The 100,991-nt window shown below is 43.3% G+C and overlaps 1 protein-coding gene and 1 long non-coding RNA gene across 2 annotated transcripts; one reads left to right on the top strand and one right to left on the bottom strand.

Annotated features, from left to right (window-relative positions):
- Positions 1-7,433: 7,433 nt before the first annotated feature.
- Positions 7,434-52,478, bottom strand: TRIM2 (tripartite motif containing 2). Its single transcript, XM_066632888.1, has 12 exons — positions 52,394-52,478; positions 31,307-31,488; positions 26,501-26,738; positions 24,467-24,618; positions 23,665-23,845; positions 21,958-22,681; positions 20,162-20,265; positions 18,209-18,265; positions 16,413-16,608; positions 13,096-13,166; positions 8,595-8,735; positions 7,434-8,118 (listed from the first exon to the last, which is right to left on the bottom strand). Exons 2-12 carry the CDS (start codon positions 31,438-31,440, stop codon positions 7,966-7,968), a joined length of 2,151 nt encoding a protein of 716 aa, XP_066488985.1. The 5' UTR covers positions 31,441-31,488; positions 52,394-52,478; the 3' UTR covers positions 7,434-7,965.
- Positions 52,479-63,879: 11,401 nt separating this feature from the next.
- LOC136655358 (uncharacterized) lies at positions 63,880-68,514 on the top strand. The gene is made up of 3 exons (XR_010794650.1): positions 63,880-64,723; positions 67,725-67,805; positions 68,282-68,514. It is a non-coding gene; the product is annotated as an uncharacterized lncRNA (long non-coding RNA).
- Positions 68,515-100,991: the final 32,477 nt, after the last annotated feature.

Genomic DNA, 100,991 nt, shown 5'->3' with positions numbered 1-100,991 from the left:
TCTTCCTAATCAAAAGTCGATGGTCTACGTGCTCCGCCCCTTTTTGCGGAGCTTGTTTTTTTCAGGCGGCCTCATGTCTATAGACTCCAGAAGTCTAGAGTCACACGAGGTGTCGCCTTTAGTTTGTGTTTTGGGGATGTTCCTTTTACAATTTTAATAACAGTCACCTTGTAAGCAAATGAAATGGAAATTTAGATTTACCTTTTTTTGTGACTTGAAGAATTATGTGTGTGTTTGTATGTGTTGTGCAGCACTGCTTTTGGAAAGACTCTGGGGGAGGCTCTGCCTCACCTGCCTCCCCACCCACTGCATGTCCCTGGTTGTGAGCGCTTGCACACCTCACATGGTGGCAGCACTGCTTTTCAAAGGACTCTGGGGGGAGGCTCTGCCTCACCTGACTCCTCACCCACCCTCACACCCCTGACTGTGTGCTGTGATCCTGTGTGTTGTGTGGCAGTGTTGAAGTGGAGATCTGTACCTCTGTGGTTGTACAGTACTTCACTACTGAAAAACCTGAAAGTGGCAGCCCTTGAAAGCTTTACCAGAGAGTGGTTGTAAACAACTGTCTATCTGTCAGATCTCAGGCTGTGGAAATCATGAGGCACCACAATTGCCTCAAAAATCAAAACTTTACATCTAGGCTGATGGGTTCTGAGCTGTCTGTGACAGATCAGGAGAGAAATCTTGGGGGGGTGGGTGGACAGGTAGATGAAAGTGTCAATCCAATGTGCAGTGGCAGTAAAGAAGGCCAATTCTTTGCTTGGGATCATTAGAAAAGGTATTGAGAACAAAACTGCTAATATTATAATGCCATTGTACAAATCTATGGTAAGGCCACACCTGGAGTATTGTGTCCAGTTCTGGTCGCCGCATCTCAAAAAAGACATAGTGGAAATGGAAAAGGTGCAAAAGAGAGCGACTAAGATGATTACGGGGCTGGGGCACCTTCCTTATGAGAAAAGGCTACGGTGTTTGGGTCTCTTCAGCCTAGAAAAGAGACACCTGAGGGGGGACATGATTGAGACATACAAAATTATGCAGGGGATGGACAGAGTGGATAGAGGGATGCTCTTTACACTCTTACATAACACCAGAACCAGGGGACATCCACTAAAATTGAGTGTTGGGAGAGTTAGGACAGACAAAAGAAAATATTTCTTTACTCAGTGTGTGGTTGGTCTGTGGAACTCCTTGCCACAGGATGTGGTGATGGTGTCTGGCCTGGACGCCTTTAAAAGGGGATTGGACAAGATTCTGGAGGAAAAATCCATTACGGCTTACAAGCCATGATGTGTATGCACAACCTCCTGATTTTAGAAATGGGCTATGTCAGAATGCCAGATGCAAGGGAGGGTACCAGGATGAGGTCTCTTGTTATCTGGTGTGCTCCCTGGGGCATTTGGTGGGGCTGCTGTGAGATACAGGAAGCTGGACTAGATGGGCCTATGGCCTGATCCAGTGGGGCTGTTCTTATGTTCTTAATTGTTATTTCCACTCCAGCTTATGTATCAAATGGGGGTAGTCACCTGGATGACAGTATTGGTAGCCTTGGTCCCAGCTCAGCCTCACCTGTAATATGAAGTATATTAGACTACATTGCAGGATCGTTGTAAACCTGTCACACTCTCCACATCTGTAGTAGCTAATGTCTTGTTATTTTGATTCAGGAAAAATGAAACAAAAATCCTGAAAGCCCAAATGACACATTTAGGATTTTGTTTGGCTTGATACTGATTCAGGGCTCTTTCTTAGCTGTCCTGGAAGAGGAAACTTTGAAACTACAACTTCAGTTCTCTGTCATATCAGTGCAGTGCAGGCCCACACATAGGGTTAGGGCTACACAGATGATTAGAGAAACTTCTTGCTTGAGAACCTTGTGTAAGAGTGTGACCCCTTTCTCCACAAGCTGTTTAGAAATGACTGAACAGATAGTGAGCATAAACAGAGGGGCAGAGTCAGCAGCAGGGGTGCCACCACTGGACAGCTGCCAAGGGCTCAGGGATCTTGCTGATCCCAAGACAACCTCTGGCTGAAGATTTCATAGGTTGGCAGTGGAGTGATTCAGATCCCACAGAAAGAAGAGGGGGCTCATGGAGTTCAGTTTGCAAAGGACCCTCTGGAACCTGGAACCCACCACACAGAAGGCATTGTGAGGAAGGACACAGCACCCACAACTGGACAGACATATGGCAATAGCCTTCTCCAGACCAGTAAGCTGTTCTTACCAGACCTGAGTTTGCCAACATTATCCTGAACATTTTATTTCACCAGTGGTTCAAAGAGCAATTTAGGAGGCAGCATTCTTTGGGCTAACTGTATTTAGAACCCAAACATAGTTTATTCAGAATGTTTTTCTAAAGCTGCAAAACGTTGTGGATTATGTTTGTTTTAATAAGATTGTACTTCTGCTCCGGTGGAGGAAAGCAAATTTATACAGGTGTTAAAAAACAAAAGACACAAAAGAAACCTGCTCCGTATGCCTGTAAAACCAATTTGTGGCATTTGCATTTATTATTATACAACCGTTGGTTTACTGTCAGTGATGTGCCTAATAGAAATAAAATGAAACTGGTTAATACAGACTTTTTCATTTAAAAAATAAGCAACATGACATTTGGGCATCTGTTTAAAATTTAATTGCAGGCTTTAGTTTACATAAGCATTTATGCCCTAATCCAGCAAGTGGCACTAAACATGTGGAAGCAGGTGCTGAGATGCGCAACCACCCCCCACCCCACCCCCCCCAGAGGATGGCAAATGGCCTGTCCAAATGTGTCCTGAGCTCATGGAGCTTCCCTTCTGATCCAACAGATGGTGCTCCACCTGCTGAGCATTTTTAAAGTGTTATAAATATGCTGAGCGGCTGTTTAAAAGTGATGGGGAAAGTCTCTTTCCTGGCCAAACAGCTGATTTGTGGATATAGAAGGCATCCTCCCATATCCATGGCTTCCGTTGCAGTGTCAGGGCCAGCATGGAACCGCCGTGGTTCCGGAGCCCCGCCTGTACAATGTTTTAAAGTAGAAAGAAGTGGCAGGAGAAGAAAGCAGTCTAATGAAGAAATGTCAAGTGGATTTTTTTGTTATTGTAATCTTCAGCTGCAATCCTATACACACTTACCTGAGAGTAAGTCCCACTGAATACAGTGGGATGTACATCTGAATAAATATGCATCTGAGTAAACCATCTTCCAACATACTTTTTTTTTTTAATGAGGCAATTTAAATTTGTGATTTATAGCTGTAAAGGATGACTCACTTCTCAATCCTCTAATAATAGGAGAATTCTGGTTGGTATGTATAGGATTGCAGCTTGAGATCCTGGGAGGGGGAGGGAAAGGTTGAATGAAGGTAGAACAGGGTAGAACGGGGGTGGAAGCAGTGTGGAATGGGATGGCAATGAGAACTGAGGAAAGGCAGATTGGGTCTGGCAGGGGACAGATTCAGCCACATTGGCAGCTGTTGAATTCAAGCCCTCCTTCCTGGACCTGATCCTGCAGCTCAGGTCCATGCAAGCCTGAACCAGGGATTTCACTGGCGCCTGTCCGTGTAGACCCCTCCACGCTGCGGAGGCTTACCCAGAGGACAGCGCCCCCCCCCCGCCAAGATGCAACATGAGCCATTTTAGTGCACCTGCATTGAAGGGGGGAGAATAGGATTGGGCTGTTATTTACATTTGTATGCCTGTCATAAAATCATGACCATAACCTGCAGTATAAATTCTTCTTAATTTATTCCCTTTACAAGGCAAATAGGCAACAAAAGAAGGTTTTTGAGAACAGTGCAACAAGCAACAAATTAGTCTTTAGGTTTTGTTTTTTTTTTAAAAAAAAAGAGAAAACATTTTTATTATTTCTGGAATTCTTGCATGGTAAGATACAGATTGGGTTTTTCCTATTAATCCAACACAAAATCAGGTTTCTTAGTTTCTTTTGTAGGATAAAAGCATCGAAAATACCATGGCGCACATGAAGCTAAGCCTACACACAAACTCACTTCAGTTTACCACGTTCATCCTCAGCCTTAACTAGACAGCATTTGTATTCTAACAGGAGAGGGTGTGTAAATGTGATCAGAAAGCAGAAATGACTACGATACTGCCACATAATTTTCAGAGAGTGCAAGACTTTATAGCATTCTTTACACAAAACATATGAAACGGGCTTACAAAGATGGAATGTACAAAAGGAAAACAAAAAAAAAATCACTCTAAAGGACCTGGAAGGTACAACTTATTAAACAATTCAGATTCTATCGCAGGGATAATACCATACATGATGCACATTATGGAACATTCCCATGTCATAAAGCAAGAAAGCAAACCATCAGAGTTAAGGCTGTGTTGCTCACAAACATCCATTTAAAAGTGTTATACATTCATCAGAAACTACCACCATTTTCAACTCATTCTACACTACAGTACAAACATCTTCCATACATTCTCCAAACACCGATCTTTTTTTTAAAATCATTGCTCACAGTTAATCTTCAAAGCAGCATTTTCAGTGGATATGATGACTTTGCACCTTGCTGCCATCCACAAAACAAAAATCAGTTCCTCACACAACAAGCATAACTTAATGGGCACTTGTTTTCATTATGGCAACACTAGATCCTTAATTATCAAAGAACAACTGCAATGGTCAAGAGTATGACACAATTTTTTTTGTTTGCTGAAATTTTAATCAGTGTAAAAACTTCACTAGTATGTTTTATTTATTCATTTTTTTAGTTAAAAACACAACTCTGTCCATTATACAGTTTGCTAGTTGATCCAAAAACGAACCAATGTCTAACAATATTTTTTAGGCTTATTACCAGCAAGTGTTTGCTTTAAATAAACACACGTGTACCAGCACTGCTCTCTATTGAGTCTCAGTGGACTCCATTTTCCTTTGAGTTCCACTTGACACCAGGGGAATATCTATACTGCAAAGTTAGACTAGAATTACCAAAGATTCCTTGGACAAACTGGGACTGTAAATCCATCTGCAGTTCTCAGTGTAGATGTGCTGAAGGTTGTACCTGTGGGTTTGACAATGTAGCAGGTTTGAGTCTAACCTTTGTGGTCCTAGCCTAGATATTAATTCAGTAGTGCAAACACTGCACATTCTGGTAAATGCTTAGCTGCACCAAAAATAAGTTTTTGTTCAAAATGTTACTTTTATGCAATTGTTGTTGTTTTTGATCTTCAGTCCAAGAGTTTTATACTAGCTAGTTTTTCTGTTGCTGACTGCTAAATCAGACCTGTTTTGCCCTGCGCCCAATCTGACAGATGCTGCTGCACATTCAACAGTATCTATCAAGGAACCACAGCTCCACAAGGCTTCAGACTAGCATCAGTTTACCATAGTATGCATCACCAACAGATTTTAGAAAGTCTCGATTCATTAAGGAAGAACCAGGATCTAATGGTATTGGGGGAAGGAAGGCCACATAACCCTTATCATGTGTTAGCTTTGTGTAAAGGAAAGAAGCAATTATTCAAATTTGAGACAAGGTAGTTTATACATCATTGATAAGATACTTATTTACTAAGAATAAAACGTATTACTGTAGGAAAGCATTTTAAGGAATGCATGGACATGTCTGCATGCATGAAATGGTCTCTACATGTCAATTTGTAATGATTTCAATCCTGATACTTGCCTTATGCAACTCACTGGAAACTGGTCCTGCACAAACTCCAATTAAATGAACTGGGCATGCATAAGAGCACAGCTTCTGCTGGAGGCAAAAACAGAAGCTGTCCTGGTGGACAGTGCTTCAAGTCCTAACCCCTGCTTAGGTCATTATAGGATTTGGCTCAGTACCCCTTTTCAATTCAAGTGAATTTTTTGTCGCAAGGACATCTTTACAAAAGCTTAAAAATCTAGTATTTTAAGCCAGATTTGTTTGACAATGTGCCTTAGTAAAAATGTATGTAACAGTTTGTCAGTTATCTTACAGTAGAAGTTCTCTAACAATTACTAGACAGCTTAGGTTGTTTGTTTACATGGTTAATAAATACACACAAAAAACATAAATAGAATATCCCTTTGCGCTCAGAATTTTAATAGCTTTCAAGGTGGTTCAATGTTCCAAACTTAAGTGTGCCTGGTGCCTATTGCCTTTACTTACACACAGTTCAAACAAGAATCATAAAACTAGATTCTCGGCATCACTCCTTTTAAGAGGATTATTTTTCAGCAATATTTGAAATTATTCTAACAGAGAGGCAATGAATGCATTGAACATTGCTCATTGCCTTGGTTTAGTATGACTTACCAATTTTCTAGCTGTTGTCATGGGCCAGCTAGATAATGGTCTCTCTCTCTCTCTCTCTCTCTCTCTCTCTCTCTTTGTGTGTGTGTGTTTTGCAAGTCTTCTGACTGGATTCATTATTTACACTAGATATTGAAATCTATTCATCCTCTAAAGAGAGGAGTAGATAAACTGAAGTATTTTTTAAAATCACCTTCAATTCTGGTCTGACATATATTGAGACACCACCTTATCCAAGAAGAAATGTAAGATTATTTCAGATAGGGGAATGCTGCTGTCCAATGTCTTTTTACACAGAACTAGGAAAGCAATATACAACACTAGAATGGTATCAATTCTTTCTCTCCACTTGATGGAAAGTATATTCAAAATTAATATTTTTAATATTATTGGAAATAACTTAAACAACAAACAAATATGAAATGGAAGTTAATTTTGAATTACAAGACTTGTATCCTGAGGGTGGGGAGAGAGACACTTTTAGAATATTATTTCACACAAAATAATTATTTGTATCTGTTTGCGCAAATGATCTGTGCTGGTATTTCTCATTCTTTGTTCTCATACTACAGAAACATAGGATGGTGACTTTGATGAACTGTTTTTGGAATTCTTAACATGGACTTGTCTCTCACTCACAAGACCCTTCAAGACTTGTCCCCCAGTTTGTTATGCTGACTTTTTTTGGAATTCAAAAGTCCTGCTTTAGCAGTTCTTGGCTTTTACCAAAAAGTCTTTGTCAACCACCAACACTTCCTTTGGCTGTATATTAGGTCCTCCAACAGAGTACCTGTGGCATGTTATCCTGTGTGAGAATGGGTGCTTGAATAAAAACAATTGCTTTCATCCGTTCATAGTGAGAACATGCATGAAGCACAAATATTGGTGGTGAAAGTTGAGCTGACAAAATGGTCATCTAGTTTTCTAGCTAGTGAATTCATCTGATGTTAGTAGGAGCCTGATTCTAAAAGTGTCAGCAATTCCTAAAGGAGCTTATTTCCAGAACTTTAAACATATCAGGTTTCTGGAAAAGTCTAACACCACACTAAGTAGTAGGAAAGTTGATAAACATGTCATCAATCCCACACAGGACAGGGAATTTGCATTGATTCAGTGCTAAAATTTAAGATGTGTTAGGTCTGACAGCTAGTACAGGTAGGGTTTTGATAGCCATATTTCCTTATTACTAAAAGAAACTACTTATACAGTTACAAAGACTGAAGAATGTTACAAGTTTAATATCTACTATTACAATGTGATCTAGAAGACTCCCAGACTTCCTGCTGGGTAAAATAATGCTTACTAGTAACATTTTCCAAATTTGGAAGCTTTAAACAAGCACTCCCATTCACATGTTAAATAAACCCCTTTAAATCATGTCACTTTTTAAATCCTTCCCCTGCCTCACAAAAATTAGTCAATTACATAAATGCCTGATCTACAAGCCACATGTCTAGTATCCACTGTCTTTGCGAATTCAGGAAAAAAATAGGGTCTTATTTTAATCCTTACGTAGAGTTCAGTGCGGAACATATGAGGTGCATGTCCTATGTAAACAAGGTAGGTTTGGAAATAAAACATAAAACTGGAGACTCCTTCAGTATTAAAATTGAAATATTTTAAGAAGTAGACATCCTACTGCAAAGAGATCTACATTGGCTCTCAGGGACTTAGTAACTCCTTAAGCAGGATCCAGCTCCATTTGTTACTGTAAGTATCGATAGACTTTGAAGCAGTGATTGCCAGAGTCTGCAACTACAACGTGGCCATCTGAAGTTAGGGCCAAGCCTTGAGGACCATATAGTGGATCAGCAGATGTATTTATATAGGATAAGAAGGATCCACTTCCATCAAAAACCTGTGAAAAGGATAAAGAGAATACAGGTCAGTCAAATGAAAGAAAACATGAACTCTTTGGGACTTACTTAAAAATGCATTGGATCATACTGCTGGAAGTGCTTTTCAACAAGGAGAGATTTTCTGAAGTAACAAAGAAAGCAGAGGAAGATTCTCAACTAAAAACGATGCAAAGATTTTGCTGTGTTTGGCAAACAGACTGTCTATACGACACTTTTTTAAAGTTTTTTATTTTTAAAAATAATTTTATGCCATATCATCAACCCAGTTTGGATAATTGTTTTGCTTGGCTGTTAGCTGTTTCAGAAGAGTTCACAGACTACACAGTTACTCCATCAGTCACAGATATGCTCTCTCTAGAGGAACATTTTGAACACACAGGAACATTTTGAAGTCAGGAAGTCATGTCTTTTCCTTAAGAAAACTATCTAAGCAACATACATCATAAGATCTAGTGACCTGAAAGATTTGCCTTACCTGTATTCGACTGTTTCCCCAATCTGCTACAATAATATTTCCATTAGAATCTACAGCTACTCCTGTTGGTGCATTGAACTGCCCGTTTCCTTCTCCGTTGGATCCAAACTTCAACATGAATTCACCTTCCTGGTTAAATACCTGCATGAAATATTAAAAAAAAAATCAAGTCACATCATATAGTACCTACTGAATGAAAATTAAGATTCTAAGACAAGAATACATACTGTATAACTGTTATCTTCAGACTGCAGTCTTATGCACATTTACCTCAGAATAAGTCCCACTGAATTCAAGAGAACTTACTTCTGAGTAGGCATATTTAGGACTGTGCTGTCAGAGACATAAATCAATCCTTGGGACTAACAGACATTCAGTTTCATAGGCAAAACAGAGAAAAAGAAATTGTTAACAATGTAACCTCTTGAGAAAAGAGCTTGTGGCTTAATGGCAGAGTATAATGATGCATAAAAAATATGCTATCTCAGGGCCCAATCCTATTCAACTTTCCAGTACCAATGCAGCTCTGAGGTTCCCTTACCTTGAGAAGGCCTCTGTGATTGCCCCTCCCTCACAGGATACAGCACATGCCCCATTGGCACAGCTGCATCAGTGCTGGAAAGTTGAACAGGATTCGACCCTCAATCTATTCTTTGCATCAAAAATTTTATTTTGCTGGACTGATTGCATTGGGGACCAATATTAGTGGTTTTCAAACAACCACTGCTGCATTGGGGAAGCCTCTCTGAGGTTCCCTGATGCTATAAACTGTGCTTTCGGGAAACCAGAAGCAGTTTCCAATCCCATTGAGAGCTCCAGAGAGGCTTCCGCATAGTCCTACAGCCTTGAGCCTGGGCATTTGCCCCACAGAATATAACGGGAGATCCGCAACTGACCAATGTACCAGTGCATGTGAAGCCTCCTGGAGCCCCTAGTATGTGCACTTGGCCTTTCACCATTTACCTGGCAGCACATGATAGTAGCTCAGCTTTTGCACCACCACAAAAGGACTTTGCACTGCTGGAATGCTAGTTCTGGCACTGCAAGACCCCAATAAGATTGGGGTCTAAATCATAGGGTACAAGCTATTTTATAATTAAAATGAGATTTTGCTCTGCCCATTTCTGAATATTATCCTGTTCTCTAGCACAGCTTTCCCATCACATGCATGTTTCTGCACATGAAACTTTTCAGATGCCATTTCCGTAAATCCCCCCCCCCATCTATAGCAGCATGAATAGAAAACTCTCAGGAACCTTAAATGAGATTAGTTTGCTTTTCTAAGGACGCAATCCTAACTTGCAATGGAAGCAAACAGGCCAGTGGGCCTACACTGCATCCAGCGCAAGTTTGGGGCCAAAAGCAGCACAGCCCAAGGCAAGGAGAAGCCTTTCCCCTTACCCATGTCGCACTGCTGCGGCCCCAATGTATCTACCCAGATCTGTGCCACCTAATGAGGTGGCACAAATCCAAGCAGCCCGGGACTACCCTGGGCCTCCTGGGAAAGGGGTCAGAATCCGGCATAATTGCTGGATTCTGGCCTCACCTCCCACTCCCCACCCACCTGCCTCTGGGAATGCTTGCTGCCCACCTTTCCCCAGCCCCCAAACACCTCCCTCCCGCCTTCTCCCTGCACTCCCCAAGACTCCCCCGGACCCCAGTGTCAGCCAACGCAACTCACCCGTCCTCCAGGGCCCGTGTCAGCACAGGGAGGCCAGCACACATCCATGCACCAACCTATCTCCCCAGAAAATGGTGCAAAAGTGCCTTATAGCACTTTTGCCAAACTTTCCGGTCAGCACAAGGGACTTGTGCTGCCCAAGTAAAAGGCAGGTTTGTGCCCTAAAAGTCATAAAACTTTAGGCAAATGTGAAAGGTGTGTTTCATTACAACTTCATAGCACAGTTAAACATTTTCTATTAACATTATATAGGAATATTAAGAAAAACACATTGAATTTCTTTGCACACTTACATTAAGCCATATTTTGGATAAGATACATAAGGCAAAATGACATGTTTTAAAAAGGCACAAGCTTCCTTCCTCAAGAAGATAGCAGGCACTAAGGAGACCAATTCAGATCAGGACTGTTATGGGGCAAATTCCAAACCATGGTTCTGATCAAAATCAGCCTTCCTGCAGCTGTTATTTGGGGAAACAAGCAAATAAGCACACAACTGCCAAGCATGACATGTAGTTTGGTTGACAGTCACCTGTTCCATAAAAATGGCAAGTGGTATCATTTTTGTGAGACAAGGGCTGCAATCCTAACCACACTTTCCTGAGAGTAAGCCCCATTGCACAAAATAGGACTTACTTCTGAGTAGACCTGGTTAGGATTGTGCTCTAAGGGTATGATCTGAACCAACTTTCCAGCACTGACATAGCTGGGCCAATGTGCAGTGTACTGCATCCTGCAGTGGAGAGGTAGTCTGGGGCCTCCTCAAGCTAAGGACATGTTTGTTGCCTTACCTTGGGGGCTGTATTGCGGCTAAGTCAGTGCTGGAAAGTTAGTTAGGATTGCGCCCTACAGTTCAAGATGAAAGTCATTTATATCTATAATATCACAGGTCAATTAAAGTTTGATAACTGATGTATGAGCTAACATGTACCAGAAGAAAACAGCAATTAAAGAAGGACAAATAGTTTTCCTCTTATATGCAACTAGGAAATGAACAACATAGACTACAATCCGGACTACAGTTAGGCATGCTTTAAAACCCATGTACTAAATGCTGTAGTCAGAAGTTTAGCATCCTTCAGTTCTACTAGTAAAACAACAATACCTCCTTTTTGATTTACAGCCAGAAAAAGACAAAAAACAAAACAAAAAACAAACCCTAAATGCAGTTAGAAATGTGTATCATTTCTTGGACTCCAGCCATTAATCTAAACATCTCTGTAGTTATTAGGAAATCCTGCATTGCTCAACACTGCTACAGGGTGTACTGTATATTTAACAAAATAGTAGGCCCTCCCACTGTTAAACTATTCCAACAATGCATTTTATGGCCCCTTCATTGGTCTTGCTTTCTTCATTGTAATCTAAACCACTGGAGCAGTTATTTCCTGCCTAATTCCAGAAGGCTACAAAGGAAAGTACACAGCTCCAAACTGGTCATTAGCATCAAGTAACCTTGCACACTCACTGCTGCATGCAGATTTGTAAAATGTATAATTGTCACTCACTTGGTGACAATTATAGCAAACATCAGGGTGAAAGTACATGTGAATTTAATTGTGTCACTGGCCTGAGTGCACTTCTCCTTTAAATAGCACATATAAGCAGGGATCATTTGGATTAGGACTACAGTGGTACTGGTGGGAGGGGCTTTAACCCTACTCCTCTATGGGTCCAATCTGGACCGCAGCTTTATGAGTGCTATAATTCCCCTCCCCTTCCTTTGTTGCCTCCCTTGCAGTGGCGTACCAAGGTCATTGGACACCCAGGGCCCAGAAATTTTTTGCACACCCCCTTCAACAAAATTATTTTCCGTAATAATCATGAAATTAATAATAAGCATGGCCAGAGAAGAAGTGCAAACAGTGAACATTTTTAATTGAACTCTGTATATATAATACATACACACACACACACATATATATATATATATATATATATATATATATATATATATATATATATATATATATATAAACTTTGTAAGTCTGTATACTTCAATTTGCGTATGTATATGTAACTTTGCAACTTAATCTATATAAACATAATAAACATGCTTTTCTTGTGGGCAGCTGCAGCCAGTGCTAGCCAAATTGTGGTTACAGCCAGTGTTACCCTACCACAATCTTGGGGTGGCCTTTTGGACACCCCCCTGTAGTCCACCTAGGGCTGGGGCCCCCCAGCCACCCTCTTCGTATGCCACTGATTCCTTGTGCCTTAGATTGTGAACTCCTCAGGATATAGATCTCTTTTCTCTTTTATTGTAAAGCACCGTGCACATGGGTGGCACTGTGTAATGATAATACTTCACAGAAAAAAGCAAGCATACCAGATGCTTATACTACTTAAGTCTTGTATATCAGGTCATGTTCACATGAACATATTTAACATCTAGCAACTGCAGCTCCCTGTGTATAAAATGCCTGTCACAGCCCCCAATCCTATCCAGTTTTCCAGTGCTGGTGGAACTGCGCCAATGGGCCATGCACTGCATCCTGTGGTGGGGATTTTTATCCATTTTTAGGATAACATTGTGTTTCATGAACCATGCTAAGGAAAATATATACTTACATTTTGATTTGTCTAGTTTAAATAATCATATCAAATTATTTCACTACCCCTAAATTAAACAATCCTATACACACTTTCCTAGGAGTAAGTCCCATTGAACACAGTGGGACTTGCTTCTGACTAGATATGTATAGAATTTATCCCAAGGAGTTAATTCACATGCTTATCAGAACATGCATATTTAATTAAATTTTGGAATAACTTCTATGCATTGTAATACAACTGCCTCAAGGACATATAGCCTCATACCTTGACAGAGTGGTTGTGAAAATCTGTAATAATAATTTCATTATTGTGGTTCACAGCTGCAAAATGAGGGCCTGTAACAAACAGGAGGAAATCAGTAAGGATCAGTCCAGGAAGGGAAAAAGGCGAGTTCAATCATGACATCACTCTACCCAAACACAGAACAGATGTGTTATTTGTTCCATGTTTGAAACAATCTCAAACCAATAAAACATTTCATTCCATTTTCAAAGTAAAAATATTTTCGTTCCTGCCAGATGTGCTTCACTTACCTTGATAAGAGTGTGGGGTTTTTTTGTTTATAAGTCTGATGAGATCTTTACAAAATATGGGCCTAGATCCAAAGAAGTGCATGGAGGCTGTGGACTTCAACAGCAGCTCTCAAGGTGCATGGGCAAACTGTCTTTGAACTCAAGGGGAATTTCAAAATTACTTTGTGATATGGCATAGTGCAGCAGTTTCCAAACGTTGGCCCACCACAACCCACTTCATCTCCTGTGCTGGGTCGCAACCCAATGCTTGCTGTCACATGGCAAAGTATTACTGGGAGCTACTAGGAATTCCTAGGCTGTGCTGGGCTCAAGACCCACTCCAGTGGCCCCCATGAGCCCCAGAATGCCTTGCAGAAGCAAACTGAAAGGCATTCTGGGGTCTGCTGAGGTTAATGAAGTGGGTCATAGGCCCAGCGTTACCTGGAAGTCGCCTTCTCTGGCTCCCAGTAATGCTCTGCAGTATTATTAATTAACTTTATTAACAGTATTTATATACCACTTTTCAACTAAGAGTTCACAAAGCGGTTTACAGAGAAAAATCAAATAACTAAATGGCTCCCTGTCCCAAAAGGGCTCACAATCTAAAAAGATGCAAAATGAATACCAGCAGACAGCCACTAGAACAGACGGTGCTGGGGTGAGGTGGGCCAGTTACTCTCCCCCTGCTAAAAAAAAGGAGCACCCACTTGAAAAGTGCCTCTTATCCAATTAGCAGGGGTTAATAGTACAACAGCAGGCACTGGGTTGCGACCCACCACAAGTCGGATCGTGACCCACCATTTGGGAAATGCTGGCATAATGAAAAACAAGAAGTAGGGGAATTGTGTAGACACAATCATGGTTTCCCTGCTGCAAATCTTTCTCCTTTCTCCACATGATCTTCCAACTTTGCAATGGAGAAACAGTGTCAGAAGTTTATGAGATGCATATTGATCATGAAGGCTTTTTACTCCAATACACAATTATGAAAAAGTTGCTACCTGGCCAGATTTAAACCATTTTGACAGGCTTTCTCCATGAATATGTTCATTTTTACCATAACTCCAGTGTGAAACAACAGACTATATAAAAAGCATTTAACATGTGCAAATGAGCTGCCAGTTCTTTTATGCTTACATGGGATTTTGCAGACTGTAAGAATCAAAGGATTTATTCTTATACTATATGCTCAACAAGGTTTTAAGAAATTAAGCAGTAGGCCAATCACAGGAGTATGTCATTTTCTAGAATGCTTTTGTAGGAGTTTTTATTTTGTTTATAAGTTGTAGACATGCTTTTTAAAAACCATAAAATTGCAAGGCAAATGGGTGCAATTTACAGGGGACCCCTTTAGGGGACCCCTTGGCAAACTGCTCTTGATGGGCTCCCTCCTATATGGATTGAATGCCCACCCCCCCCCCAAAGATTCAGAGTGGACTTTGCCTCAGTGCATGGGGGGGAGAGAGAGAGAGAGAGAGAGAGAGGTGATCACAGAGTGATTCAGCAGTTAGTGTCAGGGTGCAATCACTGCCTGAGGTCTATGCTTATGGAAGTGGTCTTTAAGATCAGCTGCAAGTCCTTCAGAGGAGGCTGGGCAGCTGCCCAACAATACCAGCCCCTGTCAAGTTGCATGGTAGTTTGGCAGCCAAGACAATCTCACAAAACAGATTCACTCAGCTGTTACACCATACCCTTGCTTGGCCTGAAGTGCTGGTTGCGTGAAAACGAACAAGAAAAAAGAAAGCCTGACTCACACTGCTGGTCAAATAAAAGGCATTAGCCAGTCAATTCTGGATCTTCCTTAAAATGACTGCCAAACAGATGTCCTCATTTTGCTGAACACAGAAAGATACTTGGGTGTTTTTACTACAATGCTTACAATCCTATACTATACTACGTATTTATACTATAAAGTAAGTCCCACTGTATTCAGTGATGCTTACTTTCAGGAAAGAGTGTTTAAGACTGCAGCCTTGATATTCTACACTGGATCTTACTACTTACAGATTTATTTAGGCAAAGGACATTTGAAAAGTAATTTTTAAAAAAGTTTATCCATGCTAAAGTGCATGTATAATCAGGTATGCAAACTGAGGCTCAAATCACACATTCCATGGAATTTCATACATTTTCCACTACAGTTTTATAAAAGTCAAAATCAGCCTAGAAAGGTAGTAAGTGGGGGCAGAAGAAGGGTGGATGGATAGAGGTTGTTTAAAAACAACAGTGGGCAAAAGGTTAAGTTCAAACTTGCTTTCCCTTCCAACGACTCTGTATCTTTTCCCCCACAGACTCTTTAACTCTCCACTCTCACTCTCTGTGCGAGTGGGCCAATTTTGACCTTTATAAAAGTACGCATGCATCTGTTTGGTAGTAATTTTAGGCTAATTTTGCCTTAAATGTACATGGAAGGGAAAAAAAGAAAGGTACTTTGTGTAAGATGTGAAACTGACAGAATAGTTTCTCTCCTAAACTCATTGTATTCCACTAGTAACTGTTTGTGCAACTTCTGCCTGATTTTGCAAGGCAATTCAATTACACTATTTGTTTTTATTTTTCTTATGTGTAAACAGAAACCCAACCTCTGTTAAAAAAAAAATAGCAAGCACTGATTAGCATCTGCAGTTTGGAAGAATAAAATGAAGTTTGTGGTATTGTGCACAGTTATGAAAATCGAGTATGACCTATCTTCCTTGGATCACTGACCCTTTCCAGGCACATGGCAGTTTCTAATCAAGAGGCCTACACAATTTCTGGCCCAGAATTTATGTTCACTGCTTAAACATTAACTGCAAGATGAATAACAGCATTGTGTTAAATAGGAAATGGAAAAGACAGCAGAAAGCATTGGAATGCGATTTCATATCAACTGCTACTTTGAAATATCATGAAATGTGATATTCATTCAGTGTACAACCATGGAAAAAATATGCAAGACACAGTTCAGTCATCTATTTCTTATTACCATGTGAAGTACCTTTTAATATCATATGTCACCCCCAAAATATTTAAGGATTTTCTTTGTGCTGTCATAGAAACACAAAAAGGATGGCAATCAACCTTGACAACCTGATAAAACTTTGCTGTCTCTCATTGCCTCTGTTGCTTGTGTCTGTCCATTGTTTGCCTTCGGCTGATTTTCCGCATTTGGCTGGGAAGATGAATCACACAGCATGCCTTGTTGGTCACTTAGCAATGAGTGTGCGTTGCGTTTGCAGTGAACCTTTTGGCGGTTTGTTTGTTTTTTGGTTCGGGGAATTTTTGTCTATGGAACAAAAAAATAATTCAAGTTTTCTTCTGACAAATATAAATTCAGACATTTCTTGATATAAATTGTTAGCATGCACAACAAGCACTGAAAAAAATTTTCATGGTAAATATGCCTAATTACCATTAAAAGTTCATATAAGTAGATACTTCTAAGATGTAGTGGAAATGGGCAAGAGCTCCCAGACACTGGACAGCAAAGGTGCTTCATTCAGAAGACTCCTGGAAGAGTTTTCTTTGACCAGGCCTGGCTTTAGGCCAGGGCCTCACGATGCATGCACTCCTGACTTGCATCGCTGTAAAGGCCCAAGGCCTGGCAGACCTGCACTGTGGCTGCCACCATTGCTGCCACGACCAAGGAAGGGGGCCTCTGAGGGGTTTGGCCATGACCAAGAAGCCACAGAGATATTCTGGGAGATGCTGAAAAGGCGTGACAGGGGAATGTTCTTTCCTTGGTAGCACTTTTAAAATTCCCCCTCCCCGGATGCAGCTGGGAAATTTCAAAGGAGCTGGCTTGGAAAGGAAGAGGGTATGCTGTGCTTGTCATGCATAAAAGCAACTGCATGATAGATCTCTCTCTCTCTCTCTCTCTCTCTCTCTCTCTCTCTCTCTCTCTGTGGTTTACTGGGCAATGTTGGGAGAAGCAGAAGCAGCAGCAGCAAAGTGTCTTTCTGTTCCCTGAATTGGTACCACTAAATCAGATCCAGCGACCAATGCAGTATCAGGGGCTGGAGAAATTAACATGGAGTCTTATTATTTAATATTTACTTATAGTTATTTAATATTAGGATTAAATAACTACAAATGAATTAAACACTAAATCCAAATTCTCTCTTTTAGGGATCTCTTTGTGCTTTCAAACTGTGGGTTGGAGACCAAATTCAAGTGGGTCCCTTCAGTTCAGGTGATTCTTATTTATATTGTATTAGAATGTATTAGAACATGATTGTACTGCATTTGGTGATATGTTTGAAATCTGTCACATCTTAACAGGCTACTATGTATATGCTTTTAACAAATGATAGTCAACTGGACTTACTCTGGGTAGGTAACTGTGGGTAGGATTACAGCCTAGGGGCACAATCCTAACCCCTTATTGTCAGTGCTTTCCAGCACTGGCATAGCTGTGCCAATGGGACGTGTGCTGCATCCTGCAGTTGGGTGTCACTCATGGAGGCCTCCTCAAAGTAAGGGAATGTTTGTTCCCTTACCTCAGAGCTGCATTTCCCTTATGTCAGTGCTGAAAAGTATTGACATAAGGGGTTAGGATTAGCGCCTACGATTGTTAAAATTTTTCCTGCTTAATATGTCACTTCTGGTCATGACATCACTTCCGGTGGGTCCTGATAGATTCTCATTCTAAAAGTGGGTCCTGGTGCTAAAAGTTTGAGAAGCACTGCTTTAGGGCATTTCCTATTCCTATGTAAAGAAGGTTCTACATGAACTCAGAAAACAGATGTTTCTTATTTCGCATTTGTACTTGAAACATACCTTAATTTTCCATCAGAGGAGAATATGCTAACCACTATTATGTAGTCAATGATGATATCACCACAAGGATGTCACAGCCACTCCCTCCGTTGGCCGCTGTAACTGGCCAGGAGATCTTCCACGGATAGACGACGACTCTTGAATTGGCCATCAGTGGAAAATATCTATGATAAAATGTATTTTTAAAAAAGAGTAACTTTCATATAAAAATCAAGACTCTCTCATGAAAGAGACGTGGAGCAGCATTGACAAGGATACAAAGCATATGCTGAACTCTGCATGCACCCACGTTGCCCCTTCTCATCCCTAACACGGGGGAAACCATTATTTCTGCACAGAGCAGGAATTCATAGAAGAAGAAGGCATTCACAAGTATTGGGTCAATGAGACCTTGGTTGGGCTGAAGAAGCTGATATGCGTGGGCAGAAGAACAGGCTGATTTGTATGTGCTGCATGGCATTAGCAGGAACACCTAGCAGCATACACTCCTGGATACACCTCTGGGATATACAGGGTTGAAACACATCCTTGCCATTTGTGTGCATCACATTTTCACAGAAATACACACAAGACATTTTGTATTTGGCTGGAAAAAAGTACGACAGTTGGGAGCCCCTTGTGCCTCATGGAGCGATGTTCCAAAGGACCTCAACCTTTCGGGAGGCACAGGTAAGCCATCATCAGAGTGGGGTAACTAAAAAAATTCCCATATACACATAGGACATCAGGCACACCGCCTCACATCCCATCCAACATGTGAAAGTATCTCTCAATCCCAATGAGTTTGGTGGAACAAAATGACCTGGGTAAGACTACAACAGTTAAATCTGTGGAAGGAAGGGAAAACTAAGTATTGGTTCCACACTAGCAGACTCTGGGAGAAAAGGTGGACCAAGGACTATGGAGAATTAGGCATGGTATCATTTAAGAGGCTAAAAGATATTTTTGAATGAATGAGAAGCTGACTAAGCTCCTCAGTGCTGGTGCATTACCCAGCAATTAAGGTACAATAGAGGAACCAGGGGCAATCAACCTCAGACTCCCAATCAGATGAATGGGGACAGGATAGAGCCAATCACAACCCAACTTGCAGCCTACTGTGAGCAGGACTGAGTTATAGAAGATCTTGAGACCAATTGCCACCTTCCCCTTTCAACCCAACCCCAAGACCCTGAACTGTTTACTTGGGAGTGAATCCAACTGGAGTGAGTACAGTGTCTTTTCAGTGAGGAAAGACACTGTAATGGAGACTGGAGGCAGATTCCCTGTTGTGGAGGAAGCCCCTAGGAGCCTGATCAGCAACACAAATCAATCTCTGTCCTGAAATGGAGTGCTGATTGCTGCCTCTTCATTCCACCTGCTCCATGGTGAATGCATTCCCCCCCCCCCAGGCCTCCAGGTAGAGGAAAGGAAGAAATGGTGGCAGCAAAACACATTGCAGGCAGTTTTGAGAGTGGTCCCATCAACTGTTAAGTAAAGCACTGCAGATCTGTGTGTGATCCTTTGGAATGCACAGAAACTTCAAACTCTTTCAAGTCAAATGGAAGGATGACTGTGCATCCCAAGATACAAAATAGTCTACCAGTATTGCAATTCAAAATGTGCCTGTAGCTTCCTTTTGGAATCTAAACCTGTATGTGTTTGGCTAGTGCATAAGTGGTAGACTCTCAGGAAACCCAATGCATACAAGGAGTGGTGTGATGCAAACGTAAATAAATATATATATTTGCTGGATAATCATATTTAAGACAGAAAGAGTCATTCATTTCACAGCATTATCTTCTATGGATCCTAAAACAAGAATTGTGTTTCAAGAATAATCCTGGTGTTTCACAGAGCAGGTTTACGTGTTTGATCAGTAGTGCATCATAAGAACAGCCCCACTGGATCAGGCCAAAGACCCATTGAGTCCAACTTCCTGTATCTCACAGTGGCCCACTAAATGCCTCAGGGAGCACACAAGAGACCTGCAACCTGGTGCCCTCCCTTGCATCTGGCATTCTGGTGCCTTTCGTATTTCCATAAGGAGTTATCAATTCAAAAGGAAAAAGTCATCGTACCTGTACACACTGGTTATTGCTGTCTGCTATTAATATTTTTCCATTTGTAGATGCAGCTACTCCCTGAAGATTTGTAAACTCTCCTTTGTTTCTCCCTTTGGTACCTAAAGGGGATTTGAACAAAAGCTACAATTAAGCAATACCGATAGAAACAAATGAAGGAGTGGTTGCAACAAAACCTCCACTCCAACCTGTTAGTCCTGAGGAGAAGGACCCTCTTTGTACCCCAACTGTTGCTGCGGAAGGTAGGTCTGGGGCAAAGGGAAGGGAGCAAGGGGTTCACATTACAATCGATTTTGCATTCCCCTCCTACTTTGCTAATGGGTGTAGCAATTGAGCTAGTCTTCAAATTTGACAAACAAAATGATTTAGTAACAATCTACACTATATTTCATTCTGACATCTCAGTCTTCAAGAGAGATGTCACACTATATTTACCATTTTTTTTTCTCCATAGAAAATGAAAGTGGCGGGTTAGGATGGGGTTTGTACTTAAAGTAGAGAATATTGCCTTGAATGTACACACCAGGTTTCATTCCAATAACACTGTTATTCAGAATATTTATATATCTCTTTTCAAGAAAAATTATCAAAGCAGTTTGCATAGCGGAAGGAATGAGAAGATAGTTCTCCATCCCTAAAGAACTCACAGCCCAATCCTATGCATGACTACTCAGAAGTAAGTTCCATTAGAGTCAATGGGGCTTACTCCCAGGAAAGTGTGGATAGGATTGGGCTGTCTAAAAATAATCAGAAGACAGACATCAATAAACAACCACTGGAATCACTGTGCTAAGAATAGGGATAATTACTCTCCCACTGCGAAGCACAGGAGAACTACCACTTAAAAGGTGCCTCTTTGCCCACACAGATAGCCCATGGCATTACATGGCAGGTACGGGATCAATCTTACTTTTGAACTCGAAAAACAATTTAATCGTTCACTGATTAAATGGAATGCCAAATGAAAAAAGTTTGAGTTCTCCTTTCATTGTGCCAACTATAAGAAGAAATTTGGTTTTGTTTTTTAACACAATTATTTCCCCCTCCCTTCCAGACAGCCATTCATCCTTTGTTGCTTCCTGTAGCACTCTCTTTGCAATACCCCAAAAATCCTCACTAGTTAACAAGTGCCTTTTTGATACAAATCATTCTAATCTGATATCAACCACCACCAGCACATTTCAATAAATGCACTGAAAAACATAACAGTTGTTTTGGGAAACTAATTAACTATATCTCTTTCAAGAGTAATGATGCATTATTAACTATTGATTAATGTGGTCTTCCTCATTTATTGTGTTAGTCCCTTCAGCAACTGATATGTTTACAACTGTCACAAGAAGTGATGAGAAGGGTTAAGAAGAATCTTTTTACCTTTAAGGGAACTTGGTTTGTTATAGGAATAAGGGGCAGCTGGGTTACATTGCTTTAGCCTTAGTAGACTATAAGAATGGTCTGTTGAAAGTCAGCTTGGTGTCCTTCTTGGCTCGCTGAAGTTAATTATCTGACCTTTGGAAAGGAGTTTGGACTAAGAGGAATTCAAGTCAGGATTAGGTTTTCAGTTTTGGGTGAAATCTTTCCCTGTGAAAACTCACCTTGTCTGAGCAAAGCCTTTTGTTGTATGAACTTTGGTTATTAAATAAAACTTGCTTTGTAAATAAAACTTTCTGGTCCAGTCTCTGAATTGGAAAGAGTGTTCTGGGGGCACCCTGGTTGCTGGTCCATTGGCTGGTCTGTTGGTATATTTTGATAAGACATTGTCATATCAATTTGCATGACAACAGATTCCTTACCTACTCTGAAGATCAGATCATCTTCAATGGGGTTCTCTTTCCTTTTACCAGTACTGTACATACTAGCTGGCCTTTTCACAGCCTTCTGCTTCACATGGCCACTGCCAGGAGACTTAACACGCCTCTTGACTCCTTCAGTTGTAGGGGATACATCTGCAGACCTGATCACCTTCAGTTTGAATGGGCTGCCCCTAATATGCTGATCATAGAGTCTCAATGAGAGAGTGAAGTCCCCCTCTTTCTGGACAGTATATAAAAATTCATAAGTGCCGTTTTTATTGTCAAGTATTTCTCCATCTGCCACACTCCCATCAGGTGTGCTCAGCTCAGCAGTGAGGTAAGCATTCCCAGTTTTACAGAGTTCTCCATCCTTGTCCTTGGTTGTGATGGTGACAGACATAGGCTGTCCAATCACAGTCTGTCTCAGCCCTTCGCCTGTGGCCACTGTTTCTGAGGCAACAGCATTTGTGGTTAAAATAGTGCCAAGATTATGAATGGACTTCTTCAGCCCTTCTGTTTCCACTATGAAGTCTAGTTGATCATTTTCACGGGGTTGTAATGGGAAATCTCGGACAGCCAGCTCGTTCAGCTTATCACTCATCTGCTTCTTCACAAGTAAGACTTCAGTTTCGGTTCCATGGTTGAGCGCTTGAGCTGTAAAGTTGCTGCAGCTCTTGATATTTTCCTGTCCTTCCAGTAGGGTATCAAGCTGAGTCTGCAGGACCTGGGTAGAAAGTAAAAAATACCCTGGCTGTGTCATCAAAGATCAAGCTACAAAGCAAGCGAGAGACCTATTTCTGTCATCAGCAATGTCTAGGGATGGCTTTGAATTGTTGCTGATCCTGGTGGGCTCAGTTTTAACAATACTAGTAAGGTAGGGGTGTGTGTGTGTGTGTGTGTGTGTGTGTGTGTGTGTGTGTGTGTGTGTGTGTGTGTGTGTGTGTGTGTGTGTGTGTGTAAAAAAGAGCAACCATTTCAGAAGTCTTGTCATTAACTACTGAATTTAAGACCCACTATAAACAAACTGAGCTACTCATTGCGGACCTGACTTCACTTTATGATATTGAGTGCTAGAGACAGCATCAAAGATGGCACTTAGCCCACTTTAGCCTCCCTGAAGAAGGTTAGTAGAAATATTCAACATGATGCTTTACTATGCTAATAATAAAACTTCTTTGAATTTTAATGTGCCTTAAGAATACAAAGAACAGTATTTCCACAGCTGGATTATCATCATCACCTTCACCTAATAAAGCAAGAGTACTGCAAACAGTCACATCTATGTTTTTATTGTCTGCTTCTTCAGAGCACTATGCCTAAGAAAACCAGACCATAAAAATTCACCATGAATTGTGACAATCATTTACATTCTCTATTACATTAATATAGAAATATAAACTCCTAGGAATGCAACAGAAAATGGTTGATTTTAAATATTCTTTCCAATTATTGTATTGGAAATACAATAATTTCCAATACAATTATTGTATTGGAATATTATGGTCACACTTCTGAAGCTGTTCAGAAGCACAAGTGGCTCTCTTCCACATCATGAATCCAGAAAGAGTACAATCAAAGAGTTCTGAGCTGTTCTTATGTTGCACATAGAAATTTCGCAGCTTCTCAGCTAAAGAAGATGAGATTTCAGACATCATGTCATTTGTGACATTACCAATAGTACTGAATTGCCATGAAAAAGGGCCTTACTTTATGCTTAAGGCCATAATTCACTTCCAGTTCCATAAGCAGCACGCTTTTACGGACATTTAGAGTCTTCTGGAGGTCATCAAAAGTGGAATGAATTTCATCAACAATGCTGGTCTTTTGGTTTGTGAGCTGATGTATAATTTCAGATATGAAATGAAGTGCAGTATCTATCTCTGGAAGTCTGTTGGAAAAAACATGACAGTGAGTGATTGTTCAAAAGGCTCTTACTTGGTTCTTCCTTCTGAGGGGTTTGCAAATGAGTCCCAGTTTATTTGGGGGGGGGGAATTCCTGTTTCTCCAAGCTTTTTTTTTCTTTTTTGCCTCAGGCATACAGGAAGCAAATGTTGGCCATTTGTCTCCACTTGGCCATTTTGGGGTTACAACCCACCCTTTAATGTAGGGTCCCATCATGATTCCCCCTCCCCAGTTTTCAAGGATTGGCAGTCTTGTGACATCACCAGGAACTGTTTCAGACATCTCAGATTTCTGGACTCATCCGAACAGACAACTCTACTCATGCAATGCAATTATTTTTAAAGGTTATTTTTGGATGTTAGCAGACACACTGTGATGAGGTGCACAATAGGAGAACTTCCCAAACCCAGATAATATAGAGAAGTATAAGGAGACAGAAGCTTGACACACTGGAATTTCCTATCTCCCAACTAATGTTCAATGATGTCCCAAGCACCTTGGTCAAGTGGGTCAAAAAGAAAGACTTTTTAAAATTACAAACTACTTTCAGTTTTGTTTTCAGTTTGTTATGAACCCAAGAGTGTGTGTTAAAGAAGAAATTTCACACCTTTTGTTGACAGCATCTAGCTGTGCTTGAAGCGAAGCCTTGTGTTGTTCTACGACATCCTTGAGAGGTACTGTGGGATGTTCTGCATGCTCTCCCTCTGTACATTCCTGGCACATGGCTGTCTCACAAGACTGGCAGTAAAATTCCATCAACTGGTTACAGAGACAGAGAGATTATACTTATAATACCAGTATCTTGTTAAAATGTACTGTCTCCTGTAAATTAGACTAAATTCCTTTTAATACAGACCTTAAACATCATACAAACATTGCCACAATTCAAGGGACAGAAGGAAGTGGTGGAGTCTAATGATTTTTTGTGTGTACTACAATGTATTTCAATGTCTGGCTCTGTTAAAACTATCAATATTTACTGACATTTTCCAACTGTAACCAAAATAATTTTCTGTATGCTCTTAGCGAACAAATGTAGTCATTTTGCAGCTCAATCATATTGAGTTCTCCCAATGGCAGAATGACCAGTGTAAACTGCCTTGTGGCAATTGCGAAAAGCATTCTAGCAGCATGCTTGAGGATTGGGCCCAGGAGTGAGAGGGATCAGTGGCAGCAGCACACACTGTATCCTAACCCCCACTTCCAGGCTTCAGAGCCCTGCGTGGGTTGCTCAGATTTGCACCAGCTTAATAGCTGGAGCAGCCTCATAGCACAGGCTGGGGTGTTACATGGGGTAAAAGTATCCCCGATGTGACCTTCAGCAGTCTACTAATTTGTTTAGGATACAGCACAGGCCACTGCAGTCTGACTGTGCCCAGCACAGATTAGGATTGTGCTGTTAGTCAAATTGTTCACAACTGACTTTGCTTACAGACCTTTGCTTCTACATGCCAATTGCTTGATTCTGTTCCACTTTTTATAAAAAGCTTACTATAATTCAAGGCAATTATGGCAACATTGTTCACATTTCACTGCCACATTGTGAATGTAACATCATGCTCACCAACGTACTTGCAGCAATGCCAACCCACCAGCTCAAGTGGAACAATGAAATAATTTAGACCATATGCTCCATTTATTCCCCAGGTCCCTTGTTAGCACATGTACTTATGCAGATTTTTCATTTCCTAATGCCAAAGAGGTAACTGGAGAGATGCTATTGGCTGATGCATTAATCCAGAAACTTGCAGGGTGTGACCTGGAGTCAGAGAGGAATACTCCCATATGTCAGACTACTAAATGACCAAGGATGTGGAACACTGTTTTAACTCTGCACCAGATGGTTCAGTTTGCTTGCTTGCTTTGGAAGTATTTGTTTGGCAAGTACGAGGAAGTTCACCTGCTTTCTACTCGTAACACATTTTGTTCTGGATAGTATGGACAGATAGTATAAGCGGACTCCTTCTGCTGGAGTGGTAGTGGAGAAGACAGATTTTTAGCCTTCCAATCCAATGTGTTTTTGAAGTACAAAGCAAAAGACTGTTCAGCTCTTCCAAATTCTGTCTAGTTGCTTTCCTTTACAGTAAGATAAATGCAGAAAATGCATGTTACTTGTTATGGGTTTTAGTGTATGATTTGTGTTTTAATTGTGATTTTGTGCTCTTGTATTTTTGCATTAGTTTTTTGTTAGCTGCCTTGAGTCCTTTCAGGGAGAAAGGCAGAGTGAAAATACCATAAGTAAATACTACATTATGAAATATTAACACCAGAGCTTAAGCACAGAGAAGGCACATCATATACCATCCAGATTAATGGTGTGTCATTTCAATGCAGACAGCTGCCTGCAAAATGGAAATGCGACTGTGTTCCCAATGGTTAATCTGATAATAAACGCAAGCTTAACTGAATACACTCACTTTATTATGGCATCCATATTTAAACATGAAACAGAAATTCAATAATACCTATCAAACTAATGAAAGAACTGTTTCCACATATAAACAATCTATAAAGTACCAGTTTGCAAGGCAAATAGTACCCAGTTTAATCGTAGATGTCCACTTGATCCAACAGAAATTGTCATTTTTTTGTACAAAAGGAACATCCATTGATATGCACAATGGAAACGCATTTCACTTACATTTCCTTCATGATTGGGGCAGGAGAGAGGCTTCCCTGCAGCAACAGCCGTTACAGTCTCCAAGATGGAGGACTCTTCAATGCTATTGTCTGGAGTTCGCTGCAGGACGTCCATCAGGTTGGTGATGAAGAAGTTGTTCTGAAGTGCAGAAACCCCTTTTTCTGGCAGGATGGATGTCTGGCGGCACACTGGGCAAGATAGGGTTAAGCTATGGGCTGGAATGTAATTCTGTAGACACCTAATAAGGAGGACAAAAAAGGGAGGTTGTTATCAAAACAGTAGGAAAACATCTTCTACACAGTAGAAACAACAGTAGGAAAGCATCTTCTACACAGCATGATTTATTAATCGGAGAAAGGAGTAATTATAAGCAGCATTTGAAGTTTTCACATTTTGCAATATATCAGAGAGGAGAACAGTGTACCCTTAAACAGAAGTATTAGGAAATCATATAACTGAAACATCCTAAGGCAATCTGCCTAAATAACCACACAGAAAGAAAGCTGGAGACCATCCAAACAAGACAATCACAGATCTGAAGATCTGCCTAATGTTATCTCTGGTCAAAACAATGGAGTATGCATGCATTTGCATGTACAGTATTACTAAAACCTGGGAAAAGAAAGAACAGGGCTGGCCCACCTGTGAGGCCACTTTAGACTATTGTTGTAGGCAGCAGATTAGTGGGGACATTTTTCTATGCCTACCCTGCTTCTCCTCCTTACACTCCCTATATTTGAAAATAACATAAGAACAGCCCCAGTGGATCTGGCCATAGGCCCATCTAGTCCAGCTTCCTGTATCTCACAGAGGCCCATCAAATGCCCCAGGGAGCACACCAGATAACAAGGGACCTGCATCCTGGTGCCCTCCCTTACATCTGACAGAAGCTGCAAAAGGAATTAGGAGAGCAGAAGAGGAAGTGTGAAGGACGTTAGAGGGCTGGACTAAACTATTTTTGATCTGTTCTCTTCTTTTCAAGTCCAGGTAGTGGAAGGAGGAAGACAAGCAGCAGAAGAGGAGGTTGATGCCTTTTCCACTGCCTCAGGAAGTCTTGAGCTGGCTTTGAGAGAACGGTATGCTAATGTGCATACCATAGGCACACCATAGGTAGAGATGTCTTCATTATACTCCCTCCCCCCTTTAAAACTTCCTTTTAAAAAAGCATATACGCAGGCTAAGCTTCAGCTCAGATGTTATAATAACTCCATCACTTTTTAATTGTATACAGGACTCTCTTCTGCTGTTTAAACACACTGTTGGACCAAATGTTGTTGTTGTTGTTAATGTTAATAATAATAATAATAATAATAATAATAATAATAATAATAATAATAATAATAATAAATGCAAAAGGGGAGGTTGAAGTGTCACTGAACTTCATTTACCCCTGCACTGCGAGCTGAGATGCCCTCTTTTCTGCAACCATTGAAGTCACAGGAGACCTATCCTACTTTGCATCTAGCCGAGGCTGACCCAAGATCTCCTGACAAATAAGGCAGTATGCCAAATGCTGCCCCCTCTAACCCAATGATGTGCCAGCCTTTGCTCCTCCCATTCTCCAATGCTCTTGCTCAGCATTCTCTCCTCCCTTCCACATTTTCTCTTTGACCCCTCTTCCTTTTCCAGTCCAGGGAGTGGTTGGAAAAGGAGGTGCAGTGGAGGCAAGTAAGAGCCAGGTGTCCTCCTCCACAGAGCCAGGTGTCCTCCTCCACCAATCCGAGGCTGTGGTGATTATTTTAGTTGGCCTCCTGGATGGACTGGCCCCGCATCTGGTCATCTTAATGCCTTTTTTGTTCTGACATTTGAAGGGAAATGCTGTGAAGGATTCCTGCCACCACTAGAACTGTTCCATGTCAAGTTGTTTTCAGGGCTCCACTTTGAGGGGAAGGGTAACAATTCTGGAGAGCCTAGACATCAACAACCTTGTGCAAATGGTGCCTATTGATAACATTACATCCAAGCAGCATAAACTAGTCAAGATCCAAAGACATTCTTCTGAGCAGCTAAGGCCCTTATGCCTGAGCAGCCAGGGCTGCCTCTTTCTACTTACTGGTGCTATATCTTGTGTAGCATTGACTGACCGGATGGGAGGTCCTATGACCTACAGGAGTGGTCTTGAAGGGGAAAAATGAAGGGTCAGTACATGTGACAGGATGTGGCTGCCTGGTGAATTCTATGCCTTTTGAGCCTATATGTTTAGCAACTGTACCAACATTATTATATCATTTAATGGCATGTAGTGTGGTGCTTTGGTGAGACCTTATGATCCTACCTTGCTGACGCAGCAATAGTTGGTGCCTCTAGGTTATTTTGAAGTTTTGACACTGGACTCTGACATTTTGAAGACATACGAACATATAATGCTGCCTTATCCTGAATCAGGCCAGTGGTCTACGTAGCTCAGCATCATCAGTGCTAAGTGGCCATGGCTCTCCAGGGTTTGAAACAGGGGTTTTGCCAACCCTACCTGGCGATGCCATCAGGGATTGAACCAAAAATCTTCCGCAAGCAAAGCATGTGCTCTACTGCAGAACTGTGACCACATCCCAAATTGCTACTGACAACATACTCAGCATATTATATTATACTTGACATTTTTGGACCAGCTCTACTCCAGTACCTTGGAGACTAAAAAAATAATTATTCAGAAATGTGCTGCTTTCTAGCCAATCATGGCTGCTAAAATGGTTGTCAATAAATGTACGACTGTTCTTGCCATTACCTCAGTCTCTGGTGGCTATGGGAAAATGCCCAGCCTGTGCTGACTTCCCACTGCTTCAGCCTGTGGCGAGGTAATTGTGCGCATCTGTCACCACAGGCTGTATTCAGCCCAGATTTGGCTTCTGGCCCACCCATTACAAATGCTATTTGCACTGGCATGCCAAAAACGGAATCCAGACTAAATTCAGCCCACAGCAAAGGAATACTGAACTGAACTGACATGCCCCAAAATGAGACCCTTCTGAATTTTATAGAAAGATAAAGCAGATCCATTAGCACAACTATGTTCAAAACAAAAACACCTTTTTACAAAATGAAATTAAATCTGGGACGGTAATTTCCACTTTCTGACAGGCTTGCAGCATTTTTTAATGCTCATGTGCTCATATTTAATGGCATGGAAATACAATGCTTAAGGAAATGCCACCTGTGACATTTCTACCTATCTTCTAGTTGTCCATGACAACACAGGAGCTCTGCTAAAAAAAAAAGGTGTCAACAATACTTGTTGACATACTCAACATAAATATGCTTAGGCAGCATCCCCTAGTCCAGTGGTTTTCAAACTGTGGGTCATAAGAACATACGAACAGCCCTGCTGGATCAGGCCATAGGTCCATCTACTCCAGCTTCCTGTATCTCATAGCGGCCTACCAAATGGGGCCATGGCCAAGTGGCGTTTCAACGTCATTTGGCAGTCAGGGCCCCTAAATTTTTGGCACCCCCTTGACCAAATTATTTCCAGTAGTTGTTATGACATGAAATGACATTCATAATAATGACAATAAACATTAATGAACATTAAGAAATGCAGGCAGTGAACATTTTCTTATTGAACTTTGTAACTTTATATCTGTATATTTATTTATCACTTTGTAACTTTGTATATATAATCATACCAATACACAATTGAAAGATAAGTTTAAAAAGAAAGGGAAGTTTATTATTTTCCCACATGCTGTTTTATTCTGAAAATCTCTATGCTGAAGCAGGAAGAGAAAGTAGCAATTTCCCTTTGGAAGCAAATAAAAACTGCATACAGGCAAATAATGTTTCAATGTTTCCTGTGCACCCCTGTTCTGAACAGGACTTTTTAGATATATTTAATAAAAAGGATGATAGGAATCATGTCTCCATTGCATGCAACTTGTATGCAACTTGGCCCCCATGTACATAAAATATTGTAAATTCTCCCCTTGCATATTTATTTTTCTCATTTTTAAACTGCCCTTTCTCTAAAGAGCTCAAGGCAGTTTTCACAGCTGCTACCCTCCTTTTATCCTCACAACAACCCTGTGAGGTAGGTGAGGCTGAGAGAAAGTGACTGTCTCAAGGTCACCCAGGAAGCTTCATGGCTGAGAGTAGATTTGAACCTGGATCTTCCAGGTCTTAAGTCTACCTCCCAAACCACTACACCACCCTGGCTCTCTTAGGTAAATCCTTGCCTCCATGCCTCCCTTCTTTGTCTGTTATTTTCCTTGTATCAGATTGTACGCTCTTTGCAGCAGAGGCCTGTCTCCTCTCTTACTGTAAAGTGCTTTGCATATTGACTGTTGAAAAACAAAATGATCATTTTGTTCAAAGTGATCATTTCCTGCTGACCTGTTAAACTGATTTTGGGCAGTGTGGCAGAAGTGGTGGTGGTGTGTGTATAAAAAACCACCACCACCACCTCTGCCACACTGCCTAAATTCAGTTTAACAGGCCAGCAGGAAGTGATCACTTGTCAACATTACTTCACATGTGTGCTGAGCATAGGCAAGGTCTATCCTTTAAGAAGTCGGACACATACAATCGCTGTTTACCAAAAGAGCATAGTGGAGTACTGGATCACTTCAGCAGTCTCTTCCTAAACAATTGGAATCCTCTTTCTTCTGAATAAGTCAAAGAGAATGGTATCCTCTCATTCATTAAACTTAGTTTTATGTTCCAAGAGAACTTTTTGACTGGATTGCAGGTTCATTGTTAATTAAATGTAATTGTAGATGTCTGGAAACTGATCAGTGTGGTAGTCCAGAGAGAACAAACAATTGTAAACACTTTGCATTGGGGGGGCATGGAGGACACCGAGATATCTCTTACCTCTCACAGAAAGTGTGCAGACAAGGGAGTACTTTGGGGTTCTTGTAGCGGTCCAGGCATATGCTGCAGATCAGAAACTGTTTGTCAATCTGACGCACTACAGGACTTGGGATGTTGGAGCCTTCACTGGCCATCCTAGACCACTGACATGTGGGTCCCGTTCTTTTTCACCCTGCACTCTGCTGAAATGTTAAATGCAAGCACCAAGGCATTAGAAGTAAACATTCACTTCCTGCTAACAGGCATTTTGTGCTTTATCCACATATAAGAATGGCGAGAATAAGAAGCGAGTAGAAAACCACTTAGGCAAAAATAGGCAGCATCCATCTGTAGTGCCTCAAATTCCTGTTTAAAAACACCTGGGCAGATGTTGAGAACACTTATATGGCACTAGTTTATTTTATATTTATATCCCACTCTCAATTCAGTTTTCAGATCCATGAACTGATGAGGCTGGCGTTTCCTCTTAGTTTCAATCACTTCATTCATACCCATCATGACACATCATGGTATGATGGCTTAAGATGTGACTGTAACGGCCTTTGGCTTTCTTCAACTGAAGAGCTACAAAGGATTCCTGCTGAGCTGGTATTTTGCTTGCATGATGATGGTTTTCCAGGCTCCCACTCAAATGCTCTACTCCATGCGCTGAAAGCAGCCTATAGCATTTTTAAAAATTTATATACAACTCAAGATCTAATAAGAATGGGGGCCAAATCCTCAAATTTGTGGCTAAAAATACATCTGAGCATATACAGAGAATTTTTGTCACTACTGAGATACTGTAGCCTATTTCAATGCATTTGAATTAAGGACAAGGACTTTCAGGATGAAAATGTATGGCTTCCATGCAGAGAGACACCTTTCCCCATAGAAATTTTGTGCTGACTTCATCACTATTACTTTCTTTAAATTATAAATATGTATCAGTTGAATCACAATACAAAAGAAAGCTTACATAGCATATGAAAATTATAGTTGGTACTGACAGCAGAGAAGTTCTTGAAGAGGTCGTCTATTGTAGTTTGGTTTGATTTTAAAGTTTCTAGTCCTCATGGTTGTGCAGAAGTGTTCAGGAAAGTACAAGCAGTGCTTGAAGAGATCTCTCAAGTCAGAAGAGTTTATGATTTGTTTTCCAGGGGTCAGGGCATGGGGCTTTTTTACATTGTACAACCTTTTATCCCACATACAGGAGGTAGAATTATGCAAGTCCAGGAGTTATATAAGAGAGACTTTGTCACACACATGGAGTGCAGAGATCTTACTTCTATCCACAGTCACCCATTTTGCTACTTCTGTGTGTGACCTTTGCTCCTCCAGTTCCACCACTTTCAGTTGTCTGTACCTTTCCTGCTCCCTTAAAAAAATTCTATCTTTTATTGTTTGCCCTTCCTTAACACCTGGAACTACTTCCCAGATTACCATGGCTCTTATTTCCTTCAGATTCTTCTCCCAAACTCACATTTTCAGTGAAATCCACCCCTGAGGCCACTTGCCCTACTATATGTAATGGGCAGCCCAATCCTAAGGGGACTGCCTGTGCAATGATACAGCAGTGCTGAAATGGCCCGGGTGGGCACAGAGGCAGATGGAGGTCATTTGTTCCCTTACCGTGTCAATTCACAGCATCTGCTATGGGCCTACTCAGATCTCCGCCAGTTCAATCGCTTATGCAGAACTGAGTAGACCAACACAGGGCTTTCAGGCCTGGCAAGGGGGATAGGATTCAGCAGCATTCTCTGCCATCATCCCCACTGTCCTCCTGGGCCTGAATCGCCGTCCTCCCCATGCTCCCCTGCCCAGTTTTGCCTGACCCCTACTTCTCCCACCCTGTCCCACCTCCCTGCTGCTGGGCACTGCACTTACCTCATCCGGCATTCAGTCCCTTTCTCACCAGCGCAAGAGGCCAGCACTTGACCGTGCGCTGGTGCCAACTACTGCTGGGCCATCATGAAGTGCTTTACAGCACTTTCAAGATGGCTGTCTCCTGGGCAGCACATGCAAGACTGCCGCTGCAGGAGCTCAGGATTGGGCCATAAACCAAAATACACGCAACCAAAAAAAGATGCATATTCTTCTTCATCATGCCCAGTGTTCTCTTTCGCTTCCCCTGCACTAAATTTCAGTATTTTAAGGGCTCAATCCTATCATGGAGTTGCGGCCTGGGAGGGTCGCAAACATGCCATAAGGCACATTTGCGCCTCCTCAGGAGGAAACCAGGTCGGCGCTCTCAGAAGCTGATGGAAGCCTCTGCGCCAGCTTCCTCCCATTGCCTTTCGTTGGCTCAGATGAGCCAATGCAAGGATGAAAGGTAGGCATGGGGGAGGAGGGGAGGAGGAGGGAGAGAGGCATTCCAGGGTAGGGGGAGGGCAGGCAGTGGGTGGCTAGGCAGGGAGAGGGAGGCAGGGTTGGGATCCGGCAGTTATGCCGGATTCTAACTCCTGTTCCCGGGAGAACAGAGCCACTTCAAGTCGCTCCACTCTCCTCGGACTTGTGCCACCTCCAGAGGTGGTGCACGTCTGAGGAGACCCATTGGGGCCAGCAGCCATTACCCAGGGGTAAGGGGAAAGTTTCTCCCTGCCTCTGGCTAAGCTGCTTCTGGCCCCTATCCTGCACTGGATACAGCGCAAGCCTCCTGGCTTGCCTGTTCCGGCGCAGGATAGGATTGGAGTTCCTTAGTGCAGAACCCTGTCCACTTGTATTCTTAAAGCATTGTACACCCTGAAGATACTAGACACAGCAGTGTTTCTCAAACTGAGGGTCAAGATCTACTAGGTGGGTCGCAAGCTTATTTCAGGGTGATCCCCATTCCTTTCAATGTGTATTTTATTTTTAATTTATTGGATTTGATACTACCATGGTATGTGACTGCATTTGGGGAAATGTGACAGATCTATATTATTCACAGGCTACTCTATATATGCTTTTAACAATGATAGTCAATGGGTCTTACTCCCAGGTAAGTGTGGCTAGGACTGCAGCGTTTGGGATGTTTGAGAAATTTTTTTTAAACAGATTGGTAACTGCTTGGGAGGGTTAGGAGGGATCTTCTTTATTTTAAATAAATGTTTAAACATATACTTATTGCTAACTTTTAATTTACTTAATTTGATAGTTGTATGGGGGTGTTAAAAATTTTCCTGCTTGATGACGTCACTTCCAGCAATGACATCACTTCCAAGTTGATGAAATCATTTCTGGAGTGTCCTAAGAAATTGGAGTCACATTGGGCCGGACTTGAACCAACCTGAGCGCTCCATTAGCCTCCAGAGTGCTTTCTTAGGGGCATCTAAGTGCAGCTTCTGCAGGCTAAAAGGGGTGAAAACCATGGATTTGATTATCCGTGGTTTTCTGTATCCATGGGGGGGGGGGTGTCCCATGGATAGAGTCCCCAACTTATTGCCCAAAGAGCTAACATCTGCTTCAGCCAATATGTCAAATTATTATATTTTCTTCCAATTATTATTGCAATTATCTGCATTTATAGGCAGGTTTAAAAACATTTGTAGGTGGGACCTCTTTATCAGCAGATCCAGCATTCATGGATTTGCCTTACCATAAATACTGGACCCCTAGATTGAACCCCCCCCCCAACAGATCTCCCAGATGCAACTGGAACCTTGTTCCGGCTGCATCTGAGAAATTTTCTGAACCTTGCAGAGGCTATGCACCACTATGTGCGGCCTCTTAGAGGCTCAGAATGCCACCTGGAGCCTTTTAACACGACTTCCGGTTGTCAATGAAAACCAGAAGTCGCGTTCAAAAATTGCTCTGGACAGCATTCTAAGACTCGGAGAGGCCATGTACTCTCCGAGGCTCAGAAAAATCTCCCAGACACAGCTAGAATGAGGTTCCGGTTGCATCTAGGTGTGGGGCGATCTGGGGGTCCAGCACCTGTGGTAAGGCAAGTCTGCCGATGCCAGATCAGCAGATAAAGAGGCCCCACCTGTTTTAAAAACTGCTAAAAAATGCAGGTAATAAATAAACTTTTGACCCCTTCCACCGAGTGAGGACACAGAGGCCGCGATATTTCTCCTCCAGTCTGTGTCAGCTATTTTGTGGGTGCAGACTGAGGAGCTCCATGTCAGGCCAGACATGGAGTATAGGATCTGGTGGATCAGGGCTCTGTGATCCCACCCCCTTCCACCCTGGTTTCTCCCCTGCTCTGCCCTCTCCCACCCCAGAACCCCAGAAACCCCTCATTTCCATGCAAAAATGGAAGTTGCTGCTGATCAGATATAAGGATTGTTTACAGAAGCCTTGGAGGACATTGGAGGGGGCTGCAAGGCTCCAGGACCCTGCAGGAGGCCAGCTCTGTCCCCAAGGTAAGTCCCTTGGTGGCAGCATCAGAGCAATCACTGTGACACTGTTGTTTCCCCCCTCCCTACCTCCCTCCCCGCTCACACAAACACTTGGTTGCCAGCTCCCCTGTAGGGGTTTAGGAACCACTGATCTAACCCATATCTACCTGATCCAAGGCCTTCTAACCTCTTTATTGTAAAGTATGAACTACCCTATGGAAATTTACATTGAATGAATGCTTCTTGCTATCATAGCCTGTCAAGTATAAGGTGTATGTTTAGAGACTTTATGGATGGCACAGTTCTCTGGTCTCCTGAAAAGGGCATATATAAGGGTGGAACAAATTTAGAATCCAAGGTAAGAGTGAAAGCACCTGTGTTTAAAAAAATGAGGTGATATAATGGAAAATGTTCTCTTTAGATTTAAGGAGTGAACTTTCACTAATTTTGTAAGAAAGGGAATAGGGTGACACATGTAATATCAGGATGATCAAGCCTGAATAAATCCTCACTATTGTTTTTAGAATCCTCCCATAACATTAGCTAAACTCACCCCAAAAAAAGAGCTTTGAAATACTAAGCAGTCTTTTGCTAAGGAGCCTTCCAGAAAATGATCATCCTAATTTCACCCTCCTTTTTTCTTGCAAGTTTCATGCTGTAAAACTTAATCAGAAAATCTCATTTTCCAATAAAAATGGTCTTGAGGACACAGAAAGCATAAATCATGGGTTATGCACATAAGGACCCCAGCAAAAGAAGCAGTTCCTTACAGAATGGAAAGCAGTGTATTGAGCCACACCCTTCTGAAACAGAAGTCCTGATCATAATTTAAATATCACTACCACAACAATCAGGGCTGTAGAATCTTGCATGTGGCTTTAAGAAACATATATCAGAATAATGATGCTACAAGACAGGCTCAAATATTAAGATTAACACTGCCAGTCTGTTCAAAATGTACCAGATGTTTAAATAAAGGCAGTGCCCCACCCAACCACAGAGGTGATTTGACTCTGAAAGAGCACACCAAATAGCCTAAACACTTATCGATATTCAGAAGATCTTCTAAGCCATGCATTATGAATGAAAAGGTTTCCAGTAGGGACATTTGCAATGGAACTTTCAAGTCTCAAATCTGTAGGCAAAGGGTGGGACTAGCTATACAAATGATCCTTCAGAGACAGGGGCAGATATTGGTAAAATTCCACGCAGCACTCCAGACAACTACCTTTCCTGAAAAGAAGAAGTTACAAAAGCCATCTCCTTTCAGAATCCACATTAATCCATCTCAGCAAAGATAACAGAGTCCAAATATTATGTAAAACCAGTCAGATAAAAGTCAGACACACAAGCTGAATTGAAGAGGGGGCTTTCCCTTCCACACTCATCTTTCCCATGTTCTTTTCATCACTTTGGCTACCTATTGTTTAAAGCACTTATTCAACCACCAAGCATGCAGCACGGTTCATACCACCCACACATGCACACAAAAGCACGGCGCTAGAACCAGGCAAGGGGGAGGCATAACCTACTAGCTTGCCGGCACAATACCAAACAAACAGAAACACTTGAGACATACCCATCTTCGTGGAAAAGAGCTTAATCAGTGCAATACCCTGTATAGAATCCTCTCCAGGATGGAGCTGGGTCCCGCAGTAGTCCAAATGAGCCAACCATAATGATAGTAATACATCGGTCTGAAAGTCTCATGTGTGACACTGTTAGAGAAGCCCTATGCCTGCACAGTGACTATCAGAGGTGCAATGCACGCCTTCCTTTAGGTAACAATACACTCCACTCCACAGAGAGACTAAGGGGAGAAATGAACAGTGGCCCAGCCAAGCAGTCACTAATTTTTCCACCCTCTCTCTCCAGGTCACTCACAAGTGGGAGACCCCCCCCCCACAAGGATTCCAGCCAATCAATCTTTATTTAGTACATCTTTTTCACTGAACCCGTGCTGAAAGACTGCAGCAAATTGTGCAAAGGATTGTGGGATAGGGATGCAGCACAGAGCTGCAATAAGATTCGCTGGGTGGATTTTTCCCCTCCCCTTTCCTAGTCAGCAATCAGCTGTTTCAAGGCTCATTGCTGGACCATTCAGTTTGGTCACCGGAATGTTGTTACAGGATTAGCAGGCATGAACAGCTACCACTCTGGCTTGGCAGCAAAAGACACAATATAAAAGTATTTTCTTACAATATTAAAGGATCCAAGAGCAGCACTTTGATTCTACACACATCTCTTTGCAAGTAAGTCTCTCTGATTTTTTTTAATGGAACTTGCTCTGTAAATCAATTACAGTGGAAGACAGAGAGGTGCACATTTGCCCTCTCCACAAAGTTCCTACATGGATAAATCATCATGTTTCCCCCATATTTTGTGTAGCAATTAACATATAGCCACTTACTGTAATGTGCAATTACTAAAAAGAAAAAGGGCTTACCAATCCCTCCAGAAATGTCTAAGAGAGGAAAAAAACGACCTACAGTTTTCTGTCTTAGAGGAGACTTTGTGAAGGCAAGAAAAACATGTTTCTACCTAATGATACAGTTATAGCAGAACCTGTCACATCTTAGAACTTAGAATCTATGCAACCTGATTAGAGTATTAGGGAAATCAAACAATAGTTATGCAATTCTGGGCACTGCACTTTAGGAAAGATGCAGCCAAACAGGAGCATGTTCAGAAAAGAGCTACGAAGATTATCAGACAAACAAACCCTACAAGGAAAGGTTAAGGGAATTTAGTATGTTTAGAAGGCTGACAGGGAATATCATAGCATTTTTAAAACACCTGAATGGCTGCACATGGAAGAAGGAACAAATTCGTTCTCAACTGCATCTGAGAGTATACCAGACTACAAAAGAAGAGATTCTGGTTGCACATCATGAAGGAATTCTTGATGGTCAGAACAGCTGAGCAGTAGAACAGATTACTGAGGAAGATGGTGGATTATCCCTTCCTGGAAATCCTCAAGCAGAGGCTCGACAGGCATTTACAGGAGATGCTCTACTAGGAGGATTTCCTGCTAAAGGCAAGGGGTTGGACTAGATAGCCTTCTGGGTGCCTTCCAACTCTATGATTCATTTCTACCAATTGTTTGCTTCTGGCAAGAAGTGGGGAAGGAGCAGTGGAATCACATGACTATTTGGTCATAACAGAGAAGAACAGTCTCTTTCTCATCTGTCCTGCCTTCCTTTCTCTTCTGAAAGTACAGTGAAGTATGCCGGAGAGGGGGATGTGGCAGGTTGCCATGTCTTCCTTCTAATTTTGTTGCTCCAACAACAGAGTATATGGCTTTATGTCTGCTGTCCAAATAATGTGGAAATAGAAGCCATGAACATAGGAAGTTGCTTTATACCAGATCAGACCACTGGCCCATCTAGCTCAATATTGTCAACAACTGAGCAATAGTGACTCTCCAGTAGGCCTAGAACTGGGGTCGGCAACCTGTGTTTTCAGAGCCGCATGCGGCTCTTTCAGTCCTCTGATGCGGCTCCCAGTGGGGGCTGGAAGCAGGGCACCTTCCCCTTGGCCTCCGCGCAGCCAGCCCAGCCCCGAGGGTGCCTCACTCCAGCGAGATGTGCTGCCGGCGCTGGCTGCTGGTGAGTGCGGGGCGCTGCTCCTCCCTGCAAAGCTGCAGCTCCTTCCCTGCAGCTCCTTCCCTGCAAAGCGCCCCCCCCCCCACACGCACAGCAGCTCCTTCCTCGGCAGGCAGGCAGGGGCAGCGGCGCTCTCCTGGACCTGCTCTCCGCGCCCCACTGCGAGCAGGCGCCTGCAGGCGCCCCACTGCGAGCAGGTGCGGGGGGGGCAGCCGGGCACCTCTTCCCTGCGCTCTTCGTTCCTTCGCCCTGCAGGGGGCTGAACGGAAGAGGCTAGGCTGGTCGGAGAAACGCGGGAGACGCAGCGCTGCTGAGGCAATGGGCAGGAAGGAGCGAGATGAGCTGCATTCCTGACCACACTTCCCTGGGAGGAAGCCCGTTCACTCTACAGGGGCTGACTTCTGAGGAGACAGGCAGAGGAGCCTGTCCACACTTCCCTGGGAGGAAGCCCCGTTCACTCTACTGGGGCTGACTTCTGAGGAGACAAGGAGAGGAGCCTGTCCACACTTCCCTGGGAGGAAGCCCCGTTCACTCTACTGGGGCTGACTTCTGAGTAGACAGGCAGAGGATGTCCCCTGGTTCTGGTGTTATGTGAGAGTGTAAAGAGCATCTCTCTATCCACTCTGTCCATCCCCTGCATAATTTTGTATGTCTCAATCATGTCCCCCCTCAGGCGCCTCTTTTCTAGGCTGAAGAGGCCCAAACTCATAAGGCCTCTTCAGCCTCATAGCCTTTCCTCATAAGGAAGGTGCCCCAGCACCTACAAGGGAGCTAGAAGAAGGGCTACATTATACAAATGGGACCTGTAAGAGGGGAGCGCATTATAAAAGTTGCATATACAAGAGGGGAGTGCATTATAAATTGGGACATACAAGGGGGAGTAATAACTATAAATCTCTTTATTGTATTGAAAAATACTAGTCATTAGATTTTGTATTTCATTGTACCTCTTTTACATTACTGTGGAAAAGACACAAAGATGACTATTTACTGTTGGTCAGGATTTTCTGCCAGGGAGGGCACCAGCCCAAGTCTTGCCTATAGCACCAAATTGACTAGGGCAGGCCCTGGGAAAATAAATTAGTATTTAATTTAAATGTATTTTATTTTAGCTCTTTCGTTTTTTATATGTAATTCTAAATTTAAGATTATGGTGATCTTGTAACATTAAAATATGTTACATATTGTTTTCTCTGTAGCAGTTCATTCATTTCAAAAATGCAACACACTATAGTTTTTTTATACATAGCATAAAGGTAAAAAAAAAATATATATGCAGTGTTATCTTCATTTTAGATGTCAAAAGGGGTTTGTGGCTCCTGAGGTTCTCTTTTCTCCAGAAAACGGGTCCAAATGGCTCTTTGAATGTTTAAGGTTGCCGACCCCTGGCCTAGAATTAGCACCTGGCACTAGCATGGAATGTACTCTTCTATTCAACTATGACCCTTTCTGAAGTTCCAAGTATAAAGCGTATTTCCTCGCCTTTTCACAATCTCTCTTTGCAAATGTGCACCACCACCAGCACCAAAGTATTCTCCCCAAGCTTGCAGGATATACTCTGCTTATAAGCCCTAGATGTTTCAACAATCAACAGAAGAAATCCTACACATGCTACCTTCTAAATCAGTACCACTGATTTCACAGCAGGAGGCAAGCTTGCAGAAGACCCAGATTATTCCGGATGGTGAGAACCCAAGTGAACAGATATGCGGTGGTGCTTGTATGAACAGAGTGGGGTGCTTGTATGTCCAGCGCAAGCAGCATGAGGAGTGGGGAGCCCTCCGCAGCCCTCCACAGGGCTCTCCAAGTTTTAGAATGTTTTTAAAAAGCCAGCTCAAACAACCTCCTGGTTGTGTTTGCAAACTGGAAGTGATTTGCACTAGCTTTTTTGAACATTCTAACCCTCAGAGAGCCCTGCGGAGGGCTGCATGGAGCTTCCTGCTCTTCCTGTTGCTTGCGCTGGCCATCTGTAAGTACAAGCACCCCCTTGCCCCCCTTAGCAATGCCTCTCCGCTTCCCCCACCCTTAAAGGGACAGGAGAACCTTTATACGAACGTGGGTCATGACCCACCAGTTCGAGTACCACTGCTCTAGGTTACTCTAGCCTAATTAGGGTCCGATTCTCTCTCTTTAGTATAATATAGTAAGGATTTCCATATATTTTTAAGCACACAGCGTGTTTGTTATGTGAAAATCCCCTTTTGCCTTTTAGTTGTGATTTTCTCTCTATCTGGTTATGTTCTATGGACTAGAGTGTCATGCAGGTTAAACTTCAGCACACAGGACACAATCAGGTCAAGTCACAAGCTTGCACAACCCCCACCTCCCTGTGATTACACATTATAGGCATCTTAAATCCACCTACCTAGGAAGAAGTCTGGCATCTTAAATCATTGTTTAAGTGTATCCTATTCATTGTATTGTTTTTAACTCAATCACTGCTTAAGTACTGTATGCAAACCTGAACTGCCTTCTGTGTGCTGCTGACTCATTGTACTGTTTAAGTTCCCCCAGCTAGGAAGCCAGCCATTAGACCCCATTGAATTTTGCTGATAAGGGACATCCTGATCTTTTCAATGTTTACCCTGCTGTGTGGTAGTAAGCAAGCTACCATCCAGCTCAGCACATTCTGAAAACCCCCTTTTTAAGAGAGGGCTGGCTGCCACATGCTCTCTCTGGCTCACTCTCCAAGGACCAACACATTTGTGTTGTGTCAGAGGGTCCTCCATACAGGACTCTCCCCCCCCATCCAACTGCTCTGCAGGACAGGTAACTATTTTGTGCCTGGAACTCTTTCCCTTCTCCCCCCCCCCCTTTTCTCCCCTTCTCTCCCCATCTTTAGTTAGCAACTGGGATTGGCAGATCAGGGACCCCTAAAATCCTTCCCTGCAACCTTTCCCTTTTTCTAATTTCCTCGGATGCACCAAATACTCTCCACACACAACCACCATGAAAGCTAGGTACACTGGATTCAAGTATTAGGACCAAGAAACATACACCTATCATTTCTTCATGTGCATTATGTTTACCTTTGTGCTTTTGTAATAAAACTATAATCTTTTATTAAAAGTTATCTTTCTCTCAGTCTCCTCTTTAAGCTAAAGGGAATTTTTCTTTACGCATTACGCCATCTTGTTATCCAGCCTGCGATCCTGAGGTTCCAATAAGTTACTGTAATAATTCCCCTAAATAAAACAGCCCCTTTGGTAACATGTTAGGGTGCATAAATATTAGTATTTGAATTTTAATTCAATAATAGGAATATTAAAGGTTGTAAATGGAAAGATACCACAAACCAATTGGTCCCAGTATATATATTATTTGTACTGAGCCAAGTTCCACCCTCTCATTCTTCACTTTTTTCAAAATCAAGCCTCAGTTCTGGAATATGCGAAGTAGAAATAAAGTAAATGGCTGTTTGGGTATGTACAGAGTACACGTTGCATGCCTCCGTATCAACAACACTTTTGAAGTGACTTATTTTGTAGACGTTATACCAAGTTAATGGAAAGTCAGTACCATCCCATATTAATCCAGCTACAATTCTAATGCATACAAAAAGAACACAAAGTAACCAGGCATCACCCTATTTGTGTTTCCAATGCTATCATTTAGTTACTAAGTAACTAAAATGATTGCATTGGAAAGACCAATTCATGAGTGTGACCACATTTCAACCCACAGGTCTCCTTGACCCAACTTAAAAACTCTACTCTGGTAAAATACAGTGTGCTGGGCTCAAGCTTGTCAGAGACAATTCCCACAAAAACCTGGAAGCCCGTTTCCTTATCCCATGTGGGCCTCCAATTACCAAAGAAATTGAAAAAGCAAGTGTTCTTAAATACCTTAAATACTACCTGGTTCTCTGTATTGTTTAGAATCTCCATCAATCTCTCCTACAGTGGTAAAAGTGCAACCTTTCTACTTTCAAGGGTTGGATCTGGGTTTGGATTGGGGGAACGAGAGCACTGCTCATTTTAAAAGGCTTGCCTTTTCTGCAACCTGCAGCATGTTTTGTTTGGGATAGCTTTTGCTGGATATCAGGACCACACTGTGATCCTGGAGGATGGACCAGGTTATCCTACATGATCATGGGGGGAGACAATCGTTTTGTTGGCTCAACACAAAGATCGCCTCTCCCCAAGATCTTGGAGGATCGCCTTTTGTTCATCCTCCAAGATCATCAGAGTGGAACCCTTCTCTGTGTTCTTCCCCCCCAGCAACAGAAATACATCTGGCAGTGACATGCAAAAGGACTTTCTCAGCAGTGGTGCCCAGTTTATTGGACTCCCTTCTTCAGGAGGCCCAGTCGGCACTGTCACTATTGCCACTTCGGCACTGATGGGAAAACTTTTATATTTCAGTTGACCATCCCCTCCCTTAATTTCTGGTGTTGTCTGGCATTTCTGTTTGCCAATGCCGCTTTATCTGTCTCTGTATGTTGTTTTTATACTGCAAATCTCTTTTGTATTTTTAAATTTAGTAGTATTTAAATTATGCTGTTGGCTGCTTTGAACACCTCCCTAGCGGGAGAGGAAAAAAGGATAGAAATCCCTTAAATAAATACATTTCACCAATAAATCCCCCCACACACACACACACAAAGCTGCTTCCAGTTGCCGGGGACCCTGGAACAAAGCCCTGCACCGGACTCTCCAAATGACTTCAGTCAAGGTTTCCTCCTCCCCACCCACAGATGCTTTAAAGCAGGGGTGTCCAAAGTTTTTGGCAGGAGGGCCACATCATCTCTCTGACACTGTGTCAGGGGCCAGGGAAGAAAATAATTAATTTATATTTAAAATTTGAATAAATTTACATAAGTTTACATAAATGAATATATTAAAGATGAACTTATACGAATGAATGAAGGTCTTGCAATAGCTCAAGGCCTATAAAAGGCCTTGCACAAAGTGAGGCTGGCCTTTCCTTTGCTGTCACTACTGCATCACACATGTGAAACAACAAGCAGTGGAGGGAACCCTTACCCCACAGACCATGCGAGAGGTCGAACAGTCACCCTCACTCTGAGAGCAGTTGCGTCAGGTCAGTGTGGGCTCCAACAAATCTCCAGAGGCTCACTGGAGACTTGGGGCTCCCTGAGGGCATCCTCGAGAGGCCTCAAGGGCCGCAAGTGGCCCCAGGGCTGGGGTTTGGGCACCCCTGCTTTAAAGCAAAAACAGGATCAAATTACAGATCTCCCATATCATGCCTGTTTTGGCCCTTATCCATATGCTAATCTCTCCCTCCCTCCCCAGCACTGAAATTGATTTCCAGAGGTGTAACTCTGCAGCAAAATTACAGAAAGTCTACAGAAAGCCCTGTAGCACCTTAGAGAGAATGTATTAGAATTGCAAAATAATTAATTTTGGAGAGCCTGCACCTGCTATTTAATGGTAAGAATTATACATTCTTTGTGTAGCATCAGTGGTTAGAGCATCAGTGGTCATTTCAAACCACCAAACACCACCCCCTACCCTCTGCCCCATATTATTGTTTAAAGTTATTTTAGGGCATCTTCTTCAAATATGCTAGAGACACATGTCAACATTTAGAGGTTTGCCCCCTTGCAGTAGAAGACTCTTGTCCACTGAGCCCACTGAATGTGCTGTGCATCTGAAATAATTGGGAGAGATTCCAAGAAGCATATGGCTCACTAGCACTAATCCCATTAATGGTTATACAGTCCACTAATGAGCTGCATTCAAGGATAAAGAAAGAAAGTTGTTGAGTCTGGACTGAACTGACCTTTCCAAAAAAGAGTTTCAGTTGGTATAACAGAAATTATCTGTGCCTATTTAAAAAAAAATGAGACAAATGTGTTTTTAGGTTGTTTAGGCCAGAGATGGGTTGGAACCTGACCTCAGATGGATCATGCAATGCTGCTCCACAATTTTGTTTTGAGACTTGCACAGTCTGAACAGCAGGGGTCCTAGAGGCAAAACATCCCACCAAAAACTGATCTGGCCAAGTCCTTCAATCTCCCACCCACTCACATGCTCCCCCTGCAAGAGCTGTTCCTCTACTTGCAATTTCCCTCTCTGAGCATCTTTCAAAATTGAGTGCACACTATTGTCATGTCACTGTGTGCCTCTCCTCTCCTTCCAGTTGACCTGAAAGAAAATAAGGCCCAAATCCTAACCAACCTTCCTGCACTGACACAGCTGTGCCAATGGGGCACGTGCTGCATCCTACAGTTGGGGGCACTCACGGAGTGCTTCTCAAAATAATGGAATGATTGTTCCCTTACCTCTGAGTTGCACTGACCTTACTTAAGTGCTAGGAAGTTGGTTAGGATTGTGCCCTAAGGGTCAAAATGACACAGTTAATAGCACAAGCTGATTGGCTATCACCAGGCAGAAAAATAACAAGAACCAAGCAGTCAGTCAGTCACCTGCCCATTCTTCTCATCTGCGAGGACTCTGGAAGGTGGGTCCCAAGTTTCAGTTCAGGACCAACTCCTGAGAGGATAAAGATCATTACTACAGGCAATTCCTTTCTTCCCTGCTCCTCCCAGCAAAATTATAGGAAGCTGATTTCTACTGAGTCAGATCTTTGTCCATGGAGCTCAGTATTGTCTACACTTGCAGCAGCTCTTTAGGGTTTCAGAAAATGGTCTTTCCCAGCCCTACCTGGAGATGCCAGGTTTGTATGCAACACATGTGCTCTACTAATGACCTACAGCCCCCCCCCTTTTTAAGTGTCGATCCTAGTTTGATAGCATTCTTAGAAATAATTCATCAAACAATGAAACTTCCTGCTTGACAAAATGCAATATCATACTAAGAAAGCTCAAAGTCTGAACAGTTCCCAAAACACCAGACCTTGGCACTCTAGCAGGAGCCATGTGGTCTTCAGAAACTTGTTATTTTATTAATGTGTTTTGACTTCTGTTCCTGTGATCAAAAATACCCAAGACGCTGCATCACTCAGTAACTCAAGAGTGCCAAGACTCTGAGGGATGGCTTACGTAAGCAGCAATCTTCAGAGAAAAGTGGGGGTTACAGAAGAACACAATCTTAATTTGGGCTGATGTGTCAACTGAAAAACCCTTGCTACGTGGTGTGCTAGTGCTTCAGGAGCTCAGGAAAAACGTCCATGCAAATCAGCCCAGCCAGCCCTAGTTCCAGCCTGACCATAACAACAGCGGACACTTCAACATAGTAATCTCCCAGGCTACACCCTGAATGAGAGCTGAAAGAGTCTGTAAATACCAAGTGACACATGACACTTCCCAAATGAAGCACATGTCTCATTTTTGTATTTACTGGGCTTACTCTATTGTTCAAGTGAATCTCATTGATGACTAGGGCAGGGAGAAGGGCAACAGTACAATCAGTCAATAAATCTTCCGACCATCTCTGATTCTTAGGTATAGATATAAAATATGCCAAGGGGCTAGTTTAACTAGTAGGATGGGTACCAATTCAGAATTGAAGGCAGGCCAAAAATCCTAGGAGAAAAGCAACATTTGACATACAGTGATACTGCGGTTTTCAAACTCTCCAGGAGTTTGAAACCTGCAGTAAGTTCTTGCAAGGGAGGCAGTGGTGGCGGGGGGAAGGCAGCAATGCGATTCCCCAGGATCGAGCCACTCAGGGAGGCTGCAGGGACTGGGATACACTCACCAGTCTCTGCAGCAGCCTTCCTGGGGTACAGGGAGCCCTGCGGGAGCCTCTGCAGGGCTCACCAGGTCAGGGAAAGTGAAAGTGGAACAATCACGCTCTGCCTCTGCAAAACTGGAAGCAGAGTGTGATCGCTCTGCTTTCACTTTCCCCGACCTGGAGAGCCCTGCAGAGGCTCGCACAGGGCTCCCCGCACCCCAGGAAGGCTGCTGCAGGACTGGTGAGTACATCCCAGTCCCTGCAGCTCAGTCAGAAGTGAAAGTGAAGTGATTGCACTCCACTTCTGGTTTAATGGAGGCGGGTGTGATTGCCCCACTTTCACTTTGGAAGTATCGGGGAGCCCTGCAGACAGTCGCGCAGGGCTCCCCGCACCCCTAGGAGGCTGCAGGAGGCTGTGGTAAGTACAACCAAGCCCCTGCAGCCCCCTGAGCAGCGCAATCCTGGGGATCGCACCGCTGCCTCCTCCCTGCCTCCTGGCTGCCCCCACCCCTTAAGGGCAAAGAGGCCAGGACCCACAGGCTGGGGCGTCATGACGCCCCAGTCTGAAAACCTCTGCAGTAATACCTCCCATAATGGTGACTCCTTCAAAGCAAATTCACTACAGCACTCATCCAGAGTTGATGGACCAGCCATTGTAGCCAATGGGAACAATGCATTCTGGGTAGGGTTGGACCAATCAGCTCCCATTTCCTCCAATGGCATTTCCTATAGCTCTGTTTCATGGTATGGATCATCAGCATTAACTAAAGTATTACTGTGTTTCACATTCTGTCACTTCTTGTGGCATGTTCTATCATTATGGCACACATTCTGCATAAGTCATTTATGCCCAAATTCCATACATACAACAGAGATCAAATGTGTACACCTGGGGGCTGGGCAGAAATTGGTTAATAAGATGAAAAGATGAAAGATGAAAGAATTACCTTTGTCTGAATCTGGTAGGTTGTGAACCATGACAGTCTGTTTAGGTCAGCAGTTCCCTATCTCTGGGCATTGCAGAACACTGCACCTGCACTTGGGTCCACTGTGGACTACTGAGACTGCAGCTATAGGAGGAAATGGTGATGATGCAATTACATCATTGTGTCATTGCCAATGGCTGTGGACTGCTCTGCTCTTGGGCCAACTGGAGACTAGGGAGAGTGGTATGGCCCACTCAAGTCCAGCAAAGCTATGAGTACATGCATTCCGCTCTCCTGATGACTACTGGGCCCAGCTGGCTCACGGAACACCTCCCATGCTCCTGTGGACCACCTAACATAAGAACAAAAGAACAGCCCCACTGGATCAGGCCATAGGCCCATCTAGTCCAGCTTCCTGTATCTCACAGCGGCCCACCAAATGCCCCAGGGAGCACACCAGATAACAAGAGACCTCATCCTGGTGCCCTCCCCTACATCTGGCATTCTGACTTAACCCATTTCTAAAATCAGGAGGTTGCGCATACACATCATGGCTTGTACCCCATAATGGATTTTTCCTCCAGAAACTTGTCCAATCCCCTTTTAAAGGCGTCTAGGCTAGACGCCAGCACCACATCCTGTGGCAAGGAGTTCCACAGACCGACCACACACTGAGTAAAGAAATATTTTCTTTTGTCTGTCCTAACCCGCCCAACACTCAATTTTAGTGGATGTCCCCTGGTTCTGGTATTATGTGAGAGTGTAAAGAGCATCTCCCTATCCACTCTGTCCATTCCCTGCATAATTTTGTATGTCTCAATCATGTCCCCCCTCAAGCGTCTCTTTTCTAGGCTGAAGAGGCCCAAACGCCGTAGCCTTTCCTCATAAGGAAGGTGCCCCAGCCCTGTAATCATCTTAGTCGCTCTCTTTTGCACCTTTTCCATTTCCACTATGTCTTTTTTGAGATGCGGCGACCAGAACTGGACACAATACTCCAGGTGTGGCCTTACCTTAGATTTGTACAACGACATTATAATACTAGCCGTTTTGTTCTCAATACCCTTCCTAATGATCCCAAGCATAGAATTGGCCTTCTTCACTGCCGCCGCACATTGGGTCGACACTTTCATCGACCTGTCCACCACCACCCCAAGATCTCTCTCCTGATCTGTCACAGACAGCTCAGAACCCATCAGCCTATATCTAAAGTTTTGATTTTTTGCCCCAATGTGCATGACTTTACACTTACTGACATTGAAGCGCATCTGCCATTTTGCTGCCCATTCTGCCAGTCTGGAGAGATCCTTCTGGAGCTCCTCACAATCACTTCTGGTCTTTACCACTCGGAAAAGTTTGGTGTTGTCTGCAAACTTAGCCACTTCACTGCTCAACCCTGTCTCCAGGTCATTTATGAAGAGGTTGAAAAGCACCGGTCCCAGGACAGATCCTTGGGGCACACCGCTTTTCACCTCTCTCCATTGTGAGAGAGACCTGAGAGAGACCTGCAGACATTGTGAGACAGACATTGTGAGACATTGTGAGAGAGACCTGCAGACCTGAGGTCTGCAGACCATGGGTTGGGAACAGCTGGCTTAGGATTTTTAGAAAAAGACCAGGATGAGAAGAGGGGCTGTAGCACGGCAGTGGCAAACATGTTTCACATGTAGATGGTTCCAGGTTGAAATCTTGGCAATACCTGAAATTCTGGAGGGCTGCTGCCAGATAGGCAATGCTGACCTAAACAGACCAATGCCCCAACTTGATAGATAGCAGCTTCTTATGTTAAGAACACAGACAAGTGCAGTTGAGAACTCTGTGCTGCAAGCTGGAAGTTAAAGTTGGCTCCTGTGCACAAAAAAGTTGAAGACTAGTAGACATTCAGAGCACTTTTCACTCCCCAATATTTTGATTTTTCCCCTGCTGCAACTAAGACATACTACAGTATATGACAGTTCTATCATCTGCGGTCTCCAGTGAAATATTCACAGCATTAAAATATCCAACTACATCACCAGCTTGCTTGTTTGTAAACTCACTCAGTGATATCGCTGGCAAGAACAGGAAGTTCCAGAATACATCCTGCATATTTCACATGTCTGAAATTAGCCTTTGCCTTAATTTAGCTATGCTTAATTTAACTCCACTATATGCTTGCTGGAAGCACAAAAGTCCAGGGCTCCTTTACCAAAGTATAACACTCATAATACAAGGTTGAGGGTGTTGGCTCAGCTGGGAGGGGGCAATGGTTGCTTTCTTGGCTTTCGTCAGCACAATATCACTAAGGGCACAATCCCAATCAACTTTCCAGCACTGAGGTAAGGGCAATGCAGCTTCAAACATTGGACCAAACATTGCCTTACCTTGAGGAGGCCTCTGTGACTGCCCCCCAACTGCAGGATGCGGCACATGCCCCACTAGCACAGCTATTCCAGCTCTGGAATTGTGCCCTTAGTCTGAAAACTCATCCACTAGGAACATCCATAAGAATGTATCACTTCTTAGACCTTCCCATAACCATGCAGCTCTTTTCCCACCAAGCTTCATAGTCTCATGGTAGAGAGAGATTATATAGGACTTTCACAGTGTGTTCTAAAAGAGGGGGAATCTGAAGTTACTTCAAACATTCATTGTATGAAGTTTGATAAGCTTATCACCTCTGAGCTTGGCTCTCAGAAGTGGCAATTTCTCATTATGATAAGAGGCAATGATCCAGTGATAAGTAGTCACATAACAATGCATTATAGCAGTTTCACACATTCTCGCTATCAAGTGATAATTACAGTAATCATAACAGTAACTTGACCTTTGCACTTGCTTCAGGAAAGAGAGTTCCTCAGTCCTACATGCACTCATCCCCAATTGTACTGAATTAAAGCATTCTTGAGTTTGGTTGTCAGTATAGTTTTTTACATGAAAAGTTGACCACAACCAACGTTGACCATCAACATTTAGTAAGTGAAAACAATTCTCAGTTTCTGTCATAATACCATAACCACTAGTGTACTAAAATTAGCATACACAGTGAATTTACAAACTATAATAAGACTGACTGCAATCCCATGCACATTTCCCTGGAAGCAAGTCCCAATGAACTCAGTGGACCTTACCTCTGAGTAGGCATGCCTAGGATTGAGTTGTATGTTACATATTCACACAGAAAGTGTTACAAGACTCTAACACAAACAGACAAAACCAAAACTTGCCCATGCCTCATTTCCCTTAGATGTCTACAAATCTTCTAAAAAATATATTTCATACATACCATTTGAGAACAAAACACCACCAGCAACAAGTCAATAATTAACAACTGGGCAAAGACAAAATAGCCCAAGTACTTTTAAAGCCACCAATCCTCAAAGAACTCTCAATGTGCATGGAATACAGGTGTGTACCACTTAACAATGGGGATATGTTCTCCAGTTGTTATGCAATTAGGTCATTAAGTGACAATTCAGTCTAATCTATTGCCTTTGTTGTGTAAACAGACACTCTCTGCCAGATACTAGCTGGCTGCATAGGCTACTGGAGACAGATTGCCTATTCTTTGCATTAAGAGCCTCTCTGTTGTATAAACAGACTCTCTGCTGCAGGCTATGGGAGATGGGATTGCCTCATTAAGAGCATTTTTATTTTGCTTTGACCACCATCATACATGATGTTAAGCAAAAGGTTGTTAAGCAGCTCACACCTATACAAGCATAACACCCTTATTAACAAAGGATTTCACACTTCCAATGCGCTGGTTTACTTTAACTGCTGAATATTTTCTGTCTACCAAAAATTGGGAGAGGGGGAAAAAAAACCACACACATTCCTTGGGTTGATTCTCCAAAAAAAAGGGGGGGGGGGAAATGAGCAACCACAAACAGAGCCTTAAAAGAAGAGGATATTTTTTCTTCCCACAGATTATTTACTCCATTTCTGTAATGGAGACAATCGTTCACATTTTGTGTACAGGAAACCTGGCGCTGACCCATGTTTTAAGGACACATATTAAAACAACCAGAAATGTTTGCTTTTCTTTGTCTTGTCTTTCCTACGTATGCAACACCATACAACCTCTTCAAACTGCTAACTTTTCCAGCTAACCCTGAACACACAGGACTGAGTAAAATCAGTTTTGTAGTAAACCTTTAGCTGATATTCTGCTGTCTAATAGTGCCCTACATGTTCATTACTTGAAGTGAGTCAAACTCAAAAACCAATGTTACTGTCAATCACTTCCCGAAGAAAGTTTTCAAACTGCCAATTCTTTACCTCCCCCAAAGCCATCACTCCCTCCTCCAAAAACAACCTGGAAGGAGGGGCTGTATCTCTTCTTTGTATCTCTCCCCCTTCACACATCAACACTGCAGAATTGCTGTTAGAAGTCTCAGCAGAAGTGTTTTCTTACCACTTTCCTAAGTGAGAATTAATGCAGGGAGCTATAGTAAACTTACAGCAGTTAACATTAGCTGCCACTTTTAGAGTACAGTCAGCAGAAGAGTAAAAAACTCTTTAAACAATTATTCTCCTAGTAAAAATCTTTGCTACAGTACTTTTCAACGGGAAGAGATCTAACAAGATATTATCCCCACAATGCACACAAATTAAATTGCTGTCTCAGATATGTACCAACAACGTAGCAAAAACCAAAAAGGAAGACAAAACCCACCAGTGTAGCTTGAGCTCAAATCTTCTCCAGAGTTCTCAATCAAGTGTTTGTACTACCAGCTCGAGGTTTTGTTTTATGTTAACTTCCAAGTCGTTCTCACATCTGTTCTTCATAAACTGATGACAGGAACACGGAGAAGCACTCTTGTGAAATTCTGTGACAACTCTAATCTGAATCTCAAAAAGACTGAAAATATCCACCAGCTGGCTGTTATAAATTGCACAATTAATGGAAGTCTGCTAAATGCCTTGTCTGACTGGTGCAAACAAATATTCCAGCCGTCAGTCTAAAAACAGACCTGTGGCCTGTTTTATAAGCTCTTGGTCTGTTTCCAGAGTTAAATTATTAGCCCACAAGTCTCCATGCCTAGCAAATCATACTTGGGAACCAAAATCAGGAGATACCCAATGAAATTAAGCACTGAGCAGGTCTGAATACAGAGTGTACACTGTTTCTTTTAGAGTGGTCAAAACGCCAGGATGACTGAAGCTTAATTGTAAAGACAAATCCTCCCTGCCCTCCAGCCCAGCCCCAGCTGACCTGATTCACAGTCTGATGTCATCACAGAGGAGAGCAAAGCATGCAAACGCCACATTCCCTAACAGATCACACACAATCTAGTGAAATTACTTTAGCTGACCCAGCTGCTATGTTATGAGTGCCAGAGGCAACACTGATACAGTATTACAACTCCCAGTTGACCTGGCACATGCAATCTCCGTAGAGCTGAGTATTTGTTGGACACAGCTCAGCCAGCTTCTAGCATGGTTTGCATACATCTGTATGAAAACCACCAAACAAGGTGCATGCACACTTTATCAGCACAGCTACTTCAAGCCAGGCAGGGAAAGCCCCAATCCTTGTACAGCTGGCAGCTGGTCCAAATGGCAAATCAGGGACTGGCAGGGTACAAGTGACACAGGGCCCAATCCTATCCAATTTTCCAGCTCTGGCGCAACTACAATGCAGCCCCATGGTAAGGGAACAAATGTTCCCATACCTTAAGGAGGCCTCTGTGACTGCTGCCCCACTACAAGATGGAACTGTGCCTATAAGATCCAATTGGAAAACTGAATAGGATTGGGCCCGCAGTCCAAATCAGCAACGGGGTTCAAATTCCATCAGATTAGGGTGTAAGTGCTCTTCCCCCTCCCCCAACACACATTCCTGGCTTAGCTGTCCAACACCAAATTAACACAACATCTAACAGCCCAATCCTGTGGTCCGCGCTGCACCTTCACGGCGCGGACCACAGTCACAAACGTGCCATAAGGCCGGACTGCTGAACGGGAAATGGGGGCATGGTCGGAGGCGTGGGGGACGCGTTCTGGGGAGGAGGAGGCCTGGTCGGGGGGAGGCATTCTGGGGAGGGGGAGAGGCGGGTCTGCGGAGTTGCTTGCCCTACCCGAGCACCTTCACTTTAGTGGTGACCAAACAGTCACCACTAAAGTGAGTAGTCCCATTGGGAGACTGCTTCCCTTACTCGGGGGAAGGGGACAAACATCCCTTGTGCAGGAGGCTCTGGATCAGGCAGGATCCCTTAGTGGAGCTGCTGGGTCCCGCAGCTCTGGGCAGCTCAGGATTGGGCTGCCCATCCATCATCTGAGCACAACCTAATGGCCCAATCCTACCTGGCCGCTACACTGAGAGTGCAGGGCTACGATGAGTTGGCCACTGAATGCAACCCCCTGCCCTGGTGGAGAAGACAATAGATTGGAGCGAGACTTACCTTGCATCTTGGTTGCCTCATATCCAGAGCTACACTTGCTCCGTTGCTGGTGTAGCACTGGAGAGCCACTAGGGGCTTGTGGGGCTCAGGAAGGGGGTTTGAGATCTGGCATCCACCAACTCTACCTCAACCCACCCTACTCTCTGACCCTTTCCTGCCACGCTGTTGGTGGAGTTGTACCAGCAGGTGATTTGCACCCCGTTGCTTGTGGGATGAGGCTTTCCATCTGCTACACTGGTATCAGCACAGCTGCTAATAAAGGAGGGGCTTCCATAAGAGGAAGCCTTTAAAAACTCCTCTCTGGAGACAGCAAAACTACACTTCAGTCTTTCCTTGAGGAACCCAAGACTGCTTGGGGGGGGGGGCAGCTTGGTGCACAGGTGTCTGGCTACTTTCTGAGTGTGGAAAGTACCTCTTACAAATTATCTTGATGCCCTTACAACAAGCCTATAAGATCAATACTATCCTCATATTGCAGCTAAGAGGATGTGGCTTGGCAAAAGCCACTGAGGGCAGTGGCACAGCTAAGGGGGTGCAGGGGGTAGCAGCTGCACTGGACAACAAGCTTTAGGAGGGCAACAAGCTGATCTTGACACTAGTGACCAAATTGTGAAAAAATTGGTATGTACTAATAATACCATCATGTTATATATCATTGTAAAGGTAATTTAATGCAGAATGCAATGAAACAAACCTCATTGGAATATCGGTATTCTATCAAAAGTTATAGCCAATTAACAAGAAAATGAAAACACAACTGCCTTATGGAACAGAAAGTGGATTTTCTTAAAACTGACCTCTGAGACTGATCGTCCTGAAAGCTAATGAGATGTTATTATATACAGCATGGAATGAATAAGGTGTTAATTTGAGTTTGCTCTCATTTCCATGTATCATAATACAGTTACATGCTAACTGGGTAAAGAGGCACTTTTTTCCAGGAGTGCTCATCTTATATGTAGTAGGGGGAGAATAACTGTCCCTCTTCAGCCCGGCACAGTGTCTCTAACTCAGTGATTTTCAACCTTTTCCATCTCAGGGCACACTGACAAGACACTAAAATGGTCAAGGCACACCATCAGGTTTTAGACAATTGACAAGGCACAGCATGCTGTCAGTGGGGGAGGGGGGAGAGGCTCACATCTCCCATTGGCCCTACTAATAAATGATTTCCCCCCAAATTTCTGTGGCACACCTGTGGACCACTTGCAGCACACCAGTGTGCCATGGTACAGTGGTTGAAAATGGCTGCTCTAACCAATAAGGGGCACACTTTAATTTACTTAATTACATTTTATTTTGTTGTGGGGTGGCTACAAAATCTTCTTTGACCCCAGATGGCAGGTAGTTGCATTATGCCACTTACTGGGGGGTGGCGGCAGGACAAGTAGGTGGTGAGCTTCTGGGGGGAGGAGGCTGGTTTTCCCTCAATTTTCAATTTTTTAAAAGCCCGGGTGTGACATCACTTCCGGGGCATCATTTTGAGCTTGGCACCGGGCTACACGATCATTAGCTACGCCACTGACTGAGGGCACAATCCTAACCAGGTCTACTCAGAAGTAAGTCCTATTGCATTCAGTGGGACTTACTCCCAGGAAAGTGAGGTTAGGATTGCAGCCTGAATGTGTTCGTGGCAAGGCAAACTGCAGAAATCTTGAGAATCACCTCAGCCTCTGAGCTACTACATTATACCAGCTCCATGCTTATATACAGCACTATATGACCCAGCTACACTCTCAGTGATTCTCACCTAACCACATGAGCTAGTGATATATGGATGCTCTGTCTTTAATGCTTGATGGGCGAGTCTGAATTAGACATGCACACTTATCTGTGACAGTGAGTTAGGAACATGCCTCTTGGTTAAATGTACATTGTTGAATTCTAAATGTTATAATTAAAAAGCTGCACTACTTATTAAATCCTGAACAATATTCTGAAGATAGCTTTACACCAACATATATACATATACATGGTTGCCTTGGAAAAAAAATTCCCTGCACATCCTGAACATTAACAAAGAGCAGAGGTTTCTTTTTGGGGCTGTTCACTCATCCTTGACAGCAGAGATAACTTCAGAGCTGGGGTGTCCCTTTATACTGATAAGGCTGTCATTTCTCGTACCCTCCAGCACTCTGGCTTCACATATCTGGAAGACATCAAACTACAGATGTTAAGGATGATCAGAAGTTCACCCTCAGTTCATCTGTCTTTTAAATTTACATAGCCAGAAAGAATGAATCTGTCATGTTGGATTATAAGAGTCACTCCATGATGCGACATGGAGCTTAGAGATAACAGCAACTGATTCAATAAAGGGGTGTAAGGGTGATAGATGGGGTTGGAGGGCTTGCTTGACTGCCCTCTGAGAAAGATGGTAATGGCAGCAGCTTTGAGGAAGAATCTTCCTCCCAACTCTTTGAGAGCTGGTCTAGCAAACAGACTAAGACCCTGCTCTGCAAATCAGAACTCCCCTGGTTTGAATCTTGGCTTTCCCAAGAACTCACTAAATTCTTTGTCATAAACTCACTTACAGCCCAATCCTAACCTGCGCTGGAACAGGCAGGTCAACTGGCCTGCATCATATCCAGTGCAGGATTGGAGGTAGCTGTAGCACAACCTGGGATAAGGGAATATTTTTCCTCTTATCCTAAGCAATGCCCCAGCCACTGCAATGGGGCTACTCAGATCTCTGCCAGCTAAACTACTGGCACAGATCTAAACAGCCCAGTGTAAGGCTAGGCTGCTTGAGAAGGGATTAGGATTTGGCCTGAGTGTCAGAGGCTGGTCCCACCCTCTTCCTGGGCCCAGCCTGCCCACCACCATCCCTCCCCAGAAACTGAAACACCTCCAAAATGCCCTACCTAGCCCTCTCCAAACTCCTGCACTGGTGGCCCGCCAGCAGTGCAAAAAAAGCAGTGTACTGGTACAGGACCAGATCCAGCATGGGGAGGCTAGTGTGCAACCTTGCGGTGGCCTCCCCAACTCCTGCGGTGGTGTAAATGTGCTTTATGGCACATTTGCAATATCTGGAAGCTGGCACAAGGGACTTGCTCCAGTTTAAGAGCAACTCAGGATTGCACTCTTACTTAGACAAACCACTTGGGCTCAGCTGCCATGTTGAGATAACAGACATACCTTATAGGGCTGTTGTACAAACTACATCAAAACAACAAACATGAGGTGCTTTACACACTTATAAAGGAATGGACGTAAAGGGTAGGAGGTGTGGCCTGTAAGCTGAGCTGTCACCTTGCCTGCAAAAGCTAAGCAGGATCAGTAGCTTTGATGGGAGAACGAAGACACAGTCTGTGTGGAGGAGAGGAGTGTGAAGGAGTCAGGTGGTGAAAAAAACAGGCAACGACCTTGAGAAGCTGGTCTGAAGCTTGGTCTGCAGCTGCCTGTGAGATAATGAAGGGAAACTCCTGGAGAAATGGAGTTTCTGCAATATTGTCTCATAGAATAATAATTGTAAAATACCATTAAAAATGGATTTATGTTCAGTCTGCCTATGAAAACCACCATGAGTCTATTGAAAAAGGTGGTATATAATTATAATAAATAAACCACTATCCACCTTGGATTATTAAGGGCTCAGGTATTGCCATCTTGCTGAGATTTCAAAATACGCATGTTGCACATGGGCCTGTTGCTCAGTGGTAGAGCGCAGATCTTGCATGCTGACGGTCCCAGATTCAATCCCAGCATTTCCAATCATGGTCGGGAAAGACTTATCCTGTTTGAAACCTGGACCACAACTGTCAGTCAGTGCCAATCATACAGAGCTGGGTAGAATAGTCTGACTGATACAAGGCAACTTCATCTGTTCTTTTCAGCCTACAAATTATAAACCTGATGAGCATTCAAAAATGTACTGACAACAGAGCCAGGAAACTGTTTATCCATGTCTTGAGAACTCAATTCAGTTTAGGTAAAAAAAAAAAAATAGGGACGATATCTTCAATGGCATTAGAAGGGCATTTTGGCTCCAATTGTTCCTAGAGAGATTTTGCATTTTTCCCTCCAGCTCGTGGCAGAAGATGAAATTCAGTGATTCACTGCATGATGTGATGATTCGACTGGCTGAGATAAACTAGGATCAAAGGCAAGCCTACTTCTCAGAATACAGTAGAAGGTCAGCTAGGAGTTCCTAGAAAGGCTTAATTCTATGCATCTTATATGTGTGCCATAAAATGTCTTATACACATTGGAGATGGGCCTGTAGCTCAGTGATAAATTAACTCCTTTGTGCACAGAAGGTGCCAGGTTCAATTCCTGGCATCTCCAGGTATACCTAGGAAAGACCCATATCTGAAACCCAAGAGAGTTGCTCCCAGTAACTGTTGACAATATTGAGCTATATGGACCAGATGCCCTAATTCTCTAAAAAGCAGCTTTATACGTACATTAAGTGAATGTATAAAAGTAAGTTATTTTTATACTGTGCTTCCTCCAAGGAGCTCAGGGTGGTGTTTGTACTTCCTTCCCTCCTTTTGTCTTCATAACAGTCCTGTGGGTTTGAGAGACAGTGGTCATACAGGAAGCTTAGCTGAGCATAGACTTGAATTTCACTTCTATCTCTGCCTGCCTGCCTGCTCTTCCTCCTCCTTCCATTTCCTGAACTGGAAAAGAACGAGGGAAACAGAAAGGAACAGGAAATGTGGAGAGTGTTGAACTAGAACATTGGCGAATGGAAGGAGCAGAGGCTGGCATATCATCAAATAAGGGGGGCGCCATTTGGCATGCAGTCTCAGGTGTCAGGAGGTCTTGGGCTGGCTCTGGGAGAAAGAGCCACCTGGGTAGGAGAGAGCATACTGGAAGGAACCTTGCAAAGAGCTCCCTTAAACCCAGAGCCCACCATGGAGCTCATTTCACTTTGAATGCATGTCCAGTTAAAATGTGACCGTCACTTTCTATCACACATGAACACCGTGCATAATTTATATAAGTTCGCTTTTTTATAAATGTGCATATTTAAGAATAGAAATCTGTCCAGGTTTGTAGTTGTGTTGTTGCTTTTAAATGGCTGGACAGTTGGTAAATAGAATTGCAGCCAGGACATTCTGCAACTAGCCTTATCAGATTTTTCCCCTTAGCTCAACCATCATGCTTGCCAATATAAGTGTTCAAGTATCAGCTGTAGTAGCAGTAGTGTAAGTTTTAAATGGCCGAGAGAATGGTCTAGTTCCACTGGTAATTACCTCAGAACAGACACTGCAAGTCCCAGAATGGGAGGTCAACTTGGGAGCCATATGTAAGATGTGCTAAATTCTTTGGAAGGACGGGTAAGTTAATTTTTTAAAAAGAAAGGGCCTAACTCTATTATTTAAACAAATGCTGAAATCAACAATAGTTAGAAGTCTTCAGGGGAAAATGGCAACTCTAGTAATAAAAATGAATACAAGTAGGCAAGGAAGACCATTCTGATCTTCCACAATCCTCTGAATTTCCATCCTAAGTAGTATCTGACATAGGGCACAATCCTAATCCACTTCCCAGCACCGATGTAAGGACAATGCAGCTCCTAGGTAAGAAAACAAACATTCCCTAACTTTGAGGAGGCCTCTGTGAATGCCCCCCAACCGCAGGATGCTGCACACATCCCATTGGCACAGCTATGCCAGTGCTGGAAAGTGGGTTAGGATGTGGGCCATAATCATATTACACAACATACACAAATGTATATTCAAACAGAGAAAAAAGTTTCTGGAAAAATGGCAATATTTTTCTGAAAGATCTTGTCTGGTGGAAATTCAACAGGTGAAGTTTCATCCATCTGCTGGAAAGTTGCAGCTGTTAAATTTCAGCCTGCAAAACAGCTAGCCCTGCTAGAGTAAGAGAAATCTGCTTATCTGGGGCCTCACCTGAGATTTTGCAGGTCTGAGCACAGAGAGTCTAGGTTCAAACTCCCTCAGGAAATTTACTCCTCCCCCCCCCCCCCCCCGCAAGAGACTGGAAGAATTTTGCAATAAAATGAGAGACAAAGCAAGATGCTGGAGTTGCTAATTATACACCTTGCAGCACTGCAGGGAGCAATTTATCTCTTGTATCTTTATTTGCTCTCTTTGAAAATGGGGCTTTATAAGCTATAAAGATCAACTGAGATTTAGGTGTTGAATGACTGAGTGTCTAATGCCAGCTCTGAAATGATAGCGTAGGTGCTACTGTGATTGATATCATTATGGGAATACCTATTTTATAAGATTACTGTATCTTATTGAGCATTTCATGTTTACAGTATATATACTATTTAATATATACCAATAGTATACAGGAGTATATGGGTATACCCTCTCTCTCTCTCTCTCTCTCTCTCTCTCTCTCTCTCTCTCATACATACATAAATATATATTTATTTATTACACGCACAAACACCCCAATGAACTTCATCATTTTATCCAGAGGTCCAAATCGGCTTTGTAACATTAGGAAATTTGAAAAAAAAGAAAACATCTTGGTTTCAAAACTTCACTGTACTTTAGCACCCAGATCTCCCACTCTGTAACCCAACAAATGCTTCATTATCTCAGCCAGGTCAAGAATTCTCACATGCTGAACACACAATATTTATAACTGGAAATAAATCATAGTACACCAGAGCACCAGTTCAACATGTTTCTGGAGCATTAATTTTCACAGCATGCCAACTCTTAGATTTTCTAAAAGATTGAGGAGAGTTTGTTGTCTTTTACCTCACCCCTCCTGGTCTATCTTTGTTGTATTGTTCACTGTTAGTATATTTTGAATATACTTATATTTTGAATACACTTCAAATATATTTTAAATAAAATATATTTTTCATTTAGCACACGATGCCAAATAACTCATGACTCTGCTTCTTTGAAAGTTCAGGCTTGTTCAATAGTTTTGTGCCAGTAACCTTATTCTGTCGCTTTCTCCATCTCCATCTCCAGCTCTTTTCCCTCTAGGATGACCTCACTCTCGTTTTTTGAGGTACGAACAGAGGAATCTTCAGAAGCGTGTTACTGAATACCAAACAGCTGCCCTTTCAAAGGTTAAGACTTCCTTCCAAGCAGAAAAAGAAAAATTCCTTGCTCTGAACCCAAACTGCATCTTTTAACTTCCTGCCAGCAATTCTGAATAAGGACTTTTCTGTAATCCCAGGATACATTTTTGAAAAAGAAGACCTGATGGCATATAGTTAGAAGCATACTTACAGGCTCCCCATCATGTTTCTTCCTCAGGCAGTCTCTCTGAAGAGGGGAAGAAACTGCTCCCTGCAGTACTCAGACAATTGGACCCATTATAATCCTCAGGAGGCTGAATTAAAGGGTGGCATTACAAAAACATAAACAGCTTGTCAGCACACAACCAAAAAGGCTGGACGGCTGTATCAGGGGACAATGCCAGCCAATGGCCAGCCTCTGGAGTGTCTGTTTGGTTAAGATATTGTATTTCATTCTTAAGAGAAGGGGGGGAGGAGACAGAAATGCTGTCATGAAAGAACTGTGCTGCAGTATTCACAGCTGAATATGGGGAAACATGCTTAGAACAGGGAAAAACGTAAATCAATATGTCACTCCAAGATCAGGACAGATCTGCTGTGCATACTATGAAAACAAGAAGCAGCCATCTAACATTTACCTTTTGGTCCTGCTTTAATGTATTAAAAAAAAAAATAGGTATCAGGTACAAAACTATGGACGGTTGTCTTCAGGTGCATTCCTCCCTTATAATCTTCATATGAGCTTTCTACAAATTGCTTTTCTAATGCAATAAGTGTAATGGCTAAGGGCGCAATCCTAACCCCTTATGTCAGTGCTTTCCAGCACTGACACAGCGGTGCCAATGGGACATGCGCTGCATCCTGCAATTGGGTGTCACTCACAGAGGACTCCTCAAAGTAAGGGAATGTTTGTTCCCTTAACTCAGAGCTGCATTGTCCTTATGTCCATGCTGGAAAGCATGAACATAAGGGGTTAGGATTGCGTACTTATTTAGGATTGCCCTAAAAGAATGAACTGTATCCACTGGTTCAAATGCCACTGAATCACAAGGTGGCCTTAGGCAAGTCACATTCTGCTACTCAGTCCCCTCTCTGCAATATGATAATAATACCAATCTACCCAGCAAGGCCATTGTGATGATTACCTGATAGAACACTGCATAACATAGTGCAACCTTATGCATGTTTACTCAGAATTAAGGCCCATTGAATTCAATGTATCTTACTCCCGGGTAAGCATATAGGATTACAGCCTATTTCATCATTTGTGTCATCATGATAGTTTCCCATCTGTAGTCAAATTATCTCCCCTCAAGGGTGTCAACTTTTATTTCTGGAAGGGCTCATAGGCCTTTAATACCAATGTAAGCAGAAATCTTGCAGGTTCAGCTTTTTCCAGCATACTCTATATTTATTTTTAGAGCAACAATGATGCTTGCTTGAAAAAAGCTGCATACAGTTTTGTGATAATATTATATTTAGTTTTATGATCCTGGAGGACAATAGATGCCACATTAAAATGCTGGTCTAATCAATCCAGCTTACAGATGTCATTGAAGTGGGTGGGTATTTTCAGGACGATCATGTTCAGGTTTTCCACATGCCTGCCCTCATCTGTTTCCTTTCATAAAAGCCTTGCCTTCAGGTTGACCTTGCATTTTTAATCCCAGCAGGCTACAGAATGGCAGCAGGATATAGTGATAAGGGCTGCTTGTCAGGATGAAGGAGCTATCTGAACCAACTGCTATCATCAAGCTGACTGTTACATTTACAATGCATCCATGATTTAACCTGAATCTTTCCTGCAACACAGTAAAACTATTGCCTTTGACTTATAAGGTATTAGGGGGATTATTGTATTAACTCAAGGCTGCAATCCCTCACATATTTATCTAAGAATAAAATCACTGAACACAGTGGAACTTATTTCTGAATAAATGAGTATAAGATTACAGTGTAAATAAAAGCATACTTCTGTGGCTGGAGCAGAGAAATGAGAGTTACTGCCCAATTCTAACACATGCTGGAACAGGCAGGACACCTGGCCTGCCCTGTAACCAGCACGGGTTTGGGGCTGGCTGCCGTTCAGCACAGGACAAGGGGAACTGATTCCCCTTACCCTGGGTAATGCGGCAGCAGCCCCAGTGAGGCTACTCGGATCTGTGCCACCTAAAGAAGTGGCACAGATCTGAGTAACCTGGCGCTGCACCGGTTTGCCCAGGAGTGAGATTAGGATCCGGCCTAAGTGCCCCTGCTCCCGCCTGACTCGGCTGGTGTGTACTCACTGTTCTGCTGGTGCAATGGCACTGGCTTTGGCCACTGGCACATTTGGGACACCTCCAGGCCAGTGCAAGGGACTTACACTGGCCCAAGAGCAACTCTAAATTGTGCCCGTATTTAATTAAGAATATAAATGGTTTGGTGCTATTCTGTTGATGTGGTGTATTTCAGGCTGCATATTTACACAAGAGAAAGTTCCACCAAATGCAGTGATAGCCTACATCCAAGTAACCATGTGGGTTGGATTTCCCATGTACAACATTCAGTACAGTACTGCTTCTTAAAGTGTCCGTGTAGCACTATTATAATCCAGGACTGAAGATGTACTAAGATAACACAATACAGTTATTGGTATAAACGTTTATTGAAAAGGTTAAAGGAAGTCTTTGAGATGTATCAATCAGTAATTGTATAAAGATCCTATAGCACAGTTTGTCCTGAATGTTAGTTGGTTGTAGTAGCTTATGGTTGATGTATAGTGCTATGGAATCAGGGCTATAAATAATAAATAATAATAAACTTTATTTTTATCCCACCCTTCTCCCCAAAGGGACCCAGGGCGGCTATAAGCTTTAAAGACTAAAAAAAGTATTGAAACCGACTTTCATGGACTGCAGCCCACTTCATCAAATGCACAAGTGTTATCCTCAGGTGGAAGAGGTTTGTGCCATCATGGAGTCTCTCAGTAGTATCCAAAAAGTCAGTGTGCTGTGATGACTGGTCTGGGCCCAGGTTGATGATCACTGAAAGCTCTTGAAATCCTGGTGGAAATTTTCAAGAGTTTCCTTTCCTACAAAAGGTGTTCATTAACGTAGCTAAAATATGTTTAGGAAGACTGTGCTGTCATCAGTTCCTGATGTTGTGAATGGTTACTGTCACTGTGTTTATCTTATATATATATTGAAGCATTACATAGAATAATTAGAATTATCACAGATTGTGCCTCTTGCATTTCATGGACATCTAATCCACTGTTTATAATTTTTTCTCTTCATCATGTTGTTGGCAACCTTCAGTCTCAAAAGACTATGGTATCGTGCTCTGAATGGTGGTTCTGGAACAGCGTCTAGTGTGGCTGAAAAGGCCGATTCGGGAGTGACAGTCCCTTCCACAACGGGAGCAAGTGTAGTCTGTCCCTGGTCTGTCTCCCTGGCTATGGGCCTTCCTTCTTTGCCTCTTTGCCTCAGTCTGTTGGCCAAGTGTCTCTTCAAACATGTGTATATACATGCTTCAAACATGTGTATATGTCTCTTCAAACATGTGCATTTCTCTTCTATACATGTGTATTCATGCAGGCACCCCAAGTCAGAATAAGTCTGCATTTGATGAAGTCATCTCTAGCCCATGAAAATGGGTAAGTCCTTAAAGTGCTACAAAATTCTTGTTATTTTGCAGCAAACTAATAAGACTACTCTTCAGGAAGCTTTGGAAACTGACAACATATAGTTTGTTTTATCCACACAGCTTTATAAAGACAAGGATGTAACACACACACCATCCTCTGTGTTCTTGCTAAACGTGCAACTTACAAAGTGTACATCACAGAGGAGTCTAGTGATCAATTTCAAGTCAGAGATCATCAGCAGTTCAGGAAGTAATTTCACATAGGCTTATGTGAGCATAAACAGAAGAGGCATGATGCATGGGCTAAATGTGTCCAGCCAGACTAGGAGAATCCTGTTTTATCTGTTTGCCTTCTCTTATTCCAGCCTGCTCACCCTCATTCAGATCCAGATCACAGCTGCATATAAACACTGATTATGGAAAATACATCAGCAGGACTATATTCCAAGATATCATTCCATCTGCTACTGGGTGTTCCACTTGATTACAATCGCCACTTTGAAAGCAAGCAGTATCCATGGGGAAAAAATGGGGGCACTGAGTGGAAATAAAGAGACTCTACTGTGTCTGGATCTCGCTGAAAGAACCACTGCTCGGCTTGTCTAAGGACCTGCAATTGTTAACTAGAACAATAAAATCTTTCAGCATATCTTCTGCAAAATGTCATCTGAAGTTTCTGGTACCATCCACGTGCCATTTGTGCTCCATTTCCATTCTTCTCAGTTGAAATGGTATTACTGCAGTGATTGTTGACACATACAAGCAAGTCAATGTCATCACAATGTCTGCGCATAAGTGTGTTCCATACTCAGTAAACAAAGCACAAAGCAACAACCCCAATACATTCCAAAAGTCCACTTCATAATTCTTTCTTAATCGTAGTCAATGCCTTGGAAAATATTTGGTTCTTCTATGTAAGAATATTTAATAGTGCATTTTGGAGCCTTAAATCAGCTAGAATAGTCAGTGGTGGTTTGGACTTTTGGGAGGTCTTGTGAATGTGAAGAGACTGGGGAACTGGGCAGGGCGGAGTTTAAATAAAAACACTCTAACCCTATGCAGGCACTCTAGTACATGTACAACATGTGTGGTAGGCCAGCAAGCCCCATCCCAGCATGTTTCCTATCCTCCACAAGTACAGAGTTCTTTTAGGCACTCAGGATTGCAAATCACAGTGGTATTCTCTCCCTAAGTACAGCGTTCTCACTGCAGATAAACACCATAATCATGGGAAGGTGTAGATAAGGCAGCTGACCCCCAACATGTTCTAAAACACACATACTATAACATCTGCAATCTGTCCAGGGCCACACTGTTCGTAACTGGCCTCATAGGAAACCAGCAAAGCAGCTGAATCTGCACCATACACAAAGAGAGAACAAAAGATAGCCAGGTCTGACGTTACAAAAAGGGCTATCATGTGAAATACGGAAAAACCAACATGCAACTTTTGGAAACATAGAGACCAAAAGTGACCTCACCCTACTTTCTTTGTGTTGACATTTTTTGGAGGAGAAGCAAGCTCACATGATCAATTAGATACAACTATTTATCTCATGTCAAGGTCAGCACTAAACTGGACTTCTACCAGCATCCCAGTAATTACATTGCAAATAATTGCTTTCCCCCCATCAATAATTATTGATTCCTAAGTACCATATTTCATGGCTAAGGAGGCCCATGCCATAGTGTTCACAATCAGCCCTACACAAAGAAGCCTTGCTCATTCTTCAGCTTCAAAATTGCCTTTTCATCAGTTTGACATTCATTCATAGACTAAAAAGATGCATTGCTTGCACGACTTCCAACTACAACAAAAATGTGCAGTTGGTTGGAAGCGAATGACCCTGAGCACATCACCAAGTAAGGAAAGAACTGGGAAACAAGGAAGGAAATTTCTGCTGGAAAAGGAAGTGATGTTTATGAACACCAAGCAGAATTTTGCTGACAGTTCAAGACTACATTACACCAGGGGCACGTTGGGGTCAATCCATATTGAGCACTGGTCGATTTAACTCCTTAACCAGTTTTAAGCCTCATTGCTCTGCCTTTCCTACTGCCTGAGCAATAACCAATTACTAATTTAAACTTTATCTGTAGGCTAAAGAACCATCACCAATCCATGGCCACCTACCGCTCTGCAATTTTCACCATGGCGAGGGGCTTGGAATGTCAGGACTCAAACATTCTCCTCCATGACACAAGCCAATAAACAGTGCCTACTTTTCCTTTCTTGCCATTTCCCAGTGGACTTTGTATCCATATTAATGAGCAAGTTACATTCATGGTGCACATGCATTAGATCCTATCTTTTGCCCATGACTCTTGCGACGAGGCAACCATGCCACGAATGGAGAGGCGATCATAGAGTATGTGGGTAGTGAGAAGTACAGAGGCAATCCTGAGACTGCAGCAGGATTGGCTGGTGTTTCTATGGCAATCTGAGGTGGGATGAAAGAATCCTGTCATGTCAGAGCTTGACAATTGACACTAATCAGGGCTTGGTGGGATGGGTGGAGAAGAGGTGTTAAGAGCTTCAGGTAAGGGAGGTGATGACTGCTATTTTATTTTTACCAGTTGCCTCATCAGATTTTAAAAGCAAGGAAACTGGATCTGAATCAAGAGGCTGGTGATTTGGCAGTTAGAAATGTATTATTCTGTGTTATTCTGATCATTCTCTCCCCAATGTGTCTCCAGCACTCCAATTCTATTCCAAAGGTACATCAGTGCATTTCCGCATATGATGGTGTAAAAACAGCCCCACTGGCACAAAGGTCCACCTGCAAGACACATCATGGATGCTAGCGAAATGCCAGGAAAGTGCTATGCTGACATAGCTCATATGTCACAGATAGCTGTGCAACTCCACCAGTGGAGTGGTCAAAACAGGGAGGAGACTGGGATATGACATGGATGGGACAAGGAGGAGTCAATGCACAATCTCTTGTCCCTCACCACAAGTTTGGCAAGATATTGTGTTAACAATTGTCTTCTCTGAATTCTTATTCCAGGGACTCTGCCCCTGGAGAGTCACCCAAGTGGAATCTCTACTTCATCACCCCAACAGGGGAAGGACAATGCATTCCACACAGGTAAGCAAGGGGGGGATTCTATGCCACAAAGTATTGATGCAGCATCTCGGTCTCATGGACCCCTGTCTCCGCACCCCTCAAGTTTACCACATGTGCGTTTGCCCAACCATCCTTTCCCTTTGCTACAGCTAAGAGCTGGAGTGTCTGCTCCCTTTTGGCGAATGCCATGGACCCCAACCATTGATACTGCTGGTCAAACACTCATCCAAATCCCTTTTGTTTGCCCCACTGCCACAAAAGGCTAAACAGGGATCCTCTGCAGAGTTCCATGGCAAACTTGCCCCCCCCCCAAAGATAATGTTCAACTATGCTTGCCCCCAACATGGTATAACTACATGTTATAACTACATGGTACTGGTAGCACCACCCTGCCTCACAAATACCAAGTATGCACCTGAAGCCAGAGAATACGTGCAACTGATGCCACTGTCTCATGTTCTTGTTACTGTGTCTCTGTTTCTGCGTGATCTCCACAGAGAGCTGCCCCACATTTGAAGACATCATGCAAATCCCAAGAGAAACCTACAGCCTGCCTGAAGTGTGAACCCAGTTGCTACTTGGCAAAGTTGCTGACCTACTCAATTCAGTCAGGCCCCTGTGGCTTTGCAAACTTCATGGCGGACAGTGAATCACCTGGTGTGGCCAGGCCTCACAGGCACTTGCTGCTTGGCTGTTTGTTGGATAACTTGCAACTTGCTCAAACCTGTTTCGCCCAGCTCTCAGTCAGTCCTTTGTACAATGCACCACCAGCACCCTGATTTGCCGGCATGGTGTTGAGATTCCCTTGAGATTTGTCTCAGTTCCTCCATTGGTATTAGGGGTCCTTCCAGCTGAGGCAGGGGTGCCCAAACCTCGGCCCTGGGGCCACTTGCAGCCCTCGAGGATTCCCAATCCAGCCCTCAGGGAGCCCCCAGTCTCCAATGAACCTCTGGCCCTCCAGAGACTTGCTGGAGCCCATGCTGGCCTGATGCAACTGCCTTCAACATGATGGCCAATTGTTCGACCTCTCACATGAGCTGTGGGATGAGGGCTCCCTCCACTGCTTGCTTTTCACATCTGTGATGCAGCAGTGGCAGCAAAGGAAAGGCTGGCCTTGCTCTGTTCAAGGACTTTTATAGGCCTTGAGCTATTGCAAGACCTTCATTCATTCATATGCTCCATCTCTAATATATTCATTTATATAAATGTATTCAAATTTATATTAATTCTTTTTTTCCCCGGCCCCCAACACAGTGTCAGAGAGATGATGTGGCCCTCCTGCCTAAAACTTTGGACACCCCTGAGCTGAGGGATGCCTCACAGGGACTCAAACCCTTGTCATGGAGAGACTTGTGTTTGTGTTCACGTGGCTGGCTCTTCCAAGGGAGCTATCTTTCTACCCTGTCAAAAAGGGTGTCTGTTTCTATCTGTTCAAAAAGGTATTCCTTGAATGTATGTATTTATGAGGGAGGGATAAGGGGACTTGAACCCAGGTTGCAGGGATTCTTAGCTGGACTTTGCATTAGCTCTCTTACCACTGACACCACTGTAGCTCCTATAGGAAAGACTGCTGCAGCATGTATGTCCATATGTCCATCTTCCCACCTTTGAGAGCTCTCTCATGGGTTTCTTGAGAGATTGCCATGCTCATTCCTAGTAGTGGGTAGAGATAGCATCTCCCAGCAGCCACTCATTTGCTCTGTGCCTGCCCCCTGCTCTATTTACCCTGGTGGCACTTCTCGATATTTGATTTTCTCTGTAAACCGCTTTGTGAACTTTTTGTTGAAAAGCGGTATATAAATACTGTTGTTGTTGGTTGCCAACATTGGGGCTGAGTGGATGCAGTGATTGGCTACTTGGCCATCACACTAATGATGAGCTCCACAAATGACCACGGCGTTTCCATGGCTGCTGGGGGCATTAATGGGAAGGACTATGCCAGCATTACTGAGAGAAATGCATAAGAACATAAGAGGAGGCCACTGGATCAGGCCAAAGGCCCATCTAATCCAGCTTCCTGTATCTCACAGTGGCCTACCAGCTGCCTCGAAGAGAACACAACAAGATACCTCATCCTGGTGCCACTCCCTTGTATCTGGCATTCTGAGGAAGCCTACTTCATGTACTAGCATGGTGTTGCCTGGGCAGGCTCAGGATATGACTGACGTCGCTCTGACCTTCAAATAGGTCTGAGCAAGCTGATTGAAACTGTTTTATCGACAAAGCAGCTGCTGTCAGGGTATACAGTATTTAGATTTTTAGTTTACAGTCAGTGATCAGAGATAATTACTGATTTTATATATTCACTGTGATGTGTCACACATTCATTTCAAAATATCACATTTCAATTTAATGAAATATTTTACAACGTTTTTAACTAGGGTGCTGGTAGAACCCTCAAGTTCCATGAGCATCCCCCAGGGTCTTCATGCCATTTTACAACTTTCCATTTCAGACACTTCCCTTTCCTTCTTGCACCATCCAGTTGCCCCTACTGCAAGAGCGGAAGTGTCCACAACTGACATGGGGCCCCTGTAGTCTTATGATGCATCCTGCAATCATCAATCCAAATATACTAATGCTACCAAACTTAAGTTTCACTCTGAAAAGTTAACAAACTCTCAGAATTATATTAATGAATGTAGTTTAAAATAAGTTATTAATCAGTTCAAATATTGGTATTTGCATTGAATCATTGTTAAATAAGTCTCATGACCAGTTTTAATTTTGCTCTTTTATGGGTGGGGGATGCGAAAGAGAGAGAGAGAGAATGCTGAGATTCCGTAGGATCGCAAAACATGTTGCAGGTTGTTTTTTCAACCAAAATAGTGTTGAAAACCACCACTCTATGGATTCAAATACAGTATACAAAAATACTTCCTAAATGCACCACAAATTAGCCACTAGTACTTATGTAATGTTTAATACCCATAAGTACACTCTTAGTTTCTTGCTTTTGTGATACCAAGGGATTAAATTGCATGGTAATGCTGTAATGAAAGATATGCATGATGTAGCGACTGGATACATGTTTATCTCACCCTTCCATCTGCACTAATTCCGAGTTCACCCTTATGAGAAAAGCAGCCTTTCAAAGTACATATTAGAAAGGAAAGTTACTAGCCTTTCATTGCACCAGATATAACCCACACATTTTCAAGCCGATTATTGCCATCTCAGAAGCCAGAGCAGGGTTCAGTAGGATTTCCAGTGGCTAGAACTTCATTGTCCTGTACAGCTCACTAGCCCTTCCCATGACTAGTATGGAGGCGCAATCCTAACCAACTTTTCAGCACTGACCAAACAAAGTAAGGCAACAAACATGACCTTACCTTGAGGATGCCTCCTTGACTGCCTCCCCACTGCAGGATGCATTGGCCCAACTATGTCAGTGCTGGAAAGTTGGTTAGGATTTTGCCCTGAGTTTTATTTTTCTTTCTACGCATTATACAGGGTGACCTCAAAAAAACAGAACCCATAAAAATTTTATTAAATCGTACAAAGGTCCAGTAAATTTCAAGAAACTTACTGGACTCAAATTTCAATTTGTGTATGATTATTCCCCAAAGTTTCAGTTATCTTGGTTGCTTTGCATAAAAGTCATGTTCTTTCCAAAGAAAAATTAAAATTAACAGTTTTATTCAAAGATTTGTGGGTTCTGTTTTTTTTTTGGGGGGGGGGGGTCACCCTGTACAAAGCAAGGTGATAGAATTTTGGACTCTTCCACTTGAAGTTGCAGGTATGGGATCATATTTTAGATTCTTTCCCATGCAAAAAAAATGAAAAATGAAATCCTCACTGCAAGTAGTAAATGAGCACATTGGAGTAAAGATCTAGTACTTGCCTCTGTCCCTGACTTGCCAGCTTACTAAGTGCAGGATGTTTTACTGCCTGGGATAGAATTCTAACATATGATCCCATTCCTGCAATTTGAAGCAGAACAATCCAAAATTCTATCACATCATCCTAAATATCATGTAGACTGGGTCCCAATTACCGTATTTTTCGCTCCGTAAGACGCACTTTTCCCCCCCCAAAAAGTGGGGGGAAAAGTGTGTGCATCTTATGGAGCGAATACTGCAAAAAAAAAAAATTCGCCCCCCCGGCCCTGACCCCGCCCCCTGCCCGCTCTGCTCTGCTCTGCTCTGCTTCCCCAGGCAGTCAGAGGCTGAGCTGGCTGGGGGGCTCCTGCCTTCCCTCAGCACCCGTGCCGGACTGTAGCAGCGCCGGATGGAGCACGAGGGCGATGAGCAGGGCTCCAAGGTGCCGCAGCCTGCCAGAGCCTGAGCCTCGCAAGCCCACGTGTCTACTCAGAAGTAAGTCTCAGAGTCACTGGGGCTCACTCCCAGGAAAGCGTGGGTGGGGTGGCAGTCTCGCTGCCCAATCCTGTGCATGCCTACTCTGAAGTAAGTCCCATTAGAGTCAGGGGGGCTTACTCCCAGGAAAGCCTCTCCCCCCCCCAAGCCTGGAGCATCACAGCTTCTCTCTTCTGCCCCCCAATTCTGGAGCATCACAGCCTCTCTCTCTCTCCCCCCCAAGCCTGGAGCATCACAGCCTCTCTCTCTCTCCCCCCCAAGCCTGGAGCATCACAGCTTCTCTCTTCCCCCCCCCAAGCCTGGAGCATCACAGACTCTTGCTCCTCCCCAAGCCTAGAGCATCACAGACTCTTCCGCCCCCCCAAGCCTGGAGCATCACAGCCTCTCTCTCTCCCCCCCAAGCCTGGAGCATCACAGCTTCTCTCTCCCCCCCCCAAGCCTGAAGCTTCACAGACTCTTGCTCCTCCCCAAGCCTAGAGCATCACAGACTCTTCCGCCCCCCCAAGCCTGGAGCATCACAGCCTCTCTTTCCCCCCACCCCAAGCCTGGAGCATCACAGCTTCTCTCTTCTGCCCCCCAATTCTGGAGCATCACAGCCTCTCTCTCTCTCCCCCCCAAGCCTGGAGCATCACAGCCTCTCTCTCTCTCCCCCCCCAAGCCTGGAGCATCACAGCTTCTCTCTTCCCCCCCCCAAGCCTGAAGCTTCACAGACTCTTGCTCCTCCCCAAGCCTAGAGCATCACAGACTCTTCCGCCCCCCCAAGCCTGGAGCATCACAGCCTCTCTTTCCCCCCACCCCAAGCCTGGAGCATCACAGCTTCTCTCTTCTGCCCCCCAATTCTGGAGCATCACAGCCTCTCTCTCCCCCCCCCCAAGCCTGGAGCATCACAGCCTCTCTCTCTCTCCCCCCCCCAAGCCTGGAGCATCACAGCTTCTCTCTTCCCCCCCCCAAGCCTGGAGCATCACAGACTCTTGCTCCCCCCCAAGCCTAGAGCATCACAGACTCTTTCCCCCCCCCAAGCCTGGAGCATCACAGCCTCTCTTTCCCCCCACCCCAAGCCTGGAGCATCACAACTTCTCTGCAACACAAACACTTTCCCCCCTCTCTCACACACACAGGCTGCCCCCTTCTCTTACACACACAGATACTCTGCCTCCCCCAACTCACACAGCAGGGGAGGGGCACTTTCACTCACCTCATCCAGCATCTGAATGTAAGCCCCCCCCCATCACAAAGAAAAAACTGTCTCCTTGGTCAGAATGCCAGTGTTTGCTTATTGCACAAGCCCCAGATAAGGCTCGGTTCTCACCAGAAATCCAGAGGTTTGTTGTGTCTTGAGAATTCAAGTTGTGGTTGGACTTTCCACTTGTTCATTTGTATTGTATTGTATGGGAACTGGCGAGGAGGTAGATGTGGTGTCAGCAGTGGCCCCTTTAAGGGTAAGACCTGGGCATCCAGCAGAGTGTGCTGCACAGCTGCAGCCACTGGAAGGCAATAGGGCCCTCAGGGATATAAGGAGTACCTGAGGCAGAAAGGGCTTGTGGGTTTTGAAGGAGTGCAGGTAGAAGAGGAGACTGACTGACTGACTTTATTGAGTTTGGAATCTGACTGTGGATTGTGACTGGACTTGGATACCCTGATGGATTTGACTGACCTACCTGGAACCTGACCTTGGACTATAATTTGGCGTATTGGCTCTGGACTCTGATTTGGCAACTCTGATTGATGGGACTGATTTACTTGGCATCTGTGGACTGGAACTGGACTCACTTTTGCTTGCTGCACTGGTGAGTTGCACAAGGGGGACTGATCAGCCTTAAGCGGGCACAAGGCCCAGTGGATCGGAATTTGGCAGAACATCATTGTAGCAGAAAGATAATGTGATCCCCTATTTGTGTGCACCTGCTTTTGTGAGCTTTATAAATTCTGAGTTCTTGGGGTTTCCAGAAAACTAGAGTGCTCAAACCTTTAAGTCTCTCCATTTGTTAATGACAGTGATAATGGGTCTTAATGCCCACTGTTGACAACTGTTCATTTTACATGGTTCAAATGTTATTCTGTTATAGTTTATTAAATATTTTATTACACTATTTGGTTCAGAATTTTTTCCTGTTTTCCTCCTCTAAAAACTAGGTGCGTCTTACGGTCAGGTGCGTCTTATGGAGTGAAAAATACGGTATACCAAATATGCAAATAAATGCAAATGTGCACCAACTACAAACAGGTTACAGGACTCAGTTTTTCTTGGTGTATAATTCTCCTTAGAGCAGTATTCTTTTTAGTGCAGAATATGTGCAATTAGATTTATAAAATAAGAAGGTCCCTGCTGAATCTGAGTCCATGGAGCCCAGAATCTGACCAGTTGCATTTGAGATGACTGCAACTCCGGCATGATGGCTCAAGTCCCGGTGAATACAGTGAGATTTCCTCACAAGATAGAATGCACCAGATCAACTGCACTATTTTTTTTTAAATAATAAGACTGCAATCCTATGCACATTTTGGAAGTGAGAGCCAGTGAATATAATTAAACACACTCCCAAGTAAATATGCACAAAGTTGCATTGCTAGTACTTTCAATTATTACAAAGTACAGACAGCTTTGATTATCATCTTCATAAGGTTAATGATATGTGAATATGGGTTTATACAAGGCACTAGTCCTGCTTCAAAAACAATGTGAGCACCGTATAAATGGAGGAATATCCTGGTTGCATGGAGAAAGGAAAAGTAGTTTATCATCTTTAAACTACTGGGGTGCAATCCAGTTAAATATAAGCTTCATATTTATATACTACTTTTCAATATAAAAAGTCCATAAAGTGGGCTACATGGCAAATGATTCAGTGCTGTTGAAAGCAATTGAATGGGATTTAGTCACAACTAGCAATCACATTGAACAAGTAATGATTAGCAGTTGATGGATTCTGCCCTTGACATTTAATATGCCTTTTTGTTTGTGGAAAGACTGACATAATCCCTCATTTTTATACTTGTAAAAGTATTATCATTCCATGTTTCTATGAGCACATTAGCATTTTCCCCTCATCTTTGGGGCATAACATGCTCACTTTGCATCTCTTGTACAATAAAAGTCAAATGGGGGCGTAATAAATCGTTCAATGACTTAGAACATTTTTCCTCTAGAAAGGAAAATTTACTGAAAAGCCAGTGAAAGATAGTATATCAGAATAATTTCAAAAAAAAAACCTGTGCGAGAGGGAAGTTCTTTTCTATCTTGCACAACACCAGAACCAGGAGACATCCCCTAAAATTGACTGATAGGAGAGCGAGAACAGGCAAAAGGAAATTTATTTACCCAAAGAGTAATTAAACTGTGGAACTCCTTGCACAGGATGTGGTGATGGCACCTAACCTAGATGCCTTTAAAAGGGATTGGACACATTTACTAAGGTAAAATCAATTGCATGTTACAAGCCATGATGAAAGCCAGATCTTAAACCTCTGGGTTTTAGTGATAGCCTATCTCTGGATACCAGATACAAAGGAGTGGCAACAGGATACGGTTATCTTTCTGTCTGGTGGGCCACTGGAAGAAACAAGAAGCTGGACTTGGTAGGCAATTGGCCAGATCCAGCAGGGCTCTTCTTATGTTTTAGCTCACATAGCAAAATCCATGTGCACTCTTCAGTCTGACATACACGTGGGACCTTGGTATCTGCGAGGGATTCATTCTTGGACCCTCCCAAGGATACCGAAAACCATGGATAATGAAATCCATGGTTTTTGGCCCCTTAAAGCCTCTGAAGGCGACCAGAGCTGTGCTCCAATTGTTTCTGGAGGGCTTTCTAAAGCCCACAGAGGCCGCGTGCAGCCCAGGCCTCAGAATGCCTTAAAAGGCAAAAAAAAAAGTCTTTTTTTGGCTCTAGGGACCATTCTGAAGCCTGAAGAAGCTGAAGGTGGACTTGCATGGCCTCTGCAGGCTTCAGAAAGCCCTCCAGAGGCAACTGGAGCACAGCTTCTGCCGCCTTTAGACAGGTCAGGTGGACCTGTGTTGAGCCAGATTCTCAACATGTAAAGAATCCACAGATTAACAGGCTCCACCTGTAGTCTTTTCCATGAGCTGGATCCAAATAGGCACATAAGTAGTTTCACACACCCAAGGGAGAGTTGGACTTGTGTTTCTTGAACAGTAGCCCCCCTTCCCCATGCTGCATGACAAGCCTCTTCTGAAACTAAGACAAAACTAAGAAACAATTCATTATGTAGCATGAAGATCTGCCAGTGAGAAGGAAGTAGTAAAGGATTCCAGCATGGACAGGGTGACTGGATACAATGGAGGACAGAGTACCTATTATTAACATTATTTATATACCGCTTTTCAACAAAAAAAGTTCACAAAGTGATTTACAGAGAAAAATCAAATAACTATACCTTTAACCATTATACAGAAGAGGGAATTTTGGCAGGTGCAGCTCAACATGGGAGGGTTTGAAAAGCTGCAGCTGCCAAGATTCCTCTATACCAGGGGTCTCCAAACGTTTTGGCCAGAGGGCCGCATCAAATATCTGGCATGGTGTTGAGGGCTGGAAAAAAACACCCTAAATATAAAATTTAAATAAATAAATTAGAGATGGAACTTAGATGAATGAATAAATGAATGAATGGGTGCATTCATTCAACCTCTTTGGCCCTCAGAACACCCTGCAGACACAATCAGAGCACAATTCTGGTCATGTTCCGTTGAGTGGGCCAGAGGCTTTCAGGGGACAAGAGGTTGGCCGTGGGCTGGAAAGAGGCTTGCTGTGGGCTGCATCTGGCCCCCAGGCCGGGGTTTGGAGACCCCAATCTATACAATGGTTAAAGGTATAGGTCAGCATTTTTTCAAACTCTCAGGGAGAGTTTGAACTGCAGTTAGTCTTGGTGGGGGTGGGGGGAATGCAGTGACACGATCCTCAGGATCACATCGCTAAGGGGGGCTGCAGGGACTGGGATGCACTCATCACTCCCTGCAGCAGCCATCCTAGGGTGCAGGGAGATCTGTGTGAGCGTGTGCAGGGCTCCCCAGTTTGTCAAAAGTGAAAGTGGAGCAATCATGCTCCACTTCCGCAAAACTGGAAGTGAAGCATGATCACTACACTTTCACTTCCGCTAGGCACTTTGGCTAGCACTTTCGCAGCTAGGGAGGCTAAGGAGGCAAGGGGGGTGCTTTGCACTCACCTTATGTAGGCAGGGCTGCAGGAGGTGCAGGGAGCCCTGCATAGCCCTGCACAGCACTCCCCGAGGCTTGGAACTTTCACTGAAAGCAGGTGCAAAGCACCTCCCGCAAAAAGGAAGTGCTTTGCACCCACTTTTAGCAAACGTTCCAAGCCTTGAGGAGCGCTGTGCAGGACTGCGCAGGGCTCCCCACACCTCTTGAAGCCTGCTGCAGCCCTGCCTTCTTGAAGTAAGTGCAAGGCACCCTCCCTTGCCCCCCCTTAGTGACGTGATCCTGGTGATCCCACGTGATCCCTTAAAGGGATGGGGGAAGTGTTACATGAACTGGTGGGTCACGACCCACCAGTTTGAGAACCACTGCCCTACTGAGTTCAATGCGACTTACTTCCAGGTAAGTATGTACAGGATTGCTGCCTGGGACTTACAACATTATGCAAAGTACAAAGGGAGGCTTTTTCTCCCTCTCCCTCAATATTAGAACCAGGAGTCATCCATATGATTGGCAGGAGATTTAGGACAGACAAAAAGAGGTAGTTGTTAACACAGTGCATAATTAGTCTGTGGAATCTGCTGCCAAAAGATATGGTAATGGCCACTGACTTGGATTGTTTTAAATGAAGATTGGACAGATTCAAGGAAGGCAGGTCTGTTAGTGGGTAGTAGCCACGATGGCTGTGTGCTACAGGTTCAGTAGCAACATGCAGTTGCAGCAAAGGGGGGATACGCATGCCATTCTCTCCTGCTTATGGATGTCCCTGAGGCAGCAGATGGGAACAGTGGGGGAAAAGGATGCTGCAATAGATAGGCATTTGATCTGATTCAGCAGGGCTTTTCTTACTCATTGGGCATGCTCAAGCTCATCAGGTGTGCCTATGTAACTCTTTGGATCCAAATCAATGCCTCTTATTGTGTATACTCTCAAAGAGAAATGGTGCATCTGAAGTGTCCTAAAAACAGGAAGTCAGATACTTTATTACCTGCAAAACATATTCTATATGGGAAAGGGAAGAAGCCACTAGTTCTGCGCTATTTGGAGCATTTGGGAAACGCACCATAATAATGATTTATAGACCTTTTAAGCTTAAGCTATTCAACTGAACATCCTCAGTGTCATGTGATATCATAAAACCACAGTGAACAGTATTTAAACTGCCCTACCTCTTTGGGCATCCCTACAACTGATGTGTTCAGCACAGCATTCCCAAGTCTTCCTTTCTGGCTATCTTTTCTTCAGTTAAACCAACAGCTTAACTAGCAGCACTTTGGTTAATGTACCTAAATAAAAAATGGAATGGCTCACTACATGGAAGAGGAAGGGAAGCACCTTTCCTAAAAAAGCATCATCAAAAACATGCAAGGTGATTGAACGTATACTGTATTTACATTTCTCATAATCTCACTGAACAGCTGTCACAGCATATCGGAATGCCTGGTTAAATTTTATTTTGGTGTTATCAGGATCAATTTGCATTCAGGGCTCAAGAGTACATTTCAATGGCAAGTCTTGAAACAAGTGAACTATTAATAACAGAGTACATCAAAACATGCACAAAGTGCCTTTTCTGCACCGTTGAGCAACTACTGCCAGCCCAAATGCATTTAAAATTACTGTGAATTATTTCTAGGCTAAAGGACATTGAATTCCTTTCTTCTGGGAAACGAAGCATTGGATGAAGGATTTCAGACAATGCCTAGTATAACATACAGCCCAGCTAAGGGCCAGGCAGCTTTTAATGTGATCATGAGCAGGAGTCTAAAATTCAGGATCCAAGAAAAAAATTCTACATAGATTTTTGAAGTGTCTCAATTTTGAACCAACTTCCCCATGCATGCAAAAAAACATTCAAAGGACATTTAATGTTAAAATCACCTGTTTGAATGACCATACCCTTCGTATTTCTAAATTTAATAATTAACCCAGTCTAAATTCTGAATTTTATACCTTTCACTGAACACCATTCCCAGCTGGGAAATCTCCTCCTCACCCTCAACACTTGCTGCCCGATGGCATCATATTTTAACATTTTTCTGATAATCACTGTTCTTGAAGCCACTTGTCTTAGCAGATGGTTTGCTGACAAGGTCATCCTGGGAGGCTTGATGACCATTTTCACAAATGGCCAAACTGGGTGTGGCTGCATTAACAGAGAAAGGAGCAGAAGATAATCCCTGAACTGCATTTAGTTTTTAGTTTTTTTGTTTTAATGCAAGGAGATAGTTTCATCTCAAGCTTTGCAGCTTCAATGAATCCTGAATCCCTTTATGTGCATATAAAAATGCACAGTACATGTCATTCTGTTTTCACTGCAGTAAAACCAGAAGTATATTTATCCCCTTGCTTTCAGCAGCAACACATACAGAGGCTGAATTTGGATGAAATGATAGTTCAGAAGATGCAGAACATTGCCAGGGCACCACCCATTCACTTCTTCACCTCCATTTATAGGCTGCAGAAACCATAGTTTGCCATGATATCTGAATCGGACACACCACAGTTAAGTGCTAACTTCCAAACCATTATTTGATGCATGAGTGCAACTGTTGGCCTGGAAGCTGATGTTAACTGCAATAAACATGTTTGACATTATATATGAACCCAGTACAGCTGCACACATGGTTACTGCAATCCGGAAATAGAGACAGAACTCTGAATGTGAGAAGGGAAAAGGGAGCCCACAAACCAAGGCACCTTTTCATCTTTCCAAACATGGATTACAAACTTATGTCGATTGAGACATAATCTAAAACAACAGCCTTCTAATCATTTCATGCTTCCCTCCTATTACACATGTGAAAGAGCAGCAGTCATAAAATTGCTTCACAGCTCAAAATTAGGATGTTCTTCCTGAATCTCCCATAAATAACACATCCTGCAAATAAACAAACAGGACATGACAACTTGGACAAATTGGAAATGGCAAGCATTTCTCATCCAATTATCTGATATGAGCACACATGATACACCAGTTGCACCCATTTAAATAGATGAATGTAATGAGATTTTGCAAGCTGCCTACTGAAATTCCACATTGCTTGAACAGTATACAATAAAATCAGTGTAATTATGTACAAAACACAGAAGATATATATGTGAAACCAAAGAATCCTTGTGGATAAAATTTAAGTCTGCAGCATTGAGAACAATCTGCAACTCATTGTTTCCTAAGCACCATTATTCAGCATTCATGCCTCACAGGCTGAGAAAGATCGTTCTTGTTATACATTGGAAAAGGCTTGGTGAAAAGAAAAGAAAAACAACCCATAGGTATTGCTTACCATTCTGTGGGCATTTTTTCCCACTCCTGCTGCAGAAGTCCCTTACAATGGCTGCTTGCTTCTGCTTTTTCATCCAGATGCTGCTGTGATCCTCAGTCACAGGTCTGGATTTTTTCCTTTTTAATATTTAACAAACGATTTCGGATCAACAAAAGCGTCTCACTCTTCGTGTTAAGGCTTAAGTGGATCCTTATATCTGTCTAGAACTACCACTTTAAAAAAAATGTGAAAATTGCTTGTGGTTCCTTCCTGACTTGAAGCCTTCCCCTGCATCCTCTAATCACTGCAAAGCACAGCTAGGTTTTCTACAGAGCTCTTTCTCTTTTTTTTTCAGTTCAGTCCATTTCAATGCTTCGAAACAACATTCCTGCCTGACTTGGTCTTTGGCTTTCATCTCGTGTTGCTCTTTCAACTAGAGCACTGAACTTTCAAACCCAAACTGCAGCCCTCTTAATGGCAATCTGCAAGCAGCAAACAAGCCAGGGATACTTACATGTGCAATTGTCTGAGATCTGAGTGCACTGATCCCACGATTAGGGATGACAAAAGCAGAGAAAGAGCCTTTTGAACTGCCTTTCAAGCCCAGGAGCCAGCCAAAGGAGGCTGTTCTCTGCAAGCCACTCATTTTCCTAGATGCTCCTCTAGCTTCCTATGTACACACAACACACAGCTGCCAGATTTAATAACCATGTCAGGCTGCTTTCCCCCCTGAAAGAGGTGACAGGGGAAGATGAAACAGCCAGCATGTTAATCGGCAGTTCTGCCTGCACTAAGCTTTCAGGGAATGTCACAGTGATGTCCCCCATCCTTGGACTAGAGAGAAAGCCAGGGCTCATGTGTTAAAGTGAAAGGGTTGCCTGCTAGTCTGTCTTCCAAACATTCTTTAAATATTCTGGCTGATGAGGACCAAATCTCTCTCTCTCTCTCTCTCTCTCTCACACACACACACAAAGTCTCCATATTTCACAATATAGTCACCTAAGAGTGTCATCCCATCTTCTTCTCCCCATTCTTTGAACAACTCCAACAAATGGTTGCCCTTCCCTCCCTCCTTTCTCCCTGGATCCAGAGGCGCTCATCAGATAAGAGAAAAATCAAAGAAGGGGGTTCATTTACCCGTGAAACGCTTCCATGCAAAGGACTTCCTCAAAGACTGGTCCGTGAGAGTGGAAGAGGTCAGCGTGCCCGCGCTGAGCAGCATCTCCAAGATGCAAACCAGATCCCCGCCTCCATAGGGCCCCCAGATAAGACGGTCAAGAGTTTTGCATACCAAGATACAAGGGGCCACCTCAGCAGCAGCAGCCCCCCCCCCCTTTAAAGTCTTGCAGTGCAAAGAGTCATAAGGGAAGATGGGGGAAACACACGTTGCAATTGCCACAATGTGTCTTTGCTGCAAGGATCACGTGGCTCCCCTCTGCTGTCTGCTCACTTCCCTTCTTTCCAGCGCACCTGTCTCAGCAGGGAGCAGTTTCTGTGGAAACTGCAAGCAGCTCCTTTTCCCCTTGGAGAAGCCGCTACCATGGCAACCTTACATAATGTATATGGCCCAGATTATGAGGCTTTTCTGAAAACTGATGTGTGACATTTACATCTCAATAGCAGGGGTTCTCTTTAACACACACACACACACACACACACACACACACACACACACACACTGGCCATGTTGTTCCTGCTGACCAGCTGGAGAAATGAAATTTTATTCTTTTCAAACATTGGCTGAAAGCCAAGTTAGTATTTGCACCAATAAAAGCTTCCGACTAATGGACATGTACATGCAATGTCCAAAGAGACAATGCTCCGCTCGGAATATACATAAACACCAGGGATGTGCGGTAGGTGGGGAGGCAGGTGAGGCAGAGCCTCCCTACCAGAGTCATTCGAAAAACACTGCCACCATGTGTGAGGTGCGCAAGCATTCAGGGATGTGGCAGGTGGGGAGGTAGGTGAGGCTTGCCCAGGTTGAGAGTGCTTGAGCACCTCCCATGGCTGTGGCGCTTTTCGAAGGACTCCTGCGGGGAGGCTCTGCCTCACCTGCCTCCCCACCCTCCGCACATCCCTGAAAAAAATTTCCTGCTAATTCTGCCCAGATTGCTGTTGAAGAGCAATACCCATCATTCCAGTTGAATTTTTAAAGGAGAATTTTTTGTATGCCCCTGTGCTTTAGTCAAGGGAAATAAAAGAAGAAATCTCATTTGTTTGTTAAGTTTTCCCTTGGAAACCATGGGTGGTACTGGAGGGAATGCATGAGAGGGCAAGAGCCCTTCCCCATGGCCACCCCATTACTGGTCTTGTGATGACTTGAAGGAAAGGTGCTTTTCACCATCTCACAGTGCTTTTCTTTTATCATCATTAAGGAGTAGCTCTCAACTGACTCATTTCCATTTATATTTATAAAATATATTTATGGAAATGTGAAGTCCACCATTATTTTTCATTCAGAAATCTAATATAGGACATGGGACAAAGCCTCCCTCCCCCCCAAATGCACTCTGCCCTTTCTGTGCCCTCCTTTACAATAGCAGTTGAAATTCTTTAAAACTGAAATATCTATCTAGCTATTTGAACACACACACACACACACACACACACACACACACACACACACAGAGCGCTAGTTCAGCCAATACCTTTGGGCCAGAACTGACCTTATGCGAAAACAGACATGTGCGTTCATGTAATGTGCATGTCCTGGCCTTTCCCCTTGCTTCCTTGTAAGCAGCATGCAAAGAAAGACAGTCTGGATGAATACTGCCCCATGAAATTAGGGAAATTAGTATAAAAGTGAGGGGTAAGGATGTGCACCCAGCAGGAGCTTTCACATCCATTGTCACATGAAGCTGGCTTTGGATTGAAAAAATACCAAAATCAGCCCACACCTAGGCTGCTTTCTTAGCTTCTGGAGCTATAAGCTTTTTTTCTTTTCTTTTTTAGCTTCTAGCGCTAGAAACTTTTCTAGCGCTAGAAGCTTTGTCTTCCTTAAGGCAAGAAACACTAGAGAGCATTTTTTTTTTTTTTTGGTAAACTTCCAATGCACTTGGGGCATCTTTTTTTTAGATTCTAGCATGCTAGCCGCACTAGAATTTTTATAAGCAAGCTAGGTGCTAGAAAAGATGGCTGGCACCATGTTTACATCACTTCCACCTATTTTCTGTCAGAACAAATGCAGGAACCCGGCTGCCTTCATAGTGTATGGCATGAAATATGTATGGCCATGCCATAGTGTATGGCATGAAAGTGTATGGTGAAAACATGGCAGCCTCCATACGATTTCAATGGGGGAACACCATTTTGCCATTTTTAAAATAACTGCCCTGAAAGCATGCTAGCAGCATGCTGGAAACATCACTTTCACATTTTTTCTAGCTTCAAAAAGCCCTAATTTACAGGTTTCCTTCTACTTTAACTCTTTCCTGATATTAAGAACATTGATTTTTCTGGCCCACAGGAGCTTAATGAGCAACCATACAGATTGTCACTAGCTGTTAGAAGTGAAATGGGTCATTCCTAGCAAAGGGGCCTTTGTTTGTAGTGCTTCCTTGATTCAGAACTCCCACCCATCAGATCCAGCCAGCTGGACATTTAGGATGTCCATAAACATTTTGGTTATCGATGTTCAATATTTTGGACTGGAGCATTGTCAGTAGGACCTGTTGATGATTTGCAAGGTATTCTTCTACTCTGTTGATTGTCGTCCTGAGAGTCTGTTGTATCATTTTTAATGTCGTAATTTCTTTCATTTATGCTTTGAGAATGCCAGTCAAAACAGGAGTTCACAAATGTTTAATGACCCTATTATAATTATGTTCATAATTTAATTATGAATTCATAATTATATTAATAATCTAAGTGTCCACATTCAAATCATCCCTTACTAAATGTCAGTGCCAAAGCATTCTTATCTTCCTTAAAGTAAGAATCTTAGGGCACAATCCTAACCAGGTCTACTCAGAAGTAAGTCCTATTTTGTTCAATGGGGCTTACTCTCAGGAAAGTGTGGTTAGGATTGTAGCCTTAGAGAGGAGAAAAAAAAACACTCTAAAAATGTGCTGAAGAGTCTGAAAGTCATTGTACAAGTAAGTGAGCCATGCAATGCAATGGAGCATAAACAATCTAGACATATTACTGTTTCTTTCCATTCTAGCCACTCTACAAATATAAGGAACATTTATCCAGAGAAGAATAAAGGAGCTGATAAGATTTTTGAAAGATCAAATTGGTTTGGTGACACCATCATGAATGTGAATGGATTCTTAAAGACTGGATTGATTGTTAGTTTAGAATCTGAATGGAGAGCCTTTACCTCTGAAGTAAACACAAGCAGGTCAAACTCTAGCCCAAGGTGGTTGAGACTGAAAGCAGAAGCCATCTGACAGATGTTCAGTGACCAATGTGTGAGATGCCGTGATGTACTCTGTCTTATTCCTTGAGGACAGGAAAGAAACACATTAAAAACCTAACCATTATACATATCCTTTCTGAGCAGGGTACAGAAAAGGGCTGAATAACAGTGAATATGTAAGCAAAACTGCATCCATGCTAGGATATTATATGTAAATATAACCGAACTCAGGGCTGGTCCATTCATGAGGCCAACTTAAGTACCTGCCTCAAGTTGCAGATGGGGGCAGCCGCCATCTCTGCCTACTTGCCTGCCCTGCTCCACCTTCCACTCCCTAGACTGGAAAAAAGAAGAGAGGGAGGAAATGTGGAGGGGAGGAGAATGCTGAGCTAGAGCATTGCGGAGTAGGAGGAGATGACTGGCACATCATCTGGTAAAGGGAGGCAGCATTTGGCAGGTATTGAGAATAGCCTTGACAGCACTCATGCTAGGAATAATTTGAGCAGAAATGTAATACTTCTGCTCATGATATTATGCCATATGGGTATTAGTGTATATTATTATAAGTTTAATCAGTGATCAATCGTCAGCGATGATAGAACAGTGATCATACTACCGTTTAATTCTGAACCTACAATCATCAGTACAGTGTTTCCCAACCTGGGGGGTCGCGACCCCCTGGGGCAGCAGGAAACAACTTTTTCCCCCTTAAGGGGAGTGACGGCAGGATGGCAGCGATGGCACTTCCGGGTTCGAGCCACTGCCATCTAAGTAAAAAAGGGGGTTTTGGATGTACCTGTCTGTGGCGGTAGCTGGAGATGCTGCGAAACTTGGGTTCTTGCTGTTGCCCAGCGTGGGTAAGTTCAAAAAAACCCTTTTTTATTTACTTAGGTGGCAGCAGCAAGAACCAGGAAGTGCTGTTGCCACCAAATTCCCAGCCCCCTTCTGACCCCTAGACCACTTACAGCAGGGGTGCTCACACCTTTTTGGCTCAAGAGCTACTTTGAAACCCAGCAAGTCCCAGAGATCTACCAGAGTTTTTTTTTACAATGTTCGCGCCATCATAACATATAACATTTATGTGTACAATGTATGTTGGTGTACCTTGAGCCCCACTGAGTATAACAGTGAAGCAGTGAAGTGGCTAAGTTTGCAGATGACACCAAACTTTTCCGAGTGGTAAAGACCAGAAGTGATTGTGAGGAGCTCCAGAAGGATCTCTCCAGACTGGCAGAATGGGCAGCAAAATGGCAGATGCGCTTCAATGTCAGTAAGTGTAAAGTCATGCACATTGGGGCAAAAAATCAAAACTTTAGATCTAGGCTGATGGGTTCTGAGCTGTCTGTGACAGATCAGGAGAGAGATCTTGGGGTGGTGGTGGACAGGTCGATGAAAGTGTCGACCCAATGTGCGGCGGCAGTGAAGAAGGCCAATTCTATGCTTGGGATCATTAGGAAGGGTATTGAGAACAAAACGGTTAGTATTATAATGCCGTTGTACAAATCTATGGTAAGGCCACACCTGGAGTATTGTGTCCAGTTCTGGTCGCCGCATCTCAAAAAAGACATAGTAGAAATGGAAAAGGTGCAAAAGAGAGCGACTAAGATGATTACGGGGCTGGGGCACCTTCCTTATGAGGAAAGGCTACGACGTTTGGGCCTCTTCAGCCTAGAAAAGAGACATGAGGGGGGACATGATTGAGGGGGGACATGATTGAGACATACAAAATTATGCAGGGGATGGACAGAGTGGATAGGGAGATGCTCTTTACACTCTCACATAATACCAGAACCAGGGGACATCCACTAAAATTGAGTGTTGGGCGGGTTAGGACAGACAAAAGAAAATATTTCTTTACTCAGCGCGTGGTCAGTCTGTGGAACTCCTTGCCACAGGATGTGGTGCTGGCGTCTAGCCTAGACGCCTTTAAAAGGGGATTGGACGAGTTTCTGGAGGAAAAATCCATTATGGGGTACAAGCCATGATGTGTATGCGCAACCTCCTGATTTTAGGAATGGGTTAAGTCAGAATGCCAGATGTAGGGGAGAGCACCAGGATGAGGTCTCTTGTTATCTGGTGTGCTCCCTGGGGCATTTGGTGGGCCGCTGTGAGATACAGGAAGCTGGACTAGATGGGCCTATGGCCTGATCCAGTGGGGCTGTTCTTATGTTCTTATGTTCTTAACAGGACTTACTCCTGAGTAGATATGCCTAGGATTAGGCTGTGAGGCTGCAATCCTAGCCACACTTACCTGGGAGTAAGCCCCATTGAGTACAATGGGCCTTACTCCCAGCGTTTCCTCCCAGAGGCACCTGAAGGGGGGGATCGGCACTCCGCGATCTACTCGTTTTGCCTTTCGATCTACCAGTAGATCGCGATCCACCTATTGAGCACCCCTGACTTACAGATTCCTTTAGCTTTAGGTAAAGGTTGGGAACCACTGCAGAAAACAAAGAAAACAAAGACAGGCATGACTAAGTACTGCTGAAATCAATGAGATGAGTTAGTCAACATCACTAAAGTTACTTTGAAGTGGTTAATAAAATGAGCTGCAAAACAGATCTTCCCTAGTTTCACCTCTGCCATAAACTCACAGCACAAGCCAATGCATGTCTACTCAGAAGTAAGTTTCATTATGTTTAATGTAGTTTACTCCCAGGAATATATTAGAGGATTTCAGTCTAATTAAGACACTTCTCTTAGACTAGTTTCCTTAATAGCTGCAACATGGGGATAGTAATACGTTAGACCAGGGGTGCCCAATATGTCGATCTTGAGCTACCAGTCGATCTCAAGGCGAAATGAGTCGATCGAAGGCTTCTCTCCCATCCACGCATCCCTAGGAGTGAGCCCTTGGCAGGCTTGTGAGCCCAGGGAGTGAGCCCAGGGAGCGAGCCCAGGGAGTGAGGCAGGCTTCTCTCCCATCCACGCATCCCTGGGAGTGAGCCCCATTGACTCTACTGGGGCTGACTTACCTTTCCCCTGTTTTTGCACTGGTATGTATGGAGATCTGCCCCCCCCCAACTTCCATCTGTTGGTTCTGTGTGCAAGGGGTTTTGCACTGGTCTTGCTGTGATGTCTATACAGAGATCTTCCCTCCCCCACACCTTTCCCCTGTTTTTGCACTGGTCTGTATAGAGATCTGCTCCCCCCCCACACACACACACACTTGTATTGGAATCGAGGAAGATCTGGTGAGGAGGTAGATGTGGTGTCAGCAGTGGCCCCTTTAAGGGTAAGGCCTGGGCATCCAGCAGAGTGTGCTGCACAGCTGCAGCCACTTGAAGGCAATAGGTCCCTCAGGAATATAAGAGCACCTGAGGCAGGAAGGGCTCCACTTATTTATGTGAGTCAGCCTTTTCCTACAAGAAGATCATTAAGTCCAAGTACCGGTCCACCAAGACTGATGAACATTTGGAAGTGTGCTTGAGGCTGGCTGAAAGCAGCTACTGTCCGACTATGCATCCTTGGCTGATTTACTTCAGTGCAAGTCATCAAAGTAAACTCAAGTAATTACAAAAAAGTATTTATAGTTAATTATGTTGTGTTGTGCAATATTGGCTCATGCAGTTATGCAAGGTACACCAACATACATTGTACACATAAATGTTATATGTTATGATGGCGTGAACATTGTAAAAAAACTCTGGTAGATCTCCGGGCCTTGCTGGGTTTCAAAGTAGCTCTCAAGCCAAAAAAGTGTGAGCACCCCTGCGTTAGACGGTGATTGTAAGGACAATATCAAGATAATACATGAGAAGACCTTTGCACACTCAAAATGCTATATGAAAGCTTATTATTATACGTAATTATATAAACAGTGGTTCCTACAGGGGCAATGGAAACCAGGTAAGTATTTGTGTGGGCAGGGAGGGAGAGGGACAGTAACAGTGCCACAGCCATCGCAGAAAATTTGCAGCCAAAACTCAGAAATAGCAGCTGATCAGAGATAAGGATTGTTTGCAGAAGCATTGGAGAACATCGGAAGGAGCTGCAAGCCTCCAGGACCCTGCAGGAAACCAGTTCTGCCCCAAAGTAAGAAATAAACCTCTTGGCAGCAGCAGTGCTGTGATCTCTGCAGCACTGTCATTGCTACCTTAAGGGGGGAATGCCTGCTCTCAGTTACCCTGGTGGGCTGCAACCCGCCAGTTTGGGAACTGCAGATACAATAAAAAATAAATTGTAATATTAATAATAATGTCAAGGGGACTTAGGCCCTCTTCAGATGTTTCCTCTCTGTGGAAAGAGATTATCTAATGAACATTGATGCACTCCACAGTTATGGCATATGTCTGCACAGACAAATACTGTAGCCAGGATACTTGTGATACTCATGGTCAGGGATGTTGGGTCACCCCTATAATTAGGAATGGTGGATCTCTTCCCAGGTATAGAGCGTTAGTCTGGACAGAGAAATACTGTAATCATGAGGGTGGGAACAGGGCTACAGAGCTTGTTGGGACTGGTAGGTAGGGCTTTCCAGCAGACTTTTGCTGTCCCCAACCACATCTAAAGACAAGATTAACTTTCTTTGGATACAACCCAATAAGGAGCGGAACAACCTGGAATGCTGCCTGATGCCTTCTGATGCAGCTTGGATCGGCAGTAGGTTGAAGGGAGGCAGTGGTGGCCAACTGGGGAGGGAATGGTACCATGCCGCTCACATAGACCACTTGCAATCTCTGTGATGCAGCCTGCTTCAAGCAACTGCAAGGATGGGCTGGTACTCAATCCAGTCAGCCATGTAGCTGACCAGCATGCCACCCCTGGGGACAATGGTCAGCCTGCCACTCCCTCCCCCTGCAAGTAATTGCTGTGACATGATGTCACCATAATTACTTCCACGTCATTCAGAGTTACGACACCCACTTCTTCCAAAGCAGGTGGAATCATTCCAAGCGACTATGGTGGCTGCAATAGACTGTCTTAGCACAGTTGTGCATCTTTCTTGGAGTGCTGAGACTGGCTGTGGTGGCCTCTTTTGGGTACGGTGAGGGGGGCAGGACCGCAGCAATCAGCAAGGGTGGCATTGCCACCCTGTGGCGTGCCACCTGGCTCAACACCTGTGACCACCCCAGCTATACATCTGAACTCAGTGTATATTTTTATCACTAAAATCCTATGCATATTTTCCTAGGTGTAAACCCTACTGACTACAGTGAGACTTACTTATAAATCAACATGCATAAAATTGTACTATTATAAAAGTGCATGGGGGGTATGTATGTGTGTGAACACACACGTGTGTCAGACAGACAGACAGACAGACAGACAGACAGACAGACAGACAGACAGGAATCTGCCTATTGGGCTTTTTTCTTCTTCATCTTGACTGTGATTTAATTATGTTAAAGGATAAAGAATCTGTGTCAGTTGATACTGAGAATGTGCCCTAGGAGAGAGGCTCTGCAACATTTCTCTGCTGCTAATGTCATGTTCACTGGGGGGGGGGGGGGAAATACAACCTGCATCACATTAACCTATAAAATTGTGTCTTGGTTTTGGACCTAGAAACCTAGATATTTTCAAAGAGAAAAAGTTGAAAGAGATCCCTTGAGAGGATGAGAAATAATTGATCTGCCACTTCAACACTGGGGCCCTGACAGGTGTCTAGTGTAACACCTTGAACTTCAAATGCACAATATTAAAAAGAAGCCCTGGGAACAAATTGCAACATGAATATTGTATAATATTAGACGTTCCAAATAAGATGAAGATGTAACTGTCTAGCACAAGGTATTTTCAAAGGTTAAAACAGAGATAATTTAACCAAGAGTTTTAGCGAGTGCTTGAACAGAAGAAATATAATACCCATTGTGGAAACATACCTTGACCATTTCTAAGGCTGCAATTCTATGCACACTTATCTGGAAGTAAACCCTTCCTACTGGACACAGTGACACTTACTTCTGAGTTAACATGCATAGGATTGTGCTGTGGGAAAGGTATACTGTAGTTGAATAGATTGTTTAGATTGTCATTTTCATTATATCCATATATTGTCATATAAATAAAACGAATGGGCTTTATGTGATAATTCTGATAATTCACATATCAAAATGTACTAAGGCATGTAGGTGGCTGGACTTGTGGCTCCTGGAACCCTGGCACTGCAAGCAGTATTGTGCTGGCTGCTTAATAATTTACCAAGCAATTTTTCATTAAGGCTGCATATGCCTAGCAGTTGCCCAGGAGAAGGCAAGGGAGATCAAGGAAGATTATTTGAGTGAGATAACAGCAGGGAAAGCTTGCTGGCCAGCAGTCTTTCCTTCCCTTTCAGGATCAGTTTGAGCCAAGGCCCTCCAGCTTTCCTCATGTATCAAGAAGAGGCCTTCTGAGTCTTGGACAGTCAGAGCCTGGCTGCTTTTCAAATTCTGAGTGTGACATATAGCCAGACTCAAATGTGTGTGCAGCCCAGAAGCTTTAAACATTGGAAGAGGCTATGTGTTTAGTTTTTCAGAGTGAGAAATCTCAGAGAGCACATTTTTGGCATTTTGAAACCTTTCCTGAAGGCCAAACAATGAGAAATGACAGATGTGTGTAAAGGGACACATTAAACTGTCCTCAGGTAAAAATGTCCATGTGCATGACTGCACCTGGCTCCATTTTTAAAGACCAACAATACAGGTATACTGCAGGGACAGGCGGTGTGTTGGCGACAGGTGATGCAGGACCACCCACTGGAGTTATTTGAAAAGTGCTGCCACTGCCACCGGGGCGGTAATCACCCAAACACTCACAACCTACATGCTCCAGCCACTGTTCAGAACACGTGGGTTGTCAGTGCTTGCATGATCACAGCCCTGTGCAGCGCAGCACTTTTCGAACAACTCCAGCGAGGTGGTCCTGCTTCACCTGCCACCTCTTCACCACCCATTGCTGATATACTATAGTGATATATAGTCATCATCATCATCATCATGCACAGGTGGTACTTACATCAAATGGAACACGTGGATAATTGTATCCAGGAACAGACTAAAAATGATTGTACCAAAGAAACTTGGGAGATGTTAGTACTAGAATTCCAAGGCCCATGAGCAGCTGCTCTTAAATTAAACCATACCACCAGTGTCATGGACTTTTAAATGGCACCTTAGCTCCTCTAGATGACATTTGGTGGCTAAATGAATGCATGCATGAATTTCAGCAGTAAACTTTTCCCCCAGCCTATATGCATTATTTTAGGTGCCCCTGTGTGTAGGGAATCTCTGTGTACAACTGTGTCTTTAAGGGCCCTTTACATATGTTCTAATTAATGCAGTACATCTACACACTTTGTGGGAGTAAGATTCATGTAATTCAGTGAGATGTCCAAATAGACATACAGAGGATTGTACTGTAAGTTGGGGAAGGAAAAACCTGCAGCTCCAACTCACATGTGGTGAAGCTTGCCCACCACCACTCATGTGTGGTCAGTTAGCCCCCACACAGCACATAGAAATGGTCCATGTTCACATGAATTGGTTTCTAAGCCTTTTGATGAAAGCAGACAGGCAATATTTGCTGCCTATATATGTGAAAAGAAAACTGTTTCATCAGTTGTATGATCCCACAGGACCAAGTTGTAGAGCTCAATTTCCATGCTCTGTAACTTCTTTAGCAGAAGGAGTTGGGTAAAACGAACAAAGAAAACAAACATCCAACATGAATAGCACATTCAGCTTTGGGTTCAATGTGGTTATGATTTAGCCTCCTCTGTTTAGAAAAAGCCAGAGGGATGGAAAAGATGAAAAGCCCTTATTTAAAATGCTCATTATTGCCACTATTTTCCAGTTCAAACTAGCTATTTTAGCTAGTATAATGAGGCTGTTATAAAGGAGGACATTAAACTAGCACAAATATCTATGTGAAGCGGTGGTGTAATCTCCTTTTTTGTGGAGTTTCTTTCCCATCTAATTTATCCAAGTATGGGGGGGGGGGGGGAAACAGAGAAGATGAAAAGGGAGGTCATCACAAAGGCAAAGGGTGAGAAGGTCAAATGAGTAAAGCAATCAGAGAAGGTGCAGGGGAGTTGAAATAGGCTGGGACTGAGGAAGCCAAAAGTATTTAGCTTCAACAAACTTTTAAAGATGAATCCTAAGCACTAACAATATGACAGGCCTAGTGCCTAATTGTTGGGGTCCCTGGGGCAAAGCCTTGCACTGGGTTTCCCATGGCACCCCACCCGAGCTTCCCTGATAGCATGTAGGTGCTACTACAACTACTGAGGGTTCAGCAGTCATCCCTGATGGGTATGGGCCAGGTCAGAGTCAAAGATTACTGCATCGGAGTCAGGTATAGAAGTTGTGGGAGAAAAAGTAGAGTAGACAACAGCCAGAAAGGAGCTACCACAGAAAAAATATCTACATCAATTGTAGGTGCAAGAGCAATGAGGATGGATCATGGCACACCATTCAGGGTGTTTGCAGGAGGAATATACAGTACTTTTTTCTGTGAGGAACAGGAGAACTTGGAGCAATGTAGGAGGCAGCCCAGCTGAAAAGAGTTAAGTTGCAGCCAGGAATGCAATTTACAGGTGGCAGGGACAGAAGCACTCCCCCCTCCAAACTGATCACAGCACACAAACAAATATTTTGCAGGAGCACCTCTTGCTCCAGCCAATGGTCTTGAAACCAAGTGCCCATAATGACCCTAAATTACTGGTTCTGCATGCACTTGCTCAGATGAGCACTCTGTTCAACAACTGAGACCCTATTATGAACAAAGCAAACAGCCTGCTGCCACATCAGGCCACTAGTCCATCTAGCTCAGCACTATCTGTGCTGATTGGCAGCTGCTGTCCAAGGTACAAACCAAGTTACAAACCAAATGGTTCTTCCCAGCCCCACCTGTAGATGGCAGGGATTGAACCTGGGACCTTCTATGTGCAAGGTATATGACTTGGGGCACAATCCTAACCAGGTTTACTCAGAAGTAAGTCCTATTTTGTTCAATGGGGCTTACTCTCAGGAAAGCGTGGTTAGGATTGCTGCCTTATCACCCAGCTAGACTCATCTTTCATTATCATCTGCTACTTACAGTTTGGCAGATGGGGCATGAGAGAGAGAGGGTCATTTTGACTGTGGAATCTTTTGTGGAATGCCCTCCTCCGGGAGGTCTGGATGGCTATATTACTGCTCACCTTATAGGCAGTAGCTACAATATGGGTTTTTAATTTACTGCTTCTAAAAAAGCCATGGGGGAAGGAGGTTGGCTGCTAGTTTAATATCTTAATATTCTTAAATTGATTTTTTTAAAATATTTTTGTACTCTAAGCTGCCTTGAGGGTCAAGAGGTTGTATATACATTTGTGTGTGTGTGTTTAAAAATCCAAAATCCAAAAATAGTGACCATATATCTTGTATTGATAACATATATACACACATTTATAATTTTTTTAAAAGAAAAGGTACAGAACCTCCCCTACTGAACCAAAGCTGTCTGACCATATGTCTATGCATCCATTCCCAGCTTTCTGAACATTCTCCATCTTATTACACCAGCCCCAGCAAGCCCTGTTACCCCAATTTTCATGGTAAGACCACACAATATACTGTTTAAAAAAATGCTCATGATATATACTGCCCTTTTCCCATTTAATCTTGACTATATCCGACAGCAAGTTTTTCAATTTGCTGTTCACTCCTTGTACAGATGGCAAATCTGTTTGAAGATAAATAGAAGCAGAATCCATCTGCATTCAGAGATGAGCCCAGGAAATTCTGAATATTCAAAGCCTCCTTATTTCTGTACTGGTTACTTTATAGGTCCACTACAATTGTGGTCACTTTTACAGATGTAAAATTGAGACAGCAACCCTAAACCCACTTCCTGGGAGTAAGGCTCATTGAACACGTGGGACTTATTTTTGAGTAAACACGTATAGGCTATTTTACAATGTCAGAAAACCATTCTGAAGAAAGGTAAATTCTTTTTGTATGTGATTTTCAGCCCAGTCCTATTCTCCCATTTGTGACAGTGAGGGGAGATTTCCTCTGTCATCAAAGGCCCAGCAGTGGTGCATGAGCACACTGCCACTGGGCCAGTCTGAGCCACTGTTGCACTTGAAGCCCAGCCAAGATAGCAGTGGGAGTCAGGAGAAATAGCAGCTCTGAAGCAAATCAGCCATGTCACTTTGGAGCTTCTGCCACCACCACTAAAATGAGGCTTGGCAGGAAGAAGGGGTGTGGGCTGAGGCTGCATACACAGCCTGTTGTGATAAGTAGAAAGTAAAATACTGAGACTCCATGATAATGATAACTTGGTAGGCTGGACCCATCTTGCAAAATAACCAGGTTGCCCAGGTCTACCCTGAACTCCACCTCTGCACTTTGTGCAGGTGGGCAGTTTTGTGTCTGTGCCAACACCCGGATTCTCTCTCCCTCTCCCTCCCCTCCCCCGTCAAACAAAAAGTCTCTAGTTCTGTTTCTCTACGCTTAATACTGCATTATACCAATTTTCATTTTTGTACTCTTTCTAAATATCAGTTAGCAATATCAATTTACCAATTGCCTTCCTCAGCTATGAAGTTTTGATGGCTGACAAACCATTTTTACCAACCACATCCACATGTTTTTTTTTACAAGAGGCAACAATGTTGTCTGCATGTGAATATCTTACCTTGTTCCCGGTTCCTTTACATGGTGCTCTTGCACTTTTCAGCTTTGCAGTATCTCCATGCTGCCAGCAGCCATGCGGCACAAACTCGATGGATAATACATTGCGACAGAGTCTCGGCTGGCTCGTCTGCTTAGCACTGATTTATAGCTGTAGACTTTCTTTCTGTTTTCTACCAAGCAAAGAAACAAAGAGAAAATCAGTCTGCAGGTGCACTGTGTTCTCCCAGCATGTTGAAGAGAGTTTGGCTCTTTTGCCAGTTTGGTTGTAGGGCATGAGGGTGTTGAGGCCAAGTGAGGCCAAGGCTCCTGTCCCCTGATAGGATTTAGGAGTAATCCCAGAAAGAAGCAGTGACAACCAGTGTTAGGCTTGAGGGTAGGGCACATAGTTCAACAGTAATAACACAATTTAAATGGAACCAAACTACAGTCTTCAACCTTTTCTCCTTTCTGTTTCCACCTTTAACTCCAAGTCTTGATACATGGGGCTCACTTTTCAATTCATTTTTTTAATTACATGTCTCTTCTCTTCATGCTGACCCCCCCCCTTCTCTCTCTCATATCCTACTTTCTCCTGATCCTTGACTTCATTTGAGGTCATGTCAGGCAACTGGTTATCTGGCAAAGAGACTTTTTTTTTTGTGGGGCACCTGCCTTTGGGGTTCTCTCCCTAGGGAAGTTCACTTGTCACCTTCATGACTGTCCTGTAGGCTTTTGGTCTTATAAGGATTGGCTGGTTTTATGCTGCTTTACTTTTTGTTTCTGGCTTCAGCTCGTTTTTATTGTTGTGTTGTTTATTCTTAGGAATGTTTTGTTTGCAGATTTTTCTGCTGGCCCAGACACATAACTGCCCACCTGCACAAGGTGCAGAGGTGGAGTTCAGAACAGGCTTGAGCAACCTGATTATTTTGCAGGATTGGTCCAGCCTACCAAGTTATCATTTTTGGGGTATGCATTTCTAAAATAATTGTTTAGTTCTCAGACTGTGGTTCCAGGACCTATCAGTGGGTCATGACCCACTTTTTGGTGGTTCACAAAACTAACAGGGCAGATCAGGCGATGTGCACCAAGGGTCAAACAAGTTGCTACTTGTGGGGGGGCGGGGAAGCAGTTCATCCCATCACCATTATGGCCCCACCCCTTGGCATTTATAAATCTGGCAGCAGCTGCTGGTCCTCTAAAAAGTTTGAGAGCCACTGGTTTTTAAAAAAAAAAGATTAAAAATTTTTTTAAAAATTATAAATTAAAAGTAATAGCTGTGTCAAGAGCTTTAGTCCAGACCTTTTCGTTTTACATGGAGTGGGCAAACAAGGCTCTAGGGCTTCTTACTACTGATCAAGACTTTCTCCCCTAGAATGACCAACCTGTGAGTGAGATGCCATTAACTTTTCCATTAAACTTAGTCAACTCAACTTACAGTGAATAGATAACTCACATTATATCATTCTGTTTAGCTTCATTATTAGAAGGGATTTCTTCCCTTTCCCATTATTAGAAGGGATTTCCCCCCTTTTCCACCTTGGGAATCCCCCTCAACTCCCTTTCAATTTATTCTCATGATAAAATTATTGTGAGGCATTCGTATCATTTAAATCACTTAAATACCAGATAAAGCCTGAGGATTGCATCCTATTAGGCATCCTATTGGCCAACTGTTTCTCCTGGGCAAACTACTACATGAGGGTAATGCAGAATTAAGCAGGCCAAGACAATAAGCTTCAAAGGCTCTCTATTGCATATTTCTGCAATACAAAACTGGAAGTTAAGCTATTAAAATATGACTTCTGCAACTTTAACCATAGATGGCACATGACTGACAGATGGCAGTCGAGTGGTGGTGGAATGGGTGCATGTCAATCCCTTCCAGGACACATTCTCAAATAATATAAAAGGGGGGTGGAAGAGAAGTCATGTGGACAAAGGCTTTGCACAATCAGGTCAGCATGGAGCTACATTGCCAGGAACCACCTCTCCCGCCCATTCTGTCTTCCACCTTCCTCCTTCCTACTCAGACACTCCCCCATTCTTTCCTCCTGCCCCATTCCTCCCACTACCTCCCCCCACTGGCTTACCCAAAGTACTGCATGTAGCCATTTGCAGCAGTGGGCCTCTGATATCAGAGCTATTTGTTGAAGTGGTTCCCAAATGGTCACTGGCAGAGAACTTTGCATGTTGCCATTTGGCCATTTACAATGTTCTGCTGTCATGAAGGATTGGGCTGTGAAGTCACCCTTAAAAAAATGCTTCATTTGTGATGAATATTCAAGGATATTTTTTTAATTTCTAAAAATGAATTGAAAATGTATTTGTATCTCAAACCTGCTTTTAAAATGTTCTTCCATATTATTAATTAACAGCGCAGATACAGTCTGATTGAGTTGCAGGAACTGTACAATGACAGAAAGACTGGTTTGGTGGACAGCATAGGCTCACAGCATAATATACACTTGAATTAAAAGGTTTCTGCTAATGAACTTGTCATGTGCTGTCACTATAAATGCAGATAATTTGATTCCATTGCTATTGCTGAAAGCAAGCCAACAATCTGCTATCACTGATGTCACTGATGTTCTAAATAAGGATTGTACTTTTACTGTGGCTTAATCCTAGGAAATCTCTACTGAATTATAAGCCAGGCTTTTGGCTCCCACTGTGAAGATGCCCTGGCTATTAGAGACCAAACAGGTTCTGTGACATCAAAACATGCCTTCTGCATTGACAGGAAGGTGTTAGAAAAGCTTGACTTGTGTGTACTAGTAACCACAACTCCTCCACTGGGATAAAGCACTGAGGAAAGCTGTGATATAGAAAAAAGGGAAGAGCTATCAGGAATTGCCCTGAAACCAGGTGTGCACAAAATTCTTACCTGACAACATGATCTGGTTCACTTGTAATCTCAAACCATTGTTGGCATTGCATGAGCAGGCTAAAAGCAGTGGCAGGTTTCTTCACCTGCTAAAGGGAAAGATAGTCTTGATTAATATTTTGCTTACAGGAACTATAGCATTCATAATCACTGTAGCTTGCTAACTGGGCAAAGAGGCACCTTTCAAAAGGATGCCCTCTTATATATTTAGGGGGGGGGGAGAGCAACTGTCCCTCTTCATCCCAGCAAAGCACCTTTTAAAGTGGCAGTGGTTGGTGTATGTTGTGTGTGTATGATTGCGAGTCCTTTGAGGAAAGGGAACCATTGACTTATTCATTTTACTATGTCAACTGCTTTGTGAGCTACTCTTGTCGAAAAGCAGTATATAAGTATTCTTAATAAGAATAAGAATAGCTACCAGAGGACTATTGCACGAGTGTAACTAGGATGTTATGATGAATGAATGAGAATTGGAGAGCAATAATTTCTGTGAAGCTTTCTGTAGGCTGCATTTTGAAATAGGAAAGGCACTGCCCTAATTCAGAAGCATGTGGCGCCACACAGTGGACGTGACCAGTATAGCCATAGCACTACCTATTTGTCACCAGATCTATTCTGCAACCAACCTCAATTGGTACTCCTTTCCTGAGCTGTTTTTCTGAAGAAAGCTGCATGTTCCACATAGTCCCACAAGAAAAATAAAAGGTCCTTCAAGTTTCTTTTGAGTATATTTGCAAACATACCATTTCAAGAACTGTTAAATATGGTAAGACCATACTTAGAGCATGAATCAACTTTGACTGCCTAGTTTTTTTTTGCTACCAATACAGCAGAAGCTGGGCAAGAGCAAGCAAGGGCTGCTTCACATATCACACATATCACATTTTTAAAAAGGGAAAGAGGGGGGACCCGGGAAACTATAGGCCGGTCAGCCTAACATCCATACCGGGTAAGATGGTGGAATGCCTCATCAAAGATAGGATCTCAAAACACATAGATGAACAGGCCTTGCTGAGGGAGTCAGCATGGCTTCTGTAAGGGTAAGTCTTGACTCACGAAGCTTATAGAATTCTTTGAAAAGGTCAACAGGCATGTGGATGTGGGAGAACCCGTGGACATTATATATCTGAACTTTCAGAAGGCATTTGACATGGTCCCTCACCAAAGGCTACTGAAAAAACTCCACAGTCAGGGAATTAGAGGACAGGTCCTCTCATGGAGAACTGGTTGGAGGCCAGGAAGCAGAGAGTGGGTGTCAATGGACAATTTTCACAATGGAGAGAGGTGAAAAGCGGTGTGCCCCAAGGATCTGTCCTGGGACCGGTGCTTTTCAACCTCTTCATAAATGACCTGGAGACAGGGTTGAGCAGTGAAGTGGCTAAGTTTGCAGACGACACCAAACTTTTCCGAGTGGTGAAGATCAGAAGTGATTGTGAGGAGCTCCAGAAGGATCTCTCCAGACTGGCAGAATGGACAGCAAAATGGCAGGTGCGCTTCAATGTCAGTAAGTGTAAAGTCATGCACATTGGGGCAAAAAATCAAAACTTTAGATATAGGCTGATGGGTTCTGAGCTGTCTGTGACAGATCAGGAGAGAGATCTTGGGGTGGTGGTGGACAGGTCGATGAAAGTGTCGACCCAATGTGCGGCGGCAATGAAGAAGGCCAATTCTATGCTTGGGATCATTAGGAAGGGTATTGAGAACAAAACGGCTAGTATTATAATACCGTTGTACAAATCTATGGTAAGGCCACACCTGGAGTATCGTGTCCAGTTCTGGTCGCCGCATCTCAAAAAAGACATAGTGGAAATGGAAAAGGTGCAAAAGAGAGTGACTAAGATGATTACGGGGCTGGGGCACCTTCCTTATGAGGAAAGGCTACGGCGTTTGGGCCTCTTCAGCCTAGAAAAGAGACATGAGGGGGGACATGATTGAGGGGGGACATGATTGAGACATACAAAATTATGCAGGGGATGGACAGAGTGGATAGGGAGATGCTCTTTACACTCTCACATAATACCAGAACCAGGGGACATCCACTAAAATTGAGAGTTGGGCGGGTTAGGACAGACAAAAGAAAATATTTCTTTACTCAGCGTGTGGTCAGTCTGTGGAACTCCTTGCCACAGGATTTGGTGCTGGCGTCTAGCCTAGATGCCTTTAAAAGGGGATTGGACAAGTTTCTGGAGGAAAAATCCATTATGAGTTACAAGCCATGATGTGTATGCGCAACCTCCTGATTTTAGAAATGGGTTATGTCAGAATGCCAGATGCAAGGGAGGGCACCAGGATGCAGGTCTCTTGTTATCTGGTGTGCTCCCTGGGGCATTTGGTGGGCTGCTGTGAGATACAGGAAGCTGGACTAGATGGGCCTATGGCCTGATCCAGTGGGGCTGTTCTTATGTTCTTATGTTCACACACTGGGAACCCCTCCTATCTCACTGTACTGAGGAACCATGGCTCATCCCAGCTTCCTGGGGGAAGAGTTGGTATATTATTATATTTGCATACAGCAGGTGTGATTCGCAAACTCCCAGATCTCACCTGCAAATAGATATAACTCCAAGAGACCACATATTTTCCCTGCAGGAATGCAGACTGCTATCCACATGTTTGAAAAGCCAATGAAAA

This window comes from Tiliqua scincoides, chromosome 6 (assembly GCF_035046505.1).
Source record: "Tiliqua scincoides isolate rTilSci1 chromosome 6, rTilSci1.hap2, whole genome shotgun sequence".
NCBI lineage: Eukaryota > Metazoa > Chordata > Lepidosauria > Squamata > Scincidae > Tiliqua > Tiliqua scincoides.
Note: the sequence above shows the minus strand (reverse complement) of the source record. Positions and strands in the feature narration are given on the sequence as shown.

Bases quoted from the DNA above. Each gene is read 5' to 3' on its own strand.
- TRIM2 (XM_066632888.1), bottom strand. From the start codon at position 31,440: ATGGCCAGTGAAGGCTCCAACATCCCAAGTCCTGTAGTGCGTCAGATT. The intron at 26,739-31,306 runs GTAAGAGATATC...CCTCCTTATTAG, and splicing joins CTGCACACTTTCTGTGAGAG to GTGTCTACAGAATTACATTC. The intron at 20,266-21,957 runs GTAAGGAATCTG...AATCCCCTTTAG, and splicing joins TGATCTGATCTTCAGAGTAG to GTACCAAAGGGAGAAACAAA.